Source organism: Abrus precatorius, unplaced genomic scaffold, assembly GCF_003935025.1.
Source record: "Abrus precatorius isolate BTA unplaced genomic scaffold, Abrus_2018 Scaffold7, whole genome shotgun sequence".
Lineage (NCBI taxonomy): Eukaryota > Viridiplantae > Streptophyta > Magnoliopsida > Fabales > Fabaceae > Abrus > Abrus precatorius.
The window spans coordinates 31,954,546-32,096,571 of record NW_020874417.1 but is presented as its reverse complement, the minus strand read 5'-3'; the positions used below and the strand labels follow the sequence as shown (position 1 = coordinate 32,096,571).

Here is a 142,026-nt window from a genome sequence, read left to right as displayed (position 1 = left end):
CGCAAGATATTGAAAAAGTTTGACAAACGCTTTGGCTACAGATTTACTGATTACTATGTTAAAACTCGCGCAAATCATCCTTACTCCCAGCTGCAACAAGTGTTCAAGCATGTGGTAATATACTAATATGTTTAGTTCAAATACTAATCTTCATTTGAACCTTTGCAGAATAAAATACGTCATAAATGAGCTACCCCAATTTTATTTTTTTCCTTTGAATGTACATTGGCAACATATATGGAATTTGCAGGGATTTGGAGCTGTTGTGGGATCTTTATCTCGCAACCTTCATGACCTTCAGGACCGTCAAGGAAGCTACTTATCAATTTATGATCAACCTACTCTTCCCCTTCAGGTTTGTTTTACATTCACACTGTTTCATAGACTGATTTGGTTGATTGTCATGTTTTCTCTTAATATTTTTAAACAAACATTATTAGCTAGCTAAAAAGTAGCATAACTTTGGTGAGTTTTCAATTAATCACTTAATCTTATGTGCAGGATCCTGTCATTGATTCAATAAGAGCTGCTGTTGATAGATTAACCAACTCAACCAACTTCCTTAACTTTTTGGGGATGCATGCACTCATTATGCAAGAGGAGTTGCCTGCACCTGCTGATGAGCCTATTGATGATCAAAGATACCATTTTATGTCTCTATCCTTGAATTTGGCAAACACTTTTTTGTATATGGTCAATACATATATTATTGTCCCTACAGCAGATGATTACTCCATGAGTCTTGGGGCTGCACCAACGGTTTGTGGTATTGTGATTGGGGCAATGGCTGTGGCGCAGGTGTTTTCTTCAGTGTATTTTAGTGCATGGTCAAATAAATCATACTTCAGACCTCTTGTATTCAGTAGCATTGTTCTTTTTCTCGGCAATGCCATGTATGCTTTGGCATACGATTTTAATTCTATATGGATTCTCTTAATTGGTCGTCTTTTATGTGGGTAAGTGGTCTTTCATCTTTTACTTGCTTTCATTACTTGATCACCATAAGTTTTGACATTGTACTACCATTTCGCTTTAGGTAAGTTTATTACATTTTCAGTTTCGTCTCTAGTGTTATAACCATTTTCCATAATCCAGAATAAGTATCTCATCTCATAAAATTAGCCTCAGGAGAAAGATTAATTTTGATTCTTTGTTGTTAAATATGTAACTTTGTACACCGTGATTTTCTTGTTGCATGCAAAAATTGTTCATTAGTTTACTTATATAAGCACTTCATACCATCATTAATTACTAGGGCCATTTTAATTTTCTAAATATTGAAGCTAGGGGTATGTTAGGGTACTAGTCACATTAAGACCTTATTATATTGACCAATATTTTATTATAATTGCAGATTTGGTTCTGCCAGAGCTGTTAACCGGCGTTATATTAGTGATTGTGTGCCTTTAAAAATCCGCATGCAAGCATCAGCAGGTTTTGTTAGTGCCAGTGCTCTTGGGATGGCCTGTGGTCCTGCATTAGCTGGCTTACTGCAGATCAATTTTAAGATTTTCAGGATTACGTTTAATCAAGACACCTTACCAGGGTGGGTTATGACTATTGCTTGGCTGATATATCTTATATGGTTGTGGTTAACTTTTAAGGAACCTTCTCGTGACATTGAAGACAATCAAACACCACATCCATCTCATGCTGGTACTTAATTCATATTGCATCACCTCATTGTTGGTGACTTTTACTTTTTCTGTTGTGTCCTTGTAAGATTGTTGAGTCCTAATATTTCTGATATTCATAGTACATGGGTTATTTTCATTTAAGGAGTTTGTTCATTCTGTCAAGCTTCAACACAACTGATACACTTTTTGCTTGTACTAGCAGATAACAGTGCACTTGAAAAAGGCCTAAAACAACCATTGCTGATTAGTTCAGTAGATACGGTAGATGAAGATGCCGATCAGGATAATGATGATAGTGAAGAAGCTCCAGAGGATTCTCGTCTTCCAGCCACTTCAATTGGATCAGCTTATAGACTCCTTACACCTTCTGTAAAGGTTTGTGAGCAACTCTAAATGTTACATTATCAACCTATGAAATGCTGGATCTCCATTAACCAAGAGTTTATTAGAGGTGTATGTATCAAGTTAATTATAGTAAGTTACAGTGAGAAATTAAAGGAATTGAACTGCAATTTGCTTTTGACCCTATGCTCCTTAGCTTCACACGGGGGAAAATTTTCATTGGTGTCAGAATAACATCAATCTATTTAAGGCTGTTTAACTTACCAAAATTATGTAAAATTCTTCAGGTCCAGTTATTGATATATTTCATGCTAAAATATGCAATGGAGATTTTACTATCAGAATCTAGTGTCATCACAACATACTACTTCAAGTGGTCAACAAGCACAGTTTCCATTTTTCTTGCTTGCCTTGGCTTGACAGTTCTTCCCGTTAACATTATTGTTGGAAGTTATATAAGCAATATGTTTGAGGACAGGTAACGGGAGCAAAAACTCATTGTTCATTTGATTTTCATTCATAAAGCTAATTCATGCTCAGGATTTTGCAGAAAGATGCATGATCATACATTTTAATTTTCATCCTTAGTAAAAAGATAAAGCAATAATAAAGATCAAAGGGATTAACATTTTCACTTTCCCTGTCTTCTCTAAGATTATGAACTTTCTATTGATTTTTTTTTTGTAGGCAAATTCTGTTGGCATCAGAAATAATGGTTTTCATAGGCATACTTTTCAGCTTCCACATAATCTTTCCATACTCTGAACCACAGTACATTTGTTCAGGTCTTCTTATGTTTGTTTCTGCTGAAGTACTTGAAGGTGAGATCTTATTAGTAATTTTCTTTCCTATTTATGGTGGTGGAGGTCTAGAGACACTTGGTGACTCAAACTTATACCATATGAAACAAACAGCATAGTCCCAAAAGAGCATGGGGTTATATTTCTAATGTGATATTTAGATGTTATATTTTTTTTTCATTAAATATTTTGTACATTAAACATTGTTTATATTTTCTTTTGGACTTATCCTACACCATTTGCTGTTTTAAAAATTAAATAACAAGAGGGCATTTCATTAAGGAACATATCATAATATCATATTGGGTTGTGTGAAGGCTCAATTTTACAATGGTTAATGCAATGCATGCAGGTGTGAACTTGTCACTCCTGTCACGAGTTATGTCATCAAGGCTTTCTCGTGGAACATATAACGGAGGGCTCTTGTCTACAGAGGCAGGGACACTTGCACGAGTGATTGCCGATGCAACAATTACATTGGCTGGTTACATGGGTGTGAGTAGGCTCCTTAATATCACGCTGCTTCCTTCGCTCTTCATTTGCATAGCTTCCATCTTTGCAACCTGCTATACCTACAATTCTTTATATTGATTTATGTTTTTTGCCTATAACTGCCTCATCACTTCATTCCATTCTTTTATTTATCAATTTCTTTAGGGCTCCATGTAGGTTCTGCAAATGTAAATTATTAGCTAGATGGATTCCTCAGGTATCACCACTATCATTTAGAGTGATTTTTGTTCTAATCTAATTTAGTATTTTAATCCAATCTTATAGCTTACTTTTATAAACGAAATGCATATTCACTTTGGTGATCTCCAATTACTTTAAAAAGAATAAATCTCTAATTATTAGATAAAAGATATCTTTGATATGTAAATAAATAATTATATTGAAAGATAGATTTAGAAGAGTATAAATTGAGAGGTCGATATTGAATAAGTCGACTCGTAAATTATCCATGATTTGATTTATTCATAGTTGAATAAACTAAATTCATAAGCTAATCAAATTTTTAAAAACCAGAACTGAAAAAACAAGCTTGTTTAAAGCCATTAATTTACTAAGGAATCATTCAAATTTCAAAGTAATTTTCACACTGAAGAAGGTAATACATAATGGAGGAACAACTTTACTTGTGTGGTAGGTCCTTACTGGTACTGAACAGTATCAAAATATTCTCAAATTTGAAGCCGCCTCCAGTATTTGCAGTTTCATTTATTTTTACCGGTCTTAAGTTATTTTAAGGAATAAATAATCTCATCTTAAACAAATTAATAATTTTCTATAAAAATTAATATAATTATGAATGTAGCATTTACTTTATTAATTTATTTAAAATGAAATTATTTATTTTATAAAATAACTTTGACAAACTCGTTTTAACGATGCGGCAGTAAAATCCTCAGTGAGGAAGCAATTGTTATATTGAGCCATTTGTGAAAAACATTTCTGGCAATAAATCTTGTGCGATATTATTATGAGATCCCCCCATAACCAAATTTTATGGTAGTCCATCGTTAGGAAACTCACAAGTTTAGACACTACTTAAATAATTGTCTATTTAATATATTTTTTTTATAAGAACTTATTTTATAAATTTGATTATAAAATTTCTTAAAGCAAGTTAAAAAATATTTACCCTAATAAATTATGTTTTGAGTTTGTTAATTTATATTATTATTGTATTAATATGATTTTTTGAATCAAGTGCTAAACTTTTATCATTAACTCTTTGAAAAGATCATAAATTTACATAAAAATTTATTTTAATCTTTATACTTTTTAAAAAAATATGATTTTGATCTCTCGACAAAAATGATATAAAATTATATGATTTTTAAATATTTTTAAAACTAATTTTAACTTTTTTAAAAACATCTATTTTTTATTTGTAATTTATTTTTCATTTGACCATTTAATTCGTGATTAGACACTGCCAATTTGATAACGCAATCCTTTGGAGTAGCCTAGTTAACAATACTTTTTTGTTTTTGGTCCAATAGTTAACAATACATGCACATTGAAACTAATTATTTATTAAACAGTTTCTTTCATCTCAATATATGCAATACATATCGTGTACCGGATTGTGTATATATACACACCGATTATGCGGGTTCACTTCTATCACTGTCTCACATTGCCTAATGTAATGAAGGCCCAAAGAGTTATATGATATTGTATGCAACACCCAACCCAATGTAACTGAGCAAGTTCACGGGATCCCATCATCTCACGAATGAAGAACCCGTGAACATAACACTATTAGCCTCACAGCAGACAAAAGAATAATGGCAGCAAGCAAGCAACTTAGCCACGAGACAAAAACTCTTTCATGATGATTAGGACAGCTTTGGATTCTTCACTCTCTTTGCAACCAAAGCTAAGAGAGGCCCGTGACCCCAACAAAATTAAACAAATCAAACAATTGAATAGGCCAAGAGATATCTATGTAGTTTTGCTGTTGTATATATATTTATTTTTTCACCCATGAAAACCCTCCAACTCAGCTCTCTAAGAAATTCAAATCGACCCCACCTTATAATTCAGCCACTAACTAATATACAGAATAATTGAACTCCTTTGCATGTGAGAAAATCAAACCACGATAATGAGTGGTTGCTAGTGTTACAAATATATTAATTTTATTTATTAGATCAGATACAGTATAATAAGCTAATATATTGTTTATACATGATCTCTTTTAGCAATTTTCTTTAATTTATTCCCATGGGTTTGAAGAATAATTTGTGAAGTTAAGGTACCATATATAATTTCAATATGCGTGCATATAAGAAGGAAAAACAAATGAAGTAACCAGAAAATTTTAATTTCCATTAATGAATGCCTATCATAGTGGCTAAAATATGAAACAAACGTCGCATTCTTAAGTTATAGTACGTCCACTTAAGAAAATGAAATATCACATACCAAAGCCAAATCATCCAAATTATGGGATTTCAAGGAAAGGGAACAACTAAATCTACTCAAGAAGCGAAACTGCTAAAGGGGAGAACGAAGAGTCAACTTCATATCTATTAAACAGACTTTCTCTGTGGCTGTATTTCATATTATATATTTTTACTTTATAGAAATCAAATGAAACAAAAAACAGTTCATACAATAGGATGATAAGAAAAATAGTGAACTGCTAAACGTTTTCAGCGTTTGATCATCATTTCTGGGTGTTCAAGTTTTGGATCTTGAAACCCTCCTAAGCAAAACCAAGAAGCAAAGCACACGATACAACACAAAGAATCCGATCAAGATGTACACGTTGGTCCATCTTTCACTCTCTTGGAGGCCTCTATTGCGTAGCACGTCACCTCCGGTGACCATGCAGTCTTCATTCTCTTGGTACCATATAAAACACCTCGTTACCAAGCAAGAGTACTCGTTGATAAGAAGAGCATCAAGAGCGTATTTGTACATAGACAAGAAGTGCATGAAGAGCCAGTACTTGGGCAATGAATCCTTGGAGATAAAATAGCCAGAGAAGAGAAAAAACGCTGCAAGAAGCACCGTCAAGAGTGAAGTCCCAGATATGTAGTTTGGGGCAAGAGAGCTCAAGAAGAGCACAAACGAGTTTGCCATTAGAACTATGACCCAAATGACCAAAACAAAATAAGCAAAAGAAACCCAAGACGCACAAAGACCCACTAAGAAATAGACTGGGATTGAGTATATAACAGCAACTACCAACAAATATGGCAAGAAAACAAGTGTATTTGCAATGAGATAAGATGATAGCCTATAAACGCCACTCGAAGTTTCTCTCAACAAGATTGGTCTCTCGTTGATGAAGATGGGAAGGGTCTCAGTTGTAGAGGATAAGAGGAATGTGAGAGTGAAGGCAAAGAGACCAAACCTTTTCTCAATGCCTTCCTTATCAAATCCGATGTTGATATAAATAGTGCCTAACACAAGACCCACAAGAAGTGCTTCCACCGTGTTAGTCAAAAGCAATTGCCTAGTTCTGTAAATTATCTTCCAAAACCTGCTATAGAGAGTACAAATTTCATGGATCCTAGAGCTTTTGTACCTGATCTCCCTGCTCTTACTTCCATGATCAGAAACAAAACTCGTTGAACTTTCAGGTGATTCAGGAAGACTCGGGGGAGTAACGGGTTTAACCTCACTCAACCGGTTCAATATTTCCATAGCATATTCCAATGCATTGAGTTGATGAGGGACAGTGAAACCACTGGAGTGCAAAAACGCTTGAAGAGAAGCAAGACTTCCATGATGAACCACACTCCCTTTAGAAAGCAACAAGATACTATCAATGCAAGAGAGGATCTTGAAGCTGGGTTGGTGAATAGACAACACAATAGTCCTATTACGAGAAACGCAAGTGGATTTAAGAATCTGCATGACTTTGAAAGCAGAAGTGCTATCAAGGCCAGAAGTGGGTTCATCAAGGAGCAAAACAGCAGGATCATGAAGAAGACTAAGGCCAATAGAGACCCTTCTACGTTCTCCACCAGATAAGCCATGAGCGAGCCTAGTGTTAGCCAAATGCGTGAGTCTCAGTTGAGTAAGAAGAGAAGAAACAATGTTAGCAATGTTGGGTGTTTTAGGCATAAGAAGACACGCGGCGAAGAAGAAAGTTTCGGAGACAGTGAGCAAAGGAAGGCATGCATCGTGTTGAGGGACGTAGGAAGAGAGTTTGCGGAATGTGGAGGGATTGAGAGGGGAAGAGTTGAGAGAGAGAGTGCCGTTAGAAGGAAGTGTTCGAGCAGAGAGAATGTCCAGAAGAGTGGATTTTCCAGCGCCACTTGGGCCAACAATGGCGAGGATTTGAGAAGGGTAAGCGGTGAGAGAAACGTCTTTGAGGATGTAGGTTGGTGGGGTTGTGGTGCAGTGTTTGAAGAGTGTGTTGGTGGATTTGGTGTAAGAGATTGAAGTTGCTGTTAGTTTGTAGGTTTTAAGGGGTGGTGGAGGTGTGGATGGTGATTGTTCTGCCATGGGAGAGGAATAGGAGTAAGGAGTGTAGAGTGTGAAGTTTGAAGTGTGAAGTGTAAGTGTTGGTGGGATGCAATGCAACTACGATCGGTTCCATGTGTTGTTTGCAGTATAACGATGGTGGGGATGATAAAGAGAGGGACAAAAAAACAATAATTAAAAAGGACTTTTGCTTGGTTGGATTATATTTTCTTCTTCATCAAGAAAATTTCATTTGTACATGGACGACCTCTGCTGTCCGTGAACACTTGTTATATCAAGAGTTAGTACAATAGTTTTATTAGTTGAATATTTAAAACTTAATATTGTTTATATTTTTTTAAATCTGTATACTTTAAATATATTTTTATAATCAAAAGACGATAAAAGATGTTCTATTTTATACGTGTGAATATATATCTTAACATAACTATGACATTATAAAAAGGTTAAAATTAAAATAAAACAATGGTACAAAAGGAATAGTTAGATAACAGTAAAAAATGTGATAGTAATGAACTTTTATTTTTATTAGCTTATACAATATTTTTTTTAATCGTTATCACATCTTATTACTTTTATATATTAAAAACTTTTATCATAAAGAATGAGTATAATTTACACAAAAGTGATTTGATATCTCCCTTACCATTTTATGCCAACGAATTTCCTACCATTTTTCATATTGAGACAAATATTCAATGAATTTTCTTTTATTTAGAGTTCTCAGCTTTTCTATTTTGCGATAAAATACTTTAACAAAATTAAAAATTGCACGTGAGTTATTCTTATGAACACAAAAGCAAGCAAAAATTTGTTGGACGAATTTTAGGACTAACATTTTGTTCTCCTATTATTTCAGGCCATTGAGGAAATTGTAGCTTTTTTCTTGTTTTATTTCATATTTACAAAGCATTAAGTCTACTTAAGTACCCCAATATAAACTTATATATGTGGTTAGAAAAATCCAAATAGACAACCTAGTAGATAAGAAGGCATCTTCAGCCGCACAAATATCCAATCATAGTTTAATCTTCTAAGGTATTATAAATCTAGGACAATAATTATATTATGTGCTTAAATTTAAAAGTTTGTGGTCAAAACTGGAAAAAAAAAAAAAACTTTCTGCAAAATAATAAAATCTAAAGATACTGTAACCTTGTGAAGAGTTGTTGTGCGTACTGTAAGAGACATGATCTCTTTTTATTTATTAATTTATTTTTGGCTAAGATTGGAGACATGGATCTCATCATCATTCATTTTGTGAGTTTCCAGTTCATGGATTCTCCCTATTTTACTCTAATATAACCTGATCATACAAAACTCCATTGCACCGTGGAAAAATAAGCTCTCTCCATTATACATATTATTCCCTTCTTCATAGAACCATAGATGACCCACTAATTCATTACCATTTGTACAAACTAGAGATCTCTACACTAATGTTTACACAACTGTCAAGTCTTTGAAACACACGAACTAATGCATATTAGACTACTTGTTTTATGTATCTAATATATCTACACTTATTCACGAGCATACTGTTCTATCCCAATCACATGTCACAACCAATGAATCTCCATAAATTTTTGTCCGTTTATCAGCTTTCAAATGTAGTGTTTTTTTCACAACACCTGAAGAAATTAGCATTATTATTATTTTGTGAAGAAAGCTATTTTTCCCCACTTCACAATCAGCAGCCTCGCCCGTGACAATGCACACGTTGCATGGGCGCAAGTGGAAAACAGCTTTTTATTATTGTTATTATTATGATAATAGATCATCAAATGAAAGAATAGTTTTTCTGCATTCGTAGAGAAAACCTTATATTTCCAAATATAATTGGCACACTTTCATTTTCAAGGGAGATAAAATGCTTAGTTTTGATATCTCCACACTATCTGGGGTATCTCTGAAGATTGAAGGACAAAGGCAATGTTTCATCTTCTGATGCATATTTCTTTATAAACACTTTTCTTTTTACACTTTTTAATATATTTTAACTATTGTCTAAAATTTATTAAAATTATATCATAAAATTATGAATGAGACTTATTAAATTAGGGATAAAGCTCACATAATTTTTATTTTAACTCATACAATTTTAATCTCAATACTTAAATTAAATCTTTCATCAATAAAATTAGAGTTTTGTTAATCTCAACCCTGCTGAGTTTAAGCATCCATAAATAAATTTTTTTATTAAAAATATATATTTATTATATTAAACTTATAAAAATAAAATAAATAATTTTTTTAATAAGATTTTACTATTATTAGCTATATCTTTAATCCTAAAAATAAAGTTAACAAAATCTATATTAACATTTGTTTGTACTTTAAGGGTGTATGTATGTACACTGTTAAATGCCCACTTCTTGAACTCCTTCCCCAAAATCCATCTGATCCATTTTCTTTGTTGGGCTTTCATGCGTCTGTAATGGATACTTACTACCCAACTCATCCAACAGTACTTAAAGTCTGTCTCTCCTTATAGCTTAGTGATATGTTAAGGGGATAAGATCTTTAGACGGAATAAGTAGAAAAAGAGGAATAAGATCTTAAAGAGAACAGAATTTGAATTTTGTGATAAATAATTGCCATACTTCTATTCCCACTCCCCCCCCTCCCCTCCTGTTCTAGACCCAAAAAAAACTTTGTTTACAGGTTAGAATTAGTGAAAAAGAAGAAAATTTTTAAAAGATCTTTGAATTTTGAAAATAAAAAAAAATTGGTTTGATATTTTTTAAAAAAATTTATTCATTTTGACGGGTTTTTAATATTAAAATAAGAGAAAATTTTAACTTTCCCTTTTCTTTTCTTTACTTGTTAAACATCTTTTTCTTTAATTTTTTAAATAAAGTCTTAAAGTCAACGTTGAACCAAAAAATTCCTCAAAGTCAACGTGTTTGCTTAGTAGGGCCATAGAAATTTATTAGTTTTTTAAAAATTAGACTAAATCAAATCATAAATCTTTATAGCTTTATTGATTATTCTTTCTAATAAGTTCTTGAAAATTAGTAAAATTTTATCCAGTATCAGTCAATTACTCATTATGGACTTTGTTCATGTTTGAATGAACCTTTTTATAAAAAACAATTGTTTGTTGTTAAAATATCTCACATAAAGCTGTAAAAAATAAATGAAAATTTCTTCAAAATAAACTTAATTAAACATACACTTATACATTTTTTAAAACATAAAACCCCCCCATTAAAAACTTCTAACCTATAAAAAGTCATTAAAAACTCCATTAAATCATATATATAGTAACCTACAAAGCAATTTAACTTAAAATTACAAAATGCACGTATCTCGAATGTATACTCGTGGTGGATACATGGTAAAAAGATAAAATTAGAAACTTTTGTGAAAAAAAGATATTTATTTCTAAAATATACAGAAGTCATCAAGTACTTTCTTTAATAATTTTTAAAAAATTAATAATGTCTATTTAATATTTTCATACTAGGTATTTATCAACACACTCACACACAAAAAATTGCTAACAAGGTTATCGATCGATAAATAAATAAATAAATAAAGCATAAAAAGAATAAAGCCTCCATTCCACTCCAACGTGGAATAAAGCCTTTTTCTCCAATGATTTTTCAGTCAATATGTTCTTTAATTCTAGTTAGAGAGAAAAAGAAATCATTAATTCTAAGATATCCGAATTTAGAACATTATATAGAAAACATTTCGAATATTGCAGCCTAAAATTTTATATGGGTTTTCGATAATTTGTTATTTACTTTTAACTAAATTAATTTAGAATGAGATATTGAAAATGAGAATTATAATATATCCAATTACTGTTTAAAATATCACTTGAAGTCCTGATGAAGAAGATTAAATATTGGTGGAGACTTTGACATTTTAGTTATCTTAAAATACATATATATTTTTGTGTTGATAGTTAAATAAGTGCACATGGATTGTTTTATCTCGAGATGTTGAGATAGATCACCTACCGATAGAAGAACGACAATGTACTAAATCCATTATGTTTCTTAGCCTCGAATTTAGTGAGACGCATGTATGTTGTGACATGTGGAATAGTTTTCCTTGTTTACTATTGAAGGGTGTAAAAAAATTAATCTAATGAACAAGAAGATGCAATGAACTAAAAGCATGGAATTCAATTCCCAATCATAATGTCTCCTAAGAATGTGATTATCCCAAAACAGGAAACATATTACCGGAAAATGGATTCAACGATTCTCTCATCCATGTTGCCTTTATGTAAATGACAGTATATGTATATATATATATATATATAACCTTACTAGATAGAGACACAATAATCTGCTGAGGAAACATAGCATATCTACCATTCTTGGAGGACAAAAAGGTGTTGGGTCGCTGTTTATGTAGTGTTTCTGGGTGCAATGCATATTCACTCCTCAAGTTTTAAGAGAACCTACGCCTTATATTGTAACTTTCTTAACTAACTTTAGGCTTCTTAAAATGGTGCATGGAACCTAGCTTAGGTTTTTGTCTCTTTCTCTATCCCAGTTTGAAGCAGACAATGAAACATCGCATGATCCCACACGTAACAACTGGGGATTTTCTTTTCTTGTTAAACCATAGCCGTGGATTCGTCAGTCATGCCCACATATACTTTTCTTTTTAGCATTTTCTTTTTAATATTCAGCTTTCAAACATAGAATGGCCAAGATTTCAGAGTATCGAGTTGAAAATTTTAATGCATTTTTATTTTATGTATTCTTTTTATCGTTATGTTGATATTATTCGATTCAAAAAAGTAACGCTTAAAAGTAAGTAAACATGGTTTCTTTCTTTCTGAGGCAGCTAACTATGGTCGACTGCTAACTATATATATTATATAATTTAAATTTCATTTTTACATGTATAATAATTCCAATTTGTTCCGAATTTTACTAAAAAATATCAAGGACTATTCTAAAAAGCATTATCGTTTAGGAATTACATTAAAAATACATAATATATTTTTAACAAAAAAAAGTATAACTCTTAACTCTTACTACAACAAGGAAAAGATAGTGCTGTATCAAATCCTAAGGTTGAGAATCATTTTAATTTTTTTTGCACACATAAATAAAAATATATCTATAGAATTAAATTAAAATTGCATGACAAATATAATAACAGATGGTGAGAGAATTACTGCTCTACCAAGGCATATGAAAAACAAAAGAATGGCCTACATCATGCAGAAAAGGACCACTTTGCCTTGTGGCTTCCGCTAAACTGAAATGGCAGTGAAAGCCAAATCTGCTATTGTGGCACACCATTAAGTGTGTGGGGCCACGTTTGGTGATTTTTTGCTTAGTTCTCACCCTTATTAATCATGCCTTAGAAATGTAGCAAGACTAAACTTACCCATACACTCTTTAATATATATATTCTTATATTTTTTAATTAAAATTTATTAAAAATTACAAAAAAATATTAATTTAGAATTAAAAAATAAGACACATAATTTTTTAGTTTTTAATTAATTTTAATCAAATTAAAAAATGTTAAAAAAATGTATGTTATTAGGATTAAGTGGAAATACTTGTACACCGCATAACCCCTACTCCTCTCTACAAATTACAAAACACTCTCTTTCTCACCAACACCACATTTCATACTTGAACATCTCCAATCATCTTTCCACGCACCATTACGACCTAAACCCAGTCCATTACTTCAATTCAAACTTTGCACCCGTGATGATAATGACCACGATTACATGATAATTACTTCAATTTCAAAACTATATATATAAACTTTTCCAATAAAAAGATATTAAAATTCAAATATTTTTGGATTATTAAGATGATATAACGTTAATTTAAATAACTTGTCTTGTCATGTTTGTAATTAACAAGAGGTAAAAACTTGTAATCACCTCGAGAAGGTTAAAAGTGATCGTCTAATTTCTTATACCAAAGGCAACTCATGCGAATTTAGAGTCCTCTGCTTACGTATCATCAAACATCTCCATTTTTAATAATAAAAGACTAATATAAATTTAGTATACTTTATCACAGGATATTATATTCCTTTGTTTCACAATTTTCTATAATATAAAAACAATATAATTTGAAATATAAAAAAATACGTCCAAAATGATTAATTATTAGTTTATTGTCAATGATTTATTATTAATAATATTTTAAAATAGTACATCTATAATTCTATTAAGACAATTAACTACACAAAATTATCAACTTTTGTAGCGAAGTTATAATTAATAATAAAATATAGAAAAGTAATTATATTGAGGCAATTCATTAAATAACTTACTATAAACTATATTCTTAATATAATATGCATATTAATTAAATTATATATATATATATATATATATATATATATAATCATATCTTATTATTGAAGCACACAACCTTTGTACCGATGGCTCCTCATGGCACTAGCTTTTAAGGCATTGATGGCTCCTGGTTTCAACGTGTATTCATGCTCTGATGCAAGTTACTTTTCAGGGTCTTGTATACATTAAATTAATGGATAAAAATATTTAAAAAGGGGTAATATATATTAATAGCGCTAAACATTTTTTTATTTAAAATATTTTACTTTTCTTTTTTTAAGAAGCCTTCAACATTATCCATATATTACTAATATTTCATACCATATTTAAAAAGACAGATATTAAATAAGATCTCTAAAAGACTGACTAAAGAATAAAAATTTCAAAATTATTCGGAATATTGTTAATTGTTTTTATTATAATTTTAAAAAAACCTTCAATTTTTATAATTTTTATTCATTAAAAATTTAAATAAATACTATTCTAAAAATAATTTTATTAATCTCAATCCTAAAGGTCAAGTACTCAAGTTGAAGTATTTAAAATAATATTTTTTTGTCAATAATATAATAGTTATATTTTAAAAAAATATTATGTCTAGGTCAACAAAATTGGTTTATAAAACAGGGTAAATTCAGAAAATAATAATGAGCATGAAATAATATCTAAAATTTCACAACTCTTTGCAAACAAAAACTTTTTTCTTTCCCTTTCTCCTCACTTTTTGTCCATTGGCCTTTAGAAAAAGAAAGGAAACAAGTCTTAGAATGAAGTTGGAAGTCATGTCAACAATGAGAAAGAAACGTTGTTGGGTTTGAATCACTTGATGGGCATCTAATCAAAAAATGAGAAAGTAACCTAAAGCAGAGTGCAAAGTGCAAAACCCACACACAGTGGAAGATCCCAAATCAGAGGTAAAATTGATTCTTTTCATAATGTACACTGACCAGCAGGGGAGTCTAGCACACCAACTAATCATCATGCCTAAACTACCATTCCCTTTTCTTTACAATAACACAAATTCACTAATAACATTCTCATTTTTCTCTATTCAATTCTTTCTATGCTTTCACCACCTCAGATAAACTACAACAACCCTTTTATGTTCCCTCTTTTTCAAAATTAAACTTTTGCCACATGTTCACCCTCAAAGGAGTTTCTCAGCGAATACATTGATCCCTCTGCAAAAAGACCAATTTCAAATCATGTTAAAATTCATAATCAACCCAATTCAAAATTTAAATTAATGTTCATTTACAAATTAATTATACTACAAAATAATTTACATTTTATTCGCTACGTTAAAATTAAAACGTAATAAGATAAAACCCTTGTATAAAGGTTAAGATATAATTTCTTTATAATATAAAAAATTAATTTATAAATGAATGACGGTAATAAAATTTAAATGTTTATTTAAAACTAAAAAAAATAAAATAAATTACGCAGAAGAAATTCCCATAGATAAGGAAGGGAAAATTACCTCTTGAGTTGAAGGACCTCTTGCAGTGAAGAATGGCACTTTGGATCCCATCATGTTGCTGCAGCAGCGTATCATCGCTCCTATTCGCCGGAGAACCAATACCGGTGACCGTCGACGCCGACCTGCTCTTACCCAAATGCTTAGAAACGCCCCTCATCCCCGCCGGAAAATTCCCCTGCTTCTCCTTCCTCGAAGAAACAGATGCCACCGACGGCGACGATGACGGCGAAGCCGTGAAACCCTCGCCGGGGAATCTCACCTTATCACTGTACCTCTTCGAAACTTTAACATACAGAGGTTTAATCAGCTTCAGATACTTCTGCAAAACCTCCTTTGAAAACCGCTCTGGTTTCGGTTCTTCATAGCTATTACTTCGAACCTTGCTTCCAAAGCTTCTGGTGCTGTTGTCTCTGCTAAGGGTGGGAGAAGAATGGAAATTCTCGACGTTCAGTTTCACTGCAAAGACCTTTGTTTCCTTCTTCTGGCTCTTTCCCGTGTCACACCCTGTTTTGACAGGGTGCTCTGTTTTTTGTTGTGGCATTCGGTTTCGCTTTCTGAACATGAAGATTCTGAAACTGGGTGCTGATCTGAGAAGTGCAATGGGAGATTGAGGCTTAGAAATAGGCTCGATTGGGAGGACTTTTCGTTTGGATATTGGTTCTACGTTAGGAGACAGAGGAAGTATCGTGTTTAGCGGGGTTTCATGAACTTCACTCTTGGGTGTTTTGGTGAATACGTCTTTGGAACAATGACCTTTAAACTCGTTCGTTGTCTTTTGTGGTGGGTCGTCTTCGTTTTTGTTGGTGTTGCTGTTGTTTTCTTTGTTGTCGAAATCATGAACCGTGAGCTCCAAGTCGAAGAACGAGTCGTCTTCGTCGGATTCACTGTCTGTTTCCACCACAAGATGAGGAACTTGGGTAGTGGTACTTGTCATGGTGGCGTGTCTCCAGAACTTGAAGAAGTTCAGAGCGTCCATGGAAGATTGAAGAATCTAGAGAGGGAGAGAGAGAGGATAGTATGTTGGTGTTTAATTTCGGGTTGGGTTTGGGTTTTATAGGGACAGTTTAGTGATGAATGAACGAGTGAGAGAGGGTTCAGTTTGCTTAGCTTTTCACTTCGTTTAATGGCTTGTGTAAGCATTGAATACGGTGCTTTCTTTGGGAATCAGAGGTGTTTAGCTTTTGCTTTTTGGAGTGAAACGGTGCGCTTTTTGTTTTCATTTTCCACTATTTTATTTTTATTTTTATTTTTAGGTTTCTAAAATTGGTTGTTTGGACCTGAAACAGGAGAGTGACCATGTGGGGGAGAGAGAGAAAGAGAGGGTTGATAAAAAAGGCACCGAGTGTACAGTGTCTCTGAGCTCAGTCCTTTGATACATCCAGAGTCATGAACGAAGCGTTTCAGTCTTTCATCAGAGTTCAACAGGTAAATTTGAAAACTGAGATTTGTTTGGCCCACTTCTGATCCCACTCCATTGAATCATCAAATACTTTCTCTCTGATTCACAGAGATATAATGTCATTTTTGGATTAATTGTTTTTAATATAGGGTTATTTTATATGAGGTATGGGACTATGGGACACATTTATCAAACTACAATAACACTTAGGTTAAAATGTGGTTATCTAATGAGATTTTGAATTATTATAAAGAACATTTTTTTCATTTTTTAGTGGTTAAACCATATGTATACTTTATTCAGGTACTTTAGTCTATTGGTAATTCTTATCCAAGAAAGTATAGGAGTATGATAGGTAACATCTAATTATAAATGAATCATTAAAAACAACATGGAGCTTATTATTATAATTATTTTTGCTCTTTTTAATTGAACAAGGAATTAGACAATGGAATGGAAGTAGGGGATACTAGTGTTTGGGGGAAGGGATGGTGATAGGAAACTTCCAAAAAGGTAGAGGGTAAGAAAAGGAAAAGGGGGAGATAAAAAGAAGGAAAGAAAACGAAAGAGAAAAGGATTAAAAAAGAAAGGCTCATAAAAAAGAGAGAAATGCAGGGCAAAGGAAACGTAAGGGCTATCAACTGCTTTACCTTTTTTCTTTACAGAGAGAGCAATTAAAAAGAGCTGGTGTAAGTCAGAAAATTGGGTTCTTTTACAAGGCAAAGTCATTAGGTGCAAAGCTAGAGCACGCATGTACTGCTGCTTTTAGGACCCCATCCTATGTGACTATACCTAAGGTTGAAGAGGTCCAAGTCTTTGTGCCATTGAATGAGCAGAAGGGTCCAAGTCTTTTGCTTCAAAAGGTTTGACTTGTTAACATGGTTTGGCTAGTCTTCCACTCTTCTTTTTTTTATTGGGTTACAAAATGCAAGATCCAAACATAAATGAATAAATTAATCACTCATAATTTGGATTATGGCAGAGAGAAATACATCTTGGACTTCAATGAATTTCTTGTCCATGAATTATGCACATGGAAATGTCAATTCAAAAGAATTGTCTCTAACTAGGTAGAACATCATTCCTTTTTTAATTGGGTGCACCATAATTAGTAGGCCTTAAGTTAGAATACTCAACCAACTTCTCAATGTCCATAAGCTATGTATGACTATTTTGAGCACATTTCCAAAACAATTTGCACACCGCAGCTGATGAAAATAATATATCAAGCATCAAGGCTATTTTTATTTCTTCCATCCCTGGCTGAAATTATCACAACTTGAAATTGTTAATAATTCTTTGTCTAGTACTCTTGGGGAATTCTAAGGGATTTAGTAGGGTTGGTCCCGTATCTAGTAGGGGTTATTAGCTGTTGACTCACTGTTTAATTAAATCAAATACAAATTTTAATAAATATAAAAATTGGAAAGTATCTAGAAAATCTATTATTATAATTATACAAGATAGTCCTCATCATCAATCATTAATTGAGAAAAGGGAAAAATTATTCCCAGAAAGTGAAAGGTGAAAAAGATAGAATCATATATAACCAAGAAATAATGTTTTTGGAATAACAAAAGTATAAAAGAAAGACAAATTTTAATGCATTGTATGGACTTGAACTGCATCACCTAGTGTCCTACAGATAATAACCCTAAAAGCTGCATTATCTGTGTGTATACTTGGGGAAAATGCTGATCTTGTGTAGAATGGAATATTTTGTGGTCCTCATCTAGAATTACTCCCCCCCCCCCCCCCCCCCCCTCTCAAGTTTCTCTCAGATCAATGACAATGGAAGATCACAAACTTAAATGCTAATCAATCTCTTACACATTTTTACAACACACACAACAAACAAGCCAAATCATAACCAGGCTCAAATTACTTCTGAAAGATACCTTTCAAGTTTAAAAGGGTTCTGAGCCAGAATTGATGTATAGTGACACCTTGAAACTAAAATATCCTAAAAATAAGTTTTAGTTACAAATGTTTGTGCTCAACCCAGAAAAAAAAATGCAATCATTCAAAAGATCCAAGATTTTCATTTGATTGGTAAAAGTTTAAACCGTAAGTATAATACAAGATTGACCACATTGGAATTGGGTAAGAACAAGGAATTGTACTCGGAATCACAGGGGACGGGTGTGTGATTTTATTGGAGTGTCTTTTGGTCTCACGTGTGTTTATTGTCAGTCTTAATTAAATAATTTGTCTAAAATGTTTTTATTATTAATATGGTCATAAGAAAAAAAAAGTAGTTTAAACAAAAATTATAATAAATAAGTTGAAATAGTAATAGACGTATCCTCATTTTATATATAAGTTTTTTTCCCTCGCCTCTTACCAATTACAAAAGGAAACTTGCCTGGTTTATGGCTTGCACGATATGAAATTGATTCCTCTTACTTCGGCAGAATTTGTTGCTGAGTCTACGAAGACTGTGTATTTTTTTAGCATAAAATATGACATGATATGATACTTAAATGATCACAAGGACGTTTTGTCCCATTTTAATCCTTGATTTATCTCATTTTTTTAAAACTTACTCCACATATTTTAATATATAACTCGAAATCAAGGGTTTTAAAATAAAGTAGATAATGCTTATATTACTACTGTTGGTTGCAAGATTAGCTTCATTCAATGAAAATCTGGTATACTGATACTCTCTTGTTAGGACTCAATAATGCGATGACTGCTTTCAAAAAGCCATTGTGATATCATAGTCACAAAATGATTCTCTCGTAACCCATTGCTATTCCAGGTCTTGTGTACCTATGAATTTAACAACTTTACAATTTGCACTAATCTAGGAAAGACACACTACTATATTGCAATTGACGTTTTCTAGACGGATGATCGCAAAAGATAAATTAAATCAATTAGATTTGAATAAGTACATTTAGTGGCTTGTCTAGAATTCATGTTTTAAATTTGTTTAATTAATTATTCTAAATTCTTAACTTCTTGTTCACTGGATGGTCGCCAGTGCGACACTTTGTGTGGGTTCTATTCCAGTGGTTGAGGGTGGCATTTCCTGTCGCTATTAGGACAATAACAATTAAATCAATGGGTCAAATGATTCTTCCTTACGGAAATTTCTAAGTGGGGTCTTCATGCTTCATACTAGAGGGGGCAAGACAGGATTTGGAACCATAAAGTTTTGTGTGGTTTTCAGCACCAAACTAAAACAAGATAATAGAAGCTCACCGAGTATTGTAGAGAAATTCATGTTTGTGCATGTTCATATATAGAAAGGAGAATTTTGGTGGGGATGAGTTAATATTCTGTGCATGTTCCATTTGGTAACCTACTTTGACTGGGTACTGTGTGTGAACTGAATACAGGTGCGTTTTTTACTTGGAAATTTTATTAAGAAATTGCAAGGTGAAATGAAACAGTATGATTATGAATGAGAAGAAGGTTCAGTAGAACATGGCGGAGGCAATAGGTTAGGTTACTGGATATGATACAATGTGGGTAACGCATATCAAGTAAGACAAGTACTGTTGAATTCGTGGGTCAAATTAGAAAAGATTAACTTGCATACTAAATCTAGTTTAGTTTTAATGTATTATTAATGTAACAATTGTCCAATATCAACTAATTATAATACATAATAAATATAATTTTTAAAATAATTATTACAAACATAAATAATTCTAGTTAATATTACAATTCATGATTAGATAAAAGTATAAAAATGTTTTATAACTAATATATTTTAATTTATTTTTTATTTAAACCTTCTTTCACTCATACATACTCTTATCTTTTTATAAAATCCTTCAAAATTTATTATATTTTTTACTTTTAAGCTTAAATATGTTTCATTCCACAATTCAACCACAGACTCTCAAATATACACAGAAAATAATAGTTTAAGAATTTGAATGATAAATATATTAGCAACAAGACCAAACTTACTTTATTTTAAAAATAAAATAACATAATTAATTAACATAATAAAAATAGTTATAATATAAATTAAAGAGACTAAAAAATAATTTAATTTAAAAAATAAAACGTTTTATATTTGAATACTTGTGTTTTAATCAAATTCTCATATCAATACAAAAGTTAATTTAAAGTAAAAATAAAAAAAATAGTTTATATTTTATTTAACTTATTTTAAGAAAATAATCACTTTTTTTTATAATTTTTAGAAAATAAAAGTTTTTCTCAAAAAAAAAAAAGTTCATCCAAACACAGACTTAACATAAGAAACAGCAATCAAACATACTTTTATTTTGTGATTTGGATTCTAAAAGCATGCTGGGGGAGTGGGTGGATCCCAAAATGCTAGTATGTGTGTTTCATTTGTTGTATTAGGTAACAGTAGTAACACCTCATGGGGTTGCTTCTTTAATAACTAGAGGGACAACACTTTATCTTGTTTGAATCATTCCAAAAATAAAAAAAGAAAACTACATGAATATAAATTGCAATAGATGTATATATCTCCTGCAACATTGAAGATGGCAGTCAAAAAGCAAAGATGAAAACAATGAAAAGGAAACTGTGTAAATACTCTTCTGTCTAAGTTGACCACTTTTGTTTGAGTGTCTCTTCCATGCACGCTTATAGGATCAGGAAGGAAGGAGCATCTTCTTTCTATCCACACCCTTCCAAACACTCTTGTTTTTCTTTATCATACAAATGACCCCTCCTTTTCTTTATTTTCTCTTAACTATTTAACTTAAATAAGGTAGTAATAGTTGGCTTTCTTTTCATCTGACACAAGTGTACGTAGCCAAATCCCACTAAGGGAAAGAAAGAACAATGTAGCTTTTTGTAAAGAACAAAACATATAACAATATTTTTCTTCTTTTTTATCAATATTGAATAACCAACAGCTCATTTGAATTTCGGTTTTCTGAACATGGGAATATTGACTTTAATAATGTTACTAATTTGATAAATATTAAATGTTTATAACAAATTTTATTTATCAAAGAAGAGAATCACGGTTTTGAATTTAAATAAAAATTATATTTAAATTAAATAATTTTTTTGTGATAATGTTTAAAAAATACAAACTAATTCTTCAAAAATACAAAATAACCATTAAATTCATTGTTTGCATCACCATTTTAACGTTCTACAACTATAAATGAGATTTTAAACATATGAGATCTTAATTCAAGGCTAATTTAACTACAAAAACTTTAATGAATGACCAGTTTAATGAAAATAATTTTAGACAGAGGGAAATGAAAAATAAATGTTAGAGCCTGGCTCGCTCTGTGGCTGCACCTGATGTGTGAGGTTTCCGTTATTCATTCCCAACCACCTTCCGAACTTGAGGCTCGGACTTCACGACCCGCCAAATATAAATGGAGACGCTTCAGTGAAACTCGCTTCTCTCTGTTTGTGTGTGCGACTCGTTCTTCATTTCCATTCTCATCCATGGCGTCAGCGGACACGGATTCCTTCGTCGATAAGATAGAAGAGAAGTTTCACGATCACAACACTGATTCCGAATCCTATTCCGATTCCGATGACGACCACAATCTCAGGCCACCGCTCAAAAATACCTCCAACTCCAACGTTTATCGCCTCTTCGGTCGCGATCAGCCCGTTCACAAGGTCTTGGGCGGTGGAAAACGTAACTCATGTTCCTCTCGCTATTGATTCTGCATTTTGTTTGCCTTTCTTCATGTTATCTTGCATTATTCATTTATTGCTCAGTGCGCGTGTTTTTGTTTTTGATCGGTGAAGTTACGTGTACGAATAATACGATAGAAAAAGAAACTTTCATTTCTGGCGTCGTTTATGATCCGAGGCTGACATAACGATTTCGGTTAATGAAATTGCTAAACAAGTGTTAAAATGTTTTTTATCTGATCACATCTCGATGCATAACGATGTCGTATTTTTTATTATGCCAGTGTTCTGTTAATCACATTTGACATTGATTTGGTGTCTGTTTGAGAAGACATTATGAAGCTATGGATCTATCGCATAACATATAATTAGTAGCGTTGAAATAAATGTGGATTTATATGCATTCTAATGCGAAATCAGACACATTATTCATCATTTTTGGCGTAGCATAAATGTGAGTTGTTGTTAGATTAGATTACATAGCTCTGAATGTTTGGACATCACATTTTGCAGAAAGCTATTCAATAATGTATGTTATTTATTCATTGGATTTGGATCCAAAGCTAGAACGGCTTTTAGTGTAAAAAACTTTTGGAAAAATTTTCAACTGTCAAACGAGATGAAAGGCAGCAATAATGTCTGGTTGATTTGGTATGTAACAATGAGACAGTATTTTGCTAGGCGGGTGAATTTCTTCTGTTTCATTTCACTCTATAGTAGAAGGTTATATGTAAAGCCTTGTGACATTTTCGCTACATCATTTGATATTGCTGTTATGTGGGGTTGATTTTAAATGACAACCTACTTCATCAATTATCTTTCGACTTCCTGTAGAACTTGGAACAATTTAATGATAAATAAAATCTACTTTATTTTTTGTGATAAAACCAATTATTCTACTCACTGTATTATCCTGTTACCTTGCATGTGTCCGTTGCAGCTGCTGATATTTTGCTATGGAGGAACAAGAGAACTACAGGAATTGTACTTGGTGCCGGCACTGCCTTCTGGTTTTTCTTTGAGTTAATGGACTACCACTTGATAACCTTTGTCTGCCATTTATTGATTTTGACTCTGGCTGCCCTTTTCTTGTGGTCCAATGCGTCTGTCTTTATCCATAAGTAAGCCATTCGAAATTCTTGTATTGTTTCTGTCGAGTTAGTTTGATGTCTCCCTTAAAAATAAAGGTGAAAATTTCAGGAATATTCTATTTACATTGGATTACTGAATTCCAATCCAAACTGACACTTAATAATGAGCTATGATGTCATGTATCTTAATTTATGTCCTTTCATTTGGTCTTGACATTCTCTCAACTAGGTCTCCACTCCAAATCCCGCATGTTGCAATTCCTGAGGAATGCCTTCTTCAGACTGTTTCTGCATTGAGAACTGAAATTAACCGAGCCTTTGTTCTTTTGCGAGAAATTGGAACTGGACGAGATTTAAGGAAGTTCCTTCGCGTAAGTTGATTCCTCCCTTCATCCCTATGTGAAACACTTGTTTTATGATGAAATCCGTTGAATTCGAATGGATTTCTTTGGATTTTGTGAGTAATTCAGGTTCAACTGAAATTCATATCCATTCATATCATATTCAACTTTTCGTTTTGCACCATGCTATACTAGTGGTTACTTTTCCCTTCATACAGACTCTTTACAGACAGTAGCACCAGCAATAGGATTAAGGTTTTTTTTTTTTTGTCACCAGGTTGTTGCTGGATTGTGGGTTATCTCTGTTGTTGGGAGTTGGTTCAACTTCTTGACCTTGTTTTACCTATGTAAGATTTCATGCATTACTTCCATTCTTCCCAATTTCGCATGTTTCTATGTTTTGTGCTTTTACCTTTTTAATGGTATTCTCCTAACACTGATTCCATTTGATTGGATACAGTCTATTTGTCGCTGTTCACATTGCCACTGGTGTATGAGAAATATGAAGACCAGGTTGATGCATTTGCTGAAAAGGCAATGATTGAAATTAAAAAGCAGTATGCCGTGCTAGATGCAAAGGTTTTAAGCCAGATACCTATTGCAGGGTTGAAAAAGGATTAGAACACTCATCAGTCAGGTTATTGTTAACGCTGGATGACTGTTTCGTTCAGATGTCAAGTTTCAAAGTCTTACCGCAATCCTTCTTCCTCTTTTTATTAGTTAGTGAAATATAGTTTGAGGAATAAAAGTCCACCAAGTCCCGGCTTTACTTTTAAGGATTATCTTGAATTTTTTATGACCAGTCTTAAATTGAATGTCATTTTGTTGTATACATTGAATTGATGAACGTGTACCCCATGTCATCTACGGAAGTGCTTCCCAGGTTAAATTAACCATTTTCTATTTGCTGTTCTTTGTTTTAAATTCCTTGATTGGCCATTAACAGAATTCCTTACTTGAAAATTGATGATACAAAATTTAAATATATGATGAATTTGACAGTGTTAAAATGCCTGCTACTTATTTTGGGGCTGCGATGGAAGAAAGTAGAAGTCACCTATAGGTGGGATGATCTTTACTGCAAGAGGTCCTACTAATTGTTTTTAAAAAATTAGTCAACGTTATTTAGAAATGAATGAAGCTTATATAAGTATTCTTAAATTTATGGCACTTAATTTATTTTTTCAATAAGTTATGTAACTATTTTTATATTCAGCGTTTAAATTTTTATTTATATTTTAAATACTATTATTTAAATTTAATTGCAAATTTACCTTGACTTAAGTTTTAAAAATTGACATAATTAGATCAAATTAAAGTTTTTTTAATAAAAATTTCAATTTAATATCATTATAAAATTAGTGAATCCTAAATTTTAGAATTTTAAACATCATAACAATAAAAATTATGTTTCTTGATATAAGTTGAAAATTGTTTTCTTTAATTTATCATTATTTAAATTTTATTTTAAAATTTAAAATATTCATATAATAACAGAAAACAAACCTTTCTAGCTCTTCAATAAACTTAACATATAATCAAAAGTTCCCATTGTGCCGTTCGTCTGTAGCCTGGTCTAATGGTTTCCCTGTGGCGACGCCATCATAGTGTGCCAAGTTCGAGACACGTCAACACCCAAACTCGCCCAAACCAGAAACCTTTACTTTCAATTGAAGAACTCCAAACTACTACTCTTTCTCCACTACATGAGAGAGCAATACAAAATGGGATGCATATACTTCTGTAAGTAAATACTTCGATAAAATTTATGAAAGTTTTTTTAATCTGTACCTTAGCACACAATAAAATCTATGTATAATTTTTATTAAAAATAATAAGATATAAAATTCAATACATTAATAATATTGAATGCTATATTTTTTATTACAAAATTTTTAGTTGGATCAGCAATTGCAAGCAGCTCGATCATTCTCATACTAGAGAAAAGGACACCAACTACTTATTGAAAAGAAATATTTTATTCTGCAGGCAACCTGAAATATTTTATAGGAACAGAATCATCATATTCATATATTTGATTCAATGCAAAAGCTGTCCCCTATAGTTATCTTATATGCTTGGGATATGCCCATAACCTAGAAACTGGTCCTTCATCCGAGTCACTGTCACTGTCACTGTCACTGTCTGAGGAAGATGGTTCCGATATAGAACCATCCAGAAGAAAATCGACAAACTGAAATTAGGGCAACAAAGTTAGTATTAGGCATATAGTTAAGTAAATTCTGTCGTACAATAGCTGGAGACAATCAACAATGCAATCTAGTGTGAATAAAAGTAGGCTTTAATCTTCAAATAACTCTACTAATGGATTCCATGTTCGCAACTGTGTACTGGAACAAGTCTGAGGTAAAAGGAGCTAGTTTCCAGCGATGGACAATTCACCATGAAATGTGGAAACAGAATCAGCCCCCTCTCCCTCCTCCCAATGTTACCCCCTCCCTCCCCCCCCCACACAAAAAAAAGTGAAGAATGAGGGCATGTTTAATTTTCCTTTTAAAAATAATTTTCTGTTTTGAAAAATAAAATATAATATAAATTTGTAATATATTTTATCTTTACAAACATAAAATTATTTTAAGAAGAAATCAAACATGCTAAGTGTTCGGTTTTCCACCTGCACGCTTTCCAATGCATGCAAACAGATAAACATTGGTACTTTTCGGGGAATGTCTGTTTGAAACTGCACCAGCCGAAAAACAAACATTCTATAAACCATATACAAAGTGGTATAGAACATACCTTGAATGGAGATAGAGGCTTGATATTTTGAATTTCAGATACTCTACAGCGTGCATTGGAGCATTTTGAGTTATTTAGCCAAACTATACATTTGCAGCGTCCACAATATCCCCGATTCATCGATAATTTCTTAGATAATGCTCCTATGTCAAAATCAACTAATTAAGACACAGGAGAAAATTTGAATGCACAAGTATGCATATATGTGTTTTTTCCCTATCTGCAAGAGACAAAGTAGCTTATAACATGAAATTCAACATTCCTTTCTTAAGCTGTAGTTTAGTTCCTAAAAGAATTAAAATGCAGATTTAGTTCCCTCCCCCCATGCTCTGTGAAATGATCATGAAAACTACTGAAAAATTCTAACTCACTGTAGCATCAAATATGAATCGGATAACCAATTAAATGAAATGATTAGCGATCATTATCTCCATATATTGACTTACATTCTGCCAGGAGCATGATGTCAATCAAAGTAAAAGAAGATATGTATATAATATTTTTCCAGTTCTACTATAGCATACTTTTATCTCATTAGTCATCTGGGAACACATTGAATGTGATAAGAGAAACAAGGACATTTCCTCAATTTTTGACTTACCTGTGTATGATCCTTTAACAGCCTGTTTCCAGTTAGTACCAGTTCTAGTATCTACAGATTCCTGCAAAAGCCTTTTGTTTTTGCCTTCAACCAATCTCATAGGTGGCTGTTTACCATACAGTGCAAGATACTGCATCTCCCACAGATGGTTATCATTTGCAGCTATGTTCCACGACCTAAATATGCAAACATCCATGAATCACCAATGAATTGCTATTTGATAATGATTTATAACAATATTAATGACAAATTTAATGAACAAACAACAACAACACAGCAAAAAATATATGATTAGCTACTAGTGTTTCACATCCTCAAGAAACAAGATGATGATATATATACAATTAACATAAAAGAAGAATGTATTACCAACAGACTAGCCCTGCTAAGACCAAAGATTTCATATCAAGAAAACTGAAAATGTGCACAAGCATATCTTGTGGCAGTTGCAATGAACCTGCAATACAGGAAAAAGAAACTTCTTCAACATGACTTGTTTGCCTTCTTCAGTAATATAAATATATAACGTAAAGCTATTTCTTATATATAATCTGACCTTCCTGTGCCTGCTGAGCTTTATGACACCTCTTATGAGCAACTATTGCATGCTTAAATTCGGTCAGAGCAATATTCTTTTTCTGCTTTGGTAGTGCTACTTTTACACTGTTTAGGAGGAAATGGACTGCGGAAACAGCACTCTGAGTCTGCATTCTAAAATTAGAGAGCATTATAAAAAACAAGGTAACGTGGTCCATGAAGACTGCACTTAGATGCTCATCACAGCTACTTGCTCCCCCGGTTAGAAAAGACAAAAATTCACACTTCTTGATTTTATCGATAGCATATTATTGTAAAAAGCACAGCTCTTCCAGTGGTAAATGAAAATTCTCCAATGCTAGTTTCAATTCTAATTCAAGTGAAAAGCATGGACAAAAAAAAAAAAAGCAGGATATGGTCATAATTAACAATTTGATACTTTTACCAGCCAGCTTCCCCTACCCACTTTATGTAACAGATAGCAATTGTATTTTTTAATATCTGGAGAAGTACCTCATCCACTTATCCAATTTTAATTTCCACTATGAAAAGAACCATCCTCTCTAACCAACCCCGTCACCTACTCACCTTTCACCTGTGACTATTTTCATATATTTCTTCTCTTCCAAAGAATTAGTTTGAAACAGAAGATTTGCAGTGCAATGTGTGCGTAGTTCAGTTATCAGCATCGATGCTCCTGACCATTTAAAAAGCTTTCACCTTAGAGGAATCATGACTCTAGCTAAATAATTGATACTTAATAAATATTTTTCAGAAGCAAAAAACAAAAGGTAAGTTACAAAATGATTGAAACCATTCACACATCTCGGTTGTGAATTGAAACATTGGTGTACTTTCCAGTAAGCATTCAATTAGAAGAAAATAGTGCAAAAGCTATAGTAAATCAGGTATTCAAATTAAAGATGAATAGAATTGCTGATGGGGGAAATAATTACCCTGGGAGGAGACGGAAGGCAGAGAGGATGTCATCGAAGATGGCGGATTGCGTGGTTTTGGGGAATTGATGAAAAGTTGCTCTGAGAATAAACCCTAACTCTTTGCACGCATATGGGTATCTGTAGTCGTTTTCAAGACCCTCTCTTAGGCCAAGTTTTCGATATCTGTATAACGAATTTGACATCATCTACGCTCAATTCTGTTCAAATCGATTCGTTTATAGAACACCTGCTGCTCAAAACGAGATGGTTTCGAAGGCAAATTTTGGTACCAAAGAGCGGAGAGCGGATTTTAATATATTTATTATATATATATTCATTTAGAATGAAAATTGTCTTTTAATATTTTTTTTCAAATTCTTCTTTTTAAACAATTAAGATTATTGTTAAATTATTTACATTCATATGCATTTTTTATCTTCGTTTTGAACATTCAAATAATTTCTTTTATGTATACATATAGTAAATTCTGTGTTCTAGCTAGCAACCTTAAAATGAGTTTCACAATATTTTAGGTAAGTGCAACGGAGTTTTCTTGAAAAAAAAGATTCACTTCCAACCAAGGGAGGTTCCAAATGTTAATACAAACAAACCCTCCATAATTTGGAAATTGTGATGAATGACAGTAGTGGCTCTTGTGAATAAAACTGCAAGAAGATTCACGTAAATAATTGAACCAAACTCTATAAGCAGTGCAGCTACACAACCACAACATACAAAATTCTATGGTCTGAGACTGTTATTCATACAATCCATCATAGCAAACAGGTTTGGGGTAAAAACACTCTTTCCCCAAAACACATAGCATCTACCAAAACCATGCCATGCACAATATAAATTCCCATTGGTTTGCAGACAATCCAAACCAAAACTGAGGACCTTCTCCCAAACATCATATATGATGATCATCTACACATTCTTAGGACCCGGATAGCTCTTCAGGGAATGATAAAAATCTCTTCACTTGTGCTTTATTCAACATTATTTCATACTTTGATTTCAATATCCCTGTTGAATGATTCCTTCCCCGGTTAAAAGAATATCCTTTGGTAAGAAATACTGACAAGTCCAAAATAAAACCAGCATTCCACAACCTAAAGGAAATAAGTAAGCTGTTGTTTCTTCCTTGAACCTCCTTCCCCATACAACTCATTCCACTGCTTCAGCTCACTCATTATTGATCCTTCTGCAGCAAAACTCGCTGCCACCTGCATTTACACATACATTTATCAATTTCTATGGCTTATAAATATATCTTCAACTGGAAGCTCTCATTCTTCCATGTAGGTGACATTGTCAAGAAATTAAGCTTGAAAACTATCACAACACCAGGCTTTTACTTGTTTTAACAAAAAAAAAATGGACCACTGAATCAGTTTACTATCTCTTACAAGAATTATTCGATTAATTTTGTATCAGTATCTATGTAATCAGGACATGTGTGGCCATCTTGAACCCTTAGGTAATAAATGAATTTATTGCCACAAAGGCACGAGGTAAGAAATGGAGGTGCAATGTTCATTGATGAATGAAAAGCAGGGTTAATTGAAATTTATGAAATTGCTCGAGGTAATGTTGTATTGCTTATATCTGATATAACTATTAATTTCTAATATAAAATATCCTCAACTCCATGTCATTTACCCCAATGTCAGATATTTGTCCTTGAATTTCCTTGAAAGCGCCTTTTAGAATTCCTCAATATTAAGGCAGTTAACTATCTTTGACACTCAAATCAAGTACAATACAACCATTGAGATGAATAATTTTCAATCAACATACCAGACTCTTTGCCTGTCTCATGTCTTTCATGTTTAAAGGCCTCAAAGTAATCACTTGGTCTTCTTTAGCATTGGAAGCACCTTCTGAGCTTTGAACTTCTGCCTCCACTTTCTTCTCTTCCTAGAATAAGACAAAGAGGCTGTTACATAGCAATACAGCAAGTAATAATTTTGCATTTGATATCATTTTAAGGTTCAAATTATCTCAAATGATTTGGTAACTACCTTCTCCTTCAACCTCTCCTGCTGTAATAGCTCTCTAACAGGCCCATAAGCAGCAGTTGTGCACAAATTCTGTTAACAGAAATTGTCAATAGATCGTCACCATGAACTCTAAGGAATTAAAATTAGAATAAACAGAAAAATGAACCTTAAGATCACTTCCACTATATCCTTCTGTCATGGTTGAAAGCTCCTTAAAGTCTATATTTTCAAAATTTTCCTTAGCCAGGAGTGTTTTCAAGATCATTTCCCTGGTCTCAGCAGATGGAAGATCAACCATGATCCTGCTCAACATAGCAGTAAACAGAGATATCAATCACAACTCTTAAAAACAATACCTTGCATTGTATTCCGGAAAGCAAACCATGTAATGATATGGCTAAGAAATGCTTCAGGCTGTGCTCAAAAGGAGTGTTATTCTTGCACAGATGGAAATGGCACATGATTTATTTATCCAAGGAAGATATCAGGTCAACTAAATCCAGTGAACAATTTTAAACACATCTTCAAAGTGAACATATTTCAAAAGGAAAATTAAACTAAAGAGTGGAAGGTGAAATTTTAGACCTGTTATTCAAATAATAATTTAATAAAATCTCTGTTTAGCATAAGCTTTCTTGTTTTCTTATGAGCACACAGCTATTCACCACAGCTGATGAAAATAATGCTTGTGATTGTTCTAATGAAGAAAACATTGCAGCTGAACAGAAGCAAGTAGGAAACAAATGATCATGCCAAACATAAGACAAAAGTGTGGTCCTACCTGCGCTCAAACCGTCTTATAATTGCTTCATCAAGGTCAAATGGCCTGTTGGTTGCAGCAAGAACCAGAATTTTCTCACCAGGTTTTGACAATAGCCCATCCCAGTGGGTCATGAATTCATTTTTAATCTTTCTCATTGCCTCGTGCTCTCCATATCTACTCCGCTGTCCAAGCATGCTATCAACTTCATCAATAAAAATAATAGTTGGAGCAACCTTTGCTGCTAGTGAAAACAGTGCTCGAACATTCTTTTCATCTTCTCCAAACCATTTTGAAGTTATGGTGGACATTGAAACGTTAATGAAACTAGCTCCAACTTCATTTGCAATTGCCTTGGCAAGCATTGTTTTTCCTGTACCAGGTGGCCCAAAAAGCAATATACCTCTATAAGGCTTCAGAAGCCCACCTTTGAACAAATCTGGTCTTCTAAAGGGAAGCATGACCTCATCTTGAAGCAATTCTTTAATATCATCCAATGCACCAACGTCTGCAAATGTAACCCCTATCTCATTCGCAGGGACAACCTCTGCTCTCATGCGCTTCTCAAACTCATTGTCAGGAGGAAATTCCTGCAAGCATGCATAAATTTACTGTAACAAAAAATGAAAAAAAAATATGGAAAACATAGAAGGGAAGTTCATATCACAAGGTTTCTATTGAATTAATACACTCTCATATTGATTGACCTATCAGAAATACAAATTAAAACATTCAGTCTATGATAATAAAACTGGCAGGAAATAACAAGTGGAATGTTAATGATCTGCATATTGATCATCCATATTGGAACCAAAAACAATTGCTAATTGATGAAAATATGTATAAGAATTATTAATTTATTCTATTTTTCATATTAGAAGGGAGTCAGAGGGTGTCTGATAAGTTGGTGTAGAATCAAAATTAAAAAAAAAAATTGTACTGGGTACTGGCTTTTGATATGTGTGTGTATAGGTATGAATGTATGCACACATAGGTCATACAGCTACCTTTGCAGGAGTATCATTCTTTGCAACAGTGATATCTTCTCCGACATTGTCCTGACAGTAAAGAAAACAATTCAATGAACAAAAAAATTGTCAATTCAGTACAGTTAGCATTGTATAATCATTTTTTTTGTCCTGCTTGAATTATTACTGTAATGATCCACTATGCTCTAGCAAATAAACAGATCACGAACCTTGTTTGAATCTTTAGTATTCATATTACTTTCACCATCCTGGAACAGATTCAATACATGGGACAAACTACCAAAATCCAATATTAGTAACTAGAAAACTTTCTCTTAATGAATTGCTGAAACCACCATATGTCAAGATATTTACCTCTTGGCTGATATAACTAGCTTTCCATTGCGGTATTCTGGACATTTGGTCTCCATCAAGTGGTAAGAAATTGCAGACATCACAATCTCTTCAATGGAATCACTGAGTAGCATAGTGTTGGCATGACAGAGAGAATCCAAGTCATCACAATCAATGTCACTTGCTGCAAGTACTTCAGCAATGTGGTTTCTGCTATCTTGAAACTGAATTATTTTCTTGTCCTCTTCTAGTTTGGTTTTCCAGCTCCCAAGATGGATTTCATCTCGAGGTGGTTTGATTTTAATGTGGTAAGGGAATAACATAGTAAGCTTTTCATCAACATCTGGGCAATCATCTTCAAAGATCTGGGAACCGAGTATTAACACTGACCCCGAAAGTTTCTTTATTAGATTTTGGAACAAATTGTGTAACCTTGGTGATCGAAGAAAGAGCTTCTCAACATCCTTGATGTATAAAATAATAGAACCAGTTTCAGAGATAGAAACCAAGACCTGTAAAGATTACAATAAGTTTGCTTATTGGAACAGTATTTGTGACAGAAAAAACCTGACACTAAGGTAAATTAATATTTATTTTCCATACAAAAATTTAAAAAGGTACTATACTTACTTAGAAATATACACACTATAAGTCTTACAAGTAATTAATTGACCAAGAGCAGAGAAAAGGAGGATTCAGGAGAGCCATTTGCATGAAGTGAAATTCATTGTTCATAATTTCATATCTAACACTGAAATTTTGTCAACTGAACTAATATTGTTCTTCTATGCAATAAAAATCTGAGCTTTAAAAATAAGTTCTCTTTGATGAAGTCACCTTATAAAGTGACTGCACGAACAGCTTTTCATCAAAACAGAAGCGGCTTGCACACCTCAAAGGAGCTGAAAACATAAACTAAAACAGTCAACATAATATTGCTGAGGAACAATGTAATCTCATGCATCAGCAGCAACAAATGAAGCATCAAGTATTTTGCTGACTAAAATTGAATGGATTTGATGCACAAATATTGATGTATGGGATTAGTCCTTATTACAAGTATCAAATTGCTAAGAGAATCCTACCAAATAGATCTAGCTACAAAGTAATGAGTAACAAAATCATTTACAAATTAAAGCATTAAATTGTTAAGAAGCAGACAGAGCACACAGCAGAATTGAAAGAACAATGAGAAAACCAATCAATGGGAAGGATAGCAGGCCCAAAAACTTGCATAATGTGGTAATTTAAATTACTAAATGTAACTAAGGTCTTCTCATAAAGAGAAAGCTATGGAAAATAAGTGCTGAAAATAATAACTAAAATTTGAAGAGAGAGAGTTTTCCTTTGAAGCATAACCTGGATCTGATGGACCATGTTGGGAAGTGCTAGTCGTATCACATGCATTAGAGGCATTCCTACGAAGCTTTGGAGGATTGATGGGATTTTTAATTTCACTACTTTGTCGACGTAGTGTACCTACTAAAAAATCACCATAACAAGTAATTATAAAATAAGAATATCATTTTCAGAAAACTTGAGTGCAACTTCCTCCAGTACCTCTAGTTTTGGATGTTGAAGGGAGGACTGACAACGAACCAAACAAACCAGACACTCGCTCCAAAGTCACCTCAGATATAGACCTTTTAAAATACTATAACCATGAGCAAATGAGTCAGAGAAATCTCACTATGAGCCAACAATTAAATGTTTGCACTGTTCAAAAGAAAATATTCAATCAAGGAACCTAATAAAGGTGAAGTTTAGTTCATGGAAGTGAAAAATAACACAGTCATCCCACATTCAATAAAAAAATTTAAAATATACATTCAGAGAACAACAAAGTGAAAAAATAGATTAATGCAGGGTAAATAGTGAAAGTATCTTCACTTCTTACGGCAGAGCAGAAGTAAAATGTTGGGCACACAAACTTACTGGTGCTTTTCTAGAACATCCATATTTGCTCTGCATCTGTACAAAGGGAATCATGCAGGTAAGACTATATATATATATATATATATATATCAAAGAAAATAAAGTGAGGAGATGTCAATAACTACCTTCAAAGAGAAGTCAGTAACGTCTAGCAAAAGTAACTTTGATTCAAAGTAATGTGCTAAAGCTTCGGCAAGCATTTGCAGATAAAGTTCTTCAAAATTTAACAAACAACAATGTCAGCCATTTGGAATAGGAAACCAAAATAATGTTTGCATGACAAGACAGAACTTGCAGTACCTGCAGGTCCAGAAAGCAAAATAGCTCTGCTTGCTGGAGAAAGGTTCCTCATGTGCTTGGAAAAGTTTTCTTCTTTTAAATAAACATATCCAGCACTTGTCAATGAAAATTGGATTCTTTCGCTGTCATTTTAATCATCATATGGAAACATAAGACATGGTGTAATCAAGGGGAAGTTATTCATGACATATGTATGAATCAGCAAAAATAGTTATTCACATCAAATTCCTCTGCTAGACCGAATCCACATGTGACTGGATTTCAGAACCAAATATAGAACTAGATGCTGAAGATTGGCTGTAATTCAGGAAACTACAATGTGTTAAGCTTATTTATTCCTCACTAAAACTCATTTATTACCCAGAGTATGGTGACTGATTCAATATACAGTACAATTGTTGGAACCTATCAGACTGAAAATCAAGAAGCCAATGAAACATTAATTAAGGGCAAAGAAATTGAATTGTGCCTTAAGATTAACTTTGAACAAAATCCGGACCTTCAAATGCAATAATCTGGGACTAAGCTGCAAGATTTTCTCTCATCTAGTATGATTTATATGACTTTAAGTGCACGGGTTTATTCTAATCACAGTTTATATGCTCCAAGAATCGGAAATGAAGTGAAGAGTAGGAAAGCAAAACTAGCAAATCTTGCATCTTCTATAGCTGGTATCTGGAATGAAGTACCATGCTTAACTATAGAAATAATTTGACCCATAAGTAAACTAGGAGAAGTGCAATAGCATATAATAAGCTCTACTATTCAACCAAAGTCCTTTGATTAAAAGAAATGCATATTCCACTCCCAACAAATGAATTTTTGGAATTAGATTCATCTTTTTGTGTATATTTAGAGCACTATCGTACTCATAGTGACATCACGTATTTCTTGCATCTTCTCATCTGTCTTACCCAAGAAATATTCAAAATGCAAAATTCACATTAAAAAGCCAAACAGAAGATCAAAGAAATTGGGGTTGACAAAGAAACAGTGGTGAGGTGAACTCAGTAACGAATCATCTGAGAAAGGACATGGGAAGAACCCAGAATACTGGAAGTCGAAAATACATTTACCATAAAGAATCACAGCAAATTGCCAACAAACTCACAAGTCAACTTAAAATGGTTTCACATGTTGAAAACATTTTGACAAGCCAAGATTATTATTATGCCATTTAAAAATGCAAATGCTGATAATGTTTTATATGCCATTCTTTCTTAGGGAAAATTTGTAACTAAAACATAGATATCTTAACACAAGAAATTTCAAGACTCTTTCAAAGATTACACCAGGAAAAGAAAAAAGAAAGTGTCTTTCATAGAAAATGAATGTTTAAATTACCTTAAGTAATAAGGAAAGTCATCAAATGTGATTTTGCTATCTTTGCCTTCAACAACTTTTTTGTAAAGCTCTTGCACAATCTGTTCCCCAGAAATCTCATCACTCTCACAATTCCCTCCAACCCATTTCTGTCCTGTGCTCAATCCCAACCCTACACCCAAACCAACCCCAACACTCAATGCTGACAACAGCAAGTGCTTCTGTTCCATCACAACCCCTTCTTGTTCAAGAAGAAAAATTTTGCTCCTTTAACACTTTGGCGATCTATTTTCACCCCAGGGTATCACGATTAGTGTTCAAGTTAGAAAGCAGGTGAATGATTCTTGGAGCTTGCAAGAATCGGAGCATAAATGTCTTGTGTTTAGAAGTTTGAAAAATCTTAAACATGTGTGATGAATGTCTCTGTGTTGCTGCTCTATTTATAGACTCTGTTATTCGTACGTTAATGCTCTTGCCGGGAACAAAGTTCCAAATATTGCAACTGGGGCAAAAGACCCTGTGAATAGAATCAACAAAAAATTTATACTGATTTGATCTTACCCTTCTTTCATTTCATTTAACAGATAAATCTTTTTATTGAAATTCATAAATATTAATTAAAAAATGAATTGATGATTTACGTGCCTATTTTTCTTTAAATCTCTTTTTTTAACTTTTTCGTAAGTACACAAAACTTAATAAACCGTAACATTCTTACCTCAAAATAATCATAATAATAGAGTTTTATCATTAAAAAAAAATCACAAGTTAAGAATTAATTCAAACTTCATGACAATTATTGAGTGCCGACAAGAACATTCTTGAGTTGTCATTGTTAGTGTTCATTTTCTCACCGTATATATATATAAGTGTAAAACTTTCTTATATTAATATAAATTTAAAAATTTTTAAACTTAATTTAAATTTTTTATTTAATTTATATCTAATATCTAATAAAGTAATAAAATATAACTTATTAGATGTAAATTAAATAAAAAAGGTATAAAAAAATTCTTTTTCATATATATAATTGAAAGAGAGTTTAAGTAATTTAATTCATAAATTTAGGATACTACCAAATGTATATTTTATAATTAATTAAAAATATTATTCAAACGATAACCAGATGGAATTTTAATTACAGTGAAAGCAGTATAGTTATTTTTAAAAAAATAGCTTTGTTTAAAATCAACCCATATCCTGTTAGTCATTCATATTTCATTATGCAACTAACAAATATTATTTTGTAGCACAACATCACATCTATCAATATAGGTGAGCCAAAAGTTTCTGTCACATAAAGGATAAAGTATGAGATCGACATGAGATAGTTAAAGTTACAATTTGAGTATATTTTAACATTTACAAAGCTCAAAGCTAAACTTAAGACATCTCAACATTAATGGATTAAGACAAATATATTTAAAAAAATGAAAATGAAGAACAAATTCTAATGTTTAAATTAGATGAGTTATATAATATAAATAAAAAATAAAAGATTAAAAAATTAAATTGATGATGATTTTTATTTTATTAAAAAGACTTAAAAAAATTGTGATTTATTCTTATACAACTTATGCAGTACAAAAGATGCAAGAAAACACCTAGGAATGGAGACGACTTGACCTAAGATGCTACCCACCAATAACTTCTAGGATGAGCAGTTGTCCTTTTGCAATGTGTACACATGACTTCATGAACCCGCGTGAGAAGTTACCGAAGGCATTTTATTTTTAACATAATTATTATTTTAAAATTTATTTTTATTGTATAAATAAATATAATAAAAATTAAAATAAAATAATTTTTTATTGTAACTTTAAATAACTATTATTCAGGAAAAAAAAAGTATATAGTATCATGCGAAAGTGTCTGAAAATTATAAGGAACAGCGAGCCCCTTAGGGTTCATGTGGCGTCGTTAGTTTTCTACTTTTCCTTGTATTGTAAATGAGGAGGAATTTCCTTTGCAAATTTCTTAGCAATTCACTTGAAACTTCTTGTCTAAATTTTATTTCATTAAATCAACATCAATGATGAAAATATTATGGGTTCTTTGGAGTGTGGCACACGTCAAAGGGCCAAACGTCAATATATCTGTATCTTTATTAGCAAGTCAACGGCAAATTATTACATCATTGACCTAGCTTTGCAGTGAAATTGTTGTTTCATTTCCTATCATTTAAATATCAAAATCTTTCAACAAATCACTAATTAAACTCATTCCTCATTTTTTAAAAGAAAATTAACTTTTTATGATCTCAAGATTATACCTTACGTTTACTGTATACCATTATTCCACACATAACTATACAAAATTTTAAAAAATAGTGCATATACATAAATATTTATACATTTTATATTTATAATGATACAAATTAATCACCATTTATAATTCGTGTCCATTATCTTGAGCCACTTTTTGAATATATTTTTTTTTTGGTACAATGAATCACTTTCTTGTTATGGGAATATGATATTTGATTGGCTCAAATGTTCAGTTCAAAACCTTTTAAATATACCTTTTTTTTCTCTGTTTGGAATCCCCTATCCCTTTCAAACTTTTACTTGGCTAATCAGCAATGGGAATGCAACAAACAGAAACAGAGTATATTAAAGTGCTTTGTGATATTAACCAAATGTGGGAAAGGATTCAGCACTTTTAAAGTGTGTAAAATGAGATAATATAAACTTATTTATCTTTAATTTAAATTTACGTAGTTCATAAAAATAATTAACTTTAACTTAATAGTAAATAAACTATTATATTTTTTTTAAATCATCTGTTTACTTTAAAAATAAATAAATTCTGTGAGAATATAAGTGTAAATGAGAAATAGATAAAATAATATTTTTTCAATAATAATTTGTTAAATATTAATAAAATATTTAATTTTATTAAGTATTGTTTTTAAAGTAACTTAGAACAGGATCTTTAAAAAACTTCATTATATATGTGAATTAGATTAATAATCTCTTAACATATATTATTAATTCCTTTAGAGTTATAATAGATTAAAATACTTTTGTATTTTAAATTTATTTTTAATAAAATATTGTTAAAAAAAATAGATGTGAAAATATTTCATTACGCGTTAACTTTGTCCATCTAATAAACTAGCACATATTTTATTTATTGCACAATTCAATAAAAAATATATAGACATTTGAAATTATTATTCCGAATTTGAAAAAAAAAATTACAAGTAATTTACAACCATTTCATTATTTTAATATTAATTCAAAAAATTTTAAACTTCAAATTAAATAAAGAAAATAACTTGTTTAAATATTATTGAACACGTGAATTAATTGAAAAAAAATATTTTAACTTATCTTATAATAATTATATTAAATATTTAAAAATAAATGTTTTATTCATAATAATCTATATGATTAAATATTTTTTATTATTTATAATAATTTTATTTGAATAAAATAAAATAAAATAATTTTTAATATAAAATATGTGATTAAACTTAACTAACAAGTCTAGGGTTTTTCTTTTTTGAAAAAATAGCAGTATGCCGGAATCGCTGACTAACCTTTACGCGGTGTAGATCATCCATGATTAGTTATCCAACGGAGGTAAATTACTTCTTGTGTAAGGTTTATTAGTTTTCCCTTTCCACTGTAAATGATAAGAATTTTATTTATTTGGTACATTGTTAATATTTAAAGTATTAATTTTTATAATAAATATTTTTAGTCATATATTTTAATCAGTTGCTAATGTAAATTTTTTAAATTAACAATACATTAAAATTAAACTCATATTTATGTAGTTAAGAGAATTAATAAAATATATTATGTGCTTTTTAACATGCATTCCTACACACACATCAATAAAGCTCTTATTAGATTTTCCTTTTCATACCAAAACAAACGCTTTTATGGTGACTAAACCTTCCTTAATTAAAAATGAAAGCAAAAGATATTAATGACCATTTGTAGTTGATATTGGATATTAAAAAAAACTTTGCTTTATGCATTATACTTAATGTTACCTTACCTACTAATTAACATGGGATTTTTCTAGTCTTCCATTAGTTTGAGGTTAATGGTTTTGGAATCGTTTATTTAATAATATCATCACTCTATTAGACGTTTTCATTGTACCATCTCTTTTGAATTAGCGTTATATGCTCTCAATGGTTGATGATCACTGAAAATTATTTATTACAATATTTTTTCACTGGCTAACAATCTTGCACCTTATTATTTTTATTAAAAATTTATCAAATATTTGAATAACCTAATGATTAGTATAGCTTTTAAAAATTTATACTAACAAATGATATACCATACAAGCATTTGATGCATTGATAGTAAATATTAATAATTTTACTAATAAAATTATTTGTTAGTATAACATATCATATTATTATTATTATTAGTAGTAGTATAAACTCATAACATGTGCACTAACAATTTAATTTTGTTAGAGAATATTTATATTAATAATAACTAATCAACATTAAACTATTAGCAAATGACATTTTTATAGTTATTTTAATATTTTTTTTTAATTTAAAAGTTCTATCTCTTAATTCATTTCATTTAATAAAATGAAATCTTCATTCTTAACAATGAAGACATCGAACATGATTTGTTGTTATTAATTATTTAACGATGTTCATATATATATTATATATATATATATAATTTTACTTTATATCCATAAATTTTATCTAAATTAAACATACACGATTAATGCACCGAAAGCTTAAGTGCAAGTTAAAGTTTACATTTACTTAATTTTTGAATCTATTCATATTCATTCCAATATGTACTTAGCTCTATGTTCTTATACCTTAAGTAACTTATGGGTCAGAGTAATTTATAATTTTTCCATTCCTCACTTTACTATCAACATCATTGGAAGATTAATTGCTCCCTTAAAGCATGACTTAAGCAGGCAACTCAAATCTCAGATTTCAAAACTAACTATTATTATCTTTAAAACTGGGCCTATTAGATACAGACATTGACTTCAAAATATTTTTTAACTGATCAAGTGAATAAAACGATTTAAAAACTCATATTACAACCCCTTTTTGATGGCCAGAGAAAAAGTTTACTCGTTGGTCTAGAATAAACTGTGGTACAAGAAATGTTATTTTTGTGTTCTACTTTATGAGTCTGTTTAGTTTTTAATTGAAGAAACTTTTAGAGTGATGTGAGAGTTGCCTTGTAAAATAGTATACAGCAGTAGTGGCATTGCGTGTAACCCACAAATCAAAATGTTTACACAAGATTATTTTTATTTGGGTAACAATGTATACGCAAGATTTTGTACAAGAGCATGTGATGCTGATGCGGAAAGAGGGACTTAACAACTAAAGAAGATAGCATGGATACCCATGGAATCTTCACAAATTTCTTTTGATTTGAGTCAAGAATGAAGAGTGATAAAAATTATAAGTGATTCACTTGTTAGAGACCCTTTTGGTAACTTGCTGTATAAGAGCTCTCAGTGCTCATATTTCTGAAAACTTTACTCCTCAGCTAGTTGCTGTAGCATGTATTTGAGGATGTCCGAAAGCCACAACCTTATTTTAGGTAAAAGGCCACACCTTTGAATCATTTGAATGCCTTTACAACATGGACCCAACTAGATCCTCATTTTTAGTATCCACGCACTGGGCATGGGAAATCATCTTATGTTGAATTTCAGAGTGCAAAAAATATCATCTTATGTTGAGAAAGGAATAAAAATAGAGAATTTATTGACTAAACTTTTAAAGTTAGTTCTTGAGATTATATAAGTTTATATTTTAGTTTCTAAAATAAAAAAAATATTTTATTAGTTTTTTACTTTACCAAAAGTTATTCATTTTTATTTTTTTTTTTACTTTAAAAATAAAGTCTCAAAAACCAAAGTGCACGGTCTATCTAATCTTTGAACTAACTTAAAATTTCACTCCAAAATTTATATTTTTCTACATATCTTTGACAAGTTTATAATTTTTTATTTTGGTCATGAAACAAGTTAATAACGTTAATGCTTCTTCTCTTATGATTTTTTGGGTCAATAGTGAATGTATTATAGAGCCCGAAGGCAAAGCCCAACATTAAACCCTAATAAAGTAACAAGGCACTACAAAGCAGCAAAGAAATGAAGGCCTAAAGGCCTAGAAAGACGAGCAATCGGGCGAAGAGGCAAAGAAAATACTTACCCAATAAATATGAAAGTTTTTACACAAAAGATGAAAGGTTTAGAAATATTTTAAAATTTTCGTAATACTATGTTTTCAAGTTCACTCACTTTTGAGTATTTTGTATTAACTCTTATTTTCTGTCACTTACCCTTTAAACTCTTTTTTTTTTCTCTTCTTCCAAACTCCTAAATAAAGCTTAAGTTGTATTTGAAAGTTAGTATTTTGGAAAGGAAAGAAATAGTAGGAGAAAACTTATGTCATGTTTAATAATGTTTGAAAGTCTTTAACTTTTACATAAAAGTAAAGTCTTTATAAATCTTCCAAAACTTCTTCCTTTCATATTTTTAAATCCCTTCAATTTTATAATTTGAGAAATTTTGTATTAACTTCCATTCTCTTCTTCTTCCTTACCTTTTAAACATTTTTCTTTACTCTTTCTTCAAATTCTTAAACAAAGCCTAAATAAATTTTTTTAAGCTATAGATATTTTTGATAGAAAATAATTTTATTTGTCCTCAATAAAATCGTTATATGTGATAGACATCAGTAAACAACTAAAAACAAGTGGTGGTGTTATTTTTAAAATATTAATAATAAATATAAAAATTAGAACCTTATTCGTTTGAGGCCACTGCTGTAGGCTAGGAATGGCTATGGATCTACTCAGACGAACATTGTCTTGAGTTGTTTTACCTTAATGATGGAGAGAATGAATTAGTAGCATTGCGTGTTTAGAGCAAAGTTAGGTGAAGATAATGGGTGCCAATGCTGATAGTCATAATCAAAGAGGAACTATTGTGGACTTAACTTTGTTCCACTATAGAGGAACTTTGCACAAGTTGGACAGAGTACAAGTTTCTTTGAGAACCAAACACACTCAATATTAATAAAAATTAAAGTCTTATTTTAAAAAATTATTAAAATAAATAAAACTTATAGCTGCAAAAGATTTGTAAAAAAAAATAATGTTGAATTCATGAAAAGAAAATGAGGTTTAAATGATGTACAATTATGAGAAAGAATGTATAAAAGAAGAAAAATATCACTTAACACAACGAGAAAGTAAAAAAAGTGAACTAAAATATGAGACTTAAACGAATTAATGGTGCAATAAAGAACATAATTATTGAATGATTAGAATCTCACTATCATTTTACATTAGCTTGAATGTTCATTGCATACTGAATTTCAGATACCAAGTTGTCGAAGATATAATTATTATATTAATATATTTTTATAATATTTTTACTTTTCGTTTATTGAGTTATTTATTTAATATATAAAAAATAAAGTGTTTGGTGAATGTTATTCTTATTTTATTTCAAATCCGTAGAAAAAAAAAGAATTGTAATGGGATTCTGATTCTGATTCCAATTTATGAAATCCACTTTTTTCATGAAAAGACGGGTCTTTAGAATGCTTCCTGTTGACTCCGTAACGACGCGTGACGTTTATATATTTTGTTTCTTATGTACCAAACAAAACAGCATCAGCAGCTGAATCTATCTTCTACAATAATAAATAAAAGCAAAAAAATTGTTTATTTATGCAATATTTTTAAATAATAATGTTTTTCCTCACATTATTAAATTTATTTTATTATTTTTTTACTATTTCCTAATTTTTTAAAAAATTGAAAACTCAGAATATTTCTGAATACAAGTCTGTCTTACGCATGAGGTAACTAAAAAAGTCTTACGTTTGAAAAGGCAAAACAGTAACGCGCATTTGCTTCGGAACCTTTCAGAGCGCCGAAGGACTATTGAAATTACTTTCTAGGCTCTTTATATATATATATATTACAAATTTTTTGACTTAACTCATATATTATAATATAAATAATAATTTAGTATTTATATTTATAATTTTTATTTAAAATAAAAATATGATATTATTAATGATGTATCTAGTTGATCTTATTTTTCATTAAATGATATAAATCAAGTCAAAATTATATAAATAAATATATTTTTAAAATATATTAAAAATATTAAAAACTAAGAAAATCACAAAATTTGATGATATATAAATTTTATTCAAGCAAGTTATAATTATACTTTCTTCTGTCCTTTGATAGACAACACCCTCTTAATTTGTTTTTCCCAACTTCTGACTATAAAAGAAGTGGACAGAATAGAATAAAAATAGTTATAGATGACGTGCTTTCTTTTAACTTCTGAATATGTTTATTTTAGTTATTACTATCTTTATGTGGAGAAATTTTTAGATGGTTTGAGATTCATATTTTATTATATATATATATATTTTCTAAAATACATGTGTCGTATTATTATTGGTTAAGTAGTCTGAGACCATGAAAAAATTTATTCTTTTACGCACATTTGTATTAATTTTTTTCAGCTTTCTTGTCAAAATTGTTTTTCTCTCTACAATCTCAGAAAACATGCTTTATTATTTATTACAATTATTATTCCTTTTTAATAGTTTTAGCTCATTAATTAATTTTTTTAATGATTTTGGCTTAAGATTTAGCTACAACCCACAATTTTATTCAATTTCTAAAAAACTTAGTTACTATTTTTGTCTTTAATTTTTAGTATTTTATGTATAAATTTAGTTTTAAGTTTTTATTTTTAATTTAATTTATTAATTTTAAAATTTTAAAATTAAGATCCTCTTTTCAATTAACAAATATAACAAAAAAATCTGACATTAACTTATTAGTATAAATCATTTAAGAAAAATATAAAATATTTAAATAAAGATAAAAAAAATAAAAGTATATAAAAAATTAAAAATTATAAAATTTAAATACAAACAATTAAAGTTAAAAACAGAATTACAGAAACATTAAAATACAAAAAGTAAAAAAAAAAAAAAAAACTCAAATGGAGTACATGAAAGTGGAAATGACGTCCAGTACAGTACACACCATAAAAGGCCCCTTCCACCGAGCGAAAAATCCCAACGCACCATCTTACACACACAGCTTCAAGTACACAAAATTTCCCTTCCATCTTTAGTATTCTACATAACATTATATATATATATATATATATATATATATATATATATATATATATATATATATATATATAATATGTATAAATTTAAAAGACTTATATTAAACTTTAATCATATAAATTAAATAATTTAATAATTAAAAAAATATTTTTTATTAATTTTTTATATACTTTTTAAATAAATTTTTAATCGTTAAATTATTTAATTTATACGATTAAATTTAGTATACACCTAATATCAATGAAATATATATATATATTTACGTGCAAAAAAATATACTTCTATTATATAAAGATATCTCATGTAAGTTTTCAATTTAGTTTTTTTATTTTCATTTTTTACAAAAATTAATAAAAATTATTACATCTATTACTAACTTTCAAGTGCATTATGACATAAGTTAGAATGTTTATTTTATTTTTTCTAGGAATACGTTTAGTACAAAAAATAGTGGGTGGTTTAAACGTGATAATTTCCATTAGTAGATGAATGGACTAAGATATACACTTAGAAAAGTGTTTAAAATTGTGTTATATATGTATGATGTATTTAAATTTTGTAGACTAAAGTAAACGATAGAAGTAGGTTATGTCATTTGTAGGAGGTCTAAGACTTAACCTACATCAAATGTAATTAAGATGGACATATTTATTAAATAGATGAATTATAATATTTAAAAGTTTTTTTAGTTACAAATATTAAATTTCAAGCTATCAAAAATAATTTTTTAATCCTAATAAACTAATCTATTTAGTTAAAAAAACTGGAGGAGCCAAATTTTAGTAAATATATGTTTTCTTCTTGCTAATAAGGTATTTAGATGAAAATAGAAAAATATAGATAATAATATTTTTTGTTTACTTAAATAAAATATAAAGAAAATAAGAAAGAGAAAAAGACCTTTGGAAACAAAATTTTAAATTTTACTCTCCTACTTTTTTTTTATAATTCAAATTTAAATTTTGGTTTCTTCCCTTATTTTCTTTCTTATAAAATAGATTGAAGATAAAAATGTGTGAACATTTTTCAAATAGACAATTAGTCCTTAAAGGTGTAAATATTTTATTTAAATTAAATTTTTTATTTGATATGATAAAATTTTCACACTCCATTATCTCAAAGGGATTTAGTTTTTCAAAAGTAAAAGTTTATTATTATTAATTTTCATTTAAATATTTTATAAACATAATCACTTTAAAATTAATAATAAATAAATGTTTAAAATTGAATTGTATGTATATATCTTAAATAAGTGTACCTATACACACACTTACTTTAATGAAGACAAATAAACCTAAAATATCTATTTCTTGATCTCAGTGATAGACCAAACATCATCGTAATCAGAATTCACAGAGGATGTCAAGTGACTATACTCATTAATATAAAGTCATCCCATGTTATTGGACTCCAACGTGCACCATTTTAAACAAAAAATTCTATCCTAACTTTTACTAGTGGCTAAAATTAGGTTTTACGTCAAATACCCATTTCATATTTCTTACGTCTGTATTTATTATTATATAAGCACTCATTTTTCTTTTTACTTTACTCAGCCTCCCACCCATTCTGAATTGCTTACTTCCAATGTTAATTAATTAAGACCAGGTAATTTAGATATTCAATTGTAAGTAGCATAAAATAAAATGAAATAAATGTATTATTTATATATTTTTTTTATGATGGTATAGAAAAATGAAGTATGGTTGCATTCTATCTCCTGAATTAGAATAACAGCGAAAGAGAAGTATTAAATAAAATAAAATAAAATATCACTAAGTTTCGTTCTACTCTAATAATTTATTCTTACTTTAAATGATCTAAATAATAGAACCTAGAATTGTTCAAATTCTTTGGTTCTCTTTTATCCAATTGTTTTTCAATTCAAATATAATTCAAGTGCTACGATAACAAATTTGAATATAACCTGTTTCGTTTGTAATGATCGATTAGTTTCCAAATTTTTGAGAAGTTAAATTGGTGTAATCTTATATTTGCATACGTATAGAGAAATTCTTAACGTTTTATGAACTTTGAAAGTAATGTAATAATTTAATTAAACTATAATAAAAAGAGTATCGAAATTATGGTTAAAATCAATTTAGACACTCATATCAATAACATCCAAAAGTTCAAAATCAAAACTATCAAAAGCAATTACGAAGCTTTAAAATAATAATTTTTTTAATCAATATAAATCTGTACATAATAAAAAAATGTTAATCTCAGTTGAGTTTAAGAAACAACAAATAATAAGATTTTATATTTTTTAAAACATATTTATTATATTATATAACTTTAATGTAATAAATGTATTTTCTTATAATAAATAATTTATCATATTTAGATGCTTAAACTCACTTCTAAAAACTGAGTTTAACAAAATTATAAAAAATTAATAAATAGTAAATTTTATTAAAATTTGTAACATTTATTACTATTAATATGTTAAATTATATAATTTTTAATAAAATATTACTATATAGAAATTTTTGTTATGTTTAATATTGGAAAGTTAAAAGAACCATTAAAAATTAAATGAACACTTAAACTATTTTTCTTCTTAATTTTTTCCTTTGCTTCCCCCTCCTATATATCCCAAACAAAACAATTATCAGGTTTACATTATGTTTTGTATCAGAAGTTAGGGTTCCTCTTTCACAGTGAGACTATTCAGATCGACATTTAAGAGATTATGTAATGTAAATTTCTCCCACTTTAATTGGGGCACATGATCAAGTCATAAAGCATCAAATTTTTATTTAACTAATGTTTATAAAACAAAATCCATCAATCAACCCACGTCTAAATCCAAAAAGTTTTAACACGCAAAGCCACTCATATTATGACAATTAATAAATAAATCGAATTCACGGATATAATACTTAAATACATGTCAAAATTAATCTATTTGGATGAGTTAATTGAAAATACTAATTTGCAATTTAGAACATAAAGGCTTTTGTTGTTTAATCCTTTGTGGGTAGACAGGGAATGAACAAGTGAAATTGCTAAGTGCTAACTCTTTGGCTTTGGGCTGTACGGCTTCAATATTTTAATATCAATGTGCTTACAACTTCCGTCATAAACTTCTATTTGTTTTTAAAAATAAATTTTTTGCGTGGTTGGGAGATGACAAGGAAAATATTAGTATATTACCAGCTTTGCTAATAAGGGTTAGCTTAAGTGGTTGTTTAAGAAAGAAATTTTAGGTTCCATCGTAATTGTACTCTTTAATGGTGACCTCACCTTGAAAGTTGAGGCCTGCACTGGCCTTGAAATGTGAACCTGATTTTCTAGTACTAGTTTTTAATTTTATTATATTAATGGACTCGTATCTATGGTTTCTGACATAATCTGACCTACCTTAGTTTGTGTCGTACATGTACTTTGTCTTTTTTGTGTGGTTGTGTCGTTCCCAAAATAAGTAGCTGTTGTTATCACTAGTAAAGTGCTTTTGACGTAATGGCATGAATACATGGCCAAACCCATAGACCTAGACTGTTATATAATCTCCTTCTCATCATCTCTCACGCATGTCTTTTCTACCTTGTTTGTTTTTATTGAAGCATAGTGTTTCTTTCTCAGCAAAGTTTTAATTTTGTTTCCTATTTTCCCATTTGGATCGTCTTCTCTTGTGAAATTTCTAAGCTTAGCTAAGCCTGAAATTTCTGCTTCCTGAGTTATACAACCTATCCCTCAGGTAGAGAATATAATAATTAACTTCAAAGGTTCACATCCTTAATATATGTATTTTTACGGAAATAATTTTGGTACAATTTAGAGTTTTTTTTTTTTTTTGAATGCATTTTTATGATGTGTATATGCAGAAAAGATAAAAATTGGGTAAAAATAAAATTATATACATGATTACGTATAATGTCAATTTTAGCAGTTATAGTTGTATCAGTGATCAGGCTTATATTTGTTATCCTACGCGTTATTAACAAGGCTAAAAATTCAAAACATATAGATGCATGCTTCTGTCTCTATCTAATGTGATGGATTCCCCATGAAGTGAATTGATTCATTAAGGGAGTCATGTGGCACAGAACTAAACCTTTTTTTAATACCTTTTCAGGTCTAGGCCTAGCATGGAAAACAACATAAACCGTGAAACACAAGGACATGGCTTGGATGAAGTTCCATCACTAGCTAAATATATATCGTCAAATGAAGTAGCCAACTTTGTTACTGGTGACTTAAAAAATCTCAGCTCATCTTTCAAAGTAAGACTCATGATCAATACTGTGTGTGCTTGAGGAATTATTGGATATGTTGGTTGAAAATATATAGATTTCCAGATTTTTGTTCTTTTGATGAACCTATTTGAAATTTTTAGTATAATACAACATCCATTTTGGTGATCATAATTTAGGATATATCTATTCCAATAACAGGAAAGTGAAACAACCTCAGCAGGAACCCAAGGTTTTGAAACAGCAGGCATCAATCACCAAAGCAAGCATTCAGTATCTATCAGCATTCCATTCTCCAGTGAAGAGGTTCAGCTACATAACAACATAACAGTTCTCTGTAGTGGTGAAACTACTCAAAGTGATGTTATTACCATTTCCTCTTCTCAATCAACTCCTAAAGACTCCAACCCACCATTGCCTCCAAAATGTTACTTTCAACCAATGCTAAATGGCAGTGTGCACCCAGAGGCAGCAAGTGGTGTCAATTTCGCCAATTATGAAAGCATCAAAAGCTTGAAGAATAAGAGGTTTGATTCTTTTAAAACATGGTCTAGTAAACTTGAGGGACAGTTATCAATTCTGAGTGGAAGGTTACCTAAATCTGTCGAAGAGGATAACAGCTTAAGCAACAAAGCACTTGAAGGCCCAAAGTTAGAAACTCCAAAGGTATGTGATCACCTTCTACCCAATTTGAGTGCAGTTGTAATATTCTTATGTGAAAAATAATCCAAGTACCGAGATGACCTACAATTAAGTTTTTGCAAGTCCAACTAATTGAGGCTGAGTCTCATGTTGAAATAAGTTAACCATTGTTTCCTAATGATCTTTTTTTTTTCTTTACACTGCTACATCATTGACTAAGCTTCTGTTTGATTAATGAATTACTTATTGAAGATTCAAACATATATATTTAATTTTGATTTACTCCTTCAGCAATCTTCAGAAGAGATGGTGCTTCCTCAGGACAAGCAGTGGCCATTTCTTCTTCGGTTTCCTGCTGCATCTTTTGGCATTTGTCTTGGAGTTAGCAGTCAAGCAATTCTTTGGAAAGCACTAGCCATTTCTCCTTCCACTGAATTTCTTCACATAACCCTGAAAATAAATTTCTTCTTATGGTTCATATCCATTGCTCTTGTTGCTACTATTTTCACCATCTATCTCTTCAAAATCATTCTTTATTTCGAAGCGGTTCGTCGCGAGTACTATAATCCTATTCGTGTTAACTTTTTCTTTGCCCCATGGATATCTCTCTTGTTCTTAGCTCTCGGAACTCCCACAACAGTTGCCAAAGACCTGGATCATGCACTTTGGTATATCCTAATGATTCCATTATTCTGCCTTGAGCTAAAGATCTATGGACAGTGGATGTTTGGAGGCCAAAGGAAGCTCTCAAAGGTGGCCAATCCGACTAGTCTCCTATCAATTGTTGGAAATTTTGTAGGAGCCTTATTGGGTGCATCAATGGGTCTAAAAGAAGGGCCTATTTTCTTCTTTGCTATTGGGCTTGCTCACTATATGGTGATATTTGTAACTCTCTACCAAATGCTCCCAACAAATAAGACCATCCCAAGAGAGCTCCATCCAGTGTTCTTTCTTTTTGTTGCACCACCTAGTGTTGCTTCTATAGCATGGGCTAGGATTCAGGGTTCTTTTCATCACGGATCACAAATTCCCTATTTCATTGCCATGTTCTTATATATCTCACTGGTATGCTTTATCACTCTAGAACTTCAAATATGCATAACCATTCTTATTTCAAAGTTTTGGCTGTCAAAAAAGATGGGCTAATATAGTTTGCACAACTTTTTCCTTAATCAACAATTTTAAAATTCAAGTCACTTATTTGTTTCATATGCTTTTTCAGGCTGTTCGGGTCAATCTTTTCAGAGGATTCAAGTATGTTACTCTACCATATCTATTACGTTGGCTATTGTATTATGTTGACTTTTCTAACAGTACTATATGTGAATTTACAGATTCTCAATTTCATGGTGGGCCTACACATTTCCAATGACTGGTGCAGCAATTGCAACTATAAACTACTCAAATCAAGTCACAAATGTTGTAACTCAGGCTTTGTGTGTAATACTGAGTCTCATTTCCACATTCACTGTAACAGCAGTGCTTGTCTCAACTATAGTGCATGCCTTTGTCCTCCGAGACCTCTTCCCAAATGATCTTGCCATTGCCACAAGTGCTAGAAAGAGAAAATCACATAGGAAGCAGTTCCATGCATCTAAGAAATGGGAGCCATGATCATGCCACGAAGATTGAAAATTACTTGAAGTTTGTGAACTTAGATACAAATGATTTAGAAACTTATCACACGATGACACCCTCCCACATTTCAGGGAAGTCATAGATACTTGATGATCTAAATGATTAAGAAAATAATGAGGCAAGAAACACCTTTCCCATTTTAGTCTCTAACAATATAAGCTTGGGTTAAAATAACCAATTTTTACAGCCTAAAGCAGGGGTATACTCAGTTTTTCCTATGATCATGTATGTATTTAATACACGAAGGTTTGTGTGGAAAGAACAAAGTATTGTTGGAAAGTTCCCATCTTGTATCTTGAAACACAAGAAAGTTCTAATATATTTGAGAGTGAAGTATCAGCATTAGTTGTTGAAGGAAAGGAAAACATTAATTGGTGCTGTCCTTTGCACGTTGTCAAATGAGGGAAACACGATAGCCCAATTGTGGTGCAATTGGAATCTTGTCACACTGAACCAAAAGTAATAATGCTACACGAAGGAATATGATTGAAGAATCGTGGAACTCTTGCATGCACGCTTCAAAATTAACAAATAGAGGTGTCAAATCTAACTCAAAGTCAATAAAGATTCTAGGCAAAACCTTTACGGTAACCAATATCACTTTGTCACAGAAAAATATACAATTGTTAATTAGTTTATTCTCTTCTGGAGGTGTTCATGCTTTCGGAAATGCAGAAATATATATTACAAATTTCATAGTGTTGCATTTAAACTAATTTTAAAATGTATCTAACGGTAATAAAGGTGAATATTTAAGATTATCATCTCAGATATTGTTGATAAATACATTAAGCCTAATTTAATTCTTAGTTACTTAGGTAAATTATAAAAATGTGATTAGTTAAAATATGAATAAAGAAAGAGACAGAAAAGAAGAGAGAAAGAAAATTTTCATTAACACAAATAAATTACAAGCAACAATTTAATTACAAAACATTTAAGCATTTCATTTTTCCCATGTAATTACTAATATTTATTTTTTTAGAACTCGTGTTTTTCTTTTAATATATTGTCATTCACCAATTTAATTTTTAATGGTTATGTTATATTAATAATTTTTATATTATTTTTTCAATGATTATGCAACGTAATTACATTATTCATGTCAGCTAATAAAAGTATGAAAAGTTAACTAACTTATTAAATTACAACTAATTAAAAGCCAAAGAATTATGATTAATCCTAATAAATCGCTTAACTATAGTTTTATTTATTAATTGCAGGATGGTTGTTAATCAAATCAGTAACTAAAATTAAATTGAGTGACCAATTCTTGACACGAATTATATTTAAATTGAAAAATGTCAATAATTTAACACATAAAATCATCATAGCATCTAAATATGACTAATTACTCATAATCATAAAGAAATTGAAAATAAAAATCATAATTCCAAAATCATCCATAATAAACGAAAGTCCTTTAACAAGGACCTAGTACTCAGGTAATAATGGGGCCTCCTTATGATCACCTCAATGACATTATTGGCAGTAATTGTGATGACTTTAGGGAAGAGAACATGGGATAAAGGACATTTTTGCACTGTAAAGCCACACGATTTAGTTATGCTGAAAGTTATGCATGATTGTACATGTTCAAATACGCATGACGTACTTGTTCATGTTAATATTACTGTGCTTCTCATATACACATATGTGTATGCTTAAATATTACCATGTTTGAATCTGTTTGCAAATTTTCCCTTAATTTAGTCGAGTTGAGTGGCTAACTTGCACAATTAGGTCCCAACGTTGAAGCAATACCTAAGAAAGAGGTTCCTATTAAAAATGCCCTAAATTGGCTAGTTCAATTCATTGTGTATTGTAGGTTATCTACCCACATAAAGTTGGTCAATAGGTAAGTGAAGTGAAATGAAATGCACATGTATAAAGTAATTCATGATATCATTCATATATATATATATATATATAAGGCAGGCTGCAAACGTGTTGAAAACAGCTATTGCTTGAAAAGCACTTTGCTTCTTATCCTTCCCTTTGCTCATCTTTAACTTCATCTTTCACCAAGAAAAAATCACTAACTTTTGAAAATGTTAGGCGTGAACAATTTTTTATAACCTTTATTTGATAAAATAATATCAATATAAATATATACTGATAATATAATGTATTATATTGATATTTAATATATAATTTTTATGTTAACAAGTTTATTATTAATATGATATATTATATCGCATAGCATTTTAGACTAGACCAAATGGACTCACAACCAAGGTACATTAAGGTCCAATAATATGCACGAATCGACGATCCATAACTCATTAGGGCCTATCATTATAGACTTGTATATTTATTTGGGTGAGCACTTAGTACTAACTTAATTTTAAAATTTTAATATTATTTTTGGTTTTTTTTAATTTTGGATAATCTTAATTTTATAGAATTAATTAAAAATAGGCATGAAATAAATTAATTTACGTTTAAAAACTTTGACCTTAAAATGAAATTATGTTAAACTGCTTGATATGAAAATTTCGACTTATCTCAAAAGTTATATATATATTTTCTTCTAATCAACCATGACTTTAGGAAAAGAAAATTTATTTTGATGAATAACAATCACACATGCACAGTAAACTGAAAAACAACATTTGTGGTAGATGCAAGTGGGTGTGGAGACTCTCCCCCAAACATGTTCATTGACATTTATAAGTTAGCTAAACTTATTATTTGTTCCTGATCGGTTGATAGAACTTTAATTGAACAGGTTGTGAGATTTTTTGAATATTAACATAATTCGGAATAAATTAACAACTTAATTTCCACTTTCTCAAGACACAGGTGGTGGTTAATTCCAATATAATTCATATTAAATGACACTAATACAGTGAGAATCAATTCAATTCGAATACACAGTCATCATTCATATATGATTTCAATGTGTCGAATGATTCTACCAAGAACTTCATGGGTAACCTTGAACCGGGTCTCAACTTTCACGTGAACAATTATCTTCAAGTAATGTGTATGCATAATAATCAAGAAATAGTTTCACGATGTTAATATATCCAGTATTCTAGCTAGATAATTTTACTATCTTTTTTACTGCATGTTTATGAAACAAGAAGCATATGAAAAATTGAAGATATTTATTAGCGAACTGGATCATGAGGAATGTCCACAGCTTTGCAGTGGGTAAATGGTAACAACAACCAACATCACAGCAATATCATTGTCATGTTTGGCTATATTTCAAAATTTCAATAGACGATTAATTAATGTTTCTGTCAATATGCTGGAAGTGTAGCCAAGAAAAGAAAGGAAACATCTAAACCATTGTGGATATCATAATGTTTCACAAGTGGTGGAAACTGTTTCTGATACAAATAGGTATACTATCTTCCAAATTTCCCTATTATCATGTCCAATTCCCTAACTTACGGGAAGTCGGTGCAAACAAACTTTAAACACTCAAAATGAATATCATAATCTAATATTCATAATCTCGTTTCAATTTGTATGCTTTTCTCCAACAAAGAAAATATATAAGACCGAACAACTCAAAAGGCAAACAACGTAACCTGACAAGTGCATTTTAACAAAAGATTCTGTTCAAATGAGTTAAATCACGCGTGTATATATACAGTTGTATGAAGCTAATTATGTGTTATTTGTTGCGTTAAATATATATCTCACATCATAAGAATTGCTTTCGACATGTAACGAGGTTTTGGACCCCTAGCTAGATTGTTTTGTCCCAATGTCAACGCACTCTACACGGCGTTTTTAAGAGATGACGACTTTTTGAACCTTGTCTTAGTTCAACATTATTCAACCACATGCACGTTTGATTATCAAGAATGTAAGTGATATATTTTTTAACATGTTTTTTAATATTAATTATAATTTATTAAAAATTAAAAAAACACAAAAGAGAATCATTAATTTAGAAATAAAAAATGATGACACTCGTATAATTTTTATACTTTTCATTAAATATTAGTCAATAATAAAAATATATAAAAAAATGTATTACTAACGTTACTCTTTAATTATATAATTAATAATAAATTAAATGCATATCATTGCAATTGAAATTGGTAGTAAGAGTATTGGAGATAAGATTTTGTTTTCTTAATTTAATGATAATATATATAGAAGATTTTGATATAGTTTGTTGGAAGTCTCAAGTTAATTAAAGCCAGATATCTATTAAGTGAAAAAAAAAACCAGAAGACAAGCGCGCTAATACGAAATAGTCACATAATTATTTTTTAAACAACGTAGCTATGACAGATTGAATTTATAGCTTTAGAATTTGACATATTCTTCCAGATTTTTGTTGATCAGACAACAAATACACACCCTAATAATAATTAATTTGTGTGGATTTATTCAAAACGACTTTAGATGCTCTTATCTGCTAATTCTAAAATAATCAAACCAATATTTCACTTACTTTCATATAGATGAAAAATAAGGGGAATAATATTGCAACTGTAAGTATAGTATTTAGGGATTTATCGAGAGTTTTCTATTTATCAATTTTGCAAAAAATAATATTGAAAATTTATTAAATATAATTAGATACTGATGAACTTAGGGAAGAAAATGAATACCAATGTAACAAATGAAGCTTAAAGAAATTCTTAGATAAGTAATTTTTGCCAGACTAAAATAAACTATTAACTTGCACCACTAACGTAACATTAGATTAGTCTTTGTTAATATAATTTTTTTAATAAAAGTATATTATTAACAGTATAATATATTATGCAAATAAATAATTTTATTAATATAAATATTAATATATATTAATATATATGTATTTTTTTGTTATTAATATAGACCTGTAAGATGTATAATGATAGTTTAAATTTTTCTATATAAAAAATCATCTTAACACTTAATAATTTTTATTCAATAATAAATGACATTTTTGTGTTTTTGCTGTGATGTATATTTAAATTAAGTACTTTACAGATAAGTGTGTAACTATAGTATAATGAAATAAAACTTACATAATCAATTATTGATTTAAGTGTCTTTCTGCATATCATATTCATCCAAAATTTTGTTGATCGGAAGACAGTATGCTGAAATGATGGTTAAAGTATTGAAGAAATTAAATTAAAGCGTTGTGGTCATTGTCATTTGTTACCTTTTGTCTAGAATATATATCTTTGTGTTTGCTAGAATTTGCTTCCGTGAACAATGGAGTATGATATGATGGATATAACTCGTCATGAATTCAAATTTGTTTACTTGAAATATTTATGTTTCTGGGTTTCTTTTTAAACTATTATATGTCGTTATTTGATTTTCTTTTTTTACAGACACTTTCAAAATGAAAATAGAAATAATATATATTTCTATGCACACTTATTTTTCTCTTATGAAGTTTAAGACTTGAGTATGTAAGTAGCTGGTGTTGTTAGTTGATTGTTAGAGTAAATTACTCCATCTTTTCTTCTATTTTACGTTTTTTTTTAATAAAAACATTGAAAATATACACAAAATTCTCCTTATTGCTAAAATTTATACAACTTTATCTATTCCAATTATACATTATACTTTAGTCTCAATTTCAGAATTTAAATTCATTTTTGTACTCCTATTTTAAAGACAAATAGTATCTTTAAATAGACAGATATTTTGTATAACTTTTAAAAATAAAGAGAATTTAACGTATATTTAAAATAGAAAAAATATTATAAGATTATTCATACAAAAAAAGATAGAAATAATTTGCTCTGAAATTTCACAAGTTTGACTTTTCAAATAAAATTACGTAGTTACAGTTAAAATCATGCGTAACCATGCATGTGTATAACTGTAAAATCATGTATGTGACTAGTGAGTTTTCAATAATTTTAGAATCTGACTTTTAAAAATGTTTTTATTTTTCATTTTCACATATAATAATAAAAATAAATATTATTTTTATTCAGTTCATTTTAACCGCTTTAACTACTTGTATAATTTTAAAAAAATAAAAAGATTTTCTGAAGCTAAACAGGATTTAAATTTGTATAAAGATGATGATTACGTACAATCTTTTAATGATTTGATAAATTTGAGTCATGATTGAGTTCCATATTCTTTTATATTATTTTGAAGGAATGATTGAAGAAAACTCAACAGAGTTATTGGAAACTTTTGCAGATGAAAGGGATTGCAAGTATTCGTGCACGGAAGCATTACTTGAAGAAAGGTTAGCAAAGTCGAAAAATGTTGATGCTACTGAGACCAAAAAAAGAGAGAGAGAAATGTTGATTCTGCATAATTACATGGTTTCAAATCAAAACTCTTTAAGCTAAAGACATTATTCTACCCGAGACGTCAAATTCGGACAAGAATGTGCCTATTGTTCTCCAATAACTGAAACATCAATTATTGGGATCTTAGATATTTTTTGCTACATAGTAATTTCCAACTAAGTTAGGCCTAGGTTTTATCCACACTTTTTATTTTATTTTTACAATCTGACGATTAGAGCATATAGTATTTAAGAAATTAAGTACTGTTTGATTTTAGAAACTATTTTTAATTTTATTTTCAATTACAAAAATATCAATTTTAATTATATTTCCTTTTTTAAAATAATTTTATACAACATAGTATTTTTTTTATTTTTACTGATTTCCTTATAAATATTAGAAATAGGAAATAACATGAACATAATGTGATGTTTTTTTAATTAAAAATAAAAACATGGAACATTTTTCAAACCAAGCAACTCTTAATGGTTACTATTTGTGTTATTGTTGAGTTGAAGGCATAATATAGAGATGATTTTGCATATGAAATGAGACTCAACTATTCATACACTAAGAAGGTTTGAGAAATAAGTTGAGAAACCTTAAGATGCTCCAAAATCACCCAAGTTTCGAAAGTTTTAATGATATAATAATAAGAGCCATGGCATAACTCTTGAAGCAAGTGGTGATGGGTTAGATCTTTGCTTCCGTCACTCTAAATTAACTACTTACATAAATTGTTTAAGAAAGGTTGCATGTTGTGTTCTTATTTTGTAACCAACAAGACTTCTCAATAAAATTTTCTAATCAAAGCTGTTCAGTTTTGCAGAAAATGCTTCAATCATTCCAACTTAAGTTGCTAGAAAGTCAAATTTTTTAGGAGTATTAGCAGCTAATCTCTAAAACATCCTTTGTATCAATTTCTTTGTTATTAGTTGAAATTTATTAAGAAACACAAATTATGAGTAAAACATATTAAATAGAGCAAAAAACCAACTTAATTTCATGATTATCAATAAAGTTGAACCAATTATAGAAGTGTATTTGATTGAAAAACAGTATTTAAAAGGTATGTTGCTAGCATTTATCCAAAATTATCCCTCCCTTTCCTTTTTCTTCAGTTCACATGCAGCTGAAGGAAAAAAAAAAAGTCCTCTTCCAAGATATGCCACAGATCGTATTTATAGAATGAACAAGATCTAAATGGAGAAGGATCTATAAACTGATCCGCATCATTTATGCTTAACGATTACTTTAGCACACATTATAATTCCAACATTATGTTTACATAGTGTAATAAGGAATCAGATTCTCATCTGTAGTAAAAGTGTTCCACCCAGTAATAACAAGATTAAAAAAGTAAAATTGAACTGTATCGTTTTTTTTTTTTTTTTTCAAATTTGAGTGCAAACCTTGACAACCAACCACATATTATTTGCCTATGACATTCCTATATCACTTAAGCGGAGGAGAATGGAGACAGAATGAGTGGCTGCTGATAATTTGGCCTCATGCATGTTCAGCTCACATGTGACTATTCTTCTTTCCTTTCCTTTCCTTTTTTTTTTTTTCCGCTTATTCTGTTTTTGAATTTGATACTAGTACTATGAGAGAACCATATGATGCCACCTATTGAAAAAATAGTTAAAAACTTCCACAAGAAGTGAAAAAGCTTAGCTAGAACAATGAAGTGCCATCTTTTTGCCCTCATAGTATAAAAAGTTCTACAGTGACAGTAGATCAAATTTAATCTCTTCTCATTTTGCTTCACTTTCTCCCTCCCTTTTTGCAGCTTCGTTAACTCATACTCTCTGCCATAAATAAAATGTCAAAGTTAGTACTCAAGAAAATCTACGTAATTTTGTGATAAGAACAGCTATGATCAATTGATATCTATAATTCTACATGTTGAACTTGTACATACCAATGGATCTTTTGCAATGGAGAACTGCCTCATATATTGAGCTTTCAGAATCACAAGACTTGCGCCAATCATCTGCTGAAAAGGCTACACTAATTCTTGGGGATGTTTCTGAATAGTATTTCCTATTCTTTACTGCCTCAGCTCTTTTAGCTACAGTTTCAGTATTTGATTTGTGACCCCTTAGCTTTTCACACAAAGGCCTTAAGAAATAAAGATACTTCTGAAATATTCTCCTTGATAATTTTCTGCACCTTTTTAAGGAAAGGCAACTAGAATGACCTGTAGGAACAGTACTTTTTTGTGCATGTGAAGATGAAACCAGGCTTGTGTTGGAGTCTGAGGACTCATGTTCTTCCATGTTCAAAGATTCAACAAAAAGGGGCATGAGGTAACCATTGGAAAAGAGTTCATCTGCATGAACAAGAGTAAGAGGGGACTGAGAAATTGGAAAGTCAAATTTTGAATCTTGTGAATTCTTAAAGAATCTTTTAGATGGTGGCATTCTTGGGTCCATCTCAATGAAGGAAGCTTCATCAGATGCATCGAGAGAAGTTCTCAGAGAGCTATCTAGGCTTTCTAGTGATGGCCTCAGGTTCACTAACCAACTATATGAGAAACTTTCAATAGAAAGAGGCTGTGAACTTTCCATGTCTGCTACTCTGAAGGTGTAGAAGGAATATTGGAAAGAATTGACAAATTGACAGTGTAAGAGATGAGGATACAAAGTGGGCTATAGCTAGCAAAAGCACTCCTCTTATGCAGCATATCTTTTGACTTATATGTATACATATATAAACACACCCCCCCCCTTAATATATCATCTGTCTTAGAATTAGTCATGTGGCTGTCTGGCAAGAGACAATGAATTTTAATAATTGGAAATGAGAAAAGAAGAAAAAGAAACAGAAATGTGAGCCCACCAATAGACCCATGGTGTCCTGTTTCATTAGTTGCTAATCTCAACCTTTCTTTTTAATCATTTGTTGCTTTAAAATTTTCATAAAGGGGTTAGTTTTTTTTAAGACTTTAAGTAAAAAATCAAATTCAAGAATATCCAGGAGGATCATGCATATTATTCATGTGGTTCATTAAGAATTCAGAAAAATTAAGCAGATTCGTCTTTTCAATGCTTTAGCATGTTACCTTTAAGCTTTTGTTCAGTAAATTGAAACTCAAAATTAATCAAGGGGAATATTTGGTAATCACATTTAAATCCTCAGTTGTTATGTCACAAATCAATGTTCTAAAACCACATGCGCAATGTTGTTGATTATACTTAAGTGTGCTATGTTTTGTTATTGTCTTCTTGTTCTGTGTAATAATATTATTTGGATGGATATGACCACTTTGGAAAGGTGATTTCATCAGTTTGATATTACATTCCAACTGCTGCAAGCCTGCAATTTCAGGCTGAACCTAAATTTAAAATTATTCTTTGTACTATATTTATTATGTGCATGCAACCTAAATGACATCGATATGATGTATATTTTATTGGACCATTATTGATTATTATATGCATGAGATACTCTTGGACACCATTATTGTTTCCTGAAGAGAAAAAGGAGTGTACCATAGTACTTTAGTGTTTTAGCATCATGCAATGGTTTTCAACTATTCACCAAGTTAGAGTCATATTCAAGAAATTTAGAATATAGAATAATATACCAAATATACCCATCGAGAAATTGTTCTATAAGCAAGCCTGGCCTCTGAGCTATTCCAGCGGCAAATCTATGCCTAGTAGGACAAATTGTCTCCAATAATAACAGAAAGCTCTTCAAAACTAAAGTGTCGGTAAATCTTTCTAAGTAAAAGCAGAATTTTAATTTTAAATCGTATCCTACTTTTCTTTGGGAAAGATCATGATAAGAAAAAGAGAGGACCAAGACAACTTAAGAAATGTTTTATATGAGTTGAAAAAGAATATATATCATTCGTTGTAACATTATAAAAACAAATAGAATAAGGAATATAAAAGAAAACAAATCATTAAAGGAGTGTTTACAATTTAAAGGTGAGGCAACCCAAACCAAACTAAATTATATTTAAATCCAAGTCTCTCTATAACTAGATATAAGTTACAAACAAGTTTCTTGATAATCAAATCAAGATCAAATAATATTTTACGGACACCAATCTTTTAATGAATGTTCATAATAGGTAAAAGTATTTACTACTTAATAAGTTAATAAGAATGTTCACACAGTCGATAATGAATAACGATGAACTATTTACAAACTAAACCACTTCATGATTAATTTTTTAAAATTAAAGGCTTATTTACCAATTTTTATTCATCTTTTATGACCAATGGACACTTTTGTTCCCCTATTAATTTTTCACTTGAATTAAATTTCTTCATTTGTTAAAGAAACTCTTACAATCCTTCCATCACTGTCTTTTATCTAAAGTCCTCAAATTATTTTTTTTCACTCAAATAGTTGGACATTAAATACAAATTTGCAATAAAAAAAATTTAAAAGGTTGGAAAGCTGAAAATTTGATGAAATCTAAGAAATTTTATAGGACGTAAATTTAAGGTTTTTAAAAGGAAAATTGGAAAATGTCTTATATTAGGTGAAATATGATATTTTGATTTGTGGGTTTTAAACCCACAGGACTAAAATTGAGTAAAAAATTATTGTAAGACCAAAATTACACATTGGTAACAGTAGAAAGATTAAAAGTACAATCCAGGCTATATTAAATTATTTTGTTAAGATACTATGTTTTGTAAAAAATATCAAATCACATGCAAAATATGAACTAAGCAACCGATTGGCAAAGCGCCATATTGCACTCAGCACAAGAACAAACGGACAATAGGGGGGAAAAAAGTCGATGGACATATTCTCTTCTTAAAGGCATGCACAAATCGATAAATTACATGATAACATTACCAATTGGCCATATGTAGCATCGTCATTGTCCTTGAGTAAGTTCAACATAAATCTGAATTCTTAAAGAACAAATATCATGAGGTTCTCATGGTAAAGAAATTTCATCCACTAGCAGCGTGAGTGGAGCTGCATACAAATCTTCTGAGGTATAAATGTTAAAGAAAGCAACGTCATTTTCATCCAAAAATGACTATAAATTGATTTTGGTTAGCAATTTATGAAATTGGAAAATAGCAGACAAGGGTCCCAATAGTTGTCGGATAAAGTAAACATCAAGAAAGGTTCTTGGGACAAAAGCTACTAAGCCAGGATAGTTAGTGACTTGAAACCAATTGGTCCCCTCTCTTATGTCCCCATTTAAGACAATAGGTATTTACTAGTAAATACAACACTCATTAATGCAGTCTAATTCTGAAAAGAATGTCACGCCATTCATGCAAGCATGAAGGACCCAAAGTTTTGAGTACTTTTTATAAAAATTGACAGAATTTTTATCCACAAGAATATTTAGTGGTAGATAAATTTCACAAGGGGGTATCATGACTACCAGCTCAGCAGCAGGTAAAATGTGGCTATAGGCATTAGGCAAACCACATGCACTCATTCTATGACTATTTGTCTTTAAGTGCCATTCTGGGGCCAGGTTGTAAGGATGTTAAGAGTGGAGAGGCAATCAATATATTATTGGATTCTGTATAGTTTAAATAAAGCAAACTCTGCTTTTTCTTTTTAAGTTAATGTTATCCTTTACTGTTCATATTTCAGAGAGTACCACTTCTGAAATATTTTATCTTGAAATCCCATCAACAGTAGGCGTTGAAAGTTGAAAACTTTCGGTGAGAGAATGTCAAACACCTTCATGTGAGGCTCTACAAATCGGGTCCGCTGCTAGCATATCGTGCTATCACTGCAAACATTTATCAAAACGATGTCAAGAGTAATACAATACAAACCTCTCCCGCAGTTTTAACACTACATGTGTAGCATTGAGAAGTGAAAATTTATATAAAATCAAAGTCAAGGCATAATAAGTGCACCTCAATTTTGCTGATAGTATGTAGAATATAGTCAGAAGTAAGCATGTCAAGAGTAAGAAAATAGTGAAAAACCTTCTTTTTTTTTTTTTTTTTTTTATTTCATCAGATCCAGAAATACAAAAGCATTCCACAGACTATGCAACAACATTGATGGCAAGAGGTTCCTAGTGCGTACAAAGACAGCACCCATCACTATTCCAAGAAATACAAGTGGCAGCATCCTCTGAATGTTAAAATGTGCCAAGGCAAAAGCTACTGAGCTAACTAATATTGCACTCCATACAGGCATGTACTTGGTTAAAGATGGGAGAAGGAAACCGCGGAAGACAATCTCCTCCCATATTGGGGCACAAACTGAGACTACCATTGCATAGAGGGCCATTGCCACAGGGTCACGCGCAAAAATTGATTGCTCTACACTTGAAACGGTAACTGGAGTATATTGAAGAATGGGCAACAACTTTAGGTTCATCTGAGATAGCTGATTGATAAGGGGGAACATGAGGCAGCCTAAACCAACATCAAACTGCCACTTCCCTTTGAGTTCAAATTTGAACCAGTCAGATGAAAGTGGTTGAAACTTTGCAAGACAACGATGAAGTATTGCTATCCCAACCACACCTTCAGCAACATCAGTCAAGAGGCTGTACAATGCTTGCCCTCTGTATGTAAGAGATTCCTTTCTGAACCCTGCTGTGTACGCTAAAACTGGAACTATCCAAGATCCTACCAACCAAAATGAGGCAATCCAAAGGAGCATAACCTGCAGAACCCAACTTAGTTTGTTCTTCTAGATATAATGGTACTAAGAAAGAGACCATTCAAATAGACTGTATAGTTTCTAAATATTTGTTTAAAAAAATCTTTTTACAAGTTTTAATTGAAGTGAACTATAACACAACCTTGATATCAAATCAATAAAAAAAAAATGATAATTATCAAACTTTGATAAATGAAATAAAAGGAGAGTATTCCTCACACCAAAATCTAAAAACAAGTTTGATAGAGAGAATGATATTTTGCAGAAAACGAAAGGAGAATTAAGTATGAGATTGAAGTAATCATTCCTATTCTAGTGCTTGTATCATCATGATTTCATAACAGATTTTATGTCTGGTACATGGAATAGGATCAGAATTGTAACCAAATGACCCCTATATAATTAACTATTACAACTGTTAAAGAACTATAATTATTTTACACTTTTTTCCACTTGAACATAAAAAAATAAAAAGATATAATTATTTTATGTTTGTCCTTCAAATATTTTTAACATTAGGCTGTGCTTTCCAAATTAAGATGGTAAAGGAACAAAAGGTGAAAAGTTTGATATTTATTTTCAAATATAAGACTAATTTATTAGTTTTGTAGCAATTTTTAATACTGAGACTAGTAAAACTGTTATAAATTTATAATATTATTTTTTAAGCATATATTATTATTTGCATACGGGTGAGTGGCTTTTATTATCTTGTGCAACATAAATTAGTGTAAAGTTGCTGAGCAATAAAATTGTCACACACTCAACACCCAGGAATCCTCATTCATCCCAAAAGAAAGAAAAATGGGCATTCTTGTTTATGGGGGCCCTGAATGAAATGCAATTTCATGCCTTTTCAAACACTAAACATAGGAATAGACCTTCCAATGACAAAGAAGCATGAATGGAAATATGGAATCCTTAATCTAGAGTGCCAAACATACTCTAAACATAGATAACATCGATAATAGAGTCAAAATGATAAAAAACGATATACTTTACCTGAACAATGGTCTTTGCAGTCCAAGGAACTGTCCAGGGTTCCACACCACGAACAACAGTGATGACCTGAAATGTTAAAAACAATACTTTTACCATTTCTGGGACACCCTAAAAATGTTTGCATGCTTAAGTGTTTAACTAATTTAGAGATAAGTGAGGCAGATTTAAAAGCATATCAATGTTTGATAGTCAATTATGCTAGAATTTCTTTTAAGAGAATTCAAATCAATTGGAAGAACCAGAATGACATATGCCAATTCATGTTAGTAGAAAAACATATTGACATAAAACCTAAATATAACTCTTTCACCAAATGTAGGTCCTTGATTTGGTTTTAATCTAATGATTGAAAATATATCCAAATTATTAATTGTAGAGCCTATCATTAATTACCAAAGAGGAAAACCCATTTAAAAGCTATCTCTTCTAAAAAATATCAATTATCTTTCATATATAATCTCGTTCTCAGTCTCCTCCACCTTCTCATTTTGTTCTTTGTTCACTCTCATACAACTATGGACACACAGTGTAAAGTTCATGCTTGTTTCCATATCTATTATCTTCTCAGATGAAAACTTACCTCTGCCATGGTTTTAAAACTAAAAAGTGTGCCTACATCATGAGAAACACAACTTTATCCTTTGGGTAGTCAAGTGCTAATATGGAAAGGGGAGTGAATACAAAGGCAACTCCAGGTTCTTCAGATTGTCCTATGCAAATAAATCAGAATGACAGGCTAAATTTATCTAGAAGATTGAAGGACAAGTAGGATGGTGCAATAATTTGCTAGACATGACCAACGGGGAAGGCTTGAGAAGGTGATGAATAATTGTAATCAAAAGCTAAGAACTTCTACTATTGGAACTTTAAATTTAAGAATGACACAGCTATGAATCTCACTCAGTTAATTGATGTAGCATACCCATTTTCAGGAAGAAAATAGTTAAAATGTCAAATAGTTTATGAATCTTCTACCTAAATTTTAACCTTAATGAGAAGTAATAAAATCTGATTGATCAATGCTTAAGATTGTGCAGTAGATACTTTACCCAGTCTACCCACTTGGTCACTGCTTATAATACTCTTGGCATAACAAGGCAATGTTCTGCTTCGTCAATCACATAACAGTAAAAAATTTTAGAAATGAACAAGAGTAAAAACCCATTTTAGTCTCTGGAACTATAAGCAACACTTTAGTACATAAATTCAAAAATTCATTTAGTCTTCTTCCACATCATTTTCCACAATGTAATCATAGATGAATAGTACAAGAGATAATTGGTTTGAATTACAATCGTAACCACAATTGCAGCCACAATATAGTTGTTTTGGCAGTTGCCACAATCACAGTAGTGACCACATCAACCTCAACTGTCTGCAATTTTCGTAATCTGATAGGATCTTGAACTTATTTAAGAAAATATGGAGGCTAGCTCCTTATAATAAAAATGGGCCTCTAGAATTCCAGGAAAAAAAAAAATGACTCCACAGGTCATTTGAGAGAATTGAAACCTCTCCCATATCCCCACTGAATAATTGCCTGTCTTTCTCACTCTCCCCTCTTTCCCTCATATCTCACATGGCCTCTTATTTTATCCATTGCTTCTCACACATTTTACCATGAAGGCAATTTTGTTAGAGCCTAAATAAATCCTTCTCCTCTCCTTACCCATATTTATCACATGGTCTTGGAAAGGAGTGCCTAAAGTAATCACAAAGCAACCACAAATGCAAACCAAGATTCTGAAACAAGATAGCATTTAAGACTGGTTTATCTTTAATCATTGACAAACTTCACAACATATTTAGACACATTACATTCATTTGATGGAAACTAAAATTGGTTAAAGGCTTTTACAGTTTACCCTCACAGGTAGAGTGGTGGCAATTGGTTCAAGGTGTCTTGCACTTTAAAACAAGATGAACACAGTCCAGACATAAACAAGGTAAAGAGAATTTGTTAATTTAACAAACAAGGACTTACTATGAACCAAAACTTCAATTTAAAGCAAAAGACAGACACCAAGAGATAGCAAATGAAATATATACCGTATAGATAGTTGTAAGCCAATCCTTTTTCAAGTCTTTGGACTGGTCACCTTTGAGCTTCACCAAATCTTCTGACAATTTATCTTCTACGGACTCGGAGCCATTGCTTTCTGATGAAACGTTTTCATGCCTAAAACACAAAAGCCTCCATTTCTAGAATGGATAAATGATTCAGGTTATAATAATAACAACAACAACAACAACTAAATAAACCTTGCAAACCAAGTTCACACGCCAACCCAATGATTAAATTAAATCTCTTAATAACAATTAACTAAATAAAACCCACATTCCAATTAAGCCATTATGTTAAACAATAATAATAAAAAACAAAACTTTGTTCACAAATTCAGTAAAAAAGGAAACTTGAACAAATGGGCATGCAAATAGTTATATAAGCATAAAAAAGAAAGAGAGAGCTTACGGTTGTAGGAAAGGTGAATAATGATTGAGATGGAATAGGAGATGAGGGTGAATTGAAAAGGGAAAACCTAGAATTTTGCAGGAGGGGAAGAGAGAAGGGAATTGTGGTGGACATTGGTGCAATCCGGAGATTGATGAATAGGGTTGGCTGTTCCACTAAGCATCACAAACACAGACAAAAAATCAGTATGTTACATGCTATCTATCATTGGATTGGACATTGGAGCTTCCATTCCATTTTCACTACCACAAATGAAACCAACACACACTCCACCCAAGTCGGTTTTTTCGTTTTGCTAATCATGTCATGTCGATGCCTAAACCGTGAATTAACCTCATCTTTTCAAATTTTTACCTTCACAATAATTATCACATCGTGCTCACGGCTATGCAAGAATTTTGCTTCCACCACATATTATCCATTTCTTTATTAGGACATGGCTCCAAAATAGATTGGAAATTTTTATCTTTGTTATAAATTAAGATAAAGTTTAAAAATTACTTTATAATATATTAAATATTACGAGAAAGGTTATTAATATTTTTTTTATTAATTAATATTTTTAGAGTACTAATTAATATTTTAAAATTAAAATTAAAGTTCATAATATTTATTTTAAATTTTTTTTGAAGGAATTAAAGATTCATTTCAAGCAATCCGAAATTACCGGTATTTGATTTAAATTTAGTTTATTGTAAAATAATTTAACTCATACAAATAATTAATTTGTGCTTCCATCACATTCGTATAGTAAATAATGAAAATAATGAATTCGATTAATGAGTTCTTTCTTAATATCTTTAAATTATACCAACATTTTTATTTCTATGGCGAAATTAATAAGTCAAAACACGTGTATTTTTCTCTCTCTGTATTTACAGAAATGAGAAGAGAGAAATAAAAATATTTTTAAAAATAATTATAATAAAATTAAAAGATGTAAAATATTGAAGCCATTAAATTTTAAAAATATTTATAAAAAATTAAATTTATTTCATTAAAAAAATAATGAATGGAAGTTTGAACTTCTGATACTGTTAATGCGATATTCTTTTCTTTTTTCATTCAACCAAACTCTTTAAATATTTTTTAACTTTAGATAGTAGGAAAAATTATTTGGTTAGATTATGACAAGCAATGCTAATTCGTCTATTTTTTTAATACGTTAACACATTATAACTTTAGTTTTTTTAAATATATTAAAAATACAATTTGTTACCGTATTTTATTTTAAATAAGTCAACGTATGTTAATATTTGTTAATATATACTTATTTTTTTAAAAAAAAATTATGACTTTAGTTTTATAATTATGACTTTAATATGTACCTATTGATTAAATCTTACAAGTATTATTTCACTATATTTATCATCTAATATCATTTTATCGAAACTCATAACAATAAGTTTTCCCAAAAAATGAAGACAAGTGATCATAGACTTTTGAAATTGATCACCAAAGAAAAATGAATGCAATGACGAAAAATGATGCATCAGGAAGTAGTGACATGTCACCATAGACTTCTGAAATTGAGCATCTATTTATTTGAACTTGAATATGAAATTTGATTAGAGTGCCCCATTTTTTTTCCTCTATGGACTACGAATACTATTGAATGAGCCAAAAGTTTTGACATTTGAGTTCTACAATCATGTATTATTCTATTTATATTTCGTTGATTAATACTTACTAATTGTTATTTCTATAAATCAATTAAGAAGAAGAAGACTAAAATAAAAATACTTCCTTTTAAGTTTTTATGTAAAAAAATACCATTTATTGGAAATAAGTTATTGATTTAAACAACACGTTTAATTTTTTAAGTAAATTTAGGAATTAACATTATATTATTAAAAAAAAACTTTATCATACTGCAAATATTCTCAATTTGAATAGAATTATTTTCATGGATGAAATTTATGGTTGGGACAACCACCGCGCTTGTTGACATTTTGAGTAAACTAATGATCATCTATACTTTTATCTTATCAAACAATCATTAATGAATCCATCTAAATTCTAACAAAATTTAGACTAAAAATTTGGCTACAAATCTCTATATTCATGTAATTTAGTTGTGACAATGGAGAATCATTAGCATGCAAGCTGTTCAAAAGTCACCATCCTTGAGTATAGGGGGTTACAAAATGTGGCATGGCACCCATTTTTCTAAGTGTGAAAGGTGAACATGCATTGAGAAGCATGTTGTTGTAAATTATTAGATGCAACAACTACGTGTCAATATTGTCTAGCCTTTGCTGTTTGGATCAGGCACATACCTTGAGTCCCATTTGAAGACCACAAAGCAATGAAGCAATGCCACCATATCTAATCATATCTTATTTACCGACCACACATGAAACACACTTTTTCAAAGTTGTAGCTCACCCACCACTTACCACGTGTCCAATTTATGAGCCTTTCTTCTCCAAATTGAACATTACACTTCCCCTCTACTATCCCCATATATAACATCACGTTAAACCATTGTGTAAGGTTTGTTTTTTCGATATATATATATACCATAATTCATACTGTTATGCAAGTGTAGCTTGCCATGGCAAATGCTGCTTCTACCTTTTCTTGTTATTGGGTCATTTATGCTCTTGTCTTGTGTTGTTTTGGTAGCTCCATTTCGGGCCAGATTGGTTTGGGCTCCAGATTATTGGCTAGGAAGGCCCAAACATGGGTTTCTGAGAATGGCACATTTGCTTTGGGGTTCACTCCAGCAGAGATTGATAATCGATTGTTTGTGGTGGGAATTTGGTTTGCGAGGCTTCCAGGAGATCGAACTTTAGTTTGGTCAGCCAATAGGTACTGCTAGCCATAATGTTTAGTTTTTTGTATCATCGTACACTTTGTAATTGAACTAATTAATATATGTATATAAAAAAATTTGCATGCGAAAATGTCCGAAGAAAACCCACCTAAAATGTCCTCGTGTATAAAGAGAATCTTAAACAATTGAAATTTAAGGGTGAAATATACTCTTGCTCACCTTAGCCACACCCATTTTGGAACAATTCGATCCAAAAAGAGTCTTGCTTGCACAAGTGAAAAGAGTAAAAGAGTTTTTTACACTATCAGTTAGTTAGATAATATCTAGATATAACTTTTAAAATAATTATCATAAAAATTAATTTTTAATGATAAGATAATGTTTTTACACAGTTATTTAATTAACTAAAAATAAAAAAATTATACCCATTTTTATCTAGTTATTAGTTTTGCATAAATGGAAAAAGCAAGAAATTAACGATGACGTGGCTTTATTATTCTAGTATTTTTAAATAAATATAGTTTGGCTCTAGGATAAATTGGTGACGTGTCTAGGATCCTATAAGACAGGTAGAGATTCACTCAAAGCATTGCCTCTAGGTACTCTCTCACAATTTCTCAAGTGGGATTAATCGTAAATTGGAGATTTGAATATGTTGCATAGCCATATTTGAATTTGTCATTATAAAAATGGAAACGGAATGTTCTAATTTTTTTTTATTGCATTATGATTTTGTTAAGGACAATTAATTTTTTACCCAGTTACCTTGAATTGAATAAGATGTTTAAAGAGAATGTCAGTGTAGTGCAGATTAGATGGTTAGTTCTGGTTCTTGACTTAAAAAAAGAGAGTCAATAATCACATCTCCATCTAGTCTCTAGTCTTTACAAAAGCTTTTGCAGGTTATGATTGCCAACATGTTTCATTTTCTTTGATCTCAATAATCCAAATAGAGACTCACCCGTTTCACAAGATGCAATCTTGGAGCTTGACACCACTGGCAACCTCATTCTTATGGATGGAGACATCACCGTATGGGCCTCAAACACTTCAGGTGCTGATGTACAAACAGCAATCATGTCGGAAACTGGCAACTTCATTCTTCATAACACCAACAACCACCCTGTGTGGCAGAGTTTTTCTCAACCTTCTGATACTCTCCTCCCTAACCAGCTTCTAACAGTTTCTTCAGAACTAACATCATCAAAGTCTTCGTCTCATGGTGGCTACTATGCTCTGAAAATGCTTCAACAACCTACTTCTTTAAGCCTTGCTCTTACTTACAATCTGCCAGAAACTTTCCAGGCTTCAGATGAATCATACACTAACTATTCCTATTGGCAAGGTCCTGATATCTCCAATGTGACTGGCCAAGTTATAGCTGTTTTAGATCAAGCTGGAAGCTTTGGAATTGTGTATGGAGACTCATCTGATGGAGCAGTTTATGTGTTCAAGAATGATGATGATGATGCAGGCTTGTCTTCTGCAGTTCATCAATCTGCACCATTAACTGTTCTTAGGAGATTGACACTGGAAAAGAATGGTAATCTGAGATTGTATATTTGGGATGAAGTGAATGGTTCAAGCAAGTGGGTGCCGCAGTGGGCTGCAGTTTCAAATCCTTGTGATATTGCTGGGATTTGTGGCAACGGAGTTTGTAATTTAGATAGAAGTAAGACAAAAGCCTCATGCACATGTTTGCCAGGAACTTCTAAAGTTGGCAGGGATGGGCAGTGCTATGAGAATTCAACTCTTGTTGGAAAATGCAATGGGCAGCATGAAATCATGACATCCCAGTTCAGGATTTCAGTGGCGCAGCAAACGAACTATTATTTTTCTGAATTTTCAGTAATAGCTAACTATACTGATATTTCTAATGTATCGAAATGTGGGGATGCTTGCTTATCAGATTGTGATTGTGTTGCTTCTGTTTATGGGCTAAATGAGGAGAGACCATATTGCTGGGTGTTGAGGAGTTTAAGTTTTGGTGGTTTTGAGGATACCAGTTCAACTTTGTTTGTGAAGGTTAAAGCAAATGGTTCATGGACACCAGAAGGCCAAGCACGAAAGTCTAATAGCTCTTCTGATGGAATGGGAAGTGCAAAGGAGAAGGCTGTGATTATTCCCACTGTTATGAGCATGGTAGTTCTCATTGTTTTGCTGTGCTTATTACTGTATTACAGCGTTCACAGAAAGAGAGTTTTAAAAAGAGAAATGGAAAGTTCCTTGATCTTATCAGGTGCTCCAATGAATTTCACCTACCGTGATTTGCAAATTAGGACGTGTAACTTTTCTCAGCTGCTAGGAACAGGTAAGTGTATTCTATGTTAAATTTTATGGCAAAGGATAAGTTACAGACAGAGGAATTTTGATTTGTGTGAATTGTTGCTGACTGTACTTATTTTGCAGGTGGATTTGGGAGTGTGTATAAAGGAAGCCTGGGAGATGGTACCTTAGTTGCAGTGAAGAAACTTGAAAGGGTTTTGCCTCATGGTGAGAAGGAATTTATCACTGAAGTAAACACCATTGGCTCAATGCATCATATGAATTTGGTTCGCCTATGTGGCTATTGTTCAGAGGGATCACACAGGTATACACTGTTTCTTGACAATCAATGTTTTGAGGACTGTGACTAGGAAATATCACTTTCAGTCATCAAGTAGTTATTGCTTGACTGTACTTTTTAGCTCCTCATAGGACCTCAATTTTAAATGGTTTAATCGGCTTAAGCAAATGTTTATATGACAGGCTTCTTGTTTATGAGTTCATGAAGAACGGTTCCTTGGATAAATGGATCTTCCCTTCATATCAAGGAAGAGATAGATTGCTAGATTGGACAACTCGCTTCAATATAGCCATAGCTACTGCACAAGGGATTGCATACTTTCATGAGCAGTGCAGAAATCGGATAATACATTGTGACATCAAACCAGAAAACATATTGTTGGATGAAAACTTTTGTCCTAAAGTATCAGATTTTGGACTAGCCAAATTGATGGGAAGGGAGCACTCTCATGTGGTAACAATGGTTAGAGGCACTAGAGGCTATTTGGCACCAGAATGGGTTAGTAATCGCCCTATAACTGTAAAAGCCGATGTTTACAGCTATGGGATGCTTCTTTTAGAGATCATTGGTGGCAGGAGAAACCTTGATATTTCCTTTGATGCAGAGGACTTCTTCTATCCTGGTTGGGCTTACAAGGTATATTTCAGATACTATTTTTATTTTATTTTATTTTATTTTCTTGTCCTTCAATTGATGTAGAATTTTAATATCATCATCATCATAATCATCATTCAGTTGTGACATACAACATTCTAATAAATTAATTCAATCCAGATATTTTTGTTTTTTTCTCCCTTTAGTACCTGTTTCTTTTTAACTGGTAAAAAAAAAGTGACAGATCTTACATTGCATTCAATAGAGAGAAGTTACCAAAAGAAAAGAACCCCTTAAGAAGACAGAAGTTACTTCTTCGTTCCCCTTACCCACATTTGATATATTGTCAACTTGAGATAAATATTGATCCTAATGTTTTGTTATTATAGGAGATAACAAATGGTTCGCCAATCAAAGTGGCAGATGGAAGATTAAATGGGGCAGTTGATGAAGAAGAGTTAATGAGAGCTCTGAAAGTTGCATTTTGGTGCATCCAAGATGAGGTATTCATGCGTCCTACAATGGGGGAAGTGGTGAGGATGCTGGAAGACTCAATTAACATTAATATGCCACCAATGCCGCAAACAGTAATAGAGTTAATTGAAGAAGGCTTAGACAACGTATACAAAGCTATGAAAAGAGAGTATAACCAGTCCAGCTCATTCACCCTTACCAGCCATCTTACATCTCATGCCACATGCAGCAATTCCACGATGTCACCAAGATAATGTTGGAACTGTAACACGTAAAATTTTGATCTGAATTTGTAATTGTTTGCTGCCTCCAGAAGCAAAGAAATTGGTCTTTCTGTGTCATCCAGAAATTATATCATTAGGGGGGAAAATCATGGAAGGTTTATAAAGATTTTATCTTTAAAAAATTGGCTCCACAATAGTAATTAATATTATTTTTACTCGACAAATTACCACTTGCAATTGTAGTAAGATATACAACGATTGAAATTGTCATACAACATAAAGATCAGTCCTTATGGAATTAAACGAGAATGCAAAATTTTGAACCTAATATGATATCTTCACATGATTGTTATTTGGTATACATGAAGCCTAAGATCATGTGGTGTTTGGACCTCAACCTCTTAGCTCAATTAAAGACTACCAAACATAGCTTAACTTTTGACTTGAATAATACAAATCATGCTGCTATAATAGTACAGTTTCCTTTGAATTTTTCAATTAGATAGACATAAATGGAAACAGACTTCTATTATCAGAAGCCATTTGCAACAACGACACTCGATACACTTCACTTCATGAAGTGAGGCACACAATTATTGGAAATTGTCAAAACACACAAGTACTCAGTATTGTTTGCATTACGGAAGCAAAAGTATTCACTCATCAAATATAATTCTTGATGGAGGAGCTGTAATTAGTCAGATTATCATAGAACTTGGGCCAAAGCATCACTCCTCCATATTTAGTTGAGTTCTTAATGGCTGGAAGAACTTTTGAAGTCAATATAGAGAGAGGGATGAAGCCACTACCATTGTTAGAAGCGTTAGGAGCAGCAGGTAGGCCTAATAAAATATTAGCTGCAGGAACTTTTGAGGTCCATAGTTCCCAAGAATTTTGAAGATTGGTTACATTTCCTGTAGTGTACTGACAGGGTGGGTTATCGTAGAATTGAACCCAAACATAATCAAACAGGCCTGTATTGAGGGCATTTTCAAGGCTAGCATCATGAAAAACACATTGTGGTGCAGCAGTTAAATACACTTTCTTGTTTTGGGTGCTGTAGCCTGAGAGGTTCCTTGCAAGCTCATCCCAGTACTGAACCTTTCCTCCCTCAATGACAAAATCAATCCCATCCAAAACAGCATCTCCAAAGGGTCGTGAACAGGATTGTCCACCCAAGAAGTTGTTCCACAAGAATGTTGCAACTTGCCTATCATCCTCAGGAGAAGTTAGAGTATAATTTTCAAAAGTAGCTCCTCCAATGGAGAGAATTACCTTGGTGTTATTGGCTTGGCATGACCTTATCTCAGAACTCAGATTGGCACATCCATTGTATAAAGTTTCACAACGGCCTGCAAGGTTCAAAGCTGGAGTTGTGTCATTCCCAAATGCATCTAGGAAAGCTATATATGTTCACAAAAGCGTAGTTCCCAGAAGCACAAGTTTCCTTTAAGGTTCCCTCATCTCAAACAAACTGCTAGGATTAACACAAACGAAGATAGGAATGGTAGTAAAATGACCACATTGGAAGCCATAAATTGGTAAGGGATTTAAGTTATTTTGTCAAAAAATTAAGAAAACAGTTCGGTTTCTGTGCTCAACTAGTCTATAGGAGAAGTTAAGCAGATTTTGATAGATAAGTTGGTCATAGTCATTAGTGTGGTGACTGAAATTGTTCACTACAAATATTACAACCATTAGAGAAAAATGCTTAGAAAGTAGTGTAAATCATTATCATTGATTATATGCTGTCATAGACATGGAATATACAAAAAAAAGTTAAAACTGATTTGCATTGAAATAATCTTCTATGATCTCAGATAGGGATCTTGCGTGAGGAGTAAGGAAAGACCGTGGAGTTTGGGAAATAGTTAAGCATAGTTATGATGATTCTTCAGGTTTAAAGCCGTAATGCAATCTTTTGAAAACGCATCTCACTAGCATAGCTGTGCTTTGTCTTCTAGTTAAAAACATTTTCAAGTGTTCGGTCATATTTATCCAAACATACATTCGGTTCATATTATTTTCCTACATTAAAACTGAATTTTACAAAGATGACAAAGTTATGATCTTAGTTAATGAGGTGTGGTGCTAATTTATCAGTTTCTTTTGTCTCGAAGCAAAAATCAGGTGTTTGTTCAAGTTCTCTCCCCAAGCGTGGATAATTTCATTGGTTGCATTCAGTAATAGCACCAAACTCAAATCCTTTTGTAACGAGGCATCCAAACTCGATGCTCGTCCTACCCATTTTGACATGCTACTATATACTAATACAACCTTTTACTTTCCTTTTTACAAGCACTACATACATTGTCCAAACTTCTAGCTAAATGGATAAATGGTAAATCTTGTCTAATACTTTTGGGGCAAATTAGTCATGCTTGCATGAACTTATATATATTTTTGTAAGAGAAACAAATAATATAGAAAATAAATCAATTTTTTCTCATGAATTAAAAATAATTTATTTCTTCAAGTTTTAAAAAGTTAAATATCATTAATTTTTAAGAAATACAATAATATAAACTAATTTTAACTTATAAGAGAAGTTTTCTTGATTTTTTTTATTTTTTTTTTCTTACAAGAATTTATCCATAAACTTACCCAAACAGGGTCATAATACCTTATTTAGTTGAGTTTTTTTTATTATGATTGTATAAATTCTTACCTTAAAAAAGACAGCGAGTTTAAAAAAGTAAATGAACATTATTTTTCAAAAATATTTTTTATAAAAACATTTTTTAATTTTTTACAAAAAATATTTTACTGATTTTATAAAATATACATATAAAATTTTATAATTTATTTATGTTTTTATAATTTTTCAATATTATTTGTACACAAAAATAATTTTAATTTTTAATTATTTTATATATAATATATATATATTTCTACTGAAAACTAAAAAGTTAAATAAAAAATTATATTAATTTTAAAAAAAAATAATTAACTATTTGAATAAAATTTATATATTGTTGTATTATTTTACATTTATTTAAAATGTTAACAAGGATGAAATATTGTTATTTATTTTATTTACTATCCTAATTTAAATTAAATATGGTATACGACAATGATGTATCTTGTTTTATTCAACTACCCTATTTCATTACTTTGTGTACAAGCATGACTCTTATTTTATCGTATGATTCAGAATTATGTGCTTGACTTGACTCGCCTCTCTCTGTCTCTCGGCTGCTCCCTCAACCCAATCTCTGCCTCTGAAAGCTTGACAGAATCGCAGGCATGAAGCTAAAATGAAGTTTCTGGAGTACAAATCAACACGGTTTGAGTTCTCCAGTGACGACGGCAAACCATAGCGTACGCTTTCGAAATTTGAAGCACTCAATTATTAATAATTTGATGAAAAGGCCACGAAAAGACTGTTAAATTAGTTGATTAACTATTCTATTGAATAAAGCGTTAAAATTAAATTAATCGGTGAAGATATTGACGTGTACTTTTTTATATTTATGTGTCAAATGGTGATTAGGGGTAATGATGATCTTTATCCCTTAGCTTCGACGAGATCGTAAAATAGTCTTTTATGTAGATGATCATTTTCGTGATATACTTCCAAACTATATATTAAACCTTGTTCCTTAAACGGCGATAAATTATAGAAAAATATCATTGTTTTTGGTTATGAAAGGATGCAAAATTACGCAAGAAATTGAAGCTTCATGATGTATACACGGTACCAGATGAATATATATATGTGAAGTGCCTTATATGAAGCATAGCATGGAGACAGAGGAAGATTTGAACGAAAGGTTAAGGTTGAAGGAACTTAGGAGAGTGAACGAGAGGCAAGAGAAGAGAGTCCATTACCACCAAACAAGAGCTCAGAATTTGACAATTACATACATTCTATTCCTAGGCCTAATTTTCATTGCAATCGCATTGCACCAACCCTCTTCCCTCCAATGCAAACATTGGTGGATCCCTTTCACTATCTCTTTCTTGGTTTCGATCATATATTTGATGGCCTTTATTGATGCTGCAACCGCCTTCTACCGGATTCAGTACCACTTAGATATCAACTACATCCATCAGAATTTGATTTACTTCAGAATTCAGCGTGGCAAAATACTTGACAAAAAGGGTTCGAACAAGAACCAAATTATCAAGCCCGATTCAGTAGAGTTGCTGAGGCGTAAAGTTTATATTGGTTTCATGGTTTTAGTGATGCTTGTTTTAACAGTCATTGAGCTGTATGCATGCCGTTTGTTGTTGTGCAGCAATTACCGTGGATGAAGATGAACATACTCTGTCTATAAAATGTATACAATTCTGTGTCACAATAATGTATGGATTACCTTCTTTGTATCAGATTTTTTTTATTAATTTTATTTTAAATTTTAAAAATATAAATTTTATTACTGTATATAAATATTTTTATTTATATAAAATTTATAATATATTATAATATAATGTTTTTATTATTTTATAATTTTATTGAATATTTATTTGATATATATTATTTATGATTATCAAAATAAGTTAAAATAAATTTTTAAAATTCATGTTTTAAGTAATTTTATTATATATTGTATATAGGTTTATTTTATAACAAAATATTTGTACACTGCATATTATACTTTTAACTATTAAATGATAAAATTTGTATTTTATTTATTTTACTCTTATTTCATTTTAGTTCTTTAACTTATATTTGTTTGATATTAATATTTTAATTTAATCATTTGAAATAAAAAAGACTCAATAAGTAAAACATTAATATCTTAAATTAATATTATCAATGAATTTGTTCCTCATAATATTAAAATAAATTAATTTTAATACAAAATAATTAACTCTTGATGATATTTCTAACCGAAAAAAAAAATGTAATGATATACTATTTTTTCTCTTTTATCTTACCTAAAAATGTTCATTTTCTTAATAGACATCACATAAAATAGAATATTATAAATAATTAATAAAATATTTTCCTACCAATTAAGCTTTTTTTGTTAAATTACTTGGTAAAATTAAACGATATAAAAAAATAATCCATGCACAATAGTGTAAGGCATTTAGAAAATATTCAAAAAAAAATGTTTATAAAATATAAAATAAATATAATTTAAGATAAATTATATTTTTGTCCCCAACTTAATTCAATTTTAATTCTTTAATTTTTAATTGCGGAATTTTATTCTTTCTATCTTCTTAATTAAGCAAAATTTGGCTTTTCCTTTAAGTTGTTATCCAATTTGCGACCGCCATTGTCCAGTCTTCTTCTCCCCTTGACTAGAATGCACCATTACATGCTCCCCCTTTCCCCTTTCTCCTGCTCTTGTTGCTGCCTGACCCCTACCTCTCGTTGTTATTGCTTTCTTGCTGCCCAGCCCCTGTGCTACTGAAAACTTCAAAGAAGCTTTTGATATTTCGCCAAAAATGCAAACCGACAAGAACATGTTGTTGAGGAGAATTGGTGAGAATGTGGTGAGTATTAGCAGCAGTGATAAAGGAGGAGGAAGAAGAGCAAAATAAGCAATACAATGATCCTTAAAAATTAGATAACTACTTAATTAAAAAAATAAAAAACCTAAAATCGCACGCTTAAAAATTGGATTAAAATGAAACAAATACAGAAGTAGGGAATAAGCAACCTATAATTTATTAGAATTTAATCATGAACCAGCTCAGCTGTCTACGATAAACAAATAACCTATAAGCAACCTATCATTCTCAAAATAGACAAATTATTTTTCAATTTTATGGAAAAAAAAGCCGATTTGAACCGACAGCGTCACAATCGAATCAATGCCATAAACGAACGCAAACGAGGCACGTGGTGGAGGCATGGGATGGTTTGGGAGCTAACTCACACTCTAAACCAAAAACACAACGCGCCACTCTTATCAACCGTCTCCTACAAGATTCCCAAATCCTATGGACCTCACCGGCGCAATTTAGCAACGCCACACCACAAGCATCGTTCCGATACGACGCCGTAACCGTAAATTTCTTTGAATTCAACACGATTCCATTCTTGCGTTCTGTTCCCATACCTAGATCCATTCTTGATGGAGAAGATGCAGTATGCGGAGGAGTTGGTGAGGGAGTTTCTGGTGTTTCGAGGTTTTACCAACACTCTCGAAGCTTACGAAGCCGAATTGCGCACCGATATCGGTAAAGGATTCGAGGTTGAGAAGATTCTTGACCTAATCTTCTCCCTCTACGTTCCAAAGTTTCAGGCTGATAAGTTGGTTGCTCTGCTCGGTTTCTTCAAACGCTACCTCTCTTCTTCCGAAACGCCACTCGTTTCCACTCTCTCTAAGTTGGAGACTTCTCTTCTACGCTTCTACGTCGTTCACGCCTTGCAATGCAACCGTATCGACAAAGTTGTCGAGTTTTTCGCACTCAGTGGCACCGACTTGTTGCAGAGGTCTCAAGATTGGTCTCACTGGTTTGGTGCGTTTCGTTTCTTTTCTCGTCGTTTCTAATGAACTTGATCAGTGAGATTAGTGTTGAGAATGAGATGCTGTATTGTGTTGCAGCGATTCCTTATATCAAGAATCCGCATTTGGATCCAGATTTTCGAATCTTTTTCTCCAAAGAGTGGTACCAGGCCTTGCATCTTTCTGCTAGAAACTTCTTTAGTGAGGTCTTCAATGGTACTCATATCCTTTACAAAAAGAATCATTAGTTTCTTTTCTTGTTTAAGTTCCATTTGTAATTCAGATTCATATATACTGTTATTATTATGTTAACGACCAAGAAGGTTGATAAATTATCACAAAGAGGAAAAAAGAAACAAGTTTCGGAAGGATACTATTTACTGATGCGAATTATCTTCTTAACTAATTGCACAATGATACTTTTATAGGTTGTAGGGATGGAATATGTTTTTTTTTTTTTCAATGAATACACATTCTCTGTATATCTTAAGTATGTTACCTTTCGCAAGCTTTCTTGGTTACAACAATGGGGAAGTATGGCGTTTGGGACTTCATGTATGGGGTTATCGTCATTTGTGTGAGATAGGGAGAAAAAAAGGAAGGGAATAAAACATAAATAATCGGGCAATTAATTTCTTGGTGATCTCTTTCACAACTATATTTCATATCTCTAGCTTTCTCCTTGTTTCTTTTTTTTAGTTTATCTTTTGTACTTTTAGATTTGATTGGAGATGCTTATGTCCTCAGCCAATTATATAGTCTTTTATGAAATTATCCTTAATACTATCACGCCTACCTGCTCTACTGAAGATCAGTTCAGAGATAAATGCTACCAACCTTCTCAAAAGAGATATTGTACATTTAAATCTTAAATTGTCACAACTTCAGGCTTTACTTGATGAGAAAGAAGCACAGCTATCCCAGTTTAGAAGGTAAGCATCTTTTAATTCAATAGTTGTGTGTGTGTGAGATATGCTTAGTTTTCTAATAAATTTGGATTGAAGCATGGAAGGAAGTATTAATTTGGCAAGCAATCTGCATGAAGGAAGTACTCACGTGTCGAAAGATCCTTCAGAGGTTTTTCCAACTGTTATTCCACGAGTAGGTCAAACAGATATTAGCCAAGATTCAGTTGTGGGTGCTCCTGGAAATATTCATTCTGATTTCATCAGCTCTAGGTCTGGTGATCATTCAACTTCCCTATCGAGTGATCATCTGAGAAATGGTGGAGCTGGCAATACCACTCTAAAAGGTCATGATCACCCCCATACAAGCAGACAAATAAATATTCTTCAAAGCCGAAATCCCTCTATGTGAAGTGACATTAATTAGTTGCCTGATCATTGTCTTATTAAGCGACTTGATGGATACTTTCTATTTATATATTGTTTACATTCATGTGCTGACATCTTCTAAATGATGAATTATAGTTTTAAAAACATAACTAGTTAAATAGTCATTGAATCATTTTGAAAAGGTAGGACCATGGACAAATAATATAAGATGCCTGTCAATTCTGAGACATGATATTCTCCAGCAATAAAACTCTCTTGTGCATCCTAAAGACAAGTGGTGATCTTACATTTGCATTGCCAGTTGTTACAACTTGTGAGCACAAATTTCACTAAAACAAGATATTGATTTTGTATGAGGAGAAATTTACATGTTTTGGTTTCAAATGATGGTGTTAGTTGCAGGAGCCTAAAAGCATAAAAAGGACATTAGGTACTAAAAACCAGTTCAAAGATATTGAATCAGTTTTGGAATGAAACAAGAAAGCTTTGTATTTGTTTATTTAGTTTTGAAATGAGGAAGCATTCAATCATTTTCTTATTGCTAAAAATGTTTGCATTCTATTCACTTAGTTAGCAACTAATCTTGGTGCACTTAATTTGAACTACTAAATGATTCAGTAACCATAGTTGTGTATTCAGAAATGAAATATTATCAATTAATTTTGCAGCAGAAAATGACGGGGAAGAAGATTTTGCTGAAGTCAAAGTGGAGCACCAAGTAAAATTGCTTATGGAGCCTTATTTATGTTTTCCCCCCCTTTTTCCTGCGCTTTCTTCCGCACAATTGTTTATGAAGTTTCATTTGAATCTATAAATATCACATCACTGTGGTTTCTAGGAGACATTTTTGGGGCACACCAGTTCAATCAGTCGATGCCGCTTCTCTGCATCTGGAAACAATATTGCCAGTGCTTCTATGGATGGAACTGTCAGGTACCCTCTTTGTGAGTTGAACCAAACATGTCAAGATTATTACATACATGGAATAATGGAACTGGTTTCATGTAATTATTTGACTTGATTACTGGGCTATACCATGTACTCATTTGCCATTATTTAGAAATTGTTAGCAAACCGATACTTATCAGGTGGCTCAAAAGGAGAAATAAAAGAGAAAGCAAGAGATCTACACCTCACATGAGTGTGGAAAGGGTAGGAATTGAGAATGGTATGGGTTTACACGTGGCATGGACAATGATGAGTTTATAAACAGAATATATCAAATGGTGGGGAGGGTAGGAAAGAAGAAAGAAAAAGAGCAAACAGGAAAACTGGGAGGGAGCTCAAGGCCTCTCAAAAACGCTTGGGTTATCATTTTCATTTTTGTTTCTGCTACTTAATCTTTTATGTATTTCACTTATCTCACTGGTATATTCTCTTCTGACCTCAGTGATTTCTCCTAGTGCAATTCATTTCCATATTTCCTTTCTTCTTGTGTTATGGTTCAGTTAGTATCAGTAACCTTGTGTGCAGATGTATTTAGAGCAATACCATCAACAACAGATAAGAAGTTAAATACAAAAAGAAATAGTTTGATGCACTCCAATGCATTTTTTGTCTAGAAATGGCCCTTTATACGTTTCCCTCCATTTATGCCTTCTTCTTTACCATTCACTGAGTATCTGAAACTCTTATCTTTTATGAAATCTCTCTCAAGCAATTTGGCCTTTGTTTTCTCTACATGTTTTAATAAAGGATATGGACATATGATACATCAACTCCGGTGTCCAGAAATGCAACCATATATTGTGGTTCTGAAGTTTTGTCGCTTGACTGGGAATGTAAATCAGACCGCTTGGTATGTGAATTGGTTTCTCATGGTGATATTAGTTATTTAAATTGATGGTATGGGATTGTAATTTGTAAAATAAAATTAAGTTGTTCATTCTTGATAAAAGCTTCTAATAGGTACAGCTGATGGGTGCATTAAGGCATGGAATGTGGACGCAAAGAGAGTTGTGTGTGACCTCAACACAACTGAAGCATTTCCTAGGTTTCTTAATTATATCATTTTCAGTTTTTGTGCATTGTTTTTCAATTCTCTGACATGTGTATTTTTACAGTGTTTTGGACATAAAGTGCAGTCCCGTGGAACCTATTTTTGTGTCTGCTGCAGCATCTGGAGGGTATTCATTAAATTTTTTAAATACTGAATTCTTTTTCGTAGTAGTAAATTATTAATATGATTTGGTGACTTGACCCTCTATTTTAACACAATATTTGTCCAATTATGATGTGTACATTTTGCTGTTATGATTTTGGACGTAAGGATGAAACTATGGTTAAGTACCATTGATCAGGGTATCCCTCTTTTTAGATTAAAATACGTACTTGGTCTTGTAATTGAAAATCATTTACGAATTAGTACCTGTACTAAAAAAACTTCTGTTTTAATTTCTGTACAAGCATTTTTTCTTATTTTTTTTGCCTAACATTATAACACTATTAAAAAAATGCTACCATTGATCAGGGTATCCCTCTTTTTAGGTTAGAATACGTACTTGGTCTTACAATTGAAAATCATTTACAAATTGGTACCTGTACTAAAAAAAACTTATGTTTTAATTTCTATACAAGCATTTTTCTTATTTTTTTTGCCTAATGTTATAACACTATTAAAAAAATGCTGACATGACTTTAACAATAACTTAATTAAATGTAACTTTCACTAACAACTTTAAACAATAGGGACTAAGCGGAATGAAATATTCATATAGGGATTAGAATGTAAGTTTTTAAGGTACAAGGACTAATTGCCAAACATGTAAATTATGTTAGCAAGGAATTACAAGGACGATACTGTCTATGTAGGGCTGGTTCCAACTATTGTGACAACCTGGGTTTTGCTTCACTAACTGTGTGGAACATGAAGCTGTGGAAAGCCATGGTATGTGCTTCTTTGTATAGAGTGGTTATGCCATTTGTGTCTAAGTTTAATTTTAGATTTCATGAAGACAGTCCTTCCTCTTGGAGAAGATCCGCCAGCGATAACTTCTCTATGCTTTAATCATAATGGAAAGATTTTAGCAGCTTCTGCTGTTGATGGAATGATTCACATGTTTGGTATCCTGAATTTTATTCTTGTGATTATCTCCCTGCATTAATGTATATTTTCATTCATCTATAAAATAAAATATTGTTTTGTCTTGTATTCAGGAAGTTATATCTTCCCTTGCCATATTTGTCAATTTAACGGATTCTTGTGCTATCTGGAGGTTCCTTATGATTATTAGGCTCAGTTGTTTGCTGAAATAAAATGTGGCAAATTTTTTATTGTAAGAGAATATATTGTGAATGTACTACAATACTAGCAGTGAATCATGTCATCCTTAACAAGTCAAAGACATGTCTTCTGGTTTACAAATCACTGGCTGGCCTGCACATGATTCATCTATCAGCTCTATTCTTTTTGGGCCAGATGAGACTAGCATTTTTAGCCTGGGCTCTGATGGGAAGGCAAGGACTATTTATGTAAATGTTATACCAGCTTGTGAAATGTATTGTACACTTCATACTAATTGGTTCTTTTGTCAGATTTTTGAGTGGAGTTTGCAGAATCAAGGTCAAATCCTGTGGTCAAGAGACTGCAGTAGGTATATTTATAGTTTGACACCTTATGATTAAACTCACAAGTTTCTTAAATTACTTTTTATAAACTAGATTTGCCTTACTACTGAATGAAGTTAATATTTCAAATGATAGAAATGTAAATATTTTATTTAAATTTTTTAGTATTACTAATAATATAAAAATATTTATACACATTCGAAATTAGTGGGGTTGGACTAGTCACTTACAACTGAGATGCAAATACTCCGTCTCTTCTATCCTTGCTTTAAGATATGTTTGAAGAATTAATTGTCAGCATGATAAACATTTCACAGGTTCTGTTATCCCTTCAATGGTTCAAAATGTAGCAGACATGAGATGGCATTAGATGCAAATGGGAGGAGACTGTTGGTAACGTCCAGTTCGGTTAGAGCACCAATATATCAGGTTAATGTTTCTTTAGTTCTCCCATGAATTGTGATCAGACCATCCCTTTCAAGTCTACTTACTCGTATATTGGTTTGGCTAGTGGCAGCCATTAAATTTTGGCTTGATTGTGGTTATCTTGTTAGTTTTCTGAAAATGTCTGGCTGGCTTCCTTGTGTCAGGTTCAAGGTCATTTGAGTGGTTGGAGAACCCTTCCTCACGGTGCTCACATTACTACTGTGGATTGGCATCCAACCTTGCCCATTTTCTTGACTGGATCAGCTGATAACTCTGTCCGCGTAACATCTTTATCATAGCACCGCATTCTATTTTGGAGTTTTTCATTATCTCCTTGGCGAGAAGTGAGAACTTAAATAGGTTCTATTGGATCTTTATGTTGTAATATATAATGGCATTGCCGAAATCTGAGTTTATTAGAAGAAAAAGAAAGGCAAGTCAGCAACTGATGTTATGCAGTTAGTATAAATATTAAAATTTGTTAATTCAATGTTAAATTAAAAGTTGCTTTTAAATAGATCAATTTTGTCAAAAATCATACAAATAAAAAATGAACAATTCAATAGACAGCTTTATTTTAATGTTTAACAAATTTTTAAAATATAAATAAATGTTAATTACAAAATTATATATCCATGAAAGCCTGATTTATTTAAAATTTTATATGTATGATCATATGTTAGCAAAGTAATTCTTGTAACTTGATCTATCTCTATCCCTGTGTGTGTACGCGCGCGGATGTGTAATGGGCTAGCAAAGTGAGTATATCAGACGTCTGAGGTAGGCATAATTTCTGGAGAGATATTTTTGTTAGGATTTTTCTTCCAATTTAAGTATTCAAATATGATGCATTTTCAGTGTCTTTTTTTTTTTTTTTTCCATTCATTCAATGATGTTGTGTTATTAGTTAAGATATGCTAACTCCTTTCTTGATTTGGTAATACATGATCTGATCAGCGGGTTAAAAAAAATTATATTTGTTAAATTTGCCGTCACGAACTTTGATAACACAACCACACGAAGAAATCATTCGAAGCAAATAAGTCTAAAAGGGAATCTTGTGGCTTCAGAAATCTCACAAAAAGTAGCCTAATAAGACGATCTCGATTGGAAAGAACAATCATGAGTACCATGTTATCAGAGAGAGGTAACATAAATAATATCATTGTTTTGTACCAACGTCTTTAGAAAATTTAATTCCCATTGCCAACGTCAGTGGTAAAATAAGCAGCAAATTTTTAAGTCCGAAATGATCATTGAATCCATTTTCAAGTCTAAAACATATATTTTATTTGGCTTAAATAAAATTTTTATCTTTAAAAATTTTAATTTTTTATTTGATCCATTGATTTTTAATTTTTTAAAATAAGTCTCTCATAAATTATTTTTATTTTTGTATTTTTTTATTAGTAATTTATTACTTTTTTCTAGTATGTACATATAATAATCAATTTATACTAATATGACATCCAGTTGGTTGGTGGGTGTTGACAGTGATGTGATATTTACACTTTTATTTCTTTTATATTTTTAAATCTTAATTTTGGAAGTTCTAGCTTTATAAGCTGAAATTTCTTTGAAAATACGGAAGATGTGATGTTATTAATTACACATTCTGTTTATTTTATGTCTCAGTTAAATTATGAGTTAACTTAGATATTATGTGAAAAAAACAAAATAAGAGAATAAATTACTAATGAAGGGGCTAGATGCAAATGAGAATCATTTTTTTGAAGGATTAGATTGAAAAAAATATAAAAAATGACTAAATAAAAAAATTGCAAATGTTTAGAAATCAAAATATGATTTAAGTCATTTTATACTTCATCCCCTAACAGTTACATTTTACAGCATTCCGGATTCTTTTTGCGGTGGTTATCATTGTTCTTTTTGTGAAATGGCATAAATTCTACACCAGTAACTTACCATAATACTAAAAAAGTGAAAAACACAACGCCTTGCATTTTAGACTATTATTTAGGTGGTTTGACTTATTGAATATTCTGGCCCTCTGCTCCTTCCCACTTCTTTTTCCTTTTTAATTTTTCAAAGGACCACTGTTCAGAAACATTGCAAACTACTAATGAAGACATGATGACTGCATAATTGGTTAAATAATAGTTCCAACCATATTATGAATTGTTTATGTTAACTTATTGTTAAAGTTGAATCTGTTGTCATATTGTACACTTAACAAAAAGCACATGGAAGTTATTAGAGAATGAGAATTCCAATTTTTATGATTTTTTTTCATAATCTGAAATAAGATATGGTGCCTTCAAATATCTTCCACATAATGCTATAAAGCAAACTTACAACAGAAAACAATCCTAAATTTGCAACGGGCTAAGTAGCTTATTAAACTCCCGAACTTAAAGTCACATTTTCAATTTATGAATCTTAAGAACACTTGCAACCTTGGGCCTCTTGTAGAAACCTCTATATGAAGTTAGGGAACCATATTAAGGAGCTGCAAATTGTGTACACAGATTTTGCAAGGGTAAATAACTAGTTGTTAGTTTTCAAGTTTGAGTATATTCAACTATTACTATCTAAAGCACTAGGAAGACATCAATTTGAGGAATTAGTGTTTGACAAAAAAATGTTTTAGTGCGTCTTTTGTTTCTTTTGTCATCTGTTCTTCCAATTGGTTTTCTAAGAAGTCCAAAGCACGATTGCTGAAAAACTTACAAGCCTTGATTTATGTGAAGGATAGAGCATGCCTTTCTAACTGGTTCAGGGTTGTTAAGCCCTGAAATTTCATTGGTAATTAACTCAATAAATAGGTTAAGGGTTGTTGTGATGAGTTAACAAAAATAGATACGGCATGTTAATCACCTATACATCCACAACCCATCTAGTGGCCAGGAAAACTTGTCTCAAGTCTTGACATGTACTGTGTCTGTGTAATTACGGACAGATGATATATATTGGATCTTAAAAAGATTAAAAAGTACTCGCTTTCTAGATAGTAGGTTGTATATTTGATTTAAACAATATATATATAGAAAATCCAGACTCAATTTAAAGCTCAATAAAGGGAAAAAAAAGTTGCTTTACTTACCACAGTTGCAATATTCTTGATTTCAATAGAAGGAGTCTACTTTTGGATGAGCATGACATACAATTGGTGAAGAAATTTGAAATACGCATGCCTGCATGTTCTGCTGAAGAAAATGGCTCCCAAAACTCCCAAAAATCCCGCTGCAAATCCAATTCCCAAGCCCATATAGAAGCATGAAAGTAATTGAGATTTGTCATCACCATCATCATCTTCCGAGGGTTTCGTACTGTGGGGTTTTTCATCTTGAAGGCATATCTTTGTTAGTGGTGGTCCACAAAGGTCAGGATTGGCTATGTAACTAAGGTTTGTAGAACCAAGTTGGGTCCCTGATGGGATTTTGCCCATAAAATTGTTGAATGAGAGGTTCAAGACACCAACAAAATGCAAATTAGACATGGACTGAGGAATTTCTCCTGAGAAATGATTGTTTGAGAGATCAATGGACTCCAACCGTTTCAAGTTTCCAATCTCTTCTGGTATTGTTCCCACCAATTGATTATGGGATAAATTCAATGATTGCAGTCCAGTGAGCATATACATCTCTATAGGCACACTTCCAGACAAATTGTTGCTTGAAAGATCAATGAGATTCATCAAATTAAAATACTCTAATTCATTGCCTTTTATAAGCATTGTAATACTAAAAAAGAAGATCCATGGTGCACCTGCTATATAAATGATAATGCCAAACTTACTTGAAGCCTCATCAGAAAACATGGCTGTGAAGTTATGCAAGCAATTGGGTATTGGTCCTGATAAATTGTTACTTGCAAAATCCATCACCATTAGAGAATGAAGTTGACATAACTGCGTGGGAATATTGCCACTGAATTGATTGGATCTCAGTTTAAGACCTTTCATACTCTGACCCATCCAGCTTGGTATAGCTCCAGAAAGATTGTTGTGACCCACATCAAGGATTGAAAGTTTTTGGCAACCTTTCAGTGCCAAAGGCACCTCTCCAAATAACTTATTGCTTTCTAGATACAATGCAAAAAGGTCAGACAAGGCTCCCATTGAGTGAGGAATCTTGCCTGTCAGGTTGTTGTAACTCACATCAATATGAACCAACAAATTCCAAGCATTCCAACAATCTGTGAGTTCTCCTGATAAATGATTATAACCCAAGTCCAAGTACATTAAGTTATTTTTTTCTGTCATGTTGTTGCACAGGAGAGGAGAGATAGGTCCAGACAAAGAATGGTTATATAAACACAAAATGACCACATTTGGTGATATTTGAGGCAAGCCACCACTCAAATTATTGGAAACTAGCCAGACAGTTGTTGAGTTTAGAAACACGTTTGACATGTCCCCGTTGATAGTATTGTTTTCCAAAAACAAATATTCAAGTTGAGTAGAAAAGTTCCAAAACTTGTCAAGAGGTTCAAATGAAGCACTTGAGTCTTTAATGGTCAGAAATGTGAGAGCGCTCTGTGTAAATAGCCATGAAGGAAGTTTTCCACTCACATAGTACAATTCAATCCGTTGAAGTTGAAAAGGAGGAACCCATTCAGGATCAAAATCAAAGATCAAGGCAGGTGAACCTACGAAAAGGACCTTTAAATTTGAAAGAGAGAAAAAATTTCTTTCAGACACAACCCCTGTCAAGGAATTACCATTGACTTCAATTTGCTCCAAGTTGGAGAGTTGCCCGAGGCTTTCTGGAATATTTCCATTCAATTTATTTGAATTAAGAATCAATGCAAGCAAGGAAGATATATTTCCCAGATTTGACGGGATTGGACCAGAAAAAAAATTTACAGAAAGATCAAGTACCAGTAGTTGTTCAAGTTGTCCTAGCCAATCTGGAAGGGGACCTTTGAGATAATTTCCAGACAAAATCAAGACTTTAATGCTTCTAAAATTTGGCAATGTTTTGGGTAATTGGCTATGTATCTGGTTTTGGCTAAGGTCAATATAAGAAATGTCACTACTAAGATTGAATAACCACCTAGGCAACTGATTAGACATAAAATTATTGTTAGCAAGCTTCAAAACTTTAAGCGAACTAAAATTAGCGTACTGAAGAGATGGATAGAGGTTTCCAAGTTGACAATTCTCCAAGTGTAACTTTTGAAGTGAAGGGAGCATGGTCACTGATTGAAGCCAATCAATTTCCTTGTGAAGATAAACACCATTAAGGTTAAGATATTGCAATGAGGAAAGATGGGAAAACCAATGGAGATTGTCAACACGAATATCATAATTATATGAAAAGTCAAGATAATGAAGGTTGGTGGAGTTTCCACAGATATGGGAAGATGTACCTCTTGACAAATCATCACATTTCTTGCTACCCTTTGAATTATATTGGATAGTCTTGAAGTCATTGTTACTCAAATTCAAGTAGCTCAAAAATTCAAGTTCCAACAAAGACAAGCTGAGTTCACCTGTTAAGCAGTGTGATTTGTCATCAATCTCTCCATAAACAACAACTGTAGGGTGATTAGTAGGACAAGGGAGATTGAGGTCTGTGACTCTGCCTGTGATGTTGTCACACTTGACTCCTTTCCACTCACAACAATCTAGTTTTGGAAACCATGAAGATAGCAAACCGGAAGGATCAACGACTCCTTGTTTGAAGTGTAGGAGTGTGTTCATGTCCTTCTCATTGCACTGAACTTTCAAACTGCACGTAACAAAGTTGAACATGCATATACAACATAGCAAGCAAAGCAAAACGAATTTAACATTGGAAAGAAAAGTATCCATGATCACAGAAGAAGATGGGTTATTACTATGGAAGGCATTTGCATCCTCCACAAATATTTATATGGTTGGAGTAAGTCTTTCACAAGTCTGAACATCATGAAAATTCCAATTCCAATTCCAATGGTCTTCGAGGAGGATAACGCGCGTCAAGTTGGTTTCGAAATCATTTTCACTGTCACATTCCAATGCCCTCCGTACTCTTATGCTTAATTTTCAAAACATTTTATCAGCTAAGATTTATATATACTTAAAATCAAATTGAAAATAAGGTTTGAAGGATGTGAACAAGGTTGGTTGCACGACAATATATGACAGTATATCATGAAAACCAGAGAAGGGCGAGGACGACTGAGTCCTATGCTACTGATCTTTAAGATCTTTTCTTTTGTATTGATTGCACATTCACACCTTTATAGGATGCAGTAATTGCACTTGCTATGATTGTGACAAATGTATCACCGATTTTGATAATATTAGTTCTTAGGGTTAATTTTAAATACTGAAAAATGGTATTTCTATTTTTAAAAAATCAGATATTTATTACATTTTTCTATTTTCAATGTAATAAACCTTTTTTTAATAAAAAAATTTTACTTTTAGTTTCTTAAAATCAAATCTAAAACTTAATATTTATTATATTCCCTTTCACACATTTTTTAGTATACAAACATTTGGGATTAAAAGTAGGGATGCAGGGATCACAACAAAGGGTTCTTTTTAGGTCTTTTTCTGGTAATTTATATATAATATGTTAAATTAGGTTAGGTTTTAATTGTCAAAAGTACAAATTCACTTTCTGTCGATTTTTATTACCACTAGTTCATAAGTTAACTCATGATTGGGAATTTTTAACTTTATTCAGTGGCAATTTTAACCTAAACAAATACAATTTTCTGGCAGTTAGAACATTTGTGACGGCATCGCCGTCAATTGGATAAAACCGACGCTGAATGCTTCTTGACGATTAATTTACGTCAAATAAAGAATCGTTAATAAATATTGAGTAGAGGTCAAGGTACGTTTATTTCCAATTTTCAAAAGAGTTCTTTTTTTTTAATTTAAAAATTAAAAATATATGTATTTTTAGTTTTTAAAAAGAGAATTAGAAACAAACATACTCTAAATCGTTAATAATCTATTCTTAAAATTGTCGGATTTTTTTTCTTGCTGTGAAGATTATTTGTTAAAAAATAAAATCCATAACTTTGAATACTGAAGAAAAGGTTAAATAAAAGCATGTTTATTTCAATTTTTAAAAAGATTTTTTTTAAATTAAAAAATAAGTATACTTTTTTATTTAAATTTTTTTAAAAATACAAAAAAAATACTCTTAAGTTTTTTCCATGATATATATTAAATATGACTAAGATATAAAGTGTAATATATAACTTCACCAAAAATATTTAATTAGATTATACGAATATACAAAGAAATTGACAGTTATTATTATTATTTTTGTTTAACTTATATCTAACGAGTTATAATTTATTATTTTATTAATCGCTAAATATAAGTTAAATAAAAAATTTAAATTAAATATAAAAATTTCTAAATTTATACTAATGTCTGTTTTTAAAATGTTACCTGACATTTTAAAGTTATCATAAAATTTATTGACATTTAAATATAATTGTACATTATAATTTTTATTGTATAAATTATTATTATTATTTTACGTGTTTGTTTTTCCTTTTAATTTTAAAAGATGAGGTCTTATATCTTGGAATTTTACGTTTGAGTGGGGCAAGTGCTGCCATTTAAACAACTCTTATTCACTCAGTCATGAAGAAGTGAAGATAGTACTCTTGATGGATCAACGATTCCTTGTTTACCTTTCGAGTGTGTATTGGTGATTGGTCTTATTAGTTACATGAACCTTGGATGGGAATTAAGGAATAATCCTTGGAATTTATGTTCATAAACTGGTTTTATATTTGCTTACAGTATAACATTAGGATATTAAAGGGTGGATATTTCATTCTATATATATATATTAAAAAAATTATTATATTTTTACATCCTTGGATGTGAAGTGGGCAGAGGAAAGGAAAAAAAAGTTATAACTATAATTAAGAAAATAACATACAAAATTATGAGTGTAAAATTATAAGTATTTTTTACAAAACCGTAGTTTCATGGATGTTGGGTATTTAAATCACACTGCATCGCAAGTATTCGTCCAAAGCATATTTTTATCTTTTACAAAATGATAGTAACATAATTTGACTAATACACTCTTAATTATTAATTAATTTTTTTTAAATTAATAAAATTATTTAAATTTTATTCTTTTTTATTTCTAATGTGAGAATTTTCTTTTGTATTTTTATAGTTTTCAATAATAAAATGTCAAAAAAAAGTTTGTTCCTAACTTTTCATTTTTCATTCTTGTTTACTTGGTCTTTTCTTCTTCTTCTTCTTTTTTTCTTATTTGTTACACTTGATTCCTTTCCACTCACAACAATCTTCATCAGTGACCCATGATGAGAGCAAGCCTGAAGGATCTATCACTCCTTGTTTGAAGTGTAAAAGTGTGTTCGGGTCATTCTCATAGCACTGAACCTTCACACTGCACGTAACAAAGTTGAAGATGCAGATAGTACATAACACCAAGCAAAGCAAAATGAATTTAATATTGGAGCGAGAAGAAATTTCCATGATCTCACAAGATGGGTTATTACCATGGAAGGCATTGACATCCTCTACAAATATTTATAAGGATGCTGTAAGTCTTCCATAAGTGTGAACATTTTGAAAATTCCAATTCCAATGGTCTTTGAGGATAAGATAACTCACGTTAAGTTGGTTTCGAAATCATATGTGATTGTTACATTCCAACGCCCTCCGTACTCTCATCTTTAATATATTAAAACTCTCAAAATAAGTTTGTTTTAAAGTTAGCATAGAATAGAGTGCTTATCTTTAATAATAATATTTAGTAGGTTAATTAAGAGCTAAGATTCAAAGTGGGGCAGGTGCTACTTAATTATACTGATTGATTGGAGAAGGTTTGAAGGATGTGAACAATATATCAAAGTATTTATGAAAACCAAAGGAGGGATAGGAGGACTGAGTCCTATGCTACTGATCTTTAAGATCTTTTTCTATTATATTAATTTCACATTGCTACCTTCATAGGATGCAGTTATTGCACTTGCTATGATTGTCACAAATATATCATCGATTTTGATAATATTAATTCTCAGGATTAACTTTAAATGCTGAAAATTATTACATTTTTCTATTTTCAATGCAATAAACGTATTTTTTTTAAGAAAAATAATTATTTTGAATTTCTTTAAGTCAACTCTAAAAATTAATAGATATTGTGTTCCCTTTCACAAGCTTTTTAGCATACAACAGGACTAAAAGTAGGGTTGAAGCGATCACTAAAAAGGTTTTTTTTTTTTTGTTCTGCTAATTCATAACATATTCAGAAGTACGTTAGGTTTTGATTGTTTAGAGTACAAATTCAATCTTTTTTGTCAATTTTTGTTGCCACTAATTCATAAGTTAACTCGTGATTGGACATTTTAAACTTTATTCAGTGGCAATTTTAATCTAAACAAATACAATTTTCTGGCAGTTATAGCATTTGTCAATTGGAAAAGACCAACGCTGAATGCTTCTCGACGATTAATTCACGTCAAATCAAGAATTGTTGACAAAAATGTGAGTAGATTAGGAATATATAAGTTTTTTTGGTGATATATATTAAATATGATTAGGATATTGAGTGTGATATATAACTTCTTCACCAAAAATACTTAATGAGAGATTATACGAATATATGGAGAAATTGATAGTTCTTTTGGAATTTTATTTACGTCTTAAGAACTACATTATGTGTCCTAGCAAGCATTTCTAATATAATCAAATAAATGGTGGTAGCTAGTTTCTCTGAACATCTGTGCTTCATAATTTTCTAACGTTTGATGAGAGTAATATAATCAAATAAAGGTTTTATTAAATATACAACACTTGTAGTCAAATTATCTAAGACAAAGTATTTTTTGGCTTTATTCGGTAAACGTTGTGCGCTAAAAATGTATACTTATGACTAAAAGCTTATAGTTATAAATAGCACATTGAATTAAAATTATTTGTTAAATTTATTGTGTAATTAATTAATTTGTGTCAAGTGATTTAATATAATATGTAATATTATATTATTATAATATTAAAGTTAGATATTAATGAACAAAAATAAAGTTGGAGAAGACAAAAATATCATAAAATTAATGTAAAATGTAAGTTTTAAGTGTGTGAAAAGTAAGTTATTTTTTAAAAAAATATACAAAAAATAAAAATAATAATATTGATAATTAATTTCTGAAAATTAAATATTTTTTTGGATAAATTTCATAATATCGTATATTTGTCTAATACTTTTGAGTAAGTTTATCACATCCTTTTAAAAAGAATTGAAGATAGGACACTTAATGGATCAACGATTCCTTGTTTATACATTTCGAGTGTGTATTGGTGATCGGTCCTTTTTGCGATGAACCTTGGAAGGGAATTAAGGAATAACGAGTTCATGTTCATAAAATAGTTTTATATCTGATTTTTTCTTACTTGTCTCTGGAATTACTAAAATAAACAATATGAAGAAATAACGAAATCATTTTCTGTGTTTTTTTCATTACAATTTTCAGGATAAGATTAAGGCGACAAAAGAATAAAGATAAAAATTGCAACAAAAGTAATTTCGTTGCAGAAGAGGTGATAAAAATAAAAATAAAATTGTTTCTTCAATTTTATTTTATATTTTAACATTATTTATAATTTTGTATATAAAAAATTTTAATTAATACTTTGTATTGAATTTTTACATACATATATTCAATAGAAAATTATATTAAAACTTGTAAAAAAATGGGGAAAAAATACAAATAAAATGACCAAACTTTTGAAACAGTTTCCATGCATAACATGAGTGACAATGCTAGTATTTCTTAATTCATAAAATAAAGCAATTTCGATGTCTATCTGCTAATTTCAAAGCTGCCTGTAGGTGACAAATTAATAAGAAAATTAACATAAAGGGTAAAAGTGGAGCTTGGACAGAACCTTGGTGCTTTATTTTTCTTGGTACCAGTTATTTATTTATTTGTTCTTTTATGAATTGACAGAGTAACAAATTGATATTGAGAATAAACAGTTAGCTATTCAGTGAATGAATTAACAAGATGGTGTGGGGGACACAGAAAATCAGAACCATATATGTCTATTCATCATTCTACGAATATCCACACCAGAGTGGCAATATTGTTAGCAATTAATTAGGATATATTGCCGTAGGTATCTCACACCATAGCTGTAGAAATTTTGAAGAGCTTGTATACGAGTTAGAGGTAGTTTGGGTAAACTTTTACAGAAGATATTGTAGCAGAAAAAATGAATGAAATATTTTTTATAAGTTAAAAATAATTAATCTTTTTAAATTTTGGAAAATTAAATGGAAGAGCTTTTAAAATATTAGAAACGTCACTTGTTTTTAAATTATGAGAGAAATTTTATTTATTTTTTATAATAATTTTTTTATCTATTTTTTTTAAAAAAATTATCTAAATTAGGCTTTATTGCCATTTTTCGAGGGAAGATCAGAAAAAAAAAATTGTTGCATAGTTTCGTACAATTAAAAATAAGTAAATTACATAATTTTAATGTAATACCACGTAATATTTTGATCATTAACACTCCAAACTTAGTCCTTGATCGTGATCGAGTTGCTGCAGCTCATATGCATATTTCATGCTTTCTTTTATTATAATCTATTATATCCCCTAACAATTACAATTTACAGCATTTCTGATTTTTTTTTTATTATTATCATTTTTGCTGTCGTTTTCATTGTTCTTACTAGATGCTTTGGCTCATTGAATAGATTCCATTCTTTGGCTTTGATGACTGTGCAATTGGTTAATTAGTAGTTTTAACCATGTGGTTAACTACACTTATTGTTAAAGTTGAATCTATTCTCATATTGTTCAGTACAAATGATAAGACAGAAAGCAAAAGGAAGTTCGTAGAGAATATTCCAAATTTTGTTTTATTTTTTTTAATATTCTGAAATGAGATCTGCTATATAAAAGCATCTTCAAATATCTTCCACGTGATAAAAAAAACATCGCAGACTTAATTACCACAAAAACACAAACCCTGTATAGTATAGAGCAAATAGATACATTTGGAATGGGCTAAGTAACTTACTAAAATCCTGAACATACCAGTCACGTATTCAACTTGTGAAATCTTAAAGAACACATGCAACCTTGTGCCTCTTGTAGAAAACTCTGTGGGAACTTGGCGAAGCATATTAAGGACCTACAAATAATGTACAGAGTCTGAAATGGTAAATAAAAAGTTACTAGTTTTCAGGTTTGAGAATATTCAACAATTACTACTATCTAAAGGGCAAGGAAGACATCAATTTGAAGAATTAATGCTTCAGAAAAGAAATGTCCTTAGTGTTTCTTTTGTCATGTGTTCTTCCATCTGGATTTTCTATGAAATCCAAAATACCAATGCGGAATAAGGATAAATACTCCAAAAGGCTAAATTTATGTGATCATTCAAGTGAACGAAGATAGATAGATATTAATCATCTAGCTATCCACAAACCATATCAGGAAAACGCGTCTCAAGTTTTGACATGTATATCTATTGTGTGTTATTACAAGTTTACAACGCATAAATCTGTTTCTTCTATTTTTTGTAAAAGAAAACTATCAATTGTGACTGAATAAATATTGTTCAATTATGACCATTCAAGTCATTACACTGTAAATTATGACTTGATTTATACATATGATCAGGAACTACAAATATTTGAGTTTCAAGTATGATAATAGATACTTACAAAATCAATCGTCTCTCCATCTCTTTAGTCGATCTAAAGAGAGTAAAAGAACTTGCTTTCTATACTGTAGACAGTATATTTTATTTGAACAAAGTACGTAATTTAAAAAAGTCAAACACAATTTAAAGTCAATAGAGGCCAAAAAGAAATTTGCTTTGTTAACTTACCACAGTTGCACTTTCTTAAATTTCAATAGAAGGAGCTCCAATTTCGATGAACATGACATTCAATCGGTGAAGAAATTTAAAATACGCATGCCTGCATGTTCTGTTGAAGAAAATGGCTGCCAAAACTCCCAAAAATCCCACAGCAAATCCAATTCCCAAGCCCATATAGAAGCATGAAAGTAATTGAGATTTGTCATCACCATCATCATCTTCCATGGGTTTTGTACTGTGGGGTTTTTCATCTTGTGGGCATATCTTTGTTAGTGGCGGTCCACAAAGGCCAGGATTGGCTATGTAACTAAGGTTTGTAGAACCAAGTTGGGTCCCTGATGGGATTTTGCCCATAAAATTGTTGAATGAGAGGTTCACGACCCCAACAAAATGCAAATTAGACATGGACTGAGGAATTTCTCCATAGAAATGATTTCTTGAGAGATCAATGGACTCCAAAGGTTTCAAGTTGCCAATCTCTTCTGGTATCCTTCCCATTAGTTGATTATGGGACAAATTCAAGGACTGTAATCCAATAAGCATATATAACTCTAAAGGCACCTTTCCAGATAAATTGTTACTTGAAAGATCTATGACATTCATTAAATTAACATATTCTAGCTCATTTCCTTTTATAAGCATTGTGATAGTACAGGCAATGGCTACTGATAAACTTGGTAAGTAAACGGTAAAGCCGACTTCCCGAGTTGAAGCATAATCAGAAAGCATGGCTGTGATGTTATGTAAGCAATTGGGTATTGGTCCTGCTAATCTATTACTTGAAAAATCCATCACCATTAAAGAATGAAGGTTGCATAGCTGTGTGGGAATATTGCCACTGAATTGATTGGATCTCAATTTAAGTCCTTTAACACTTTGTCCCAACCAGCTTGGTATAACTCCAGAAAGATTATTGTGACCAAGATCAAGTATCCAAAGATTCTGGCAGTTTTTCAGTGAGAAGGGTATGTCTCCAAGAAAATTATTGCTTTCCAGATACAAAAAACGAAGGTTAGACAAGGAACCCATTGAAGGAGGAATCTTGCCTGTTAGGTTGTTGTAACTCAAATCAACATGAACCAATGATTTCCAGCCATTCCAACAATCTGTGAGATTTCCAGATAAATTATTATAACCCATGTCTAAATGCACCAAATTGCTTTTATCTGTCCTGTTGTCACACAAGAGAGGAGAAATGGATCCAGACAAAGAATTATCATACAAACACAAAACAACCACTTCTGATGATATTTGAGGCATGCCACCTCTTAGATTATTGGTCACTAACCAAACAAATTTCGAGTTTAGCAATACATTTGACATTTCCCCGTTGATTGTGTTGTTTACCAAAAAGAAATATTCAAGTTGAGTAGCAAAGTTCCAAAACTTGTCAAGAGGTTCAAATGAAGCACTGGAGTCTGTAATGGATAGAATTTTTAGAGAACTTTGTGTAAACAGCCACGAAGGAAGTTTTTGACTCACATATCCCAAGCTAAGAGTTTGAAGTTGAAAAGGAGGGACCCATTCAGGATCAAAATCAAAGATCAAGGTTGGTGATTTCGCAGAAAAATGCTTTAAATGTGATAAGGAGAGTAAATTTCTTTCAGACAAAATTCCTGTTAAGGAATTATCAGCAAGTAGAAGGTCCTCCAAGTTTACGAGTTTCCAGAGACTTTCTGGAATACTTCCACTTAAGTCATTTTTACTGAGTCTCAATGCAATCAGGGATGATAGATTTCCCAAACTTGAGGGGATTAGACCAGAGAAATAATTTTTAGTAAGATCAAGTTCCTGTAGTTGTTCAAGTTGTCCTACCCAATCTGGAATGGGACCTTTGAGATAATTTTCAGACAAAATCAAGGATTTCATGCTTCTAAGATTTGGCAATGTTTTAGGTAGCTGGCTATGTATATCATTTTGGCTAAGGTCAATATGAGAAATGTCACTACTAAGATTGAATAACCAACTAGGCAACTGATTAGACATAAAATCATTGTTAGCAAGATTCAAAACTTGAAGTGAAGTAAAATTAGCATACTGAAGAGAAGGATAGATGTTTTCAAGTTGACAACCCTTCAAGTGTAATTCTGAAAGTGAAGGGAGCATGGTCACTGATTGAAGCCAATCAATTTCCTTGCGAAGATAAACCCCACCAAGGTTAAGATATTGCAATGAGGAAAGAGGAGAAATCCAATGGAGATTATCAACAAGCAGACCATAATTAAGTGACAAATCAAGATAATGAAGGCTGGTGGAGTTTCCACACTTATGGGAAGATGTACCTCTTGAGAAGTCAGCACATTTCAGGCTACCCTTTGAATTATATTGGATAGTCTTGAAGTCATTGTTGCTTAAATTCAAGAAGGTCAAAAATTCAAGCTCCAACAAAGACATGCTGAATTCACCTGTAAGGCAGTGTGATTTGTCGTCCATCTCTCCAAAAGGAACAACTGTAGAGTGAGTTGTATGACAAGGGAGATTGAGTTCCATAACTCTTCCTGTGTTATTGTTACACTTGATTCCTTTCCACTCACAACAATCTTCATCAGTGACCCATGATGAGAGCATGCCTGAAGGATCTATCACTCCTTGTTTGAAGTGTAAAAGTGTGTTCATGTCCTTCTCATAGCACTGAACCTTCACACTGCACGTAACAAAGTTGAACATGCAGATAGTACATAATACCAAGCAAAGCAAAATGAATTTAATATTGGAGCGAGAAGAAATTTCCATGATCTCACTAGAGGATGGGTTATTATAATTACTATGGAAGGCATTGACATCCTCTACAAATATTTATTTATAAGGTTGGGGTAAGTCTTCCATAAATGTGAACATCTGAAAATTCCAATTCCAATTCCAATTCCAATGGTCTTCGAGCAGACTATGAAGGCACGTTAAGTGGGATTCGAAATCTTACATCACTTTTACATTCCAACGCCATCCGTTCTCACTTCATTAATTTTCCCGTAAATTGAAATTCTCAAAATAAGTTTGTTTTAAAGTGAGCAAAATAGAATGTGTTTATTTTTTAATTTTAGTAGGTTAATTAAGACCTAAGATTAATATATACTTAAAATCAAATTTAAAATAAGTTTGTTTTAATTTTTCAGACACGACTCATTTTAAAAATGTTATTCAAAGTGGGGATATGCTATTTAATTATACTGATTGATTGGGTTCTATTAATGTAGAAGAAGGTTTGAAGGATGTGAACAAGGTTAGGCAAGGTTGGATGCACGACAATATGTTACAGTATTTCATGAAAACCAAAGAAGGGCGAGGAGGATTGAGTCCTATGTTAATGATCTTTAAGATCTTTTCTATTGTATTAATTGCACATTGATACCTTTATAGGATGCAGTAATTGCACTCTATGTTTGTGACAAATATATCATCGATTTTGATAATTTTAATTTTTAGGGTTAATTTTAAATACTTAAAATTGATTATTTTTAAAGAAAAATAAGATATTTATTACATTTTTCTATTTTCAATGAGAGAAATATTTAATATTTACGATGAATAAATATAAAAAGGTAAAAATATAAAATTTTCTTAATAAAAATATATTAAACACTCTCAAAAGTCTTTAAAAAGATTTTATGAAAAAGACAGACGAGAATAATTGTCTTTCCACCAATTCAACGGCAACAAGTTTCAGTATTTCAGAATTTTTGTCTAATGTACTTAGTAAAGTTCTAATTAAGTTATTATTTGTGCGGCTGTAAGTTTCAGACTTAATGTCAAATGGATCATTCAAGGTAGAACGTTAAATAATAACAAAATAAAGTTTACTTTCGATGAATATTAAGTTATCATGTCTGGCCATCATAATTAACTCTGTCATGATGAGGCAAGTTTTTCTAATTAATTGAGTTACCATCAAGATTTTATTTTATTATATAAAACTATATTTTAAAAATAAAACTTCTAAAATAAAAGAATAAGTCATATAAATAAATTATGTAAAACAACTAGTATTTTAAGATTGTGTATTAAAATTTAAATCTGTTGAATTTTATCATGATGAAAATCGTATAGTTTGAGATTGATCAAATTTGAGCTAAGACATTTGGAAAGAAAAATAAAAATGATATACTTGACATAAGAAAAATCATGTGACGTATGAAAGGGAAAGTAGATGGAGAAAAATGCGAATGTCAAGAGTAAGAACTTCAAACTTATGTATAGGCATTGAATAAAATTATCTAATCAATTCTCTAGCACTCAACATTTATGCTTTATAATTTTCTAACATTCGATAAGGATAAGATAATTAAATACAATAGGTGTATAAAATTATTTAAGACGAACTCTATCATATCTAATGACAACCAAACTATAAATTAGAATAGGATAAAATAATTGATTATATTCTCTCTTTCATTCTACCAACCAAATTAATGGACCTAAAAATATTAAAACTCAAGAAATATATAAATAGAATTTTCATAACATCATTTATATTTGTGTAATACTTTTGCATACGACTTAAATACTAAGCTTCATAGTTTTAGAAAATCTGAATGTTATTAGTTTAAGATGAATATTTAATAATATTGAAGGGTGAAAGGGAGTATTTACTTTATCAAGCTATTTGCTACGCTCAGTCAGTCAAAGAGAGCCCTGTGCATATTGAAACCTTCGATTATTAGCGTGTTGAGATAGACCTTGAAAACACATTTGCAAAGGTCCAATGTTACGGCGAAGAGTAACAACATCAAAATAAGTAAAAGATATATGAGGGGAAGAAAACCATAATCTCACCACAAAAAAGAAGGGTCTTAAGATTTGATGTGAAAGAATCACCCACCAGAGTTTATGTTGACAAAATGGTTCTATGCTTCAAGTATATGACAAAAGAAAAACAAGGTGGATATTTCATCAGAATTCTCTTATAATTCTTAGTTCATTGAATGAGGAAATTTTTGTGTGTATCTTTTAATTAATTTCAAACTCATTTATATGCATGCAGAGCTAATTGATTACAAGGGTGGAAAGAGGAAATCAGAGAAACCTTTGATTTTGGACATACATAAAATCAAAACCATTTCGTCATTCTACTAATATTCACGTAATACCCACATCATCAATATATGACGATTGCGTGAACATGTTGGAAACTAATGAATCAACCCTCAGATTTTCACACCATATATTCCAGCACAAATTTGGAACACTGTTGTATGTAACAGCAGGTAACATTTTGATCGTATCACACACTTTGAATGGACATTAGATTTTGTAGGTTCATTAAGAGTGTATTTCGTAACACAAGTTTGTAGCATATTTAGAAATTTGTTTATCAAATCAAAGTTATTATTTGGTGAATGCAAAATAAATTGAACTTATGATTTTTAAAGCTACTTAAAATAACTTTTTATATCTTCTAAAAGTTAGTTTTGATAATTTACTTCTTATTTTTATTCTTAATTTTTAAACAATTTATATTCACATAGTCAACATTTTTTTAAAGTTATTTAACATATTTTAGTTAACTATACAACAAGTTTTATTAAATATTTCTAATTCAACAAGTTAGCGACACACAAGCTTTGGGTTGCTTTCACAACTACAAGCTCATAAGAGCATTTAGCTAGTTACCAAACAGAGCCTAGGATGTAGGAGAAATATTAAATCAGCTTATATTTTCGAATGTAAGAGGTGCCTATATTTTTCAATTTGTAATTTCATATTTTCCGAGTTTAATTCACTATTTGAATGTAAAATTTCACAAAGCCATGAATTGTTTGAATTTTTGTTTATTTAAGCATGTGTTATGATTATTTATAAACAAATACATTTTACTTTTTTATCATATATTTAATTTTATTTTTATTGGACAAATCTTAATTTCTTCAAGCTTGGACCTCTAGCAACCATTTTATGTTATCTTATTTATAAACTTTTTAATTTCTTACTAACCTACCATGGAACTTTTTACTATCCAACATTGATTACTAAATTGCTGTAAACATTATTTATGATACTTAAATTTTTATATGAACAAAAAGGTTTTAGGTAAAAAAATAATAATATTATCAGAACAAATTTCATCTTCTCTTAAATAGAATAATAAGAACAGAAATAGTAATTAAGTTGAATCTATTGTCATATTATGCGGTGAAGTGAAAAAAAACAGAAAGCAAAAGTTACAAAGAATGAATATTCCAACTTTTATTTTTTTTGTAATATTCTGAAATAAGATCCGATATAGAAGCATCTTCAAATACCTCCATCGTAATCTATATAAAGAAACATTGCAACCTATGCAGAAAATAGATACATTTGGAATGGGTTAAGTAACTTATTAAAATCCTGAATACCAAAAAAGTCATGTTTTTAACCTATGAATCTTAACACATGCAACCTTGGGCCACTTGTGGAAACCCGTGTGTGAAGTTAGCGAAGCAAATCAAGGACCTGCCAATTATATGTACACAAAAGTTTGCAAGGGTAAATAACGAGTTACTAGTTTTCAAGTTTGAGTGTATTCAACAATTACCATCTAATTAAAGCACAAGGAAGACTTCAATTTGAGGACTTAGTGTTTGACAAAAGAAGTGTCATTGGTGCTTATGTTTCTTTTCTTCCAACTGGTTTCTATATGAAGTCCAAAATACTATTGCCAAATAACTGTTTTCTTTGCTTAAAAGCTTTGATAAGGATCAATACTCCAAAATGATAAATTTATGTGATTCAAGTGAATAAAATAATTTACTCAATAAAATAGGTTAAAGGTTGTTATGGTGAGGCTACAAAAATATATACATGCTAATCATCTAGCCATCCAAACCCATTTAATGACCAGGAAAACAGGTCACATTACAAAAATATATACATGTTAATCATCTAGCCTTCCAGAAAAATATATATGTATTGTGTCCTATTGCAACGCATTCTTAATCTGTTTCTTTTATTTTTTGTAAAAAATTACCAATTTTGACAGAATAAAATTATCTTCAATTATGACCATTCAAGTCATTAATTGTAAACTATGACCTGATTTATGTATATGATCAGGAAGCACAGACATTTGAATTTTTAGTGTGATATTAAATACTTATACAAAAAAATTTCATCTGTCCATCGCAAAAAATCATTGCAACAGCTTTCACAAATAGAAGTGTATATGTGTAATTAGGTAAAAGACAGATTATTTGATCTAAACAGAGTTAAAAACACTTTCTTTCTATGCAATAGACAGTATATTTTATTTAAACAAAATATATATATATAGAAAAATCAAACTCAATTTGAAGCTCAATAAAGGAAAAGAAAGAGTGATTTGTTTTACTTACCATAGTAGCAATTTCTTAGATTTCAATAGGAGTTCTGCTTTCGGATGACCATGACATACAATCGGTGAAGAAATCTGAAATAAGCATGCCTACATGTCTTGTTAAAGAAAATGGCACCCAAAACACCCAAAAATCCAAAAGCATATCCAATTCCCATACCCATATAGAAGTATGAATACACATGAGATTGATCATCATCTTCTGCAATGGATTTTGTATCATGAGATTTTTTATCTTGTGGGCAAATCTTGGAAAGCGGAGGTCCACAGAGGCCCAGATTGCCTATATAGCTAAGATTTGTAGAACCAAGTTGGGTCCCTAATGGAATTTCGCCAATGAAATTGTTGAATGAGAGGTTCAAGACACCAACAAAATGCAAATTAGACATGGACCGAGGAATTTCTCCTGAGAAATGATTGTTTGAGAGATCAATGGATTCCAACTGTTTCAAGTTTCCAATCTGTTCTGGTATTGATCCCACCAATTGATTATGGGATAAATTCAATGATTGCAATCCAGTGAGCATATACATCTCCATAGGCACACTACCAGACAAATTGTTGCTTGAAAGATCAATGAGATTCATCAAATTAAAATACTCTAATTCATTGCCTTTTATAAGCATCGTAATACTAAAAAAGAAGAAACGTGGTGCACCTGCTATATAAATGATAATGCCAAACTTACTTGAAGCCTCATCAGAAAACATGGCTGTGAAGTTATGCAAGCAATTGGGTATTGGTCCTGATAAATTGTTACTTGCAAAATCCATTACCATTAGAGAATGAAGTTGACATAACTGCGTGGGAATATTGCCACTGAATTGATTGGATCTCAGTTTAAGACCTTTCATACTCTGACCCATCCAGCTTGGTATAGCTCCAGAAAGATTGTTGTGACCCACATCAAGGATTGAAAGTTTTTGGCAACCTTTCAGTGCCAAAGGCACCTCTCCAAATAACTTATTGCTTTCTAGATACAATGCAAAAAGGTCAGACAAGGATCCCATTGAGCGAGGAATCTTGCCTGTCAGGTTGTTGTAACTCACATCAATATGAACCAACAAATTCCAAGCATTCCAACAATCTGTGAGTTCTCCTGATAAATGATTATAACCCAAGTCCAAGTACATTAAGTTATTTTTTTCTGTCATGTTGTTGCACAGGAGAGGAGAGATAGGTCCAGACAAAGAATGGTTATATAAACACAAAATGACCACATTTGGTGATATTTGAGGCAAGCCACCACTCAAATTATTGGAAACTAGCCAGACAGTTGTTGAGTTTAGAAACACGTTTGACATGTCCCCATTGATAGTATTGTTTTCCAAAAACAAATATTCAAGTTGAGTAGAAAAGTTCCAAAACTTGTCAAGAGGTTCAAATGAAGCACTTGAGTGTTTAATAGTCAGAAATGTGAGAGAGCTCTGTGTAAATAGCCATGAAGGAAGTTTTCCACTCACATAGTACAATTCAATCCGTTGAAGTTGAAAAGGAGGAACCCATTCAGGATCAAAATCAAAGATCAAGGCAGGTGAACCTATGTAAAGGAACTTTAAATTTGAAAGAGAGACAAAATTTCTTTCAGACACAATCCCTGTCAAGGAATTATGATTGACTTCAATTTGCTCCAAGTTGGAGAGTTGCCCTAGGCTTTCTGGAATATTTCCATTCAATTCATTTGAATTAAGAATCAATGCAAGCAAGGATGATATATTTCCCAAATTTGATGGGATTGGACCAGAAAAAAAATTTACAGAAAGATCAAGTACCAGTAGTTGTTCAAGTTGTCCTACCCAATCTGGAATGGGACCTTTGAGATAATTTTCAGACAAAATCAAGACTTTAATGCTTCTAAAATTTGGCAATGTTTTGGGTAATTGGCTATGTATCTGATTTTGGCTAAGGTCAATATAAGAAATGTCACTACTAAGATTGAATAACCAACTAGGCAACTGATTAGACATAAAATCATTGTTAGCAAGATTCAAAACTTGAAGTGAAGTAAAATTAGCATACTGAAGAGATGGATAGAGGTTTCCAAGTTGACAATTCTCCAAGTGTAACTTTTGAAGTGAAGGGAGCATGGTCACTGATTGAAGCCAATCAATTTCCTTGTGAAGATAAACACCATTAAGGTTAAGATATTGCAATGAGGAAAGATGGGAAAACCAATGGAGATTATCAACACGAATATCATAATTATATGAAAAGTCAAGATAATGAAGGTTGGTGGAGTTTCCACAGATATGGGAAGATGTACCTCTTGACAAATCATCACATTTCTTGCTACCCTTTGAATTATATTGGATAGTCTTGAAGTCATTGTTACTCAAATTCAAGTAGCTCAAAAATTCAAGTTCCAACAAAGACAAGCTGAGTTCACCTGTTAAGCAGTGTGATTTGTCATCAATCTCTCCATAAACAACAACTGTAGGGTGATTAGTAGGACAAGGGAGATTGAGGTCTGTGACTCTGCCTGTGATGTTGTCACACTTGACTCCTTTCCACTCACAACAATCTAGTTTTGGAAACCATGAAGATAGCAAACCGGAAGGATCAACGACTCCTTGTTTGAAGTGTAGGAGTGTGTTCATGTCCTTCTCATTGCACTGAACTTTCAAACTGCACGTAACAAAGTTGAACATGCATATACAACATAGTAAGCAAAGCAAAACGAATTTAACATTGGAAGGAAAAGTATCCATGATCTCAGAAGAAGATGGGTTATTACTATGGAAGGCATTTGCATCCTCCACAAATATTTATATGGTTGGAGTAAGCCTTCCATAAATGGAAACATCACGAAAATTCCAATTCCAATTCCAATGGTCTTCGAGGAGGATAAGGGCAAATGCCACTGTCGCATTCCAATTTCCATATATGGAAAAAAAAAACTCTTAAAATAAGTTTTCTTTAGAAAAAAAAAACTTAATTTATTTATATTTAAAAAAAAAATGAAAACGGGGTAGATGCTACTTAATTTCACTGACTGACTGGGATAATTGCACAAGTACATATGACAGTAATTTATGAAAAATTATTTTTTTAATTTATGTTCAAAAGTACTTATGTGTAATAATTTTTTATAAAAAGATATAAATTATTAAAAAATTTAATAAATTAATAATATTAAATATTACAATTTTTAATAAAAATTATAATTGATTTATGAATATCAAAGGGATGGAGGAACTGAGTTCTGTGCTATAGATGTTGATGATCCTTTCCATTGTATTAATTGAACATTGATATATTTTATAGGATGTAGTGACTGCACTTGGTAGTTGGTATGTAGATTAGGAGCATGTTTTTATTCAACAAATGTATCATTGATTTTCTTGATTATTATCTCTTCCACAAGTTTTCTATTATGCAGCATTTGGGACCCAAAGTAGGGATGCAGTTGCATTGGTGTTTTTTGCAACAAGTTGCAGAGGTCATTGATGAATGCAAACAATGGGCCATCTAGTTTCCGTGTGCTTACTTTTTGAAAGATTTTGATTCAAGTGTGGATGGAAACGTTGAATACTCGAGCAAAGGAAAGCGCACCGCAAGATCCAGAAGGCCTAGTGGAAATTTTTTAATTTATTTTCAAATTCCAAAGCATTGCTGATTCATTCCTTTATTATTAAATTTTTTTAACGACTTTACCAAAAAAACTGTATTTAAAAATATATAACAAAAAATAATTTATATGTAATAAATTTTTATTAAAAACAATAAAATAACTTAAATATGTTTTTTTTTTCTCTACAAAGTATTATCCGAGACTTATCATCAACTCTTTTATATTAAGTTATGAGGTGAATAATAGACATCACTTATTAATATTACATTACCTCTGCATCATCATTATTTTTTAAATTTTAATTATTAAAAACTAATGTTTACAAATAAACGAATATAATTACTGAACAAAAAAGAATTTTGGGTATGGGTTATATTCACTTAAACTTTAATTGAATTATAGAACTGCCTTTCCAAGTTAACGAGAATAAGTTTCAGAATTGTGTAAGTCAAGGTCTAGTTCAAATTTTGTGTGGAGGGCTCTTATTTCCACAACTTGTTGATGGTGGTATTATTAAATTGTTTCTTTTTAAAGTTATCACATGTTGAAAAATTATATTAAAGTATTAAATTTTTAAAGTTTAATAAAAGTATTATATTTAAATTTTTATTATTTACATATTATAAATATGGTTATTAAATAAAAATTTATGTTAGCTTAAATTTTAAAATTGAATTTAAATATTTAAAAATAGATATATTTATTATATTAAAACCATAAATATATAATAAATAATTTTTAATGAAATCTTACTATTAATAATAGTTTAAAATCATATGAGCATTTTTCTAAATAAAAAAAATGTTTACGTTCTTGTGTCCATGAATAATTGAGCTACCATGATGGCCTACAATAATTGACTCAGCTTGCTGAAGCAATCGTTTTCCTACTGTGCTTTTGAATAGTTGCCTATGAAAAAATTTAGAATTATTAGGCCTAAGTAGCAGCCCATGTGGCTGTTACTGGACTGGACCAGGGAATAAAACTGAAATTTCTCCAATATAATTAATAAAAAATAAACTTAAGCTTCGATTATATTTATGTTAAATATAAAAATATTTCAATTAATTAATATAAAATAATGAATATAGTTAATTTTATTAATGATATTAAATTTATCATAAGTTATATAATTTTTTCAAAATTACTTTAAAAATTATTAAAATCTACTGCTTTATGATCTTTTTGTTTAATTAATTATTTTTTCTTCAGTGAGGATATTTTTATAATAAAACTCAATTGATCCAATAAATAATTTACAGGTTATAAATAAATAAACTACAACAAATTTCCCAAAAGAACTTTATATTTAAGAACAGAGGTAATACAAGATGCATATTTTATTCTTTATGGCGTATAATATTTCAGAATGTTGCAAATGCAAATACAAAAGGTTTATTGGATCCATTGCAGACAATAGTCTTTGAAGTTTCTTCTGTAGCATTATTGATTTAGTTGTCATTTATATAAAGCTTTCATTAGAAAATTTAGCGGTTCTTCACAAAGTGATTCAGCCCTCATTAAGGACTGCCATGATGTTACTCATCCAGCATATGCTATTATTTGTGACATAAAGCCAGAGATTGGCATGTTGTGCTTTCCCAAGGGTTCAGAGATTGGAGTTGTACTAGATTAATGCAGTATTTTCTTAGGTTTTGAATTAAAATGCTGAAGAAAAATATTCATATTTTACAGTACAAAAAGAAATGCAAGTTGTATAAGTTGCACAATCTAGAAAGGATTACACTCTTAATTACTGTCTACTGTGTCTCAGATTCTGGTTTAAAACACTAGACCCTGAAAGCTGAGATGTGAGATCTACATCTAAACCAGTTGTTTACTTATTTGGTACTAATAAAAACACAATGTCATGCAGTTCAGACTATATCATACGGTTTGACTTATTGAATGGATTGCATGTGGCTTTTAAAAGTGCTTTCAGAGTCACTATTTTTAAGATTTTATTGGCACACTATATGTTTAAAACAATTTTCATTACGCTGTTAAAGTTTGTGTTTCTAATACAAATGCATATACATAGCAAAAATAAACTTAAGAAGACAGAACAAGTAAAGAAGCAAGGTATTTTGCAGTATGTGAAATAAACTCAATGCATATACATAGTAAATTTCTTTCAGACACAATTCCTGAAAAGAAATTAAAACTTTCTTCCATGTACTCTAAGTTGTAGAGTTTCCCAAAGCTTTCTGGAAGACTTCCATTCAACCAATTTGATTGTAAATCCAATCCAGTCAAGGATGATAAATTTCCCAAACTAGTGGGAATAGGACCAGAAAAAGAATTAAAAGAAAAATGAAGTGCTTGTAGTTGTTTAATGTGACCTAACCAATCGGGAATGGGTCCAATAAGATTATTGTGAGACAACCAAGGATTTAAGGTTTTCAAGATTTGGCAATGTTTTAGACAGTTGGACATGTATATGATTCAGGCTAAGGTCCATATGTGAGATGTCACAACTAAGGTTGAATAACCAACTAGGCAACTCTGATATAAAAAGATTGTCAGCAAGATCTAAAACTTCAAGTGAAGTAAAATTAGCATACTCAAGAGATGGATAGAGGTTTTCAAGTTGACAACCCTCCAAGTGTAACTCTTGAAGTGAAGGGAGCATGGTCACTGACTGAAGCCAATCAATTTCCTTGGGAGAATGAACACCACAAAGATTAAGATATTGCAATGAAGAAAGACGGAAAATCCAATTAAGATTATCAATTAAAATATCTTGGTTATATGATAAATCAAGATAATGGAGGTTGGAGGAGTTTCCACAGTGATGGGGAGGTGTACCTATTTATAAGTCATACATTTCTGGCTACCAATTGAATTATATTGTATAGTATTGAAGTTATTGTTGCTCAAATTCAAGTAACTTAAAAATTCAAGTTCCAACAAAGATAACTTGAATTCACTGTGAGGCAGAGTGTGATTTATTGTCGAATATCTCTCCAATAGAAAGAGAAACTGTGGGGTGGTTCATATGACAAGGGAGATTGAGTTCTGTAAAACCTGTGATATTATTGCATTTAACTCCTTTCCAAAGACAGAAAACTAGTTCAATGTTCCATGAGGATAGCAAGCCTGAAGGAACTATGACTCCTTGTTTGAAGTGTAAGAGCACATTCATGTCCTTCTCGTTGCAATGAACCTTCAAAGTGCACATAATGGAGTTGAACATCATTTTACACAATAAGCAAAGCATAACAAATCTAATATTTGAGGTAGGAGTATCCATGATCATTCAAGAAGATGGGTTATGATGGTAAGGCGCTACCATCATTTATAAGTAAATATTTATATAAGTCATCCATTAAATGCAGACATTATGGAAATCCAATGATCTCTTCAAGGGGATATGCAATTAATGGGGTTGAAAATTATATCAGCTATCCTTATTTGGATAAAAGGAATCTATTTTCTTAATTTAAATTAAAGATTTAAACTTAACATAAAAATGGAGAAGTGTCACTCACTTTGGGAAAAACTGTCTATATCTTGAATTTCCACGTATAATTGATTTTATGTTGATCTGTATATCCAATTTAAAAATTATGTAAACTTATATAGAAAATTCATCTGTCAACTTACTCATTCCTATATCTAGTTTTTTTATTTTACATATTAAGTTATTTTTTAATTCTCTAGACTTAATCTGTTTGAATTATATTTTTTTATTGGTTTATCAATGAACAAACACGAAAAAAAATTAAAAATACCATATACTAATGAAAAAGAATATATAGATGATGTAAACATTAAATATATTTATTAAATATTTTAAACTAAAATCAGTAAGTATTAATTAATTTTTATACTTTTATTATAAGTGTAATATTTTTTAAACTTTTTATCATGTCCAAATTAGCAAACAATATAAGATCTTTTATATACCTCAAGCTATATGAGTGATGAAAGTACTACGAGTAGATTAGATGAGACAAGTACGGGAAATCGCAAGGTCATGAAAGCCTGGTAGAATATTTTAGATCTATGGTCAAATTCGAAAGCAATATAATGAGTTTTTCCATGGATAATAATAATAATAAATAAAATTTTGGTAGGTGAGAGTCAATTTCACTTCTTAAATTTTGTGATTACCAAGTCAATGACTAATAAGTTTCAAAATTTAAGCTTGATGGGTCCAATGGAGTCCACAGAACTACGAAAGAAGTATGGAGGGTGGACAGTAAAAGCAGGTCAATACACAGTTTAGGAAAAATGACAAAGAAAGCTTTTTTACTTAATGGGATAATCTCTTTTGGAAATGATCCACCAAACGTATACTTTTTAAAACAGTTAGCAGAATGAATTTAATTATCTTATTTTTATATAAAATATTATCAATTTTTTTTTATTATACTAGTCTTTATATAATTTCCTATATTATGCAATAAATGAATAAAAAATAAGATAAAAAATATGTTTGAGATAACAATTATTTTTAAAGTAAAATTAAAAAATATTTTAAAATTATGAAATGATTATTATTTTGAGAAAAATAAAATTATTTAATAATATTAATTTTCATAAATAAAAAGAGTAATTTAAAAAAATTAAAAAAAAATAAAATGTGACATTTTTTATTTACTTTACAAGAATAAATGTCATAATTGTTAATATAATAACTAATTTTTAACTATTACAAATATTTATGACAATTGAAATTCACTAGAAATTATATTATAAATTGTTCACACATATAAGGCAAATTGTATTTTGAACATGACTGAGGACTTGCTTGGATAAATTTTTGGATAAGTACATGTAAAAGAAAATTAATAAAAAAATTAATTAAAAATTTTCATAAATTAATTTTTTAAAAAAAAGAATTAAAGAGATAAGTTATTTTTAATTTATAAAAAAAGTTTTATTTATTTCTTATATTATTTTTTTTTCTCTTTCAATAACTTATTCATAAATTTTATTTTGATTAAACTTCTAGAAAAATTCTAATAAAAAAATTAATAAAACATCTCTTATCTCTTATAAATTAGAAACAATTTATCTTTTTAAATCTTAAAGAAATTAAATAAAAATTGTAAGTTATTTTTAACTTATAAAATAAGTTTTATTATTTTTTATAATAATTTTTTATAAAAATTTATTTAAAAGTTGAACTAAACAAGATTATATTTATTAACCTTTCCACTTAAGCAGATATCACATCCCCGTCCGTGCTACCCCTTTTGATTTATTTATAAATTTCGACACTTAAAATGGTTGCACTCTAAATCACATTCATATGTCCTGTTCAAGGCTCCTCAAATAGTCAAGTACCACATGTACGTCCCTAAGCTACTCTGGATCAGTCATGACTTGAACAAATATCTCAATTTAGTTTTGGAAATTTTCCGAAACATCTAGATGCTTCATTGATCTTCAACTCATATAGGTCACAAATTCCACTCCTTCCTAAGGATCAATCTGACAAGCATATGTACGTGTATGATGGTTAAGTGATAAGATTCACATAGGAGAGAGATATCAGGAAAAAGAATTTGTAACCATATCATTCTGCCTGCATCCTCAGGACCAACAGAAATTTGGAAGAGGCTACGCAGTATTGTATCTGTTAAATCAAAAGGTAAAAATGCATGTGCTAAGTCTGTAGTAATGAGTTTACAAACTTCAATGTTTTAAAAGTGACCGCGTGACTTTTATAGAGATGATGTATTGTTTAAACAGTTACAACCAAAAATGAGTATACACACATGATACAATCTTTAAATAGTATCAGTTTAGTATACAATATTTGTAAAAATACATAAGAAACTGGACCTTAATCACGCTTTCCCCTTAGTCATCATCCTCCGGATCAATCACCATTCTCAGCTTCCTTCTGGATACGGCTCTGTCAGGAAATGCACTAACAGCCACTTCATCCTCTGAGTCTGCCAAGTCATCCACTTGCTGATGTTCTATTTGGTAGGAGTTCAAGAAACCAACCTGATTTTCACTGCCAAAGCAAATTTAAGTCAGCCACCCAATAAATCAACTTCGACCTTAAAAAAAGGCTCAAATAAACTGTATCCGTATATTCTTAAGCTCAAATTGCTCTATCAACGATACTGCGTTATGTCGTATGTGAAAATATTGGCAGAATATATTCTATCGAATTTGGCCATCTTTTATTCAGACACAACATGAATGACCCCACTAATTTTTTTATTTTTTAAAAAGATAGTAATAAGCTATGTTCTGTATAGCAGACTGTTGAATAGGAAACAAGTAGATTGCTCTTCATTTGCATAAAGCCGATTGTTCTGTTTAATTTGGCATAAGCATCCATTGATTCCTATTTACATCTGAAGAACTATAAATGTTTCTACAATTTAACAGTAAATATCCAGGAACGTTAAAACTCATTGAACTCAGTTGTCAGCCTAAATAATCAAACTAGCAAAAGTGTGCTATTGCAACAAAAAAAGCCTTTTCCTACTAGGTGATAAAAGCGTTCTATTAGTCTATTACCAAAAACAATAATTCTGCAGTTAAACAGCGTACCTTTCCAAAACCTCTTTCATGCCTCCATTAAAAGATTCATTGCTCATCATTCTCTCCTGTACTCGGATGTTTTCAAGCTCAACATGTTTTGATTTAAGAAAGGATCTTCTAGTTCTCCTACATCCAAAAGTTGTCCCCAAAATACAAATACAGACAAAATTAAATCTGGTATGAACGGGGTCAACACATGACAGCAACTTAAATCACAAGATTCATAGTCAATGGATAATTGATTTAAGAAATAAAAGAAAAAGGAATCTTTCCTTGCATACAAACGTAACAAACATTATAACCAGATTTCCCTTCAAATAATAGGCTAAACTAGTGATATGGTCATCCAAAGATTCACGCTGCCATTGCCCCCAAAAGATTTTGGCTTCAAATAAAAATCTTCAAAGCTCTCCTAGCAGTCTTCACTACTTACTCTCTTCCTCCAACCAAACACTTTTCTAGTCCATTCTTTCTCTTCCACAAAACACCCACAACAAAAGGGGAAACTAAAACAAGAAGAAACACAAAACAATACTCCCTTTTGCTTCAGCAAAGAAGACATCTTCAATAAAATAACCTTTAAGCCTTCTAAATCCTTTACGCACTCCACAATTTACTTTGCCAATCTTTCAAGTTTCATTTGTACCTTATTCTTCTTTGTACTATAAGTTTTTGGAGAGAATGTCACTTTAACCTTCTTACCAAATGAATTTATCAGTTTTTATCCCCATTCAGACAATGATCAAGTGATTATCGATCGTGTAAAATCTCTAGCATTGCCTAAAGGCCAGCCTAATAGAAATAACTTTATCTAAAACCCTCTTACTTTGCCACTTAAAATACATAATAAGTTAAAAGGTATGATAACAGCACCTTATGTTGGTTCAGAGTCAACAAAGGAGTGAAAATAAAAAGAACATTATTATTGTAATTGCCAACAGAACAAGCATGTCGAAAGGGAAAAATTAATAGTAATATTTTTCAAGTCAGAGCGGATGGAGAAGCTAAAAAATCAACGGCTCAGACTCAGTTCCCGATATACACATTTACGGTCTTATCATTTATCAACAATATCCATGAAAAGAAAAGTGAAAATATAGAATATTTACTTGAGAGAAGAGCTGATCTTGACATCGTCTGAATCATCTCTCAACAATGTATCACCACTGGAGTATTCAAGTAACTGTTCAGTTGATACTCTGCTGTTCCTTTTTTTCCTAAAGTAAATAAATGATATTTAATTCTGAATAAAATAAAATTGCCAGACAAGTTCATCATATATTCCAAGTCAATGCAGATAGAAACAGGAACAAGGACAATCACCAAATCAAAAAAATTCCTGACATAAACATTTATGGTCCTATCATTGATCAGTAAACTAGTGGTCCTAGAAGAGGAAAGACAAAGGAGCATTACTTGAGAACAGAACTGAGCATTTCTTCATCAGAATCATCTTTTGACAATATATCCTCACCGGTTTGTCCATGTGACTGTTCCCTTGATACCTTGATATTTTCCATTTTTTTCCTAAAATTAAATAAACATTAAACAATAGTTGATGGGAGGAAACAGTAGACTCATCCAGCTGGGCAGCACAATAAAGTTGCACTAGGCAAAGTAATGAAATTCAGCTGAAGAATATATTTATGTATAAAATTTAAAACTATCTCTAATAAAAAATGGTTAGATGACATTTTTGAAGAAGTTAAGCATGCCAATGAGTGAATATTATTTAAAAAGACAGAAGTATTAATGTCCCAGCTTTGTAAAACTACAGATCAAACACAAAATTACCTTTCAACCAACGATATCAATGGCTCATCATCAGATTCACTCATTCTATCTTTTGAACAATCCATGAGATCTTCACCCTTTGGGTGCATTTTGCCTTCAAAACTCTTCTTCCGAGGATTACATAAACCAAGCTGCTTAAGTTTTCGAGAGACTTGGGCAGGAGTGAATTTACCATCCACATCCAGTGCATTAGCTATCATGTAGCTACATCTTCTATGGTCCTTGAATCTGCAGAAGTAACAGCCCAGATGTTAGCACAATCAAAAGCTAAATTCTCGTGTTATTTGTCATCGCATGCAAAATAAAATATAAAATTCAAAAAACCTAGGACGATCTTATTTAACTATTTGTTCAGAAGTCACCAAGAAAAAAGCAGAGAGATCAAATACAATCTTCAACCAAGCAAGTGAAGCAACCAAGTTATGTGTCACTTACTGCTCATATAGAACTTTGATCAGAGCTTCCTGATCTTCATTGAAAGCTTGAACCCTCTTCCTTTTCTGCCTATAAATATGAAATTGAACACAAACTCAGAAAACACCTAAACATATTTAATCCATTAAATTGTATTAAAGAAAATTGTTGAATTAGTATGAACAATAATGACAGAACATTTCATTTGCAGGAGGAAACATAAATTTACTGGAAAAATAATACCAGTAATACATAATAAGCATAAAAATTCAGTATAAACTTACAGGTGCTGAACTGACAGACTTCCCTCCGATTTATGATTAGTAACTCCTGCTACTCCATCACCCTCTAACTGATTAGGGGTAGTCGACAAAGATCCTTCAGCATCAACCATCTTTTTCATAGGCACAACTCTGAGTCCTAATTTTTTTAATATATTGGAAATTTGAGCTGGTGAAATTTTACCATCTGGATCTATGACTTCAGCGATACAACGACTGCAATGTCGATCATCTTTGAATCTAGGGTATTTGAAGCAAGAAAGAACCATGGATGAAAACAAAGGCTAAATCTTACAAGCAAGAGAGAAACGAGATTGAAAAGCTATGATCAATTTATCATGGTGACTACTATATGTACGTTTCCACTAATGGTGTCTTAAATAAACAAAATTTCTTATTGACAAGGCTCTAATTTAAATTATGCTCCACATTCCAGAAAATAAATTTTGATCAGGTTAAACCTACTTCTCATAGAGATCCTTAATCTGTCTCTCCATATCACCATCAAGAACAAGTTTTTTCTTTCTCCTTGGAGCTATACGAGATTCATCTTCCATCAATTGCTCCTCACTGTTATGTCCAAGTGAACCCAGTATCAGAAACTATAAAATCTCAACTAGAATTTGATCTCAAGTTGTAAACATACTTGCGATCATCTTTGCCATCATCACTGCTTGAGGTAGATGTGAAGCCTTCAATAACATCATCAAGCTTGTCTCTATAGCTGAAAGAAACAAAAATAAAATAAAAAATTGCAGCTAATTCTTTGCAGTATCTAGCTTTGATCATGAATATTTATGAACCAATCAAACATAAAATTGAAAATTGGTCCTACATTCTAAAAAATGTTATCTCAGTGTTGCCAAAATTTTTCCAAAAGCCAAAGAAAGTAGAAAATCTCACATAAGAAGCTTCAGGCAGAGTTTGAGAACGTTATCTTACTCTTGAAAGCCTGAGTCATGAGTGATCACAACATCAGCTTCATCCTCACCAAGTGCATCAGCTATGCTTCTACGAGTCCATGCCTTCCCTGGGGATGAACCAATTCCTCCATCTCCTTGAGTGTTGTTCCAATTTATACTTTCTTTCCTCAAATGACCAAGCTCATTTAACAAATATTCAGCATTGATGTAATGGCATTCCCTACGGGACTTCCAGAAAAGGACTTCCACAAACAAGAGTGGTTGCTTTTTCATTTTCTTTAGCATCTTTCTAACCAAACAAGTTAGGAAATCAACTATATCTGCATATTCCTTGCAGGGACATGACTTTTGTTCAACCAGGATGTCATAAAAAATTGTGAGCAGTGACAACTGTAAGAATATGTCAACAATAACAATTAATATATGATATTCACTTTCAAAAACGACACAACCTCATTTAAGATGAAAAGCTAACCTGGTAAAGCATTGGATGGAGTTCAAGGTCATCACTTATTCTCCGCAACATGCTTATTATGTAATGATTTGTAGCAAGGGAATTGCTCTTATAAAACTTGAGCAACCAACATAATTTTTGAATGAGGCTGTGATTTGCAAAGGCAGAGACCAATGATGAAACCTTGAAATCAACTTCATTAATTGCATTTAGTTGCTCATCTTCGGAAAAATCACCAGTTCCATCCAACATATCATTGTTAGCATGTTTAGAATTTGTGGTTTCCATTTGTTCTAAACCAACTTGGGAGTTACCATCTTCCTCAACATTATTTTCATGTTCGTTATCATCAGGGACATCCTCCCTGGTGGAATTTGCATTTGCCGTGTATTCCTGCAGGGGCTGATTTTCTGCTAATTGAGTGCCAGTTTCATTTTGAATGCAAGAATGATCTTCGGTGGGTTTGTCACCAGTTTCATTTTGAAAGCAAGAATTAACTTCAGTTGGTTTGTCCCCTGATTCTGTTCCTTCTGGAAATTTCTTTTTTTTTGCCTTCCTCAATTTTCGAGACACCTTGAATTTATAAGATATGAAGTAGGGATTAGAGAAAAGGATTAAAATATTAAAATATCAGAAAATACACCTGTAGCAGAGCTGGGAACACCAATGACCAAACATTAATTTCAAAGAGGGTAATTAAAAGGTAACTGTAAGATTGTTTACATATCTATATAAATTTCATAATAAATAACAGCAAGGACCACCTATCCTAAAAGGTTAATGACTTATTACTTCTCTAACAAGGTCAATGGAAGCATAGTTATTACTTAAGTGTGAAATCAAAATCACTATGAACAAGCAGCATATTGCATAAGAAGTTGAATTGATAAATATATGTGGAAAAAATGGTATCAGGCAGCTTGCCTTGCTTGTTCTAGATCTCAGTATTGTTTTTCAAAGATTTAATCAACTCTCAACAGTTGTATATTTATAGACCAAACAAGCATGTAATTTCAGCTTACCCTCAATGCTCCTCGAGACTGAAGGTTATCCATCAGCTTTACAACCTTGTGAATGATTTCTACCAAATCTGCAAGATCACTGACAGGAAACAAGCACAACAAAAATATGTATAAAATCACTGTCATCATTGGACCCTCATACGACTAGTGACAACACTTGGATATCTTTCATCACAGAAAATTGTACACAATGCATTCTAATTGAGAAGTGTAAACTGTTTAAGTTGATTATCAAGGAGAAGGTTTATTTGATTGGAAAGAAACTATGTTCTACTAGCTATCACAATGCAGCTTACCTGCCCTAGTTTTGTAACAATTAACACTCGTACACCAGAGTATGTTATGCTTATCTTTTGTATGAACCAAGAAGACATATCTAGTAATCTATCATAGATGTACTTTGAATAGATTTTCAACCATCCTAGATCTGAGAGGCTGCTAAAATGAGTTTAAAGCATGAAAAATGAAGTCCATTTATGATCATGAGTCATGACTAAGAATGTGAAGTTTTCCTTTATTAAGATACAGATGTCAAACCTTTTGGGTTGTTTGTGGGTGTCAAACGTTTTCATCAAATTCAACAGGAACTGAGTCATCCCTTCCTCAGTCTGATCATAAAATAACTTGTAAAGAAGGATGCGAGCTGTTTGTGGCTCCTTTGAGTCTTCTGGCAACAATTTAAGTATCAAATCCAGCATGCGAATCTGAAAAATAAAGAAAGGGAATTAGGAAACATTTAAAGAGATTATGCCAATAGCCAGAATTCTTGCCAGTGTCATTCCTATGTTCAACTTAATGTAGTAGGGGAAGGCCATAATTTGTAAAATTAACCAAAACAATAATAAAGCAAACTGGAAGACATGGAAGGCAAACAAAAATGGAATGAGAAGAGATTGACAAGAAAATTGTTTATTGAAGTGGAGCAGTAGACTATCTGTAAGATATATTCGTGGTATCTAGACATCTTGTTTAAAAATGAGAGCATAGATATAAAAGAAAGATAACAGAAAATTGTCAAATTGCACCACACAATGTAAGGACATATGCAAAATTCTAAATAAACAAAACATAGCAAAATATATTGAGATTTGATAGTGCATATTACCATGTTTTTCAAAAGAGAACCAGCTGCAGATAGAAACTGGTAGTCATTTGTTTCCTTTAGACCATCATAGGCATGCCGCCATTTTGAAATGACCAATTGAAACATTGACTCATTCAAGGATGCTGCAATTGGGCCACATATTTGACCACTGAAATCTGAAGTATCTGCATCTTTATCCCCAAAAGTCTCAAATGTGTCCCATCCGTCATTGACCTTAATAAGAAGAGAACATAAGAGTGACCAATTTTCACAATTGCAGATTGAAAAATGACAGGTACTCAATTTGCAAATCAAGTAGCAAGTGATACCTCAAACTATGAGCGCAAGAGATGCTATTATTTACTTTCTAATTTCATCCTGTTGAATTCCTTTTTTTCAGCCAAAATTCTTCTTTTGTAAAAACCTAATCATACCACATGAATAATGATGAACTATTTCATATTCAACTTAATGAACTCTAATATCAATGGCCAGCAAAAGCTATCAATACAAACCTTCATTGGAAACGCATATGACAGGTATAACTTAAACTATAGCACAAGATGTTGCATAATTATATTAAGATATAATCGGAATTTTTTAATGTATCACACACTAAACCTAAGGGGAGCCAACTACTCTTCCCCTCTTTATTGGAGCAATCACATTGGCAACTTGTTAGCAAAAGAAGCAAGGTGCATAACAGTTAACTTTTCATTTAAAGTTTATTCAGTATCAGTAAAAAAAAAAAGATAAAATTTTTCTTTCTTATAACCTTTTAAAATTATAGAGTATCAAATGTGTCCTTGGCAATACCAAGTAGTTTGATAATAACGGGCATATATTTTGAGACAACAGAACATACAGGCACCTGTAATCTACTTATTCAAATTAAGTCAGGGCATATAGTCACATGTAGCCTACAAATGCAACTAATATTTAATATAAAACTCAGAAAAAGAAATCTAAAACAATAGTCCGTGTAGCAGTAAATGTACATAAAACAAGGGCATAAAGCTCCTGATCAAAAGAAATTCAAGTCATTTTTCCTAAGTTACTTCCATGTTACATCACTAAACATGGGGTATTATTGCATTCCAAGAATTTGTTAGGATCCCATGAGTGAGAGAGATTGAGAGAGCTCAACGAGTCTGGAAGAGAGAAAGAACAAATAGACTATTATTGGTAGTGGAATCTTTACAGAAAAAATGAGTGTTCCACCTAAGGATTGAACCACAACTCTGTTAGTCTGTTTCTAATACTAAGAAATTTGAATACCTCTTTTTTACCCTCTCCTACTATTTAAGCTAATTCCCTACACCTCACAACTTTAACTGTTCCACTACTTCACTTCTATAAAGTATTCTAACCAACTACTTTCTGCCCTTTCAAGATTCAAATACATTTACAATGGCACAATAATCATCAGAAAATGCAAACCAATGATAACTCTCTGTGATTTGCGTTACATAACAAATTGTGGCTCTTTTTTTTTTTTTTTTCAATCAGAAGGACATAGTCACTAGATTAGGAAAAAAAGAACATTGTAAAAGCCAATGAATTTGGTTTATCTTTACAAGCCTGTATTTAGGCAATCAACATGTTATTTCTAAGTTCTAACAAACACGTGGCATGATGGTACACTAATTTCTCCTTCAATTACACAACTACGACTGACAAAAACTGACAATAATTGCACCGTATGAAATGTTGCTGAAGCTTAATTTACATTATGTAAAGCATTTTCACTTCAGCATGCAAAGTAATTTGTTCAGCAGTCTATGCTCTATATTCTGCTAGCGGTCATTTTAAAGAAATCAGTGAATTTGGAGACTCAAATGTGAGTAGGCCATTTTTAAATTCTACTTGCGTTGCTGTTGCCCCTTGTGTTATACAAAAATAGTAGCTAGTGTTATTCAGAAACTATAAGGCCTACAAACTATCATTATATGAAAAGTTTGGGTCAACATGCTGCAAGAATTGCACTTACTTGGTTAATCGAATTAAAAATTCATTACACTTACTAGATGATAAGTAATTAGAAAACTGAATATGTATGGATATAATCTATATGATTCCAATATTTAAATGAATCATAATTATTTTTTAATCAAAATCATGAATATCTTAAAAAAATTCTTTTAATATCTCAAACCAAGGGACAACATTAAGTATTTCAACTTGAAAAAGGACCAAAGAAAAGTATGCCAAGATGTATGCAATTATCATTCTCACCTTAGACGCTGAATGCTGGTAAAACTGAAATGAAGTGACAAATTCAGCCACTTGAAAGAAAACAACAACATCACTTTTTTGTATTGCAGGATGTTCCTTTTCTATATCTTCACGAACAGATCTCATCAAAACTGATACAGGTTCAAATTACAATGAGATTTTTTTAGCTTTAAAATTGGAAATCAAAAGAAGAAAAATATACAGTGCAAGTGATACAGTTTAATCTGAAAAATCATATACCATTGTATCCACCAGAAAGAAACTGATTAACAAATCCATGAAGCAACTCCAATATCTTATCCTTTGTTGAAGGCAACCTTGGATGATCCCATGCAATTTTTTTGGCAGGACCCCGAGTGAGGTTTAGTGATTTGAGCAGCACATTATGAGAAGGATTAGGATTTCCCTTAAAAACTGCCTTAGAACCATCCTATCAAAAGGAGTCAACCATTGTCACTCAAGTCTACTATGATAAAAACTAATCAGTAGCGTAAAAAATAGTACCATGGTAAGCCGTGCAAATGTGCCACTAAATTGCGAATGTCGACTTATATTGCCAAGCCTACAAGTATTTCTTCTCTTCTTTTCCTCCTCAATAATGGATTGCAGACTACTAAGAGAAGCTTGAGGGTCTTCATCTGCCTAAAATGAACTTTACAAAATGTAATTGACCAAACAAAAATTTAACCGAAGAATAAGATATAACAGCACTAGAGTGGTAGCGAAGAACATCCGAGTAAGAATGCTCTAAATCAATAGGGTGCTTCTTGTCAGCTTGGCAAAAAAAGACATTGGTTAAGAGGGCTCACCTTTGATCCTTTCAAATGCCCCTTAACAATTAACTCCGGGTCCTGACCCATAAAAATGCAATGGAAAATTTCCAGTAGAAGCAAGTTATCCTGACGAAGATAAACATTAGAACCGCCAACATACTGAGATATAACCAAGATTATATCCATTACATTCTCTCGGAACAAAAGTTCCAGAAATCTGTCTCTCAGCGATAAAAACTGACTAGCTAATCCCCCCGACTTGTGCGGCAACGGAATTTCTTGAACAGCTAGGATATTTCTAAATAATGTAAGCACTAGCTGCACCAATTTCCAATCATCCTCACTGAACGCATCACTGTAGACAAACAATAAAAAAATACCAACACAAAATAAGTGAAGTTTTCAACTTTTTATTTCCATTCCTAATCAACAGTTCAACGCCACTCACTGCTCCAAATTCTCAAGTGGTCTTTCTAGAAACGAAACGATCACTGCAGCAACATCACTGTTCGTCACTGCAGACTTCAAACCCCACAAATACTCCAACTGCTGAGGAATATCAGTCGACGAAGGCTCGATCGGCATTGTAAGAAACACCAAAACCTTAACTGAAATAAATAAATAAATAACTCAAATCCCAAACACGCATCCATCAACATTATTTATGCAAAATCATGAAATGAAAAGAAGATTAAAAAATAAAATAAAAAAAACCTGCATTCAAAAGAAGGTTGCGATCTTCGTGGTAATACTCAATGATAGGTATCAAGTCCTTGGAAACAATATTCCACTTGCAAACTTGTTTAAACACATCGCGCGTTTGGGGGTCGTCGCGCCTCAGAAATCTCAGCAAGTCTTTCAGGTTATCTAGTAAGTCGGTGACGAATGTGATCAATGAGGAATCGAAAATTTAAACCGAATTGAATTTGAAAAAAAAAAGGGGGGGGGGGAATCGGAAAGGAGAGAGAGACACACACACCAAGACAGTATTCGCCCTTCGTGTAACCGATTCGGTTGTTTTGAAGGTCCTCTTCGACGGTTCCGAGACCGGCACAGATTAGGGATAACCCCTCGGTGTCCATGTTGCTGTGGGAACCAGAGAAAATTGCCTTATTTCGGTGACGGAATTCGAGAGAGTGTGGAGTTTTGGGACTTAAAATGAGGTGCGAGTTCAGTTGAAGAATGGCGGAAAATCTTCCCGCGCTTTTCCAGGCAGGGCTAGAGGACCCTAAAACGATGTCGTTTAGTTTCGATCTCGGGTCTTTCAAATGAGCTGTCAATGTGATGGTGCAATACAAATACAGTTCTAAATATTCTCACAATTTACTTTATATTTTATTTGCATTTTTTTATTTTTTTTATTATTATATATATACATACATTACTGTTGAAAAGCACTTTTGAATTATATTTACACTTGTTAAGAAATATATATTGAACATTTATTATTTTTTTAAAATTTTACTTTGGAGTTAACAACTTAAATTTATAAATACTTTAATATTAATGGTTATTTAACATCTCTCATTTTCTTGTTATTTGTCTTTTATTTTTCGTTTTATTTGTCTCTAGTATGTATACACATCAAATGTTGTGACCTTAAGAAATATTTCGATTATACTAAAAGTTGAACAATGATTATAAATAATATTCATTTTATTTTTAATTTTCACATTACCTTGAAGTGATACAAAAATTATGCATTCGATCTAAAAAAATACACACACATACACGTATATTTTTCAGCAGTTTATCATATAATAATCTTTTTTTTAACATAGTATAAATAAATTATTTTATTAAAAAAATTAAAATCAACTATACATATAAACAATTGTTGAAATAATACCTCTTATAATTAATTTAAATTCACATAATTTCAATTTATAGATCATTTTCTATATTTTAAACTTATTTCAATAAGATTCAAAATTAAATTTACAAATATTTAATTAATTATTTACCTAAATATATTTTTATATAAGCTTATTATCAAATAAAACGTTAATATATTACACTCTGTTTATTTTATTCCGTATTCTTAATAAAAAAAAATGTTTGTTTTAACTTTATTAAAATATTTTTTGAACAAGAAAATCACCATTTCTATAAAATTGTGAAATGTACTTCATGCACAAGGAAGATAATTACTATGTTATTTTTCTAAGTTTATTTTTTAAAAATGGAAAAGGATAAAACAGTAAAAACTCCAGAATGCAAAACGACGTCGTGATTGACATCCCACAGCTTTCAACTACTAGTCTACAAAAGCTTTAAAGCAGCACAACAACGTTAGTTTGGTTGGTTCGATACAAACGAAGCGATATCGTGTTTGTGTTAAACCTCCGATTTCTTCACTTTATATTTGTGTCATAAACCTGACATTGGCCGAACAAAACGGCGATTTCTCCAAGCCTTCAATTTCATCTTCTTCTCCTGAACCTCACACCCTCTTCTCCTTCTTTCTGTTCTTCACATCACACCTCATCCCATTCTCTTTCTCTCTGCAACAATGTCTCAGGTAGTGGCCACTCGATCCATTCACACCTCCCTCCCGCGCCCCACCGCAGGATATGCACACGACAGGGCTCAAACGTTGTTAAAGCCTCCAACTTTTGCTTCCAAACTGTTCCCCTCACAAATGAACAACCCCTCCAAAGTTTGCTCCAGAAGTTGCCTCATCTATGCAAGGAAATCTGCACCCACTGAAGTTGTCCCTGTGTCACCCGAGGATGATTCAAAGGTTCGTGCTTTCCCTGTTTATCACTGCAATTTTCCCTCTCTTACTTGGTTACTAAGAAAAATATGATGGGGGTGTTAGAAAATTTGATATTTTGGGAAGGACCCAGTTGCTAAAAATGGAAGTGAGTGAGGTGTTGAAAAATTGTTGTAACCCTTTTCGTGTTGTGGTGAATAATAGATTGAGGAGGAGTTGCAGCACTTGCGCGGCATGCAGCAACTTGGTGACACTTCTGTTGGAATGTGGTCTAAGCCCACGTTTAGGAGAAAGACAAAGATTGTTTGTACCATTGGTCCTTCTACCAACACCAGGGAAATGATTTGGAAGCTGGCTGAGGCTGGAATGAATGTTGCTCGTTTGAACATGTCTCACGGAGATCATGCTTCTCACCAGAAAGTGATTGATTTGGTTAAAGAATATAATGCTCAATCCAAGGACAATGTAATTGCAATTATGCTTGACACCAAGGTAATTAAGTTCATTCTTCATGATTTTGCATTTTTTTTAAAGGACACTGTTCATGTTGTATTTGTTTACATGATCAAAGTTTTGTTTGTGTCAGCTGGTGATTCATTTTTGTGTTTTCAGGGTCCTGAGGTTAGGAGCGGGGATTTGCCGCAACCAATCAATTTAACAAGTGGGCAGGAGTTCACTTTTACCATCCGGAGAGGTGTTGGAACTGCAGATTGTGTTAGCGTTAACTATGATGATTTTGTCAATGATGTGGAAGTGGGGGACATGCTTCTTGTTGATGGTACGGCAACCAGCTGACCGGTTAAAATTTTCAAATTACTAACAATTGGTGCTATGTTCGTGGATTGATAAATTGACAAACATGGGATTATTTATTCTTATGTGTTACTTTTTAACCTTTTTTGTGTACTGCAATGAGGGCAAGTCTCCTTGTCTCAAAAAAAAAAGAAAAAAATGTGATCGAAGGGATGTGTCTCCCAAGGAAGTGTGGCATGATGATGTTTAAGTGAAAATATATTTTAACTTGTATATGCATTTTGATCTGTTTGTGTTTTCCCGAACATGACTAATTTTTTTTTATTTTATCAACGTCACTGCATCTTTATGTCTACTTTACGTTGCTATTTTTTTTTTTTACGTCAATCCTGTTATTCCATTTTTCATCCTTACTTATGCAGAGTTGCAAGCTACTGTTAAATCTATAAATCATTAATTATATTACATGTTTTGGACAACCAAACAACCAACCAAACTGTTAGAAGATGTATCGTCTATGTTTTTTCTAGAGAAGAATATGATATACAAGAGACAACTTTCTACATAATGTGTGTAAATGTTTAACATTATTATTGTTGGACATTATGTTCAATTTCCTATTTATCTCAGAAAGAGTCAGCACTGGTTTTTTATGTATGCTATTGCCTATGATGTAGGTGGTATGATGTCTTTGATGGTTAAGTCTAAGACACAGGATTCTGTGAAATGTGAAGTTGTTGATGGAGGAGAGCTTAAGTCAAGGAGACATCTGAATGTTAGAGGGAAAAGTGCAACACTGCCTTCCATTACTGGTTAGATTTTGTATTATTATTCCTTTTTTTTTTTTCTTGATCTATCTCTACCTACATGCCTCTCCATGTGTGGGTGAGGAATGAGGTCATGTCAATTTCCCAAGGACATAATCATAATATTTGTGTTGATTTGCTACAGAGAAGGATTGGGATGACATCAAATTTGGAGTGGATAACAAAGTTGACTTCTATGCTGTTTCCTTTGTTAAAGATGCACAAGTAGTTCATGAACTGAAGAATTATTTGAAAAGTAAATATTCAAGATACCTGTAATTTTTTTTATTGGTCCTTGATTAATTTATCTTCTTATTTAGTAATATGATAAATTTTCCACTCAATACTGCAGGCTGTGATGCTGATATACATGTCATTGTAAAAATTGAAAGTGCAGACTCTATACCGAACTTGCATTCAATTATTACAGCGTCTGATGGGGTGCTAATCTAAGCCTTTTAAATATTGAATTTATTTTTCTTGGAAGTTATGGATTAAGTTTTAGGAGAACTTGTTTACTGATTGTTGAAATTGACTTGTCTACTTTTGCCATCCTGTTTAGGCTATGGTTGCAAGAGGAGATCTTGGTGCTGAGCTCCCTATTGAAGAGGTTCCACTTTTGCAGGTATAGTTCTTTTAAACAGGAACCAAGATTAATGGTAAAGATAATTATCAGTATCTCTTCCATAACTGGACATAAATTTCAGTGCTTAAAATCCATAATGCCTGCTAATGTAGGAAGAGATAATCAGGATATGTCGTAGCATGGGAAAGGCTGTTATTGTGGCAACAAATATGTTGGAAAGCATGATTGTTCACCCAACACCAACCAGAGCAGAGGTATCGGATATTGCAATTGCTGTTCGAGAAGGTTCTGATGCAATAATGCTTTCTGGAGAAACTGCTCATGGAAAGTAAGTAAATAATTTCATGCGTCAAAGTGACCAATTACCTTAACAAGTTGACATTTCAATTATTTTAGTTCTTACAAAGGAACGGAAATATCACAAATCAAATTGGTGTTGCCTTAAAAACTTAGGTTTTAATGACATGTACATATGATAGTAGATACTGAGATTTTACTGGCTTGAGTATCAATATCTATTCTTATTAGTGTCAGTAGCATCTTGGTGACTTAGAAGACTATTCTATCTAAAGTGAGAGCATTCATGAAATGTAAAAATAATGGTTAAATTATTATAATGCAGGTTCCCACTAAAAGCCGTTAAAGTAATGCACACTGTAGCATTACGGACAGAAGCCACTATACCAGGTGGCCAAATGCCACCTAATGTTGGTCAAGTATTCAAGGTTTGAAATTGATACTCAATTCATTTCATTGCCATTCTGACTTTTCGTTAGTCACTGTGTTCTCATTTTAGTGTTGGTACTGAAGTGTGATTTATTTGTTTTTGTTATATGTAGAACCACATGAGTGAGATGTTTGCTTACCATGCAACGATGATGTCTAATACTCTTGGAACCTCAACAGTTGTCTTCACTAGATCGGGCTTCATGGCTGTCCTTTTGAGCCACTACCGACCTTCTGGCACCATCTTTGCTTTTACAGATCAGTGAGTTTTTTTTTTTTTATTAATAAGAAAACTTTTAAAAATAAAAATAAAAGACACTTGGTAAACATGAAACTAATTTAATCAGTAGCCAGTTGCATCTGTGGCTAAGTACTTCTAAGAGATTCCCCACTATGTATTGGATTACGTTGTACTGATATTTTCTCTTAACTATTAGCTTTATCATTTTCTTCGTTTGATGTCTATTCTTGGTAACAAATAAAACTGATTCTTTGGTACTGTCATAAAATATTATTTCCAAAATCTAAGGTTGCATTTGGATAGAGTAATTAAGTTTCTACATTGTATGTATTTGGATAGTAAGGAAAAATAGTTTTAAAATATTGTAGAATTTTAACTAGATAATTTTTATGTCTAATAGAAATAATTTCAAATGACATATCTTTAGAGAGAATTTTAAAATCTCTCTACATTGCTTAACTTGTACACTTGACTCATTTAAACCTCTCTCATTATTGATTTTATATTTCTTAGAATTTTAAAATTCTCCATCCAAACACAATTAAGGGTTTGGCAGATATATCTAATGAATCAGCTACTTTAAATATTCATGGCGTTTCTGGTTTTTCAGAAGCTGTTTTATGTGGCTCTTTTTACCCATCAGTCTGATTCTTATATTGAAGTTTGTAATCAACTGAACTCCATTACCTAATTTTGCTGGCCATGCAGGAAGAGGATACAACAGAGGCTGGCTTTGTATCAAGGAGTCTGCCCTATTTACATGGAATTCTCTGAAGATGCTGAAGAGACGTTCACAAGAGCCTTGAATTTACTGCAGGTAATGTTTGAAGGGATATCTTCATTTATTGAGATGTTACATACAGAAGTCAAAACCAGGTTCAGAGTACTTTTAACAAGATAAAAAAGGAAAAAATAGTTGTTTGAATTGTTTTAAAATTCGAAGAGTTTTCCTCTTACCCTCGTACTATTTATTACTATTTAAGGTTGGTTCTACATTTAAACATTTAATTATGTCATTCATGCATTGGCATGGAATACTTTAACCATGGACCTCTATTCTTTATATGAACTTTTTTGCTAATGGTAATAAACAAATGCTTCATCTTGCACTTGCCAACGGAAATGCCAACTGTTTCTATTAGAACTAAACTATAGGGGTGCATATTTTTATCTCAGCAACTAGCAATGGTTGGGCGTCCAATTGTTTTCAAATGTAATGTTAACTTTGTTTCTATAGAATAATTTTTTTCACATGCTTAAACCGAAACTTGTCATATCATTTCCCATTTTATTCATTTATTTTTTTGAATGATCATACATGTTGGATTCCATATGCAGAAGCAAGGAATGGTAAAAGCAGGAGAAGAAGTAGCACTTGTACAAAGTGGCAGGCAACCCATATGGAGGTTCCAATCTACTCACAATATCCAGGTCCGAACAGTGTAATAATAAAAGAAAGGTGGAAAGTGCCACAAATTAAATTTCAGGCTTTCAGGACACACTTACATTTTAATTCTAGAAAGGTCGTATTGCATTTTGGTTGCATTTTGGTTGGTTGTTTTCGTTTGCTACCTAGGTTCCATTTTTTCTTTATTTATTGCTTCTTGTTATCACTTTTTTTCTGAACTTCTATTGTTCTGTATTTAGCGCAGACAATTTTTGGTACTGGTCATTGCAATTTTGATAAGAAATTCGAATAAGAAAAGCTTTCAGCCATATCCTGGACTTGATCAATGATCATTGAGTTGTTATTATTTAATAGCCAAATTTCTAGGCCTTGTGATATTTGAGCATCATTAATAGAATGTCAATTTTCTTTTTGTGTCAATTCTGAATTCACTTCATCAGCCGTATGGAATATTCCAAGACAGACTAGTGTCAAGTGTTCCAGTTTTAAATTTGATTTTGTTTACTTAAGATGCTTTCGATATGGTAAATACACATTTAAAGTTAACTTATGGCCCTGATCATTGCCCGCTACTTGAGAGATCAAAACGTACTTATTTAAAGGTTGGATTTGTTAATTTATTTAACTGGTTTTATGTAATTTGAACATTTAAATACACTTTCAAGCTGATTTAGGCTTTTAAAAGGTTTATGACATATCACAACTCATACTTAACCATTGTAGTACTAAATTATTTCAATGTAAACTCATCATTTAGACACCTTTTAAAACCATCTTTATTTAAAAGTTACAAAGCATGTTTTAACATTGAAATGTGAAGTTCTTTAAATTCAAATTTTTGGCCTATTGGGTGTTTTAAGACCTATCTTGGTTTTGATAACCTAATCTCAGTCCAGAGCTATTTCGGTAGGATTTAGGTTTTTAGAACTAAATAGTGTAATTTTTATTGGCTTCCAAGTTACACAACTACACATTGAGTTGGTTTAATTCAATTCAATGTCAAGCAATTCTTTACAACATTTTCTTTTGAATATTATTAATAAATTATAAGAATTTTATATTTAAGTTAATAATTTTTAAAATATGCACTAAATTCGGATGGGTATAGAGTTTTGTGAATTAATTATGCACAATATTCATATTTTATATAATGTCTATACAATTCCCTCACCAATTAATAGTTAGTGTTATGCAATAACGGTTTATAAAGGAACAATGGATGAAACATTTAGTCAATTTATTATGTTATTGGTGTCACATGCTACTCATATAGGTATCTTCACTATTAGTTATCTAAACAGAAAGCTGGTCAGATGCCGGGCTGAGAAAACAGAAGAGGAATATTAATAACACAATTATTTACACACTTTATTGTTAACTAAAATTTATTAAAAAAATAGAAATAAAAAATTAATTTAAAGAATAAAAATTACATAATTTTGATAATTTTAAATAAATTTTAGTTAATATTATAAAAAAAAGTGTCAAAAAGATTTTATTACTCAATTTCGTGAAAAAAAAAAAAAAAAACACATGAAAAATCCAAGTTCAGTGTTGAAGAATAAAACGGTTTGCTTCGACGGAGTTTCAATTTCATGACCAGGCACCGTTCGTTTTCGTTTCTTCGATGATCACAAGAAGAATCCATAGCCATCATCTCGAGTTGAGGGTATTTGAACGACAATCCCAATGGCTTCTCCGATCATTCTCTCTGTGGTCAATGAAGAAGGATCCGGAGTTAGAATCGGCACTCTCACGCAATCGGCGATGGGTGGTGAACAACCAGATCAAGAACATCATCCTTCGCTACCCTAACAACGAAATTCCGATCCGAAACCTACAGAAGAAGTTCAAAACCCTAGATCTCCAAGGCAAAGCCCTCAACTGGGTCTCCAAGTACCCTTGCTGCTTCGAGATCCACGATGACCGTTGCCGCCTAACCAAGCGCATGATGAACCTCGTCTCAGAGGAACAATCCCTCATCGACTCCCAGGAACCCCTCTTTGTTCGCCGACTCGCCAAACTCCTCATGTTGACCCTCCACAAGAGACTCAGTGTCCTCAAAATCAACGAATTCAAGCGCTATTTCGGGTTCCCCGATGATTATATACTCAGAATTGTGCCTAATTATTCCAATTTGTTCCGAATTGTGAACGAGACTGGCAGAAGGAGTTCCATGGCGGTTGAGTTGCTGCATTGGGACCCTGATTTTGCTGTTTCAGCGATTCAAGCTTCGGCAATGAAGCTGGGTACCCCACCGCGCTTTTCGTGTTCTTTGCCTTCCAGTTGGGTGAAATCGTGGGAGCGATTTCGTGAATTCGATTCAATTCCTTACATTTCGCCTTACTCAGATCCAAGAGGTTTGGTGGACGGTTCTATGGAGATGGAAAAAAGGAATGTGGGTTTGGTGCATGAATTGTTGTCTCTTACTCTTTGGAAGAAGGCCTCAATTGTGAAGTTGGGCCATTTTAGGAGAGAGTTTGCTTTGCCTGATAGGTTAAATGTGTTGTTGCTAAGGCACCCTGGCATTTTCTATGTTTCTAATAAATATAAGATTTACACTGTTCTTCTTAGAGAGGCTTATGTTGGGTCTCAGCTTGTGGATAAAGATCCTTTGGTAGTTGTGAAGGAGAGATTTGGGGAGTTGATGCAAGAGGGACTTCATGAGTACAATCAAAGGCGACGCCTCCTCAATGTGGAAAAGAGGAGGAACAAAGGTGTTCCTTTGATTAGAGTAGATGATGTAAAGGGTAGAAGGAGAAGCCGTGAGGTTTCTGATGATGATGATGATGGAGATAACAATGTGGGAGGGTTGTTTGACCCTGAGGAAAGAAAACGGTTTTATAAAGTTCTTTTTGATGATGATGCTTCTTGAAATTCTGCTTAGCTCTATAGATTATTGTGTATTTGGTTTGCATGGGTAGATATCGTTGCATTCCACTATTTCTTGAAAATGAATTGGACTTGGTTTACAAAGGTTAGTGAGGCAGAATAATATTGAAACTTGTATTCGTTGCAGATTGAGTAGAGTAGGTTTAAGCCATCGTTGGCATGTACTGTGTTGTTTATTAATTCCTTCTCTGTTTAAGGGTGTTAGGGGAAAATTAGTGGGAGAAATTCAATGTTTCTAAGTTTTTCTTAAGGATCCCTGGATTTCTCAAGGGTAAGTTAATATATATATATATATATATATGAAATGGACAAAGTCAAAGTGACCTATATGGCTTGTGGAGTGGAAGCCCAATCACAATAATGTGATTGTTCAAAATGAGAATGAAGTGGAAGAAAGGGAATCGCAGATCGGAAAAATTATTATGAACAATATCAGAGCAGCAGTGGCGCCTCAGTTAGTTTGAAATTGTTCCTCAGGAAACAAATATCAGACTTCCACAAGTAGTTCATGAACTGAAGGATTATTAGAAAAGTAAATATTCAAGATACCTGTAAATTTTTTAATTAGTCCATATGATTAATTTCTCTGCTTATTTAGTAATATGATAAATTTTCCACTCAATATTGCAGGCTGTGATGCTGATATACATGTCATTGTAAAAATTGGAAGTCCATTATCAAACTTGCATTCAATTATATTAGTGTCTGATGGGGTACTAATCTAAGCGTTTAAAATTTTTAAAACTATTAATAATTTTAAAATAGAATTTGTGTTATAATAATTTTAATAATTGGATGAAAAAATAAACAAGACAATAGAAAAAAAAATGGAGAGGATCTGAATTCCCAACTTGCAATATCCAGGTCAACATAGTTACGACAAGTGTTAGAGGATATCATGTAATTGAAATTTCAATATGAAATCGGAAATTGAAAAGCTTACAGCCATCTAGGACTAAGTCATTGGATAAGATGCCATAGCATCCAAATTATTAGGCTTTCTGAGCTGCTTTGAAAGACCGCAAACTTGCTTTGTATATTGCTTCATATATATATATATATATATATATATATATATAAGCTGTATGGAATATTTCAGTATGATTGAGCTAGTTGAGCTTTTCAGTTTCTTTGATTTTGTTAATCTGAGATGCTTTCTATGTTCCACCGAACCTTAAAGTTTACTTATAATTGTTCTATTCCTTTCCCATTAGCCCTTTTCCTGTTTATGGATTTTATTAGCTAAACTTCTCTCATGTTTGCATTTTACTAATCATTAAAGCTATTTCTCGTTTAAAAGAAATGCAAATTGGCTAATTGCTGCATGATTTGAGTTAAGAGCATCTCGACTCTAAATAAATCGTCATTAGCTGTGAACTTGTTATGAAATACTATTTTTTGCTGAATTGAAAATAAAACAAGCCAAATTGGAATATATTCATGTGCACCCAAATGCAGATAACAACTAACACACTACTTTGCAAAAGTGCAACGTTATTGTCATTCTTAATTTTAAATCACAACTTGATGATGATACGAAATCATTGGTCAATTAAAACTACCCATCCCTTCACACGCTGCTAATGATGGAAGTGCTATACCCATTTTGGATATCATAGAATCTTGACCACAGCATCACCCCACCATACTTGGGTGAATTCTTGATCACAGGCAGGATTCGAGAAGTCAACTCATTGGCCGGGATGAAACCGCTTCCTGCCGCGGCCGGAGCTGCTGGCAACCCCAAAAATATCTGCTTTGCTGGCACTGTACTTGTCCACCGGTTCCATGAATTCACAAGTTTAGTTATGTTACCATTAGAATATTGACATGGAGGGTTATTATAAAACTGAACCCAAACAAAGTCAAACAGTCCTGTGTTAAGGGCAGTGCCCAAGAACCTATCAGGAAATGGACATTGAGGGGCAGCACTTAGGTACACCTTCTTTCCTAACCTGCTATAATCCTTGAGGAAACGTGCAAGGTGTTCCCAATTTGCTGTGGAACCAAGTTCAATGTCAAAATCTATGCCATCCAACACAGCATCCCCTAGTGGTCTTGAGGATGACTTACCCCCCAAGAAAGTGTTCCACAAGAATTTTGAAACGTTTCTTGCATCCTCAGGAGAAGCCAGAGAGTAGCTTCCAACTCCACCACCAATTGAAAGCAACACTTTGATTCCTTTGCTTTGGCAATACTTTATGTCAGCACTGAACTTTGTGCAGGAATTGGTTGAAGGGTTGCAATGACCAGCCAGGTTCATTTCAGGGGTTTGGCCATTGCCAAACTTGATGAGAAAAGCTATGTTTACATGGGTGTATTTCCCTGTGGCACATGCTTCAGATAAGGTACCCTCGTTGCCATTTTGGCCCCAGTAGATGGCTATGCCACCAGCATGAGAGGTTCTGACAAGAGTAAGGAAGAGAAGGGGAAGAAGAACAAGAGGCAAAACATGAGGAGAGTTTTCGCTTTTGGCCATCTTTGTAAAAGTGGTTCCAGGCTTTTTCCTTTTGTATGGTGTGAATGATTCCTTGCCCTTTGTGATATTTATAGAGCCAATGGTAGCATATTGATAGCTTTTAAGTTTGAAGATTGGAACAAAGGTGGGTTCCTATTTGCAAAGGATGCTGTGGACAAATAGTGGCATTTCTCACAGGAAAAGGTCAAAGGGCTTTTTTGTCAATTAATTAGTGGGATCTGTGTATGCGTATCCACTTTCATGGTCATTGTGTTAATGTTTATCAACCAAATAAACCAATAATGCTGTTTTCAATTACTCCTTTTTCTGTCAATTAATTTGTGGGGTCCGTAGTACTCTATACACTATCGTTATCACTCTGATTATGTTTATCAACCAAATAAACCAAAACGTCGACCATAAGGGTAACTATTGAAGCTGAAAGAAGAATGATCTCGTCATTTGTTTATATTCTGTAAGGTTTGTAATTGTAATTGCCTTAAATTGAAACCGCTAGACTAAATTACATCTACATGACGCATTAATCTGTTTCCTTATAATAATAGTTAATTACCTCATAAGTCAGAAGGAGCATTCACGTAAGCCTTCCATTTTTTTCCTTCTCCTGCTTACTTCCGCCAAAATATAAATGAAGTTAAAAAAAAAGAGTGATACAATTCATATAATATTTTTCTACAGTACCTTTTGTAATACTTTTTTTCTTCTATCTCTATCTCTCTTTATGCATTGTAATTTTTTGTTGTAATATATATATATATATTTTTCAAAGATAAACAAAAAAAGCTATATCTTTAAGACATTTTTTATTAGATGCATGACCAATATTTTTTATTTATTGAAAGCCCTCGTATTTGAGTTAAGTCAAAATTATTATAAATGATAAAGTTCTTCAATTATTCAATGTAACTGTATTCATAAAAACTTAAACTCAAGATTACATGTTAAGCTAAAATAACTCATATTAATAGTATATTTTACAGTAAAATATGTGTTTTAAAATTATAATTATGCATATATTATATAATCCATTGACTAATGTTTGTTTATTGTAAAATATAGTTTATGGGTATACTACTCATATATATGTATGAGGCACATTCTGGAGTCCAATATGCCATAATTAAAACCTAAAATAATATCAAAATAGTAAAAGAATTATTTGCACGGACTTGATTTTGTACGGATAATTGTAATATATTAACGAAGAAATCCAATAAATCTAAAATTATTCGATTTTGTGGATTAATTTATGTGTAATGGAATTAATGATGTTAAGGTAGACTCAAAATGTCAAATTAATAATCGGTCCAAAATGTCTGCAAGAGAGTGCTTAGTTTGTGGGGAAAATCATGTAAAAATGTCAACTCATGACTTTGTCATCCTTAATTCACATTTGGTGTCAAAAGTGGATTTGGTCAACTTTGTATATTTATTATTTAAGAAAAAAAAATTGCCTGAGGCATGTTCATGGACATGGGTATGAGATGACAACTCAGTATATGTGAGAATATATTAGAAATTAAGCACTGACATTCTTTATGAGAAAAAGATAGCCACCACCAATAAATATTATAAAATACAAATAAATATATATTTTTTAAATTGTCATCAAAATTTATTTTAAAAACTATATTTTTAAAATATGATCTTTAAAAATATATTTAAAATTAAAATTATTTATGCATAAAAAATGTTTTACCATTTTATAATGTATTTAAAAAATATTTTAAATTAATTATAGAAGTTTGTTATATTTTACAAATATTAATTAATTTTAATGATTTAACTTTAAAATAAAATATAATAAATCATTTACAAAAATATTAATTAAAGTTTTAAAAATATATATATATATATATATATATATATATTAAAAAAATTATTTTGTGTTGATGTTCCTACCGTTAATTGTCCTCAATTCAATGAAACAAACAAAGATAACGATGTAAAACGTAAAAAAGAATTGCACATTCACGTTACACTCATAAAATGAATTAAAAATAAAATAAATTAAAATTTTGAAAAATATTTAATTATAAAAAATATTCATAAAGATACTTTAATAGAAAAATTTGCTAATCTAAAATTATGTAATTTGTACATAAATTTATATGATTTGTACAACAATTGAATGCAATATAAATTGCACCTTGATGTAACAAAAAGTTACGCTAATAAAATAAAAAATATATATTTCCAATGATTGATTAATTACTCAATTAATTTAAATTTTAAAAACAACTTTAAGTTGAACAAGCTCTAATATAACATATTTATATAGAATGTTATAATTTTACAGTATGTCAAAGTAAAAAAGTTAACCCAAAAATAATTAAAATAAAATTTGATTAATGAATAAAATAATAATGTAATTGATTAAAAATATGAATTAATTTTAGAAGAGATTTATATTACACAAGTCTTAAAATAAATAGTGGAATATATATTTCTAAAAATTTACCAATACAAAAAAAAACATGAAAATCTGCATCAGACAGTGTTTAAGATATATAATAATAATAATAATAATAATAATAATAATAATAATAATAATAATAATTACAATAGTATTATCAATAATAAAATTAAATAAAGACTAAATTTATAAGTAGACACAAAGGATTATAAAATGAGTTATAGAAAAATAAATAAATTTATTATTGAAAGAAAAAGTAATAAATAAGTAAAAAGATACAAATAAAAAAATTAATAATAATAAAAAAAAAAAGATAAAACTTAGTGTTCAGACAAAAATAAATTACAATAAGCAGAAAGTGTAGATTCGTTGACATTAACATATATATCATAAAAGAGTAGAAGTAGTATATACATTTTTAACAACAAAGAGAAAACAGGATTTCATATTTGTATTTAAAAATATATAATAAATGTATGGAATATAATTTTTAAAACACATTAACTGAATAATAGATGTTTAAAAAATATTTTTGTGTAGTTTTTTTAAATATCAATATTTTATTAAAAATATATTTAAAATACAATTCATACTTCAACCTATTATAACTCTAAAGAGAATGAACAATACATATTAATCTATCTTATAATTGATTTTTTCAAAAGTTTTATTGAAATTAATTTCTAAAATACATGTCTCAAATATTTTATTTTATTTATTTTTAATTTAAAAACAAAACAAAAATTATTGTAGTCAATATCAACAACAAAACTGTTCTAGAAAAAGTGAATTCAAGCAGCAGCAGCCCCAAATGTTATATTTTTTGTTCAATGGTCCAATAACACTTAATCAGCACCTTTTAAAAAAAAGTAAACCTCCAAGATGATTTATCAGTTGAAAAAAAAAAGAACTGATTTATCAAAATAACGTATTTTTAAAATAAATTATTAAAAAAATAAAAATACACTATTTTAGTCCGTGACAATGAATTAAAATCACACTTTTTATGTTAAACATTGATAATAAATTGAATAATTGTTTTATAAAAATGAAAATTTTAATTTTAAAAAAAATTATTCATTTAAGTATTTTATTTTAAAAATTATAATATTTATTTTTAAA

The 142,026-nt window shown here is 31.3% G+C and overlaps 16 protein-coding genes and 2 pseudogenes across 25 annotated transcripts in view; 7 read left to right on the top strand and 11 right to left on the bottom strand.

Annotated features, from left to right (window-relative positions):
• The window catches only part of LOC113873292 (SPX domain-containing membrane protein At4g22990-like), a 4,003-nt gene extending 633 nt beyond the window's left edge, over nt 1-3,370 (top strand). For 2 of the 3 annotated variants that reach the window (XM_027511348.1, XM_027511346.1), the window contains exons 3-10: nt 1-114; nt 251-355; nt 502-956; nt 1,355-1,656; nt 1,837-2,012; nt 2,267-2,457; nt 2,667-2,800; nt 3,132-3,370. The exon at nt 1-114 is cut by the window's left edge. In XM_027511348.1, coding sequence (XP_027367149.1) covers nt 1-114; nt 251-355; nt 502-956; nt 1,355-1,656; nt 1,837-2,012; nt 2,267-2,457; nt 2,667-2,800; nt 3,132-3,370 — 1,716 coding nt within the window. Of the gene's footprint in view, nt 115-250; nt 356-501; nt 957-1,354; nt 1,657-1,782; nt 2,013-2,266; nt 2,458-2,666; nt 2,801-3,131 lie in introns of all 3 variants that reach the window. The other variant, XM_027511347.1, reaches the window with a different exon arrangement.
• A 2,601-nt stretch (nt 3,371-5,971) lies between these two features.
• LOC113871800 (ABC transporter G family member 8) lies at nt 5,972-7,750 on the bottom strand. The gene has a single exon (XM_027508902.1). It carries the CDS (start codon nt 7,748-7,750, stop codon nt 5,972-5,974), a length of 1,779 nt encoding a protein of 592 aa, XP_027364703.1.
• A 7,285-nt stretch (nt 7,751-15,035) lies between these two features.
• Nucleotides 15,036-16,502, bottom strand: LOC113871310 (probable membrane-associated kinase regulator 5). Its single transcript, XM_027508342.1, has 2 exons — nt 15,514-16,502; nt 15,036-15,211 (listed from the first exon to the last, which is right to left on the bottom strand). Exons 1-2 carry the CDS (start codon nt 16,487-16,489, stop codon nt 15,153-15,155), a joined length of 1,035 nt encoding a protein of 344 aa, XP_027364143.1. The 5' UTR covers nt 16,490-16,502; the 3' UTR covers nt 15,036-15,152.
• Nucleotides 16,503-22,257: 5,755 nt separating this feature from the next.
• Nucleotides 22,258-24,709, top strand: LOC113871312 (reticulon-like protein B1). The gene is made up of 5 exons (XM_027508346.1): nt 22,258-22,520; nt 23,460-23,640; nt 23,840-23,981; nt 24,229-24,298; nt 24,412-24,709. The coding sequence occupies exons 1-5, from the start codon at nt 22,322-22,324 to the stop codon at nt 24,570-24,572; spliced, it is 753 nt and encodes a 250-aa protein (XP_027364147.1). The 5' UTR covers nt 22,258-22,321; the 3' UTR covers nt 24,573-24,709.
• Nucleotides 24,710-25,747: 1,038 nt separating this feature from the next.
• Nucleotides 25,748-29,117, bottom strand: LOC113871311 (F-box protein At5g52880). 2 transcript variants are annotated; one of them, XM_027508344.1, is made up of 7 exons: nt 28,806-29,088; nt 28,438-28,546; nt 27,869-28,023; nt 27,682-27,769; nt 27,313-27,488; nt 26,712-26,854; nt 25,748-26,145 (listed from the first exon to the last, which is right to left on the bottom strand). In XM_027508344.1, the coding sequence occupies exons 1-7, from the start codon at nt 28,837-28,839 to the stop codon at nt 26,017-26,019; spliced, it is 834 nt and encodes a 277-aa protein (XP_027364145.1). In that variant the 5' UTR covers nt 28,840-29,088; the 3' UTR covers nt 25,748-26,016. The 2 variants fall into 2 exon arrangements, with proteins under 2 accessions (XP_027364145.1, XP_027364144.1); XM_027508343.1 differs by lacking the exon at nt 28,438-28,546 and having other exon boundaries at nt 28,806-29,117.
• Nucleotides 29,118-29,577: 460 nt separating this feature from the next.
• Nucleotides 29,578-36,860, bottom strand: LOC113871309 (putative cell division cycle ATPase). Of its 2 annotated transcripts, none has more exons than XM_027508341.1 (15): nt 36,452-36,860; nt 35,108-35,229; nt 34,933-35,021; nt 34,808-34,843; nt 34,433-34,526; nt 34,232-34,351; nt 33,710-33,774; nt 32,894-33,384; nt 32,749-32,815; nt 32,558-32,608; nt 31,572-32,140; nt 30,957-31,092; nt 30,809-30,880; nt 30,588-30,707; nt 29,578-30,013 (listed from the first exon to the last, which is right to left on the bottom strand). In XM_027508341.1, exons 1-15 carry the CDS (start codon nt 36,658-36,660, stop codon nt 29,900-29,902), a joined length of 2,355 nt encoding a protein of 784 aa, XP_027364142.1. In that variant the 5' UTR covers nt 36,661-36,860; the 3' UTR covers nt 29,578-29,899. The 2 variants fall into 2 exon arrangements, with proteins under 2 accessions (XP_027364142.1, XP_027364141.1); XM_027508340.1 differs by having other exon boundaries at nt 30,812-30,880.
• A 12,809-nt stretch (nt 36,861-49,669) lies between these two features.
• LOC113871799 lies at nt 49,670-52,136 on the top strand (annotated as a pseudogene).
• Nucleotides 52,137-59,745: 7,609 nt separating this feature from the next.
• Nucleotides 59,746-60,934, bottom strand: LOC113873209 (probable membrane-associated kinase regulator 6). Its single transcript, XM_027511245.1, has 2 exons — nt 60,203-60,934; nt 59,746-60,089 (listed from the first exon to the last, which is right to left on the bottom strand). Exons 1-2 carry the CDS (start codon nt 60,849-60,851, stop codon nt 60,076-60,078), a joined length of 663 nt encoding a protein of 220 aa, XP_027367046.1. The 5' UTR covers nt 60,852-60,934; the 3' UTR covers nt 59,746-60,075.
• Nucleotides 60,935-64,205: 3,271 nt separating this feature from the next.
• Nucleotides 64,206-68,738, bottom strand: LOC113871110. The gene is made up of 4 exons (XM_027507900.1): nt 68,378-68,738; nt 67,954-68,106; nt 65,905-65,970; nt 64,206-64,905 (listed from the first exon to the last, which is right to left on the bottom strand). The coding sequence occupies exons 1-4, from the start codon at nt 68,489-68,491 to the stop codon at nt 64,237-64,239; spliced, it is 1,002 nt and encodes a 333-aa protein (XP_027363701.1). The 5' UTR covers nt 68,492-68,738; the 3' UTR covers nt 64,206-64,236.
• A 2,202-nt stretch (nt 68,739-70,940) lies between these two features.
• LOC113871109 (G-type lectin S-receptor-like serine/threonine-protein kinase At5g24080) lies at nt 70,941-75,129 on the top strand. Its single transcript, XM_027507899.1, has 5 exons — nt 70,941-71,191; nt 72,110-73,467; nt 73,566-73,746; nt 73,905-74,358; nt 74,706-75,129. Exons 2-5 carry the CDS (start codon nt 72,171-72,173, stop codon nt 75,042-75,044), a joined length of 2,271 nt encoding a protein of 756 aa, XP_027363700.1. The 5' UTR covers nt 70,941-71,191; nt 72,110-72,170; the 3' UTR covers nt 75,045-75,129.
• Nucleotides 75,130-75,677: 548 nt separating this feature from the next.
• Nucleotides 75,678-77,270, bottom strand: LOC113871798 (annotated as a pseudogene).
• Nucleotides 77,271-80,766: 3,496 nt separating this feature from the next.
• Nucleotides 80,767-87,205, top strand: LOC113870713 (WD repeat-containing protein 91 homolog). 4 transcript variants are annotated; one of them, XM_027507122.1, is made up of 15 exons: nt 80,767-81,437; nt 81,524-81,646; nt 82,215-82,356; nt 82,429-82,676; nt 83,391-83,437; nt 83,558-83,652; nt 84,415-84,517; nt 84,618-84,712; nt 84,783-84,845; nt 85,531-85,606; nt 85,674-85,782; nt 86,063-86,175; nt 86,254-86,312; nt 86,604-86,715; nt 86,877-87,205. In XM_027507122.1, the coding sequence occupies exons 1-15, from the start codon at nt 81,050-81,052 to the stop codon at nt 87,009-87,011; spliced, it is 1,908 nt and encodes a 635-aa protein (XP_027362923.1). In that variant the 5' UTR covers nt 80,767-81,049; the 3' UTR covers nt 87,012-87,205. The 4 variants fall into 4 exon arrangements, with proteins under 4 accessions (XP_027362923.1, XP_027362922.1, XP_027362925.1 ...); XM_027507121.1 differs by having other exon boundaries at nt 81,524-81,643; nt 82,212-82,356; nt 82,429-82,697; nt 86,877-87,044; XM_027507124.1 differs by lacking the exons at nt 82,215-82,356; nt 82,429-82,676 and having other exon boundaries at nt 81,524-81,640; nt 86,063-86,312; nt 86,877-87,044.
• LOC113870712 (receptor-like protein EIX1) lies at nt 85,356-92,777 on the bottom strand. Of its 3 annotated transcripts, XR_003505687.1 has the most exons (3): nt 89,777-92,514; nt 86,517-87,119; nt 85,356-85,814 (listed from the first exon to the last, which is right to left on the bottom strand). XR_003505687.1 is itself a non-coding variant. In XM_027507118.1 (2 exons), the coding sequence occupies exon 1, from the start codon at nt 92,489-92,491 to the stop codon at nt 89,813-89,815; it is 2,679 nt and encodes an 892-aa protein (XP_027362919.1). In that variant the 5' UTR covers nt 92,492-92,777; the 3' UTR covers nt 85,997-87,119; nt 89,777-89,812. The 3 variants fall into 3 exon arrangements, 1 of the variants encoding a protein (XP_027362919.1); XM_027507118.1 differs by lacking the exon at nt 85,356-85,814 and having other exon boundaries at nt 85,997-87,119; nt 89,777-92,777; XR_003505686.1 differs by lacking the exons at nt 85,356-85,814; nt 86,517-87,119 and adding an exon at nt 89,155-89,595 and having other exon boundaries at nt 89,749-92,514.
• Nucleotides 92,778-99,538: 6,761 nt separating this feature from the next.
• Nucleotides 99,539-109,534, bottom strand: LOC113871797 (receptor-like protein EIX2). Its single transcript, XM_027508901.1, has 3 exons — nt 109,369-109,534; nt 106,878-109,248; nt 99,539-102,158 (listed from the first exon to the last, which is right to left on the bottom strand). Exons 1-3 carry the CDS (start codon nt 109,523-109,525, stop codon nt 99,539-99,541), a joined length of 5,148 nt encoding a protein of 1,715 aa, XP_027364702.1. The 5' UTR covers nt 109,526-109,534.
• Nucleotides 109,535-116,202: 6,668 nt separating this feature from the next.
• LOC113873461 (protein timeless homolog) lies at nt 116,203-126,963 on the bottom strand. The gene is made up of 21 exons (XM_027511591.1): nt 126,861-126,963; nt 126,596-126,748; nt 126,330-126,489; nt 125,918-126,236; nt 125,613-125,750; nt 125,349-125,538; nt 125,109-125,239; nt 122,895-123,107; nt 122,327-122,493; nt 121,790-121,868; nt 120,789-121,340; nt 120,333-120,703; nt 120,037-120,114; nt 119,856-119,960; nt 119,394-119,630; nt 119,131-119,199; nt 118,696-118,923; nt 118,318-118,428; nt 118,011-118,118; nt 116,911-117,027; nt 116,203-116,362 (listed from the first exon to the last, which is right to left on the bottom strand). The coding sequence occupies exons 1-21, from the start codon at nt 126,961-126,963 to the stop codon at nt 116,203-116,205; spliced, it is 3,789 nt and encodes a 1,262-aa protein (XP_027367392.1).
• Nucleotides 126,964-128,175: 1,212 nt separating this feature from the next.
• Nucleotides 128,176-133,533, top strand: LOC113872596 (plastidial pyruvate kinase 2-like). The gene is made up of 12 exons (XM_027510275.1): nt 128,176-128,624; nt 128,802-129,089; nt 129,210-129,375; nt 130,028-130,162; nt 130,302-130,412; nt 130,509-130,597; nt 130,719-130,781; nt 130,895-131,070; nt 131,365-131,467; nt 131,582-131,730; nt 132,418-132,526; nt 133,048-133,533. The coding sequence occupies exons 1-12, from the start codon at nt 128,394-128,396 to the stop codon at nt 133,153-133,155; spliced, it is 1,728 nt and encodes a 575-aa protein (XP_027366076.1). The 5' UTR covers nt 128,176-128,393; the 3' UTR covers nt 133,156-133,533.
• Nucleotides 133,534-134,667: 1,134 nt separating this feature from the next.
• LOC113873115 (protein WHAT'S THIS FACTOR 1 homolog, chloroplastic) lies at nt 134,668-136,621 on the top strand. Its single transcript, XM_027511099.1, has one exon. It carries the CDS (start codon nt 134,745-134,747, stop codon nt 135,990-135,992), a length of 1,248 nt encoding a protein of 415 aa, XP_027366900.1. The 5' UTR covers nt 134,668-134,744; the 3' UTR covers nt 135,993-136,621.
• A 638-nt stretch (nt 136,622-137,259) lies between these two features.
• On the bottom strand, nt 137,260-138,525 carry LOC113872700 (acidic endochitinase). Its single transcript, XM_027510454.1, has one exon. The coding sequence runs from the start codon at nt 138,486-138,488 to the stop codon at nt 137,580-137,582; it is 909 nt and encodes a 302-aa protein (XP_027366255.1). The 5' UTR covers nt 138,489-138,525; the 3' UTR covers nt 137,260-137,579.
• Nucleotides 138,526-142,026: the final 3,501 nt, after the last annotated feature.

Excerpts from the sequence above, each read along its gene's own strand:
- LOC113871800 (XM_027508902.1), bottom strand. The coding sequence starts at position 7,750 with ATGGCAGAACAATCACCATCCACACCTCCACCACCCCTTAAAACCTAC.
- LOC113871310 (XM_027508342.1), bottom strand. The coding sequence starts at position 16,489 with ATGGACGCTCTGAACTTCTTCAAGTTCTGGAGACACGCCACCATGACA. Across the intron at positions 15,212-15,513 it reads GAGGTCCTTCAACTCAAGAG|AGGGATCAATGTATTCGCTG; the intron begins GTAATTTTCCCT and ends GTCTTTTTGCAG.
- LOC113871312 (XM_027508346.1), top strand. The coding sequence starts at position 22,322 with ATGGCGTCAGCGGACACGGATTCCTTCGTCGATAAGATAGAAGAGAAG. Across the intron at positions 22,521-23,459 it reads GGTCTTGGGCGGTGGAAAAC|CTGCTGATATTTTGCTATGG; the intron begins GTAACTCATGTT and ends TGTCCGTTGCAG. Across the intron at positions 23,641-23,839 it reads GCGTCTGTCTTTATCCATAA|GTCTCCACTCCAAATCCCGC; the intron begins GTAAGCCATTCG and ends TCTCTCAACTAG.
- LOC113871311 (XM_027508343.1), bottom strand. The coding sequence starts at position 28,993 with ATGATGTCAAATTCGTTATACAGATATCGAAAACTTGGCCTAAGAGAG. Across the intron at positions 28,024-28,805 it reads GCCTTCCGTCTCCTCCCAGG|AATGCAGACTCAGAGTGCTG; the intron begins GTAATTATTTCC and ends CTCTAATTTTAG. Across the intron at positions 26,855-27,312 it reads TGTTAAAGGATCATACACAG|GAGCATTATCTAAGAAATTA; the intron begins GTAAGTCAAAAA and ends ATTTTGACATAG.
- LOC113871309 (XM_027508341.1), bottom strand. The coding sequence starts at position 36,660 with ATGGAACAGAAGCACTTGCTGTTGTCAGCATTGAGTGTTGGGGTTGGT. Across the intron at positions 33,775-34,231 it reads ACATGGTCCATCAGATCCAG|CTCCTTTGAGGTGTGCAAGC; the intron begins GTTATGCTTCAA and ends TTATGTTTTCAG. Across the intron at positions 30,014-30,587 it reads TGAGACAGGCAAAGAGTCTG|GTGGCAGCGAGTTTTGCTGC; the intron begins GTATGTTGATTG and ends GTGTAAATGCAG.
- LOC113873209 (XM_027511245.1), bottom strand. The coding sequence starts at position 60,851 with ATGGAAAGTTCACAGCCTCTTTCTATTGAAAGTTTCTCATATAGTTGG.
- LOC113871110 (XM_027507900.1), bottom strand. The coding sequence starts at position 68,491 with ATGTCCACCACAATTCCCTTCTCTCTTCCCCTCCTGCAAAATTCTAGG. Across the intron at positions 68,107-68,377 it reads TATTCACCTTTCCTACAACC|AAATGGAGGCTTTTGTGTTT; the intron begins GTAAGCTCTCTC and ends TATCCATTCTAG. Across the intron at positions 64,906-65,904 it reads CTGCAAAGACCATTGTTCAG|GTTATGCTCCTTTGGATTGC; the intron begins GTAAAGTATATC and ends TGGGTTCTGCAG.
- LOC113871109 (XM_027507899.1), top strand. The coding sequence starts at position 72,171 with ATGGATGGAGACATCACCGTATGGGCCTCAAACACTTCAGGTGCTGAT. Across the intron at positions 73,468-73,565 it reads TTCTCAGCTGCTAGGAACAG|GTGGATTTGGGAGTGTGTAT; the intron begins GTAAGTGTATTC and ends CTTATTTTGCAG. Across the intron at positions 74,359-74,705 it reads ATCCTGGTTGGGCTTACAAG|GAGATAACAAATGGTTCGCC; the intron begins GTATATTTCAGA and ends TTGTTATTATAG.
- LOC113870713 (XM_027507121.1), top strand. The coding sequence starts at position 81,050 with ATGGAGAAGATGCAGTATGCGGAGGAGTTGGTGAGGGAGTTTCTGGTG. Across the intron at positions 84,713-84,782 it reads ACAACTGAAGCATTTCCTAG|TGTTTTGGACATAAAGTGCA; the intron begins GTTTCTTAATTA and ends GTATTTTTACAG. Across the intron at positions 85,783-86,062 it reads TGGAATGATTCACATGTTTG|ACATGTCTTCTGGTTTACAA; the intron begins GTATCCTGAATT and ends AACAAGTCAAAG.
- LOC113870712 (XM_027507118.1), bottom strand. The coding sequence starts at position 92,491 with ATGGATACTTTTCTTTCCAATGTTAAATTCGTTTTGCTTTGCTTGCTA.
- LOC113871797 (XM_027508901.1), bottom strand. The coding sequence starts at position 109,525 with ATGGATACTTTTCCTTCCAATGTTAAATTCGTTTTGCTTTGCTTACTA. Across the intron at positions 109,249-109,368 it reads AGGAGTCGTTGATCCTTCCG|TTGTTGTTTATGGAGAGATT; the intron begins GTTTGCTATCTT and ends ATCACCCTACAG. Across the intron at positions 102,159-106,877 it reads TTCAGATTTCTTCACCGATT|TGTGAAGGTTCAGTGCTATG; the intron begins GTATGTCATGGT and ends TGTTACGTGCAG.
- LOC113873461 (XM_027511591.1), bottom strand. The coding sequence starts at position 126,963 with ATGGACACCGAGGGGTTATCCCTAATCTGTGCCGGTCTCGGAACCGTC. Across the intron at positions 122,494-122,894 it reads GTTCTCTTTTGAAAAACATG|ATTCGCATGCTGGATTTGAT; the intron begins GTAATATGCACT and ends TTTATTTTTCAG. Across the intron at positions 118,119-118,317 it reads ATGCTCAGTTCTGTTCTCAA|GAAAAAAAGGAACAGCAGAG; the intron begins GTAATGCTCCTT and ends TATTTACTTTAG.
- LOC113872596 (XM_027510275.1), top strand. The coding sequence starts at position 128,394 with ATGTCTCAGGTAGTGGCCACTCGATCCATTCACACCTCCCTCCCGCGC. Across the intron at positions 129,090-129,209 it reads CAATTATGCTTGACACCAAG|GGTCCTGAGGTTAGGAGCGG; the intron begins GTAATTAAGTTC and ends TTGTGTTTTCAG. Across the intron at positions 130,413-130,508 it reads ACTGAAGAATTATTTGAAAA|GCTGTGATGCTGATATACAT; the intron begins GTAAATATTCAA and ends TCAATACTGCAG.
- LOC113873115 (XM_027511099.1), top strand. The coding sequence starts at position 134,745 with ATGATCACAAGAAGAATCCATAGCCATCATCTCGAGTTGAGGGTATTT.
- LOC113872700 (XM_027510454.1), bottom strand. The coding sequence starts at position 138,488 with ATGGCCAAAAGCGAAAACTCTCCTCATGTTTTGCCTCTTGTTCTTCTT.